This window comes from Poecilia mexicana, unplaced genomic scaffold (genome assembly GCF_051168715.1).
Source record: "Poecilia mexicana isolate PSO_F unplaced genomic scaffold, ASM5116871v1 scaffold_8, whole genome shotgun sequence".
Lineage (NCBI taxonomy): Eukaryota > Metazoa > Chordata > Actinopteri > Cyprinodontiformes > Poeciliidae > Poecilia > Poecilia mexicana.
In genome coordinates this window covers 6,706,706-6,849,667 of record NW_028263377.1, presented here as the reverse complement: position 1 = coordinate 6,849,667, position 142,962 = coordinate 6,706,706, and the positions used below count along the sequence as shown (strand labels likewise).

The window sequence follows — 142,962 nt, the reverse complement described above, 5'->3', positions numbered from 1 at the left end:
TTTCAAAGCATCTTGAGGCATAGAAAAACACATCATGACTACCTTAAAACAAGCTTAAAATATTAATACTTAAGCTGAGGGAGATTGAAGCCCATTGACTGCCTCTTGGTGGTAATTTTATTGTCAATTGCCTACTTTTAGATCCAAAAAACGTAAATACTGCCGATACTTCAAGTCACGTGGAGTCCAGACAATCCTGGCACAGTGGAATAATAGCTGCAGAGATATAAAACAGATTAGGAAACAATAAAAACCCTCTGAGGAACACCAACAAAGTGTCTGAGAGAGCCGCTAAGCAAATACAATGACAGAGCAGGGGGAGAATGGGTCGTTCATTAAGGGATCCACGCCACTTTTTCTGCAAATTAGTCTTTATGTTCACTCTTAGGCGTGTTTGTCTTGTGGGAATTCTGACTGTAAAGCCGTGCTGTTTTTAACTCTCACGTTAACTGCCAGACAGCTCAAAGAGAGGGGGGAAAAAAACGATCCGAGAAGGTTGGCACTTCAGAGAGAGGGAAAAACAAAAAACATATGAAACAACAACAACAAAAAAGAAAAGAAAAAAATCATTGGGCAATATTCTTAACACCTTCAGTTGCAAACCACAGACGCACAAGTGCCACGCCGTCTGTATTCTGGCAGTGAGAATTGTGGCTGAAAGTCAGTGTCTGACTGAAGCAGAAATCTGGGTCAGACCCCACAGATCTGTTTGTGCCCCCACACTTTTCTGCAAGCCGGCTCGGTTGTTTTTCCTCTCAGTTTCACCAAGCAGCCTGACATTTGAGTGGTTCTCATGAGGACACGGCACAACCGAGGCCCGGTGCGTCACCTCGCCAGTGCCAGTTATTAGTAAGCTCTGGGTTTCTAATCGTATTACACTTACGCTGCCAGGTTTCCCATAGTCGGCAGCAATAACATAAGTTGAAAAAAAAAAAAAAAAAGAAGTTGTTTAGGAAACCTGTGTGGAGTGTGATGGCAGGAATCCAATCAGGGTACGGTGTTGCGTTATGCAACATTTTCTCTTTATTCGACCTTGCCGCCTGCTTCTTCTCTTCCTGCTGATGTCTGTTTTCCCAGTGGACCGGGAAATTAATAGTCTCCTCAGATTTGACAGAGAATTAATCAAGCACAGCTTACTTAACAGTGTAATCACACTTAGCAAGCCGAGAACCCCCGTGGTGTCACGCGAGCCTCGGCTGACTGCGACATAAAACAGAAGAAGTGATAGTGAAGAGCCTTTGGCCGCGTTTGCAGAGAAACGAGACTTGTTTGCAGTCGCCCAGCTTATCTTATCAGGAATCAGGAGCTCTGTGAAGAATCTGCAGGTATGGTGGCTTAAAGAGGCTCAATCTCTGAAACTTTCAATGAAATGTGATCCCAGAGTGATAACCTGTTGCCATATTCACAACCCTAAAATAGATGTTAACATGTTGATTGTGTTGCCTTCAATTTTATTCTTTGTTTCTGATTTCTTGCCCTACAAAAATCACTTTTTTGTCTAAAAACAAGTGCAAAAAAATGTGAAATTTTAATTTAATTGTATTTTATTCTTTTATTATTAGTTTTGATATTTCAGGAAAATTCAACCCTGTATCTGTTGGTACTCAAACCAATTTTTACATTGTCATCACCATCATATTTTTTAGGGTGTATTTTCTTTTCCTCTTTTCAATAAATGTGATCAATTGAAAAGCTCTAAGCACACTTGATATGAGTTATTTATTTATCCTGTGTGAAAATACATATATATATATTTTCCCCATGGTCTGACATTAAATCAGTCTAAGCTTTTTATACTTAGGTCAGTTAGGATTACCAAAATTGTTGGTAATCCGGTCTTGGTGCAATGCTCAGGGGGAGCGCAGCAGATGTCATGATCGGTCAGACCGTCAGTTCCCAAAACCACACCAAAAAAGAAAACATAAAAGCTCACACGGGTTCAGTGTGACACCGCTGGACCGCGCACAGAGTAAAAAGCTTATGGGGTTTAAATGACCCTGTCTCTTAAGACCGTGGGAGCAGTTTGGGAAATCCCACATAATCATTTCATGATTTTGTAGGCTTCTGATAGGTTAATAGAAAACATTTTAGCTAAATGGAGTCACATGTGGAAGGATTTTAATGCAACACTGCAAACAATCTGCTTCCTTACGTCAGATAATGGAGAAATTGACGAAAATTAGCAAAGGATGTCAGGCAGATAACTAGTCAAAAATATAGTCAACCATGGTAAAGTCTAACCTTTACATCATTCTGGAAGGAGTAGGGCAGTTGTAAAAACTGTACAGCAACCCCAGAACAAAACTGAAATATCATAGGAAGATGCTGGCTGATGATGGTTAGGAAGTTTCATCCACAGTGAAAGATGCCCTGTATCAAGACAGACTCAAATGCCCCTCAGGGACAAAGAAGCCAAACCTTCAAAAACAAATTAAAAGCCAGATTACAGTTTGCAAATACACTGAGGGACAATTGGAGGAAAAAGGGAGATGCTTGCAGGTCTTTAAGGGACGCACAGCAATGGCACCATCATGTTATGGGGCTGCTTTGCTACACAATAAACTGGTGCAGTTCACAAACTAGATGGCATCAAGAGGAAATATCATTATGCAGAAATATTAAAGCAGCATCGAAAGACATCAGCCAGGAAGTTAAAGCTGGGGCACAAATGGGTCATCTAGTAAATATGAAATTAGTTAGAGTGGTTTAAAGACAACAAAATTTGATGCTTTGGAAATGCAGAAAACTTTGTGGGTAGTTTAAAAGTATTGTGCTGCGTGCAAGGCAGCCTACAAACCAGATTCAGTCCCTTTGTCAGGACGAGTGGGGCAAAATTTCAGCTAGCTATTGTGAGGGGATTGTGCAGTACGAGCAAAACATTTGACACAAGTCAAACAATTTGAAGACAGCTTTAGTAAATGTTATGGAAATGGATGTGAACTTCTGACGCTGAAGAAAGTTGAAAAAAAAATTGGTGGCAATCCTAATTGACAAAGTTTAATCTGGTGTCATTCAAGTCAAAGGATGCAAAGATTATTTGTCAACTGTATGCAATTCTCTTCTTTGAAAACCATATACTGCTCCCTGAAAATAAAAAGCAGCACATTTCATCCGAATCAAGTCTTACACGGCAAGGTGGTTGTGTGTCTCCAGAACACACGTTCGCAAGCAGTGTCACCCAACTTTGAGCGAGAGTGAGGTTAATGAGAAGTGCTGATGAGACTTTCATGTTTGCTTTTTCTTTTTTTTTTGACGCGTGGCACATCTGTGACAGATATATCAGCTGTTTACACGAAATGGCTCAGTGGAGCTTTAAGCAGAAAGTGGTTCTGCTCTCAGCTGCGTTGACCTCAGTAGCTCACCACAGGCCTGATCACAGTTTGCAGGGCATGGTCTGCCAGCGCATCTCTGCTCTTGTATATAGACACAGGAAGGGTAAAAGAAAAAAAACAAAGGGGTATGTGTGCGCCATGCTGGGTGAAGAATCTGGACCACCAGTGGTAGCAGTGATTACAGATTACTAAAACATGTTCTGGGGGTACTATTAGAAAAACCAGGAGAGAAAAAAGCCAAGAAACGACAACGCAGAAGTTAAGTTTCTGCTTTATCTTCATGGTGCTGAAGAGTGTCTTATCAAACTTGGGTCTGCATCTATTCAAACACTCCCTCCCTTCGCTGTCCCTGACCCTGTAACCCTCTCCTCTGAACTCCACGGCGTCACATGAGGTCACAGCTGCAACTCAAATCTTGAGGAATAGAGTGTTTGAGGCGGGAAAACCAACTCCCCTTTTGGGTATTCAGAAAGTCCAGTTGTTCTTGGCCAATGCGTGACTCTTTTCGACTCGGAGAGCAGAATGTTTGCGCCCCGCTGGCCCTGCTTTATTAGAGGGAGGAGGGGACCATGAGGGTTGCATTGAGTTTATATCTGCAGCTGGGAGGTCAGCTTTCCTTTGGGACAATGCGAGGATATGAGTGTTTGATGACAAGCAATGATAAGGGGCTGAATGTGTGTATGCGACTGTGGGAAGTGAAGAGGGAACCAGTAGAAGGGCAGTCGCTCTTTTTCGTCTTCCCCCTGTATGTCTGAGGAGTGCAGCCACATGTCTTGTGTGAAAGTGTGAAGGATATTCCTTCCTTCTGCACATCTATCAGGTGATGGAGTGATGACACAGCTGAGAGCTCTCTACTTTTCTCTTGTGCAAGGCCTAAAGCAAAAGCACCAAAAGTCTTTGGTGTCAGAAGGATTCGTACATCATGAATCTTTTCTTATGTCACTTCAAAACCACAAACTTCTACACATTTTGGTGCAATTTCATCTGAAAGATGAACAGAAAGTGGTGCATAACTATCTTACTCATGACAATACTGTCAAATTGCTATGTGGTTTAGACCAAAATAGACCTCAGGCATATCTGAGTTGGGCAGTCAGACGTAGATGCAGGGAGTCACTTGTGGTCCGCTGCAGGCCCTGTTAACTTTAACGTGTTCTAATTCAGTGTTTCCCAACCCTGTCCCTTAAGGCACACTGCCCTGCATGTTTTAGGTATTCCCTTGCTTCAGTCCAGCTGATTTCAATCGATGACTGATTAACAGGCATTTGCTGAACTGCAATCAGTTGAATCAGGCACAATAAAGCAGGGAAACCTCCAAAGCATGTAGGACGGTGTGCCTTGAGGACCAGGGTTGGGAAACAATGTTCTAATTGTTGTGTATAATGTTTAATCTGACTTTCTGTTGAACCGGATGCCAGAACAGATCCGGTGTGTCTTGGCCTTTAATTCTTCAAAATGAGTTTGGCAGTTTAGGTGGGTTGCCGTGTGTCAGACTCTTCTTTTTCATAAAGGTGATTAAACAGAGCTCTGTGAAATGTTCAAATTAGGTTATTTTATAACCTAATTCTGCTTTATGTTTCTTCATAACTTTCTCACTGAGCTGTCTGCTGTGTTTAAACGAGGACATGTTTTTAATCAGGCGGAGAAGGCAATGACCAAAATTGATTTTTAAAAAAAAGGAAGTAAAAAAACGTACTACAACAAAATATGCACAAAATAAAGGTTTTTCTGCTTACTATCCTTTAAGAAACATTTGGAAGAAACATGAAGGTCTTTTGAGCTCCAATCTGGCAACAGCTTCACAGTTTCGCCCAGAGACATGTTCATTTGTCTTCATGATCCCGTTTATTCACTTATGTTCTCTACCAAACCTCCGAGACCTCCACAAAGCATCTGGATTTAGAGTTAGAGTTATAAAATGTACTAATTATGTGAGAAAAGGGAAATTAATCCAAATCTAGACCTCTGATTTTATTTTTTATGTTTTACAAAAAAAGTACCCCTTTCCATCCACTTCATGATTATAATCTGCTTTTAGTTCGTGTCTCACAAAAACCCCAATAACCTACACTGGAGGTCACGATAGTAACATCACAAAAAGATGTCTGAATACTTTCTCAAAGTGTTGCTGAGTTTTGTATTGTTACCATTTCTTTCATTTTAAAATCGGTTTAAGTCTTGATAAGCTTGACGATGATCAAGCCCGTCTAATGGTTTCCCTCCACACCATAGCTGAGTTTTCCAGTTGTGCAGTCTAAAAATAAAGCATAACACGATAGTTTCTCTGACCTGGATCCAAACTGTTTACGTCACGCGGGTCCTTCGTGTGTGCTCAGGCCTCGTGAGACGAGGCGCTGGCTGGATGTGATGAGTTTTGGACGTGTGTTACGGTATGTACCTGGCCCGGTTTCCTGCGGGGACGGGAGGAAACGTGGACTCCTCATCAGCGCTCAGAGAGTCCATGTGTTTCCTGAACCGCTTTCAATAATGAGCGAACGCACATCCTCCTGGAGGCGTTTTGTCTGCTCCCGAAGCCCGCATCAAGACCTTGGACTATCCCCTGAACAATAGCCTGGGGAATCCTCCTCCTCCTTCTGGACGACAAATCAGCCAGTCATTTAGATAGCTGTATCTCGCCGTCTAGACACGCCAGGCACCTCGGAGGTATCGCCTGAAACAATGCAGCGTTATTTGCCGTTGAAGTGATAAACCTTCAACTCTGGTGTGGAATTTTTACACCGCTGTAAGAGGATTTGGCTGGATGTGTTCTGCCTGAGGTCTACCTGCGGTCGTCTAAGAAAAGCCTTTAAGCCAAAGATGCATCGATCTGATATTAATGTCTGTACCGGTGCTGATATGGAAAGGATTATAGATCGGGTATCGTTGACAATACGCCGAAGCTATTAGGGCAGATCTAGTCAGTCTAATTGTATGCTTGGTAATCTGACGGCAATCATACTTTATTATTTATTTAACATTATATTAAGAATTCCTAATTGCATTTTCTGAACCATTTGAAAGAAGATTTGTTGCAGTTAATTTTTTTGACCAAGGTAGTCTGTTTTGTCAGTTACTGTTTTATTCTTTCTTTCACATTGCCTGTAATATTGCCACCTTCTACGATGCAAAACCAAAATTATTCCAATTCAGGCCATGGGTGGCAACAGGTGGTTTGCTTCTTCAACGCACTTCCGACTTGATTGTTTGAAAAATAATATTTGTAGTTTAATGCTAGCAAAAACACACGCAGAACAATAACTAAAAAAATATCTATTACAACTCAGATAAAACGAAAGTTAACTTGATCTGACCTTACAAGTTCAAAATGATTGTGGGTGGCAACAGGTGGTTTGCCTTAATTGGAATCATTTTGATTTTGGATCTTAGGATGCTGTGACATTTAAGACAAAAAATTATTGGAAAAAAAACAACAACAACAACAACAAAAAAACTCTGGTCGTCATGCTGGACATTTCACAAACAAAAGACATCTGCACCATGCCCTCTTGGTGTGTTCTTAATCTCTTAAATTAATCAGAGGGTCTAAAAGTTGCCAAAGTAATCTTAACAATTCAAAATGAAAAAATTAATTTCAGATTTGGATAAAAACTAACTTAAGCATGTTCTAAGTGCCTAAAGAAAAAACTAAAACTAAATTGAGTGTCTTTCTGGTATTGCCAGATGTCAAACCTCAGATATCGGCATCAGTATCGGAAGTGAAAAAAGTGGATCAGTGCATCCTTACTTTAAATGAGAATAATCCACTAGGTGGCGGGTGAGGGGGGGCAGGCTACTAAGAGGGGACTTTTAGGATTTAATATATCAACAGTAAAATCTAGCAGGTCATGCAACACCCACGTCATCCCAGCCGCTTATGGGCAGCAACAACCTAGTAAATTACCACTTCCTGTAGAAACGCACCACAAAATGTGTCACTTCCTTCCAGTTACCCCTCCAATCTTTTATCAGGGTTTGATAAGCCCTCCGAGGTTGACGTTCAAAGACCCGAATATGGTTGTTTGGAGACTGGCTCCCAATGGGCGGGAGCAGATTAGTGTTTTACTGTAATCTTCTAGCAGCAGCGCAATCGCTGATTTGACTGGATCAGGTACTTAAACACCAGCAGCTGCAAGTGTCTGGGTTTATGTATGCAAATAATTTCACATACAAGCAAACCAAAGTAAGTTAAAGAGGCTTTCTGGTTACATGAAGAAGAGGTGGGGAGGAGGGGGGTGGGGATCAAAACTATAGCAACAGAGGAAACTGCACCAAACAAGCCACATGTAGTCACACAATGTGCCTGTCTCTGTTAAACACCCATTATTCTAGACGCCAACTTGCATTGGGATCAGGCAACACGTAGAGTAGGAGAATGGCTAAGATTTCCTTTTGTGATGTAACAGGTTTGAAACAGAACAATGCTAAAAACAACCAGTGATGTAATGGGAAAGCGGGAAAAAAAAGAAAGAAAAAAGAAACACCCAGTGCCGAGCCGACTCTATCAGCATCTTCAGCTCTTTGGGAGGAAGGCGAGCCGAGCCAGGAAAAGCTCCAGCAGCGCCTCCACAAGTCTTCCTGTCAATGAAAAGACACTTCGGGGATTGAGAAGGCTTTCAAGGTGCAAAGTGGTGCTTCATTTACATTCCAGCATTTAAAGAAAGGAGCTTCCATGTGCTTATTTTCAGTTAAACAGGAGGCCTAAGGCACACATTTTTCAGGGAACAGCTGAAAGAAAAGAAAGAAAATATAAGCGAGGAATGTTGTGGTGGAGTTGGCCAAAGACGGCCTGAACTGTGTGACAGCTTTAAATAGTTTTGTTGTGACAGACTGAAAAAAAAAACATAGAATCACTCAGTTTATTCAGACCTTCCCTGGTTTTAATAACTGAGCTGATTTGGGATTTACTCTGTCAACAATCTGTTGTTTGCATTTGAAATAACCTTCCCTGCCAAAAAAAAAAAAAAAACAACAACAGAAAAACGCTCCTGTTGCTGGTTAGCTCATCATTGACCGTCAATGAGAAATTGAGAAATCCCGGGATTTTGGGTTTTCCGTCATTGGGGTTATGGAGACTGCAGGAGTGGGAGGCTGGGGGTTTCCTATGCTCTGGTCCAATCAAAATCTGAACATGATGCAGCATGAAGACATAATTAGGATATGGAAGCACCTACTTTGGACTAGTTGAGCCTTCATGCCCATGTGCTACCGGGTTGCTACACTTATGAGCAAGATTTTCATGTGGACACCAAACATGGAGAAGCAGCATTCAGCTTCTGTGCACCACAAATCGACGAAATGTAATGTTTGTTTCTTCCTTCTCAATTGGTGACAGGGTGTTGTTTTTATAACTTTCTATTTTTGTGTTTTTCTGATGTAAAGCACTTTGAACTGCCTTCTTGCTGAAATGTGCTACAAGGATAAACTTGACTGATTGATTGATTGATAACGAGCTAACCAAATTTTGTCCTAGGTTTTAGCAAAATAATTCAACCAAAAGAGGAAAAAAACAAACAAACCACAAAGACACCTAAAAGTCAGAAATTTGATGATAAATAAACCTTATACAATAAGTATCTGTACTGGTCTCATAGCAACACTGGCCCTGTATTTTTTTAGTCTCAGATCGATACCAAAGTAAGAAACAACAAAAGGAAACTGTATTTCCCCCAATCTTTGGGCTGCAAAACAGCGAAAGAAAGCAAGGCTTTCAGTTTCCACAGCAGGTATTAAAATTCTGAAATTATCTATAAAAAATAATCAGCTGGGATGAGATGACAAAGCAATTAAAATAAAATTAAATGAAAATTACAGAACTAGTAAGTGAGAAATGTAACATTGAGAAAAGGAAGACAGTTTGATCTCCGTACTACTGCTGCATCGCATCGGCAGTATTTGTTTGTGATACGCGAGAGGATTTCATGGATAACGGAAAACAGCAGAACTTGCACTGTCCTCGTTGGGGAAGTGCATTTTTAGGATTAGGAGTCCAAACATGACGGGCATAAAGGAAACACATCAAAAGGAGGAAAACAACAGGAAACAGATAACTCTCTATGTGTGCTGACCCTGGGACATGTAGATTCACAGGTCAGCCAAGATTGGCCTCCCTGGATTCTGCTAATACTGATAATCACTAATCAATCACAAGATAGAATGGGATTCTAAAGGTTAGGAGGAAATTCCTCATTCCATCGTGATTTGAAATCAGAGACGTCAGATTGTCATTTGTGAAAGTGGAGTAGATCAATTGGTTTTAGGAAACAATACAATTTCATAATCCATTAAGAAGGGATTATTTTATATTATATTACTCAGAATTGTTTAGAATAAACACTAAAAGTGAGAATTTAAAGATTGTGAAATAAATCAAGGACAACTACTTTGTAAAACCTAGACTTTTTTTAATAGGTGCTATTTTTAATAGCACCTATTAAAAATAGGTGCTATTAATCCCTTGTGTTTCAGGGGATTAAAAATCCCTGAAACACAAGAATCCCTTGTGTTTCAGGGATTCTTGAGAATAGGGACAAAACAGGTCTTATGGATAAAGCACCAAATTTGAATAAAATATACACAAAATATATTTTTTTCCAAATATCTGACTAAACTAACCTGGGTCATGTGAGCACAACAATGTATATTTTCCAGGTATTTGCTGAATAATTTTTTATTTTAAACATTGTAGTCGGTGGATGATGCCTGTAAAAGCCCTTGTGCAGGAGCAGAAATCAATACTTCTGAGGACCCCATGATCTTTTCCTTTCTCTTCCTTTGCTAAGAGGGCTAGTTAGCTCTGGTTAGCTTAAGTTATTCTTTAGTTTTTTCTTCTTTTTATTCCTAAGTTGTTTGTCACAACCATGATGTGCCAACTCCATAACTGACAATTTACAAAACTTTGATGAAATTTTGTGAAATAAAAGCTTAATTTTGGTAAACTGTAAAGATTTCATGGACCTGATGAGCTACAATATGGCCTCCGTCAGAGTAACATCATATAGATTGAGGTAGTTTGGCTTTTTGTCAACTCCATCAGTTTTTCTGACTCTTTCAGTGAAATTGTTGTCAAAGCTCACTTAAATGTGCAATTAATTCATTTTAAGGTATTTTACATAAATTGCATTACTTCACATGCATCAAGTTTTTCATTTTACTCACTAGTTTGTCACCACCTCCAGTTCTGTGTCGACTCCGTCAGATGGACTTTTTGTTGTTTTTTGTTTTAAATAATATTTATTTTGTTTCTTGAGAAGCATTTGTCTGTAAAATGAGTAAAAATATCACTAATCGGGTATTTTAAAAATCATTTTATATTTATTTTTGTCAGATGGTGATGACAAAGTTCTGGGTCAGGTCGATTAAAAATGTAATTACTGTACTCTAAAGCGGTGCTCTGCGATGTAAACATTGCAAACACTGATATTGTTATGACCACGTATTATGTAGTCCTACCCAGTTCTGAATTATATCTACTTTCATCGCATGAGGTAGGAGAAGTGGGAGGGGCCTGTTAGCTCCGAACAACCAGAAACGGTTGTTGCCACTACAGAAAGAACTGAGCATTCAAATCATCTTAAAGTCCCAAACGTTGCAAACAAAAACATTTATCGCAAACGGTTCTCAACATGGTGATCAGTCCTTCCTTTGACATGATCAGGCAAAACTTTCACACAAGCGTATTTTCTTTTAACCATAATTTTTCAGGAGCCATTTTTCCAGGACCTGTCATTTGTTTTGTGAGCACTTTCACTACGGAGTGGCAGTTCCTTTGAACTGCAGCTGTGTCATGGTTCCACTTGGTTTTCAAAATAAAACTATAAACCAGGATTGACTCTGTAATGGCGACTACACTGTAGGTTTAAACGCACATCAAGTATCAGAACTCGTTGGTGGGACGAGGATTTAAAGGCTTTGATCAACCAATCAGAGATGGACATAATACATCAAAATTTTGTCTTGATATTTTTTTCTATGAACTTAAAGTAATGAAAAATCTCAACACTTTATCACACCAGCTAGAACTATCTCATGGCTGAGCTTGTTTTCACTTCATATGCGATCATATATATTGCATAAAACAGCCAATACGTAAAGCTACAACTGTTAAGGACTTTCTTGAAGCTTTTTCTATATCCAGATTAGGACCATTAAAATCATTCATATGAGCAAAACTTTGACATATGTTGCTAGGCGTAATTTCAAACCATCCTTCTGAGAATAGAAAATGAGAAAATGGTGCTTCCTATACTTTTATTGTGCCTCAGGACTTTGCTGATACGTTTGATCTAAAGTCTGGTGAAGACAATGTGAAGTTCCCTGAAAAAACAGCGTTCTTAAGGGTGAAAGGTCAAATGTTTGCAAGCACTACATTTCTCAAAGTTTAATCGTGGACTTTGGTTGCTTGTTTACTTATTTCGTGTGCTGTTGTTTTTGCAGAGCACATTGACATAGTGTCAACGTTTGTTCTTTAAAAATATGAGGAAACTGGACAAGTAAAAAAAAAAACAGAAGAAGCTTTAAGATGAAAACAGACAGACCGTCGATTTTGGCCAGTCGGAATGTCTAATTTTTCTAAACATATCATGATTAACATTAGTATAATAAAGCAGTACATTAGTATTTGGGCAACTAGAACTGGAAACTATAACCCAGCATCCCCTTTTAGAGCATTTAATCGCTTGAGGCAAAATGTTTTCACACACTTTTTTTTTTTCTTAGCAAAGCACAAGTGAGAACATGAGTCAGGCTCCAAGTGTGATGTTATATATTTCGTAAAACCAAACACCTGCTCCACCCAGAAACCCTTGGGAGGATTCTGTCAAGCTGCATCACCGCTGTCGAGTCGACCCCGCGGGCTTCCACTGCACAAACCTGCAAAAAATACGGATTGCAGAATCACTTCTTGATGTGTTCGATGACTTTGACTCATCAGCCCAGAAGTCGTCCGGCCTGTTGCTCAGCCCTAAGTTCTCTACCCGTTTGTTTTCTGTGTGCCTGCTGGTCCAAGCGTGTGAAAGTGAAACATTAGATTTATCTAACAGCACAAGAGCTGCAACAGCTCAGTGCTCTACATCTTAAAAAGATGAGGCGATAATAGACGGTTGGGGTACAGCAGAAGTTACATTTGTCTGGTCTTTATGTTGCAGCCGCAGCTGCTTTAAATGGAAACATTTCACAAGAGTGTTTTCTCTTTTGAACCAGAGCGGAGATTAGATTAAAGTCCTGCCTTTGTTTTCTGTCGGTGGCCTGGTTCAGATTGTTCTCTTCGTGACTAACCCGTTAACAATGACAACACACTCTGCCCAGTATTTATCATTTTCTTCAGCGAGGCGCAAGGAGGCTGGATACAAACCTGAATCTGGAAATGGTTTGAGACTGAGAAATTCACCGTTTAGCACAGAGCTACAAAGAAAAGGCTTAGATCAAAGCAGAGACAAGGGTTGGCATGGCCCAGTCAAAGTTCAGGCCTAAATAAAGTCTTGAACGTTGATATTCACACATGCAAATAAGTATGGGTCATCAGACCTAAAAAAAAAAAAAAAAAAAAAAATTTTTAAATGGCAGAGACAGCCAAAAGGACTTGCAGCTGCAGTTGAGGTCAGTGTGGTTCTACAAAGTATTGACTTGCAAACCCATGCAAACCTATTCTGACTTTTATTGGTTAAAATACAAGAAGAGAAGACTGTTTCATTTTTCTCTCACTTTAAGATTCTGGATTACTTTGTGTCAGTCCGTCACATAAAAATCCAAATAAAACAGGTTGAATTTTGTGACTGATAAAAATAATCAAGCTGTAATTTTTTTGAAAGCACCATAAAGTCTAAGATGATCCACTCGATGGTTTAAGATATGAAAAGGTGATAAAAAACCCCCATAAAAACAAGTTCCAAAAAATGTCATTCTTCTAGCTTAAAAGCCATCTCAGAAACCTGCAGCGAGGGTTTGATTGTACATTTAAATTAGATTTACAGCACTACACACTCTGCCAAACCACAAATAAGAGCAACTTGCCTCCCCCAGATGCTCTTTGTGCCAGTTTCCTGAGGAAATACCCTAAAAAAAAAACTAAAAAAAAAAACCTCCCAACATGTTAGCATGTCTGGTATCAGACGGCTAATTTACTGTCTCCACGCAACATTTGGTCCTTGGCAAGAGTTTGAAAGTTGAAGAGGAGGAAGAGTGGGAGTCAGGAGAGCTGCGGGGGAGTTCTTCAGCGGAGGCATTTATTGGAAATATGACATGATGTTGGTCTACGTGGATTTTCAAAAATCCTGATAGCTCAGCAAATTAGGTTGTCTGTTTTCTGTGATGTTAGATGGAAAATAATTTGATGCGGCTTTATTCATTTACTGACTAAATCCTTCAGTAATAGGCTACATTGGACTTCCAGTATGCTACAAGCTAATGTTTGAAGCAATTTTCCTACATTTCTACTATGAGCAAAATTACTGAACTTTTCTGAATTTGAAGGTCGTTCATATAAACTTATAGAGGACAGAACAGGTTCTATACAAACAACTCATGAAAATGGAGGAATCTAATCAGGTTCAGCTGGTGTCAGTGACCTCTCTGTGATAATAGACAACAGGAAGTAGTCTGTCAGATAACCTGAGGAGAAACAACATCACTGGCAGTTTGATTTATGTTTTATTTTTTTCTGTTGACAACACAATATTTGTTGGGCTGACAAGTTGTTTTCTTTAGGTAAAGTCAGCTAATTAGCTTCTTTTAGCTAGCTAACTCACTAGCAAGCCGTGAGTTAGCTTGCTAACTTCTCGCTATTCTGGTGCTCCACACATATTATTTATGTAATCTTAAGTAATTTAAAACACACTGTTTAAAAAGAAAAACAGTCATGTCTGGGGTTTTTTTTTCACCATTTATGTAAATATCTAGTTCCCACTTTGGTTTGGTACATGTTGAAAAAGAAAAAAGCAGTTGTACAAAAATAACTCCCGGATTTACGGTGTATGATCTGATTAGATTGTGGTTGGTCTCTCTGCAACAATAGACTCCAGGAAGTAGTCAGTCTGATAACCTAATGTGAAATCGCAACCAAAAGATTTATTCTTCTGATTTACGCTTAATTTCTTTTTTGATTGGAGAAGCATTGAGGTTTCAAGGGATTTGCAACTGGCAATTTGTGACAATTTCCTACTTTATTTCCACTTTGTTTAAAGCATTTTTGTTAAGTTTAGAATTTTTATAACATCTATACATCCAAGTTTATTCAGCTGCCGAAAATGTGTAACTAAGCAATTTACAACGCTACCAAATCAGAAGAAGCTTTAGCATTTTGTAATCAAACATTCATAATGTCTGAGTAACCTGATGAAAAAATGTAGGATATGGAAAAGCCAACTAGAAAAAAAAATCTCACGGATATAGGATGGAAGTTGTGACCCGGTTTATCTGGTATCAATGCTCTCTGAAACTCCAGGAAGTAGTCTGTCTCATAACCTAAAGTGAAACAACACTTAGTGAGTTTTTGGTCTGATTAATACCAAACGTTTAACTGCCAGAGCCAGGAAGTAATTGCAGGAGTAGTTTGTCGTTAAAACGAGCAAGTTTCTCGTTTTACCACCGTATAAAAATTTTCATAGTTCTGACAGATTGCGACTTGTTAAAAAGACATAAAGGGGATCAGCCTGACTCTCCGTCTTCTCACTGCTTCTTCTAGACAACACTCAAACATCCAGCAAGGTGTTGCCGTTTTACTGCTATGATTGATCTCATTAAACAAGAACATATTTTTGGTTTTACTGAGACATAAAATTTGTTTTATTTATATCTCATTATAACAAAAAAGGTTTAACGAGGTCCTTCTCCTGTGTTTACTTCCTAGCTCTGGCATCTAAACGATTCCGTAGATTTACGTCTGTTTTCTAAGTGTTTGTTTTAGGTAAGCAGCATCCCGTAAGCATTTCATTACTTCTTTTAAAACAGAACAGATTTTTCCATTTGTTGCCCTTCTTTTTAAGTGTTCTTAACATTCAGAAGTCAGGAAAAACTCTGGCAGAAGTCTCCCACTCCATACATGAAGTTGGGACAGAACTGGAGAGCTCATTCGGTGACAGACTGCTGCATCAGAGGTGCACAAAGAAGCATTATCGCAGATCCTTCCTCCCAGCAACTGTTAGACTTTATAACCTCAAACTGTTTCACTGTACCAGCTGTTAATTGCAGTTTTTTTCTATTCTTGTAAATATTCTGTATTTTTATGTACAAATATACAGGTCCATACATTGTTTTAAATTACCATACTCAGTTACACCTCTTTTAATCTAATTATGCTATTTACTAACTGTAATGTATAATTGTTATGCTGTATTATTCTTGTTAAGCTAGTTAGTTGTCAAGCTGACTAACTTAACAAGAATAAAGTAGTTATTGTTAACCAAGTTAACAAGAATTAGCTTATGAACTAGGTAGTCAGTAAGCTAGTTAAGCTAACTAGACTAACAACAAATTTTCTTAACTTGCTAGCTAGTTGTTTAACAAGCTATTAGTAAGCTTGTTAAACAACTGGCTTAACAAGCTAGCGTTAACGTTTAAGTTTAACAACAATATCTAGTTTTTCTTGCTAAGCTAGCTAGCTTGTTGTTGCTATACATGTTAAGGTAGCCTGTTTAGTTCTCATGTGTTTCTGCTTTTAGCAGAATCAGGTATTCGGTTTGAAGATGAATTATTTCTCTTTAAATCAGAAGCAAAGCAGGATGTATAGCATTACAAAAGTCTATTAACCAAAAACTATTTGACACATTTTTTCTGAACAAGCCCAGGTATTATCAACTATTATATTGAAACTGGGCTTATCCAAAGGGTCGGTGGTAAAACAGTTAAAAATGTCCGAAGTACAGTGTCCTCTGTCTTCCTATCACACTGATTTATGGATTAAATGACTTCTTTGGCAGACCACAGAGTGCTACATTAATTACAAAACCGCTCATTTCCTACCACACATACCAAGAATGAGCAAAGGATATAGAGTCTGTGGAGCGAGTAAAGTGAGTGGATAAAAAGTTTAGTAGCTGGCTGGGGCACAAAGTGTGTGTGGGATAGAGTCCTGGGAGAATCCTGACAAATGACCTGCATATTCCGATTTCCTGTTAGGCCGGCTGGTCCTCTCTAGTAAAAAAAAAAAAAAAAAAAAAAAAAAAAGACATCTGCAGTCCAGACGTCGCTAATTTTTTCTCTCTCTCTCGTCCAGAAAAGGAAAAAAATAAAAACTTTCAACACATACTGACTGAGCAGCCTGAAGGCTTAAAACCGCTGAGATCCAAACAGTTTCCAGTCCTTCCTGCTACGCTCGCTCATTTCCCACGTGGTTTGTCCGGTAGGATCTTGCAAATCATCCCATATGAGAGTCATTCAGCATGGACTCGGTGAGGATCTGTTTATGGGGATCTGCCCGATAAACATCTGTGCATGGATGGGAACGGGAGTGAGAGGTGATCGTCCTGAATTGAGACAAAACAAAGGCGCTGGAGCCGATCCCAGGGATCTGTTTCAAGCCTGCTGAATGTCAAAGGCCTAGCATGATAACTGTAACAGAAACCACATGCTCAAATAAAAACCTTTGCCAGCACTGACACAGTTCTCCGTTCATGTATGACAGTTCATCATTATAAAGAGCACAGGGAGACTAATCAGTTCTCCACAGGATATGAAGGGAAATATGCATCACCAGATAGTTAGGGCTATGGCTCCTCAAGGACAAAAGGTTTACATGAAGTCATTTTTGGCTATTTTCACATCTCTGGGAAACAAAGGTTACTGGAAAAACGAGAGTTCTAATCTCTAAGGGTGTTTTAGCACCTCATAGTCCGGGACACTCGGTTCGATCGGGAATCAAAATTGCGACATTTATTAAATTTTCAGCCGCTGCGGTTCGCTTTCATACTGCACTGAGTCAAACGATCCAAACTAATTGAGAAAACTGTTCCCCTCCTCACATGTGGTGGCGTTGCACCAAGAACTACTGAAGGAAACGATATGAAAACCTGACAAGACATAAGTGCAACTTTCTTCTATACAAAATGTAAACAAAAAAGGAGTAGTGTCAGATTTCAGCCGTTATAGGATTTTTCTTTTGTTGTCGGTGAAAGACCATGAGCCGTTTCTCCCGCGAGACTCATGCGTTTGTTTTTGGTTGTATTTACCTAAAATGCCCTGCACTGTTGTCCATTTCCTGCTTTTTGAGGATTCGAACTGCACTAGAACTCAGCTCAACTGAGATCTAGAGTTTTTAGGCAGGCCAGTCAGATTGGGTTTTTATGCGATTGTGCATTCACATCTCCCCAAACGAACCGGACTTTCTTGGCAAATGAACTAGAGTTTAATTAAAGCAGACTAAAGAGAGCTGGTGTGAAGGAATGCGCTCTAAAATACTTTGTAGTTAACTGTTGTATATTACAAAACATGAACAAGTTAAAGGATGATTTGTATTTTTTTAAGTGAGTGACATTCCTTTGCCCTAAGTATCCCACATTAGGCTTGAGGACCTCCTTTTGTCCTGGTCTGTAATGCAGTTCATATCTTTCTTGTCACAATAACCTGATGGGTCCTGTGGGTCTCCTGGTTGCCATGTGGAGAGCCCTGTCAGCGTTACACTGCCCAGACTCACAGAGCACACATCACCAAGAGCCACAGGATACTAACAAGTGTTTCAGTCATTGGCTTAACACAGAGTGACAGGCCAGAAGTCTGACAAGCAGCACTGTTTGATATGATACCTTACTTTAAGTGAAAATGGATGTGACATCTTACTCCTAGCAAAAGTCCAGGAAAGCATTGCTCCTTTTGTATATGTTCAGCTACTAACATCAATCTCCTACAGTGGAGCCACTTAAAATCATACAAAAACCACTTGTACAGTTATTTATACAGCTGCGTGGCGAATCAAAGGGAAAATCTGGACACTTAAGCCCTGCAGTGATGGAATTATGTCACTTTGTTTTTAGAGGGCATTACATGTGTATGGCCACGCTACACTGTGCACTGCTGATGAGTTTGGCTTTTGGTTCTTCAGGTTTCCTGAAGAGCTAAAATAAAGTTTCTCCCTCAGAAAATAGGAGTTGAGTCCCACAGAGCATTTTAAATAAACATTTATTCCAGCTAACTTAACCTGTGATTCATGAAAAGTACCGTAAGGATGTTTATTTGAAAATTACCTCGAAATTACATGGGTCTACTTGGCCTTTAATAAAACCAAATGGGAGTAAACAAATATTTTTATTTCTCATCATTAAGATTATTTTAGAAGCGGTTAATAGGAATAATTGTTGAAAAAAAAAAAAACAAGTGAAAAGATTAGTTACCATAGCGATGCAGATGAGATGATACTTCACTCTACATTAGGATATCACCAAGTGACTCCGAACCCATCCAAGCACTGAACAAATCAGTGGGTGGAGGAGCCAAAACTTTCTCCAGCTGAGCAAAAGCAAAACTTACGTTATTATCTTTGGACCTAAAGAGGAACAATATAGAGTCAGCACACAGCTTCAGTTATTACAAATAAAAATTAGTGATCAGGCAAAAAAAATAAATAAAGGGGTAGTGATGGACTCTGACCTGAACCTTCAGAGCCACATGAAGACAGTTACAAAGTCGGCTTTCTATCACCTGAATTTGAGGATTTGAGGACTGATGTCTCAGCAAGATCTACAGAAACTCATCCATGCATTTTTCTTTAAGCCACATTGATTAATGCAACAGTGTCTTCACATGTCTGCTTAAAAAAAAATCAATCCTCCAGCTGCAGCTGACCCAGAACGCTGCTGCTGGTGTTCTGACTAAAACCAGGAAGATAGAGCACATCACCCCAGTTCTGGCTGAAACACAAATATACATCTTTGGTGCAAACTCAAGATTATCGTATCATGACAATCTCACACCAGAACCCTCTAAAATGGAGAAAATACACCTTGTTTTAGAAACTCTGAATTACGCTACAATTGTCTTTATGGTTTACTTTGTTGGGTGTGAAAATGATGTGAATCATCTGATACGATCTGTACGGATGCCTGACCTTAAACGACGTGAATGCAAAAAGGAGACTCTGGATTAACATGTTAGGATGGTTAAACCACCAATAGAAGCACAGCGGTGTCTAAGGCCAAAACCGATAAATTTCTATCGCTTGTTTACAATAAATCATCTGCACAAACCACGAGAACCCGTGTGCCTTTTGGCAAAGTTCAGAAGTCTAGCGTGAGAAGCCAGGTCGTCTATTTTAGAGCGCAGGGCTGAAGGTGTGTAAGATGTGTGATTTAAGTCGAAGGATTAAAGTGAAGTTGAAGTTTCTGAAATGTGAATTCTGCAAAGAAGCATTTCTGCAACTCAGCCTCTCACCCTGTAAAACGTGGGGTGTTTTGTTACGTGTGTAACCGTGTACACACACACACACACACACGCACACAAACACACACCGTGTGGGCGGGTGTGTGGGAGCCTGGCCGAGCTGGTTTAATAGCTTCCAGAGGTTGGGCATGTGTCAGCCAATAAAAACAAGACAGCCAGCAAAATGTTGAGCAATTCTGTTGCTGCTTTAATGAGGAGGATATCAACGATCCGAATGGCAGACCTGTTAGGCTGGTTGTCTGTGCTCTCAAACTTCCTATGAAACATAAAGGATGATTGATCTAAATCATATTAATCAATCTTTTTTTTAAATCTCAACATCTTTTGATACATACAAACCTTAAAATTTATTCTAAATCCACTCAGAGGGCCTCCTGGTGTTTTTTTTATCTCTTTATTTTTTAATTTTTTTTAAGATCTTTAAAGCGAAGAGGGAATAACAATACTTTTGGTTTTTGGTTTAAGTGTGGGATCACTGAAACGTCCCTGGTTTGGCCTCTGCGATGGTTCCCCCTTACATGGGCCCTGACCGCATTTACAGAGCTCGCGCGTAATGAAGGGTTTCTGCTCGGCTTTTTTTGGAGCCGCCGTGTAGCGATTATACTTACAAAGAAAACGTGAAAGAAAAGTACGAGCAAGGGAGAAACGGACAGGGAGAGGAAGTTCAGCCTTACGGTCTGTGTGTGACTCCGATATGCTTAGCAGGTCAGATATTAACTGTACAGCGGCGAAAATAGCTCACTGCCAGGTACCGACACCTTGACAGCAATAATTATATCAATCATTCTGTAACAAAAAGGTGTTCAGTTAGCTTCCAACTCAATAACAACTAAAATGCTAACAGGTGTCATATAGGAGAAATACAATAGTTCGGATGAGTCCCAAACTGACCAGTATGCAGTTCGGAAAACATTTGAATATCATCAAAATGTTTAATAATAACAATAATAATAATAATAGTAATTTGATTCAAAAAGTGAGTTCTCTACTTATAAAGTCAGGTATTTTAAGCGTCCATTTCTGTTAATCTTGGTCATTATGGCGTTCAGCTAACAAAAAAAACAAAACAAATTCAGTACTTCAATATTTCATAAGATTAATGATCAAAAGGGATTTTAAATCCAGACATCTTGCTGTGCTGTCAAGACCAGGTCCCACAATGTCATTGCTAAAAAAACAAGAAAATAAAATCAAAAAAAAAAAAAAGAAGAAAGTTGAATGGCAGGAAAACCTGTGATAGAAAACGTTTGCCTGCCTCACAGCTTTTTTTTTTCTTAGAAGACTCCATAATGCAGTAATTCATGCAAAAGGAGCCCAGACCAAGTACTGCACAGTGCATGAAAACACTGTTCAGTATACACACACATTTCTCACACACATTTCTCACACACATTTCTCACACACATTTCTCAAATAATAATCTTGTTTGCACTGATCATGAGTACTATTTAAATTTTCAAGAGAGACCTAAACTAAGCTTTTCATTTATTTCAAAGATAAAAATGAACAGAGAAAAAATCCTAAACGCTTTTTAATTTGAATGACTGACGATAAAAGTGACATGTTTCTGTATTAAGATGCTCCTGTACCTCTACAGGAACGAAAGGTTTAATTCAAACTCACCAAGTTTGAATCAGGTGTGTTCACACGTGAAAAGTGGGCTGTCAACATACATTCAGCTTAAATAAAAAAAAAAAATCACATTTTTCCACGTCTGGTTTTTAAGCGTGAAAAGTTGGAGAGCCGTGAATCAGGGAGTACAGCTGATCTGTCCTTCTCACATTATCAGGTCTATTGTCTCTTTGTTTGAGTTGTCACAGAAAATGCTTCCTCAGAGGAAGTCAGAAGCTTTATTTTCACTGGAGGTGAAACACTGGGTGAACTGGAATGACTGGCAGAAGGCAACTGTAAGCTGAAAGTCAGAGGCCATTGAACACGAACAATAGATTGAAGTAAAGGAGTATTTTTAAGCACCTTTAGATCATCAGGGTGACTATAGCATTACTGTGACTGTGAGTGAATTGGTCCTGCTGTAGTTCAGATTGTCATTATATATATATATATATATATATATATATATATATATATATATATACACACACAAAGGTTCAAATCTCAAACAAGTTCATTTAAATGATACATTTTTGTAAAGATTGCGGATCTGATTCCTCTTTGGCTCGGTCAGCTCTTACAATCAGGCCGGTTATGATGTCTCATCAAATCCAAATAATTATGTGTGACCTGTTGTTGGTAGATATGAATAATTAGAGACCCCAGGGAGTTGTGGGTTAGCCCCCAGGATCTTCTGCTAGTTAACAGAAAACCTCGAGATGAAGGCGCTCAGGAGACATCATCAGAATCCTGAAAAAAAAAAAAAAAAAACTCCAACCGAGTCCTTCAGATGGAGATGAACTCCCCCTGAATATCTGAGCTAATGAACTTGAGGTGGAGCAATCCACCTCTTTCTGGTTGAGACTCGTGGCATTTTAGACTTAGAGGAGCCAACTCTCATCTTGGCAGCCTCACCCATCAGCTGTGAAGCGCTCCAGTGCGTGCCGAAGTTTAGATATGGAAGCCACCAAAAGAACCACGTCCTCTTCAACAAGCTAAGATAAGACCCTGAGGTTCGTAAGGCAGATGTCTTCTGCCCTGGTAAGTATGGAGTGGTTTCAGCTACAAAATAAAGGCTATTGTGCACCCAATGGTTGCTACTTCCTTGATGCAGGAGGCAGTAAGTGAGTGGCAGCTGCTAGCAAATGAAAAGGAGGATACTCATTTGGGTAAGATAGGCTAAGGTATGCTAGTCACCAGCCTTTCCTAAGCTTACGTAGCTTAGAAACAGCTAAAATAACTTGCCTTTCCTAAGTTAGTTTAGAAAAGGCTGAAATAGCCCTTTCCTATGTTAACTTAGCTTAGGAAAGATTGGTGACTAGCACGCCAAGGCTAGTCATAAACTTAACTTAGCAGCTATCACATGTAACTGAGCACCCAGCGCTAGGAAATGAGAAGGAGGCTACTCACAGGAAGTCAGTGTTTCGGCTGTTTTATAATTTTCTGGAAGTTTGTTCCAGATTTGTGGTGCATAGAAGCTGAACTCTGCTTCTCCATGTTTGGTTCTCCATCTGTTCTGGATGCAGAGCAGAACTAGAACCAGAAGACCTGAGAGGCTCTGGAAGGTTGATACAACAGCATCAGATCTTTAATGTATTTGGTACTAAGACACTCAGTGATTGTAAACTATCAGATGTATTTGAAAGTTTATTCTCTAAGCTACAGGGAGCCAGTGTAGGGACTTTAGAACTGGGGTAAAATGCTCAATCTAACTGGTTTCAGTCAGTTCTGGATCAGCTGCAACTGGCGAGAATGAATAAATGAAAGTCCAGACCTAAATCCTATTAAAAATCTGTGGCTTCTCCTCACTGATGCTCTCCATCCTATCCGTCTGAGCTTGCCTGATTGTGTCCTACAGTGTGGGCTTTCATCCATAAAACTGGTAACTGTAACCGATGTGTTCTGTTAGAATAAAGATAAATTTGTTTTTGATGTTCTAATGAGCAATAAAAGGCAGCAAGGAGAGGTTTCATGTGGAATCAATCTTTCCGCTCCGTCTTATATTGTTCATGAGAAAACCACGCAAACCAGACAAAGACTAAGTTTATATCCCCAAGAGGAATGTTAAAATTTCCCTCAAAATCATCAGGATATAAAACGGTCTCTTCATGATTTGCCCGCGCCTCGCCCACTTCCACAGAACGCTATTTTCTTTTCCCAGAATCTGACCCCTGGCTGCAAGCGCAGGTCATTTGCTGCCATGATGGTAAATGACCAATTTTGAATCAACTAAGTTGGGTGACTCACCCCTCCTCGGTTCTTTACACAGCCGGTCATAGATCCGCCCACTCTTTTCTGCCCTTTTCCCCCCCGATGTGGGAACGCTCTTTCTTCCAAAGTATCCTTCAGGATGAACTCATCCCAAACCGCTGCTGTAAGAACAAAACCAGCTTTCATGAAACGGCCCGTCACATCATCGTGCCCCGAACTGCTAATGTGGAAAATTACACGCTTCAAAGCATGATGTCAGTTCTTCAAGAACTACTGTGAGAGAGTTAGAGAATTTTTTAAAAAATGAGACATTTAAAGAAGGATTTTGTCAGTCTTTACAAATTAAACTTTTTGGAAATGAGGAAAAGTTTGACCTTTCTTTGATTCAAGCTTCTAACCTCAAAGGTTCGGCATTAGGAGCTATTGCTATGGCAGGAAAAAAAACAGCATTAGAAAAGAATGCTTCTTTATCAGAAGGTGACCCGGTTTGACTTTTTGGAGTTTTATCTGGGAATGCAGGAATCTAAATGGGTAAAAAGGTGAGAGGTTAAATGTTAAAAGGAAGGAATGCTGAGAGAGAAAGAAAGATATGTCTTGAAAAATATGGAACATGAAGCAAAAACAAGGCTGCTTTGGTTTGCGGAAGACCAGAAACATTTCTTTATACAAATAGTTTTCTGCAAGAAACTCAAGTTACAGGAGTGATGCCCAAAAAAATATTCTTACTCCTTTGCTTATTTAAATTTCAATGTCACTTTATTTAATTAAATGTTTCTGTCTGACAGGAAATTAAAGCGTCCCTTAAAAAGTATCAATATGGTAAAAAGAGTTTGAAATTTAGCAAAAGTTTTGTCGATATGGCTTTAGAGAGGAGCTACAGGTGGTTGAGGTTGGAGGGTCTCCCTGACATCACTCTAATCTGTAGCTCCTCCCACAGATCAGATTGATCGTAGCGTTGTCTACTTTGACAACGCTATGATCAGATTGCATTTGATCAAATGCAATCTGATCAGAAAATCAGATTGCATTTTCGACTCCAGATGAGCCACATTTTAGAACATTAAGATGTCAGAAAGAATATGTGGATATACTAGGTATATCAATAATTTTGGTATTTAATGGTAACATGCTGTAAAAACAGATGATATAGCCGTTAATAACATTATGGTAGCACAGAATTAGCTTAGCAGGAGATATAGGATAGCTTTTCCATATCGCAAATGTTACAAAAATCCATAAAACGGCTCCATATTTAATCTAAGATAAAGTTAAAAAAAAGATTCAATATGTGATTGTAGACATTCATGAACCAGTATTTCTAATAAAGTAGCTTGACAGACTTGTGTTTGGAACTTATTCAAGCATTCGGCATACTGATGTGAGTGAATCTTCGTCAAAGTAGACAACGCTACGATCAAGTCACTGCTGCAACATTCGTGAAACAATATCCAAAGTACATAGGAGTAGAACCTCTAACACTGCAGACCTTAATGCACAATTTCTATATTTTGTAAACATCCAATAATTATTTTTCTCTTTTTTGCATGATTTTCACACTTGTGCCACAAAGTTTTTCAATTTTCAAATAAATGCATAGCTTAGTAGGAGATCAAATTACGTTCATACAGGTGATGCTGGAATACCAATAATCTTCATACACCATTTGGAATGAAAGGCAGGTGGACAATCATTAGACAGGGATAAAAACACTATATCATCAACATAAGTTTTACATTGTTTTCTCTTCTTTCGCTCCCTAAAATCAGCTGATCCATGTAAAACGGTCCGTCCATTGTTAAAAATATGGAGGGTCAAAGTAAATGTACAATGCACATGGGACATTGTGTAAAGTTTCATTGCACAATGTCAACTTGAAGCATTCAAATATTTGTATCTTTCAATATATTATAATATATGGGCCATTAAGGAGAACAGGAAGTGGGCCTAGTGAATCCTAAATGTCCAAAACAACGGTATAAACAAGAATATAAGTCTTTTCAGTGCATCTTACTTTAATAATTACTAACAGAAAAAAAACAAAGCTGAGGAAACATGGAAGGGACAGTGATCAACTCCACAAAGCTCTTGGGATTCAGTGTTATTGACGCAGTTTGATAAACACAGCTGCAAGCAAGCAACAAAGAACTCCAGAATAAACGCGAAATGGTTAAACAACGTGACAGCGGGGCGTCCGTTTGTTCTGGAGCTTATGGAGTACCAGTACCAGCTCTAGGCTGAAGACATGGTAAAGGAAATAATGATGTTTGTGTTTCCATACAGACACAACTTACATTTAAATACGGTTCAGTTGCGTCTAATCAAAATGCTCCCCGTTGGCCGTCTCTTCCTGTGTTTATTTGTGCCGTAAATTCCCAGCAGAGCGGTCTACAGTCATTTTGACCAACTAATCTTGTTTCACCTCTTGACTTCTAACACAAAACATTCCCTTCTTGGGAATAAATTACTGTGCAGAAAGTCTTTCGAGTGGTGTGCTTGGCGGTAACACAAAAGAAAAACTTTTAAAAGAGTTCCCCACAGGAAAACATAATTAGATGGTCTGCTCTGGTGAAAGAATTTACACATTTCGCTGAACGCTCTGTATGTAAATTACTCTTTTTTTTTTTTTTTTAATTGAATGCACATGGATTTCACGAAGAAAATGGGGTAAATAGCCAAGATAATTGTTTTATGAAAAGTGCAAGAGTTGAAGTCTTTAGTCTCCATCCTGCTGGTGTTAAGCGCAGAATGCCAACGTGCAGACGGGGCAGATGGAGACTTCAGACTGGGAGGTATTTTGTGCATGAAACATGGAAGCAGTGGAAAAACAACATGCCCAGCATTTCCATGTGCTTTTCCCATTTCCCCTTATTAGGAGCTCAAAGCGAGGTCGCTGCCCGGCACAGCTGCACGTTAAACAGCGTGACAGCGATAGACGGACTTTGACAAAAGCTGGCTATTTCTAGGATTCCCATAAATCTGTTGCAGCGATATGAAAGCGGGACACTCTAATCCTGAACTTTTGTACTTTTTTTTTTGCAAATCACTGTGGGTTCCCTCCCACTGATCCCACACGGTTGCAGGTTATTTCACCCTTTGCCATTTTGTTCTTTTGCTGTACCTGACTTTTTTTTTTGCATAATGCTTGGAAGGCCGCGGTTTGCGATCTCTCTGGGATGTTGTAAAGTTTTTTTTGTGATTGTTTTGGCCTGAAAGGACTGCTTTTTTCCGAAACGTTGTGGTTAAGGTTAACTTTATTTTTAAGTTTTGTTGTTGCCATAACATGGGCTTACAAAAAAGGTGAAATTGCTGCACATAACCATCCCCAGAAGACAGAATTTAAATAATGAATATATATAGTGCAAATACCATTTTCAAGTACCTTCTTGAGATAACTGTAATACAAATAAAATCATGTCTTTAGGAGTTTTCAAAGTGCAAAAGAAGAATTACATATAAAAAAGGCAAACGTTAGCATTTAGCATCACACCTGCTTTCATGCAAATTTTGAAAAACTCAAGTATTTTGATGAAAAGTTTTTGTGCTGGCACGAAGTGGTTTTTCAGCCGTATCAAAATAAGATGTATTTGGCAAAACTGCAATGGAAACCCTCGATCACCAGATGGATGTTTCTACTGGCGGAAACGACAAAGAAGATGACAGGAAGCGGTAGGTTGTGGTTGTAACAGGAGAAAACATGGAAAAGTTTAAGGAAAATAAATACTTTTTCAAGGTAGGAATGATTTGTATGGGTAAGAACTGGGTTAATTTGATTATATATTTCTAGAACTGATTTTGTTTTCCTAGTTAAGTGTTTTTAGAGGACGTGGTTTTGGAACTGCAGATTTTGCCCTGCAGCGACTTAAGTTTCACATTTACAACACAGACCAAAGAACAAATTTTCCCACCATCTCATCTCTCAGCCACACTCGCTTCAAGAATTAATCAGCAATCATTTCGTAGTAAGCAGTGCAAATTCTCTCCACGTGGTCTAAAATACGACCGTAAACACAATAGGTGTGATTTCTGCACCATGATGAGAAAGGCTTTATTGTGCGATAACACCTCTACAATGTGCTGTAGGGGTTATTTTTGAAGTGGAACAGAAAAGGCCTGCGGGCCTTGCAAGAAAAAGCTGTTAAGCTTTATTAAGAAGCAGAAGCCTGACGAGAAAAACAGGCAAAAGTCAAAACAGCAGCAAATCCCGACTCTGCTATCAGGACAAAAGCAGCACTGACCGACTTCCTCTCTGCAAGTCCAGCTAACGTCACAGGAAGAGAAAAAAAAAATCATCCAGCCAGAGCCCGGCACATCGGACAAAGCATACTGAAAACAGAGTGTGATGGCTGGGTGGGTCCAAACTGGTCAGTCTGTGCTGAAAACACGGGGCCTGAGGGAAGGAGGAGGGACAGAGCTGAGAGTCCTGCTGTCATGTCTTTGTGTGTTAACTAACTAGACAGGCAGCACACTGGGCCTCTGTGGGGGGTTAGCTTAGCTGCCTCTTAGCAGAGAGACCCTGGGAGGAGAAAAGTGGTCCAATGCAATGATCGGATGGTTGGGCCTTTGGGAACAAGAGGTGGGGTGGGACTCCGTTCTTATTGAAAGGGTTCCTCCAGTCTGGAACTTTGCTTCAGACTGCGTACTTTGTTTTCTGCCTAGACGTTGTGTCCCTTTTTCCATTTGTCCTTCCTTGTTTTCTTGTTTATATTCTCCTGCGTTTATCCTTTTCTATTTTTCTTTTTTTTACTCTTTCTGGTATCTTTCTTTCCTTCCTCATGTAGCTCCTTGTGTCCTTCACTCTTTCCTCACACACTTCCTTTCCTAGTAAGCTTCCTTGTGTCTTCCCTCCTTCATTGAATACTTCCTTCTTTCTTTTTTTGCATACTTACTTGTGTCCTTTCCTTCCTTGTAGTTCCACTTACGTCTTTCCTCTTGTATACTTCCTAGTGGCTTTATTTCCGTCTTTGTATACTCACTTGTGCCTTTCCTTTCTTTCTCACTTCCTTGCACACTTCCTTGTGTCCTCCTTTGATACATCCTTCCTTCACCAAAATATTTAAAGACCTTTTTGGTGTTTATTTTATTAAAGTGGATGCAAGTGAAAGTTGAGTCTGGAAAGATCTGAAATTGTTACATGAAAAATATTGAGGAGCTATTTATAGAGGTAATAAGGACTGACCCTGGAAGAGCTGGAGATACAAAAATCTCCTAGAGGAATAAAAAATAAATATTCAAGAGAAAATTTTTCTTCGCAGAAATTAAAATCTGGAATATTAACCACAAATGTGTTAACCATAAAGCCACAAACATGTTTCATACAGTCGCTGATAAACAACAGGGTGGCGAGGTGACTAAGTTACCAAATATTCACACTGATTGTTTATCGCGCGTCACTCTGTAGTCAGAATCCGGCTGTGCCGTGTGTGTGTGTGTGTGTCAGACCCCAACAGTGACTTCATCTGTGTTTTTTGTCAAGGATATCCCTCTCCTTTCCAGGCACAATGAGCCTGCTTCCTGTTTAAATGGAAGCTCTCTCCAGTCCATCACTCACCCGCACCCGACCGCCGCAGTTTCCCCGGCACCTTCAGCTGCACAGGCACTCGGCGATCTGTGGAGAGGAAATGCTCAGTGTTTACAGAGAGAGTCTGGAAACTGTTCTACTGTGGAAAACATACTGTAAAAAAACACATGAATAAGCACAACAGGCTTGTGTCTTTCCTGAATATTGTAAATGTTCCTCTGAAAGTTAGTAGTGAGGGGGCGAGTGACAGAAAGTGAAGGGCTTTCACTTTCAGATGTGATGAGACAGAAAACTAACAATCATGCAATGTCATAAAAGTATTTGTTCTTAATCAAAAGCAATATTTTGCACTTTTTTTGTAAATAAGGATACATTTTAGTAACATACCTTCAAATAAAAATGAAGTTACTTTGAAATTTGGGTCAAATTTATGAAAAAAAAAAAAACCTCCATTATGTGGCCTCGTAAGTTCAATTAAAATCAGAGGGAAGATGTGAATATATTTGCCAGTGTTAAGATCACGTTGTACAAACACAAAATCCTACGTACCCCAGATGTCATGATTAGGAAGTGGAAAAATGTTTGATTTTCAAACGTTTTATACATAATCGTAAATGTTTGGTGGAAGGTTTCACTAATACGGGGAATTGTGTGTCTAAGGTTGATGTGTTTAGCTTAATCTTCTGCCGTGCGTCATTTCAGACTTTTCTGTTAAGTTTCTTGGTCTTCATGATCCTCCTGAAATATTTTGGATTCTTGCTTTCATGGAAATTTATAATTTGTACATAATGTACCAAGCGCACATTAAGGCACAGAATATGCTTTGAATTATGCGTGGGGGGATCTTCAAAAAACAAACCCCATAAATACTATGTTTCTCCCCCAAAAAAACTAAGTTTTGATGTGTGAGCGAAGGATAATTACAGATTAAGTCAATCTGAGGAGTTATTTTTTGAAATGTGGGCTTTCTGAGCAGCTAAACAGACCCAGCTGCACCACTCTCACAAATATGTTTTTTTTTCCCTCACTGTCAAATGATCTGCAAATAAAACAAGCTGTAAGAAGTCAACCAATAAAAGTGCCACAACTATTTGCATATTTTGGTAGATAATGTTTCTGAGTAGCATGTTGTACTTTCAATAATTCATATTCTGATTATTGAGATTAGTTTTCTCATTTGGTTTGTTCTATAATGTTAAAAGGAAACAAAAACTAAAATCTCACAAAAAAAAGTTCACAAGGTTTTAAATATATTTCAGCCCATACAAGGACTGTCTTCAGCGAGGTTAGCTTGTCAGGGCTAACAAGCTAACCTCGCTAGCAAATTTCACTTTAGCCTTTAGACGCTAAACTGTAGTTAAAAGCTGGGCACAAACTTAAATTCGTGTTCAAACACAATACCGTTTTCAACCACAAATCTTATGGCAAAAGCTAACATGCACGTAAATTTATATATTTATAACATAATGTACGTAAACAATCTGCTGGGGGCTAGCTACTATGTGGGATAAAAGCTAACGGCTAACTGAAGCGACATTTTCATTTAAAGATACTATTGAGTGGTTAATTATTTTAAATATACACTTACAACAAACATATATATAGCCGTGTAATGATGTATGGACTTCCATTCTAGGACTTCACAACATACAAACTTTTTATTAAGCGCACTGAGGAAAAAGAAAGCTAATTCTGCTTTTCACCTGTACGGATTGATAACGTGATACGAGCCACAAACTGTGTGAATGCTAGTTTCAGAAACATTATGTCTGCCCTTTTCCCCTACAGTGAGACTTCACTGCATTGTTGTTGCAAAGTTTTCCTGTCTACAGCTTTCTCACTACGAGACTTTGCTGGTGAGGTACAAAACACACGTAAATATCTTTGATGTAGTCATTTGAAAAAGACACAAATATAATACAAATGAATGCAATCAAAATAACTTTGACATGTTGCCTTATGCCTTTACTGTGATGTCACCAAAGGCATACAAAGCTCTTTTTGAGAAGATAGATATGACCTTGATTAAATAAAGTTGCGCAACGAAGTGAAGGGGGGAAAAAAACAAATAGAAAAACTGACTGTGTCACGTTGCTCTAAAAATGGCAAAACATTAAAAGAGAGTTTGTCTGTTATTTTAATCTAAATGTTTAAATAAGAATGTTATCAAAATAAATACTTCTGTGAAATTTTGAATTGTAATGGTTTAAAGTTAATGCCCTTGGAAATTCCTCTTCGCAGTGCAGCTTTAGCTCTGAGATAATCCTGTTGCCAGTTTCCCTTTCAAAAGAAAGGAGATACATCTATGTCATCCAGCAAACCTGAAGAGCAACATGAATTCATAACTGCTCCTTAGAAGCGAGATCAATGTAATAGTCAGAATACACTTGAATTTTTTTCTACAATAACCTGCGAGCCCGAAGATGTTAAACTGATAAAACGCTCTGCTCCGACTTTCTTTCTCATCCGTCGTCGAGCTTCAATTTGTCCTCAGGGGAGAAAAAAAAAAAAGGAAGAAAGGAAAAGTGCGGGGGTCAAGAAGAAGGAGGGAGGAAAAACTCGTTGAAAGGCGCAAACACTGAGCCAACCCTCGCATGTTCAGTCCTGCCCTCCTCCGTTCCCACATCGCATTAACTCGCATGGTGCGCTCTGATCGACAGATAGGAGCGCTGCGTCCTCCGCTTTTGCAGACCTCTTGCTGTCAGAGGAGATTTGGGGTGAAACCTTTTCTACGGTGAGTGTAAAAATCGACTTTTTAAGTGTTTTTAGTTCCTTTAAACTTTTTACGCGTTTAGGGTGCTGTCTAGAACCATTGTCGTTTAAATGCCTTTGAATAACATAAAGACATTCATTTTTTGAAGTGGTACTTTAGACTCTAAGGGAATGCAACTAACAAAGCGTAATAAATTGGAGCTGAAAATGTTTTCATAATACAAAAAAACCCCTGAAAATATTTTTCAATTCTAAGGGGAAAAAAACAACTTGTTTGGGTAGGTGCGTTATTACGCACAGGCGCACGAATAAGTCTTTATTTATTTATTTAGAATTATGCTGCTTTATTTAGATTAGTATTGTAATAATCTGTTTATATAGATTATAGCAATGCAAAGCTGGAAAATTATTCCACCAAATCCCAAACATATGTTCAGGAGAAAGTTCAATGAATTAACTTTCCCCTTTTGCTTCCTTTCGTAAGTTGTTTAAAATAATTCTAACAGGAAAGTTATAATTTTTTCACTTCATTAGTAATCAGAGCCTGTCCAAGATTAGATGGCACCCTGGATGGAATTAGGAATTAAATCACACTATTTACATGATACATTTTAAATAAATTGTCATTTTTATTACCTTTGTGTTTGTTTAGTGAGTCCAGAGTTTCAATGCAGATTTCTCTGCAAAGAAAATATAATTGACCTGTTTAGACTGCGGTAGTCTTGTTCAAGAAATTTGACTCCAACAGAGTTGATTTCTGGAGCAACTTGAAATTTTAACTTTCTAAAATAGTCACAGTTTTATAGTTAAGGATCAGTCTATAAGTGTAATGCCAAATGTTCCTTTATGTCAAATCTGAAAAGACATAAGATTTAGGTTTTTTAAGAACTGAGAATTTTGGGACAATTTTTCTTTTATACATAATTTAAAAAGTTACATTTTTACATTCATTATTCTGCAAGATATATCCAGTGCTCCTGATGGCCCCCTGTTGGCCTGGGGCGGCACCAGTCTGCTTATTCATTCCACCAGCTCAAGCAGCTGTGTGTAAAATTTAAGAAGTCTTATTTCCGTTTATTTTCGTCATTGTCAATATCATCTAAATGATCTTTTTCTATTTTTGTCATGCAGGCTTCCTGTTATTGCCTCCCAGCGTCCCAGATATCAACCAAAAAGATTTTGGAAGGAAACTTTTGAAACCACAAGAAAGTTTGTCATCAAAGCAACACTTTTTTTCCACCGCCGTACCTACCAAGAGACGGAAGAATGCCTGACCGCAGGACTCTTTGACACTTTGTGGATGTAACTTCATAATCCGGAAAAAAGGCAGAAAAACAAGAGTCTTCCACTCCTGGGGAACCCCAACAATGAGCGCTGTTTCTACCCAAGCTGCCCCACTTTCCACTGCAGGGATGTTTAGCGTGTACCTAAACAACCAAGTACTCATCGACCACTACAAATACACAGGCAAGTTTAATGGGACCAACGGGAACAAGTACACGGAGGGACTCAAACCGGAATCCATTGCTTTCCTGCTGGTCTGCCTGCTTATTGTTGCAGAGAACGCTGTGGTGCTCATTGCCATCTGGAAGAACAAGAAGTTCCACATCCCCATGTACTATTTACTGGGGAACTTGACTCTCTCAGATCTGCTTGCAGGTTTGACCTACATGATAAACATCATGACATCCGGTTCCCACACCTTGAAAATGACTCCCTTGCTGTATTTCCTGAGGGAGGGCTGTGTGTTTGTCATGCTAGCTGCTTCCATCATCAGCCTGCTGGCCATCGCCATAGAGCGCCACGTCACCATGGTGAGGATGAAGCCGTACCAGGGTCACAAGCAGGGTCGGATGTTTGCTCTGATTGGCGCCAGCTGGGTGCTGTCGGTGTTCCTCGGCGTCCTTCCGGTCTTGGGCTGGAACTGCATCAACCAGCTGGAGAAGTGCTCCACCGTCCTGCCGCTCTACGCCAAAAGCTACATCCTCTTCTCCATCACCGTCTTCAGCGCCATCCTCATGTCCATCGTGGTGCTGTACGTGCGGATCTTCCGCATAGTGAAGTCCAACACTCAGCGCCTCGCCACGGTTCCCCAGCGCAAGGGTCTCTACCGCAAGTCGCAGAAGTACATAGCCCTCCTGAAAACCGTCACCATAGTCCTGGGGGTGTTCATTGCGTGCTGGTCGCCCCTGTTCATCCTGTTCTTGCTGGACTTCAGCTGTGAGGTCAAAAGCTGCAAGGTGCTCTTCAAGGCGGACTACTTCCTGGGCATCGCTGTGTTCAACTCCCTTCTCAACCCCATCATCTACACACTGACCAGCAAGGACATGCGGAAGGCCATCCTGAAACTGCTCTGCCACCGTTGCCTCCTGAACGCAGACGGGAAGATGAAGAAGTTCGGCTTGGCCTTCCTGGACTTTAGCACCACTAAGACGGACGCGGCGTCTCACAGACTGGAGGGTCTGGAGACGACGGTGTCTTCTGGGAACCTTCCCTCAACTATTAAAGCTATTTATCCAAGGATATCCAAGATATAACACTCTGACTCAGAACTGAGAGCTGGCACATGAACTGAAATGTGCTTCTATCTGTGCTAAAGACTCATATTTAAGCAAACATTGGAAGGAGAAAAACTGTGTTGCACTTTGAAATGGTTCTACTTTTAAATGATCCATGTCTGTAAAGCTGGGAGAAAGAACCGTTTTGTTGGACTTATATTTATACCACTTCTCTATAGATACCCATGCCTTCGTCGTAGCTCAAAGCTTGTTTTTTAGAACCCAGCATTACCATTGTCAAGACTTTTAAATAAGGCCAGTGGTGATCAGAGAGAGTTCGTTCTGAAAGATAACCCAAATGGTCTGATAAGTTCTTGCAAAAAAACAACAAAAAAAAAAAAACACAAAGAAGAAAGCCAAGCCTGTGTGTTGACGCTTCACAGCATCTGTAATGTGCATCTGATGAGGGGGAAAAACCCAAGCTCAAGATTTAGGGTTAGGGTTATCTCCCACTGCCTTTGTAGCGTATAATGACACGTTGTCGTGATCACGGAGCATCCACACCCAAAAAGTGGCGGCTGCCAAAACCGTTTAATCTCTGCCATGTGAGTTTTGGTCAGTGCCGAGGCCGGGGACATCAGAGGCCCCGGAGACGCTCTGAAGACGTCAGACTGAGGGGCTGGGCCGGGTGGCTTTTCTGCTTTGGAGGTCCCACCAACACATGTAGCAACACACGACCAGTGCCTTAAAGCAATAAAAGCTGACAGCCGAGGCTTGGCGACGCCTTTTTGGCTCTTGCAGACTGGAACGTGGCAGCAGAACGTTTTGTCTTTACAGACAAGTCGTTTCTTTCCGGAGGAGGCTCGTCTTTATTCTGTGAAATGATGCGTAAGGATGACTGTTTTCTTTCTCTTAGTGAAACTTGATCTCAGACGTCCGTACCCCGACGTGATGGGATTAATTGTGAAAGAAATGCAAAGATGTAATTCTAATTACCTGTAGTTAGTTTATTTTGTAAATGTGTGTAACCTCTGAGTTGTGTGTTCTTTTATAAAAGCCCTACTTAAATTATGCCAGTTTTATATGTGCACTGAATAAACATATGTGAATAATTTTTACATGCAGGTCTCCGTTGATTTTTTTTTTGTTTGTTTGTTTTATCTTACACAAGTTTTTCCTCTTCAGGATAAACACACAATGCAACATCTTTGAATATTTTCTAAAAGAAGGATGATAAATTGCAATTCTATTTATTCATAGCAGGTTTAACAATATCAAACTTAATGCAAAAATGCCAATTCAGTGTAATTACTGTTTCATTACATTTCTATTTATTCTAACAGAACATTATTATTTATTAGTATGTTGAGTATTATTGAATATTATGGCCAACCTTGAACATCCTCTACATGAGACCGTTGTGCAACAACAGTGTCTTTGGGCAGAGGCTTTTTCCTGTTCGCTATAACACTGACTGCTACAGGAGACCCTTCCTGCCCACAGGCGTCAAACTCCACAAGTGTTTAAAGAACATTGTGTAATATGAGTTAGTATTTTTGAATTTTAAATGTAATTATTATTTATCTCATTGCCAGAAGTAGTAGTAATATTCATTTGATCATTTTTTTAAAATGTATTATGTAATAATCAGCTTCTACATACAATTTACAAAACACACAATTCAAAAATATATGGACAAATAGTCAATTTAGACTAGTCGATAAGAATAATAACTATTAAAACTATTGTGGACTGAGGACATAAGGGGTGCCCTGCTTTTCTCCCAGTGACCACTGTTGGCAATTTGAGCTTTTTAAAGAACACACTTAAGATAAAAACGGAAATAAACAGCAGCTTTATTGCAATATTTCAAGCTTCTGCGTTTATTAAAATCGAAACCTACTCCACCATGAGCAGAATGATCAAAGAAAAGCTGAAGCCATTTCAAGCGGGGGGCCAAGCTGAAGTGACAAACCACGTGTTAAAGCCACTAACAGGCACAGCTACCAGTGAAGTAGCAGAATTGGGCCCAATGCTCAGTTTACGGTAAGAAAACCACACACTGGTAGGTGTGACGGTGTGCCTACCCGATTCGGGCTCCACATCCTGCTCTCTCTGAAACTATCGTCATGGTGTCGAATACAGAAAAAGAAAAGAAAAAAAAAGCCACGACTCGTTTTCATGTAAGGGGAAAGATTCGGTTCTCGTCGAGTGGGTCTGAGTGTGAACAACGCAAGCCGCAGTACCATGTGTGGGAGGCAGCAGGGAGAATAGTCTGAGTGTGAGCGACCTGCTTCAATTTACAAACCTGCAACTGCTGAATCATTGCTATCATATCTTAATATCTACACAGTTAGGCTACAATAGGAAACATCTGGTTTCCTTTCTAATGGTTACATTCAGGGTTCATGACATACATTTCAAACATTCCATAGAAATGAACATTTAAGCGCCTGGAAGCAAATAACGGCTATGGTGAGCAAACGTAAAGCGAAAAGAAAAAAGGAATAGATTTGTGTAGAAAAACTAAGCGTGGTTCACGGTTCAACGACTTAAAAAACACGCTTTCAGAGGCAAGAAATCTCTCCAGAGATCGACAGCATTTCAGTCACTCTTTCCTGATCATTCTGCTTAGTTTACGTGCTGCTGCCCAGTCGCGACCACGCTTCAACCCCTTAGAACTATTTTTGATTGTGCAGACTTCCTCGTTACTAAGTGAGCCCACATCACTCCACCACCACCGTGCTCAACGACTGCAAAGTGCTCACACAATGTCTCTGTCTTACTGCACCCTCTGCGCTGTAAATGACTGTCCAAGCGTTCCTCTGGTGTGTCAGAATGCCGTGGTTTATTAAGATCTTTACAAGTCAAATATCTTATCCTGTTTTAAAGAGAAAAGGCCTTTATCCTGGAAGCCCTTTCAAATACACCAGTCTTCTTCAAATGGTGCAGTATGCTACTTTTATAAAGAACATGTTTTTTTTCATACATATTTGTTAAAAATGTCACTATGTGGCAACAGTATAATATGAGACAGATAATGTGTGAAAAAAAAAGAGTTCCTCTGCCTTCTCTCAATGCTAACCAGAAACAACCAATCAGAGCCAGGAGGAGGGTCTTAGCGCTGTCAATCACTCTCCTGAACGCGCTAAATCTACGCTGCTGAGCTACTGATGACAGTGGATAAACGGGTTTCCTGTAACTGTAAGTTGTTTCTCCGCCATTAGCATATTTAGCACCACTTACACAAGGTTGACTGACAGCACAAAGACACTCCTCCTGGCTCTAATTGGTTGTTTCTCATCAGGAATGATGCATTTTCTGCAGATGGCAACAGGAGAAAGTCGAGGAGATCATTTCTTTTCACAGATTATCTGTCTAATATTACACTGTTATAACATGGTGACAGTTTTAACAAATATGTCAAAAACATTTTTTTATAGAAGTTACATACTCAGCTGTAGCCATGCTAGCTGAGGTGTCTTTTAACCCTTCCCAGATTTATTGACAAAAACTTAACTAAACATGTTAACAAATTAGATTTAAAGATAGAGAGATGGTTTTATAGTTGCTCACAAATGCTCAGTTAGACTGAATATAAATGTTTTTTGATCCGTTAGAAGGAGATTGGAAGCAGATTTCAGCAAGAAAATTTAAAAAAAGCATAGACCAGAAATATTGTTTGATTTTAATTTCTGTCGTGTAGTTTGATCAGACCACTGCTCAAGTTTCTTAATATTTTTGTGGATTTAAAAACGAAAAAAAAAGTAGTAATTGAATGTTTCTTTTAAATCTGCTCTAAATAATACCTTCTGGCTTTGTTTAAACATTAAGCAGCTCTATAGCGACATCTAGTGACCAACTCCCACACAGCAGGCACAGCTTTAGCTCCTGATGCTGTAACAAATCACAAACAACAAAATAAAAGTTGGAAGATATTTATTTTACACAACAGTTTGAGATAAAGAAAAACAACAAGAAGACCAACAGACAGATATAATAAAAAAATAATACTAATATACACAACAAATGTTCTTCATCTACCACTCTGTGCTGACAAAGTCCCACAGCTGATCGCTGATATCGCTTCGAGAGCGGACAGACGTGTCAACGTTGATGGGCGTGGCCAGATCTGGACCATAGTGCACTGCAAGAGGAAAAGACTAAATTAAACTCATTTTAAAGTTTATTTGTTCCGTCTACATGTTAAGCTCGTTATAACACAGTCATACATTTCTGATTATTAGGTCAATTATTTCATAACTCCAGCAATTATAGTGAGAAGCTTGTGGAAGGAATCCTAAAAATGTTTAACTCAAGTTAAAGGAAATGCAACCAAAATAAGAAAATTTGAAGACATTAGTAAATAAATATCTGACAGATTCTCTCACCATAGTGGTATTTAGCAAATGGAAGTTTCCAACTATAAACACTATTTATCTGTCAGTGAAAATTACACTCTGTGAAAAGTGTTTGTCTCATCTGTGGGGGAGTTCAGGCCCACGCTAAAATTATTCCCAGGGCCCCAAATGGCCCATGGGCCACACTTTGGACACCACTGACACGATCACTCTGAGTTCACACTTCATGATTAGGGTTGCTTACTTTCTTTAATTTTGTTTTTTTGACCAAAATATATGAAATAAAAATTAGCAACCACATCTGACTGAAGTAGGAATGCAAGTCAGTAAATAATCACGTTCCTTACCTCCTTTCAAAATGTTGGGCTGCGTGTCGTATTCCCACTTGATCTTGGTTATTAGGTAGTACACCTGAGCCACATACCTGGAAATGAAAAACTTAGGGTAAAAATAAAAAAACTAAACTAAACAACAACAAAAAAGAAGAAAAAAAAGAAAGAATGCAAGACAACAAATTTTTCTGGACGAAGAATCGTCCCAGAAATTATTGCGATAAACGATAATATTGTCGTTTTGAGACCATTTTCAACTGATATAGCAAAAATGGCATAATAATGCAAGTTTGCCTTCTTAAAGACTAATAAACTTTAAATTTGTACAGAACAATACACATTGTAACTTGAAGACATTTTAAACAACAAATAAAATGCATTGCGACGTCTGAACAAAATTACTCTTAAAAAAATGAATCATCACAACGGAATTTAAACGGCTCATTTTAATGTGTCATGTGATTCATTGAAGAATTGACATAAAAACATTAAATTTTAAAAGACAGGTGATAAAACACCAGTAGAACCTGAAGTTGACTGAAACATGGCCGATATTGTCTTCATAAATTCATATTAGAGCGCAACACAGAAATGTGTAAGTCAAGAAAAAGGTGAGAACTTGTGATTCAGTTAATTTTCTTTATGTCAATTCCCAGAAACTCACACTGCAGACGGGATGACCTCGGTGGTGTCTTCGTCCACCTCATTCTGTAGAGTCTCCAGCTCCCTCTCAGTGTTCCTCACACTCTCCAGCTCCGTCTGCAGGAACCTGGAGAGAGAGACGGTCAGGGATGCAAACGGGGGAACGGTTCAAACCAGCGGCGCAGAGAACGGCGTGGGCACGGAAAGCGTACTGGATTTCTGAGTCGGTGATCTGGCTTTTGGCCGTGCACCGTTGCAGTTGCTCCTCCAAGTCCTCCAGCTCCTTCTGCCTGTGCTGCTTCTGCTCCTCCATGTCCAGCAGCCTCTGACCCGCGCGCTCCTCGATCTGTGCCATGTCTGCTTGTGAAGGACAGCGGCAGACGCTCGAAATGACAACACTCACCACCTGAAGCTAAATTAAATCTAGAAGTAGAGAAAAGAAAAACAAACAAACATCTGATTTCTTGCCTTTAAGAATCTGTTTCACAGTCTTCTTTGTTTCTAGGTGCTTGTCAATGAGGGCCTGGCGCTCGACTTTCACTTCTCTCAGCTTCTCGGGCTGACTGCTGTTGATGAAGGCCACCAGCATCTCCCCGTTCTCCTCCACGTCTTGAAACTTGTGGCTCAGAGACATCGTGTGCAGCTGGAAAACAGAAAAAAGGAGAAGAACGGAATGAGTACTTCCTCGTTCGCAGTAAATGACAAACACACCTTCATGCACTGCATTTGCAGTGAACTGCAAATGGAATAATAAATACCTTGTGTTTATATTTACTAAGAAGTCTAAAAAGACTAAAGTGGCAAAGAAGTACAATATTTTACATAAGTTTATTTAGTTTTACTCAAATCTATGACACAAAAACATGACACAGTTAAGTTAATTATTCTGTTTTAAATAACCACAAATAGCTCATACTAGACATATTTAGGTTTTCAAATGGTGGGCCACTAAACACACATTCTTGTGGGTCGCCTGAACTAGATATTATTTATGGAGAAGCGGTGTTAGAAATGTTTATAACATGTCGCCTGCCTGCATGAGAAACTGTTAATAAAACAAACTAAACTTCAGAAATATGTTAAACATATAAAACAAGCAACGAAAATCTTTGTGTCTTTATTTTAGGCGAATCTGGAATGTTTTAAACTGATAAAAACAAACAGTAGCAGCAAAGGTATCAGCAGTATTTCTCTCTTTCCTATAAGCAAAAGGAAAGGATTAAGTCTGTCCGCAACATCACAAACAACTGAGTCTGAATACAGATTTAGTCTCAGGAGCGGAACAAATGGACAACACGCCACAAAAATATGAACTTCTTCGACGACCGACATTAAAAACGTTAGTCACTGACAGAAACGTAGTTGGAAAATCCCCGACACTATAGCAGCTAGCTAAAGTTGTGTCAAATTACGACGTTTTCAGTTAGTTTTATAACTTTTGAGCAAATGTTCTGCTACCTAAACACCTAAATGTTTAGGTAGCGGATGCGGACAACAAACAGCTTTCCTGCTTTGTTTACGTCGTTTATACACGTTGCGTTGAACGCAACTTTAGCGACACAAAAATGACCATTTCGAATATAAACCATTTAAACTCTACTGTAAATAAAGCGGTTTGTAATTTGGTCACATTAAACAGAAAACAACCTACCTTCTCTGTTTTCCACAGTTCAAATTCAGACTTCAGCCCGCGCCTGTTATTTTCTTCTTCTTTGGGCGTTTGGGAGACGTGACGCGGTCTACCGCCCCCTGCCGCCCAGTGGTGGGTCCAACCGCAGAGCTGAGCGCTTGGAACACCTTGATTTTTTGGAAAATTTCGGTCCTGCCTGTGGTTTAGGACAATGATTTTGAGCATGTTCCAAATTTTAAGCAGGTATAGCTAAAATTTCTAAATAAGGTTTATTTTTATAAGTCATAACTTTACAGTAATAAGAATTTGAAGAACTGTGATTTATGATAAAACAAGAACATTTACTAGATTTTTCTGTAGAAGCTTAAATATTTTTTAATCAACTTTCTTAGAAAACAATTGAAATCTCAATTGGTTATCATGAACTTCAACACTGATATTGATCAGTGACCTCACAGAAATGTAAATTTTGTCTATGCTGTATGTCAGGTTTCCATATTTTCAAGAAGTCATGTATATTCTGTATATCCTTTTTTGCTCTTCATTAAAACAAACCCCCCAAAATATTTCAATTCTATATTTGTTATGCCTACAGCCAGAACTGAAACCACAAAGTAAAAAAAAATCAAGAAAAAAAAAAGAAAACTAGAAACCCCACAAATTCATTTAAATTTTTTTGTACATGACCAAGAGCTTTTCTAATTAAATAAGCAGGGGAAAATTAAATCACAAATTTAGCACAAGTCATAAGATACCAGGAGCTTCAGAAGATACTTTGAGTCAAATTTAATCAAAGCGACACAACAAAAGTTTTTGGTCTTTTATATTTTCTGACCTGAGTCCAGCTGAAAGAACAATTACACTTTTTAATTTAACAAATCTCAAACCACTGCACAGTTTAACATCCAAAATATTTATATAAAATTTTGAAAAACTCTGTTCCTTTAGGATCATGTAATAGTTCTGATGACATCTCATTTCTAGTCTGGAGTATAAAACCAGATTGTACAGTGAAGTCCAGTGGGAAGTTTCTATCCTTCTTGGTTCTTCTTCTTCTTCAGCTTCTTCTCCTGCTCTTTCCGTTTGTGTCGGCCCAGCTGTCTGAAGTACAGTCTGCGTGGGTTCAGCCCGTACGCCTTCAGCCTGTGTCTGCTGAACTCTCGGCCGCCTATCTTCACCCCCTTGATTCCTGACTTGGGTCGTCCTCCTGACCGCCGGGGCTTCTTAACCCACGCTGGCCTTTCAGTCCTGTTCTCCCCTCCATTTTGTTCATCTGCCACCTGCTCAGCCGTTTCTTGCGTCTGTTCTTCTAGTTTCCTCTTCTGCTTTTTGGGTAGCAGGATCTCGTCCCCTTCCTCTGTACTGTCCACAGCCTCGTTGAGAGCCTGAACTGCCTCGTCTGCTCCTTCGCCCTGCTTCTCTGCTTTCCTCAGACGATCTCGCCGTTTCTTCCCCAGCTTGCTCTTCGCCTCCAGAGTTTCTTTATCCTCCCTGCAGATCAGGATCAGACAGAAACTAATCACCTTCTAGCAGGGGTGCAAGCTATCAATTGATTGATCTTATCAATCGACTAATAATTAGTTGAAAAGTGGCCATTTTCTTAAAAACTTGAGTTTCGTCTTGTATCAAGAGGGCTGACCATCTTTCTATAACAAAGAACTAAGTTTCTTTAACATTTTGTGTCAACTGTATTCTGATTTAACAAACATAAGTTTGTGGTTTTTAATCACATTATTAAACTTAAGACATATTTATAAAATAAAATGGTAACCGTTTAAGTTGATAAATTGAAAAGTAAAAGATGAAAACAATCAAAAATGTTAACTCAACTCAACAAATCACCGTCTCTAGTTTCGCCTCAAGGAACATTAAAACTTCGCTCCATAAAGTGCATTAACTCAAAACAGCCATAAAAACCCCATCAAACTGGCGTATTGGAGTCATGTTTTCTTCGCATCAGGCTATAATTTTTCTGTTACACCCTTCGCTTTTCTGTCGTATTATTATCCTCGCCGTCGTGGCACATCAGTAGTTTGTGACTGAGAAGTTGACGCTGCTCCGTTACGCAGTTCGTCATGAGCGGTATAAAAGTGATAACTTTAATAAACGGAAAACCATATAACTTTAATAAGTTCGTCAAGTGTTAACATTTCTAAACAGAACTGCAAAAGGTGCATTCTGAATCCCACACCGGACTCTGTTTAGACCGTGTTTCTCTACCCATTTCTAGAATATCTCCGCCATCTTTGATTCTGTCTGAGATAGCTCCGCTTAAGGATGACCAGCAGCGCCCTCTACTGGATGGCGGCCAAACTACAACACTAAAAGAGAGTCTAGGTGGAAGTTATTAATAGATTGGAACTAATTTGAATCTAATAAATCCTTAATCCACCATTAGCCACAAGTTGGTTCGAACCACAGCATTTCTACTCACTCAGAATACACAGAGCTCAGGACTTCCTTCTTCTTTCTCACGTTCTGGCCCTTCACTTTATAGTTCTTCAGGTCACTCATTTCCTCTCTTTCAGACCTTAAAAGGAAAGGACAGCTGTTACTGAAACTCAGCGACCTCAGAGGAGCAGGAGGGGAACATCTCGGATGTGTTCTCGGTACCTGAACATGCACGTCCTCCTCAGCGAGCACCAGCGGTTCAGCTCTTGGTCGTTGGCAGTCAAGATCTGAGAGAAAATTGTTGTAAGAATTTAGACACAACCAGAGCAGGTAGAGGAGGTCAGTCATATTTGTGGCAGTTTCATCTGCTCAGAGAGAAGATTGGTGTGAGATCATTCCCTGGTCAGAGCGATTCCCCAGAAGGAGGCAATACCAGATCAGTCTGCACAGATCTCATCACTGCAGAGCCAGAACCGGAACAAGCTAGTGTTGTTCTGTCCACTTGTTACTTTTCTGATTGAGGTGTTTTTGTTTCTAAAGGAGGAAGTTCAAACCAACACTTTTCTTTATTTATACACAAGTCTGTTTGTTTTTTATTCTACTTTTATAGCTTTTATTAATTTTGTATTAGTCTTGGACTGGGATCAGAGTAATTTCACTCCACATCATGTTTTTAGCATGAGATGAAATGACAAACTGCTTTAACCTTAAACAGGAGCAGCAAAAGCAAAGGAGGTGGATTAGCAGTGATTGCTAACAACTGATTGTTTCATCAAGGACACATTAGTAGCCTTGATGAAACAAAATTTGTATTACAAAAGCAAATTTTTATTACAAATGTGCACAAAACTTGGTCAATATTCCACTAATGTAAAAATAAAATTTGCAATTGCAGCATTTCTTTTAAATGAGAAACACAATAAAATAAGTCTGTTTGTGCGATAGCTCATTAAAAAATATGCTGTCAAGACAGTTCAACTATGGTCTAGACACAGCATGGTTGTCAAGGCCTATGCTTTGCAACATGGTTTGTAACCATGTTGTCAAGCATAGGCCACTGGCGCAAACCAGTGGCAACATCCAGTTGTTGAACATGTGATTCGTGTGAAGCGAAAAAATTGTTTCCCTTGAAGTTTTGCAAAATAAACATTCTAGCGCCAAAACGTTATGGAAAAACAAAAGCTTTTTTCAAAATTGCCATGTTTCCATGGAGCAGATTTATTTTTTTAAATGCAGTTTCAAAAATAAATTTGTTTATGCGGTCAATAGAAACACAGTTAGTTTGGAATATTGTTTCTGCTGCCCTGATACTGACTTTCACACCGTCTTCAGTCAGAGGTCTCTTTAGATTTGATGCAAGACTGACTGCTACAGGAGATAATCTTTTTAGCCAAATAGTTGGTTCTCTTGCGTTTTTTGTTGATTGCAGAGATCCAGATGTGTAGCGTTCAGGAAGAACCTCACCTCGTCCGTGGTCAGGCCGAAGTCATTGGGCACCACCTGCCTGTAACGAAAGCGGCACGGAAGGTCGTCGATGATATCCTCGTAGTCCAGTTTGTAGTACTCGTCCAGGTACTGCTCGAAGGTTTTCTCCTCTGAAATGAGAGGGACGGCATCAGGCGAGGCAGCCACCAGGGCAACGGCCGGGTTCGGGACGCTTCCAGGCACTTACGGGGGTCAAACACCGGCTTGGTTCTGGTGATGACCTCAGCGAAGTGAGACTTCTTCTTCTTCTTGCCCATCTGTGGCAGATCGTCCTTCTTCAGCTTCTTCTTCTCCTTCTTCTTCTTCTTCTTGGAGGCGGTGTGCTGGCTTGGGTCGTAGTCTGCATCCATCTGTATGAACAGAGTGACCGCTTCGCTAAGCAAAGCTAAAACAAAACAGTTTCAGGAAAAATAAGGTCGACTCACGATGAAGTCTTCGTCGTCGCAGTGCGGTCCAGAGGCGCTGTACTCCTCTTCGTCAAATCCTTCTTCACGTTCCTCTCCAGTCCAGGTGTCCCAATTCCAGTGTTCTGAAAACACAGAAGAAACTTCAAATGAAGCAGAAGAACCACAGCATCTGAAATAAATAAATGAATAAAAAATAAAGGCAGCAGCTCACCATCCATCTCGTTTTCTTCGTCGTCAAACTGAGGCTTCTCCTCTTCATCTTGTCCATAGTACTCGTCTCCAAAGAATTTCTGCAAACACGCAATGTTGCAGATCAATTTAAAAGCTTATTTTGACCAGAAAAACTAAATGAAAATAGCATTTAAGAGGGTGAATGTCTTGATTGTCAAGTTAAACATTATTTTAAGTGAACGCTAGCAGAGCACCGGTTGCAGTTTTCTGGCCGAGCCGAGTCCAATTTTTGCTGATATTGACTTTTTATAACCGATACAGTGACTTAGCTGCCAAGCTGGCAACTGTTAACCACACACATGATTAAAACCTAACCTTGACTGAAGAATTTGAAACAAAAAAAGTGAGAATTATGGGTGTTAGTTATGGCAGAATATTTTTAAAGGATAGCAAGAAGGAAAAACATGATGACTGCAGAGACTGATGCAGTTTGGTGAGGGCTGGGCGATAAAATAATTTGATCACTTAATACAATTGTTTTGAAGAATTACTTTTTGGAAAAAAAAATAAGGATTTGTTTTTTGTTCCCCCCCTTTCCAGATCTTAAAGGCAGCCATCTTGTTTTACAGTTTCTATCTATTTGGACACTAAATTCTTGAATTAAGGTCGATAACAAGATGCAACTGTTTACCTAACATTTGTTTCCCTTTTTTCACAAAAAATATTACAAAAATAGTCAAAACGACACAAATATGTCAAAATACTAGAATAAATTTGTGATATTAGGAGAATGAAGTAATAATATGAGAACTTCCACACATAAAATAAAATTATGCAAGATTTTGTCTTATTGAAAACAACTTCTCGTAATTTTGAGACATTCTTCATGTAAAATAATGACAACATTCTCGCAATTAAACAAAATTCTTGTTTGTCTGTCAGTAGTCCATCTTACAAATCACAGAAGGGATGATTGGAATAAAAGCAACTTTTTACAAATGTGTCATTTGTAATTTCTTTTAGAAAAAAAAAATCTTTAGGTAGATTTTATCTGAAGCCCCAATCCTGACATACGAATGATGCTGAAAAAAGTTAGCAATGCAATGCAGTGTTGCATCTGTGAATATGAATGCATTTCATCAGATATGACTGTAGGAAATGTTAACTATGATCGAATCTTAAAAACCGACTTAGTTATCGGATGCTGCTGCTAATGTAAGATAGGTGGGTGTAACTAAAATGAGTTTAACTTCTACCCACTCCTCTGAACGTGCAAATATACTTTTCTGTTTTGCCTTTCCTTGTATGTAACTTTGTTTATCTTTTCGTTCACTGAAGTCAATGCGGGTTCCTGTCCTGACCTGCATCAGCTGGTCGTGCTGGTTGGGGTCGAAGTCTCCGTCCAGGTCGGCCTGACTGAAGGCCAGCTGCTCGTTCCCGGTCAGCTCCTGCAGCTGCTGCAGCTTGTCCATGATCTCCTTCCTCTTCAGGTTCTTCAGCTGCTTCAGCTGCTCCTGCTTCTGCTCCTTCTCCTGGAATCACGCACACAGCCGCTTCGTGAGCCTGTGTTAGCATTAGCGTTTAGTTGTATTTTTTTTTTTAGTACCGTACGTACCTTCAGCTTCCTCTCCTTCACCTCCTCCCTCTTCTGCTTCCTGCGGTCGTCCTTGGTGCGGACGGACGTGGCGATGTTTCGGGGGTAGGTCTTGATCTGCAGGGCGCCGGGCTCTTCAAAGCGGAAGTTGTAGCTCCGCTCAAAGTCCTCCTGGCGCTCCAGGAAGCTCTCGCCCTCCTCCTCGGAGTCGTCCACGTCCTCCTGGACCAGCTCATCGTACGTCGGGATCCTGAACAGATTCGGAGGATTTGAAAGTAATTATTGTGAACATTTGAGGGAGGACTCCAAGCGTATTGGCTGCGCACCGTTCGTCGTCGTCCTCCTCCTCGTCCAGGTAGCCCTTGTTGAGCACGTAATCCCGGAGGAATCGCTCTTTGTCGTCCAGCTGCGGGTCGTTCCAGTAGTCGCGCAGGTATTTCTGTCACAACGGGGGGAAAAAAATAAAAAAATCATATTTCCAATAGATAATCCAATATTCATACCTGTAGCGGCCTCAGTATTGAAAAAGAATCGGTCACAATGTGCCTGATCCATAAGGGCAGATCTATTTAGTCTGAGCAACATCACACTTTATTATTCATCTCGCATTTAAAAATTCCAAATTGAACTTTATGAATAATTTAAAATAAGTTTTGTTGCAGTTTATTGTTATTTTTCTTTAAATTTTTTGTTTAAGATAGTCAACCTATTGTTTTCGTCAGTTTCACTTTATTTATTTTACTCCTAATTGCGCCGACTCAACAAATTATAGTTGTTTTTGCATGTTTGACCAGGCGTGTGAAGGAATTGCTGTATTACAGTGAGCTGAGCTGATGCAGAGTTATCAAATGTATTTCTAAGTACATTTGTTCCTGTGTTTGAAAAAAGAAACATTTTTTGTCATTTCAGCTGATTTTTCTGTAAAACGTCAGTATCGTTATAAGAGACAAAAGCTGCATCCAGGAAAGCCACAATAAGCAATAAATCAGGCGATCGCCTGATGCATCATAAACTCAGTATTTTCAATTTGCATGATTTATTGTTTCTCTTTCTACCAAAAACTGCATCTTCATGGTGTGCTGTGGTGGCGCAGAGGTTAAGCACAGTCCACATATGGAGGCCTTAGTCCTCAATGCGGCTGTCACAGGTTCGATTCCCGGCCTGGTGACCTTTGCTGCATGTCTTCCCCTTCTCTCATTACCCACTTTCCTGTCAATTTGCTCTATCATATAAAGCCCACTAAAGCCAATAAAACCTTTAAAAAAAAAAACCTGCATCATCATCTGGTGTTTCGGTCTCCAGCAGCCCTGAAGGAAAATGCCGTTTACAGAGCCTTCATACCTCATTTTATTTGTCGTTTATGTTGTTTTGTTTATTTATTTTGGATATTTAAAATGTCTTCCAGTTCCAGAGTTAAATGTTCATTGAATTTTGAAGTTTGTTGATCTTTGACAGTGTGTTCTTGTGTTATTATCCCATCATCAATACATTACTTAAAAATGGTCTGAAAACAACTAACTTATCGTTTATTGCGATAACTCCTAGAATCCCCGTATTGTGATTTAACGCTGGGATCTCACCATGTCCTTCACCTCCTCCGGACCGTCCAGCTCAGCCTGACCTTTGAGCCAGTCCACATAATCCGCCTCCTCTTTATCCTGAAAACACACACGCGGGAAGTGTTGGTTTTGTCAAGTCGCTGCTTAAAAACACGAGCGGAGGCCGTTTCCTGACCTTCTCCTCCTGCGTTTTGATCCTTCTGGTGAGCAGCTTGGAGGCTTCGCCTTCCTCCTCCTCTTCCTCGTCGCTGTCCTCGACAAACTTCCGGAAGCTGTGGGGACGTTTGGGTTTCTGTCAGCGGGCGTCCGGGTGCAATCGCTTAACGAACGTCTGACCTCACCTCTCTTTGAGATCCTTCTGCTCCTGGATGTAGCTCGGTGAGGCTGCCCTCTGTCACAAGAAGACAGCGCCGACTCAGCAAACAGTCATTTTCCCAATAAAAAATATTTAATCAGAATTATTAATCTGAAAACGTTTGCACACCTCTCTTCTTTTGGCTGCCTCCTCCTCGTCGCTGTCATCATCGTCTTCATATTTGCTGCAATTAGACATTTTTAAAAAATTGTTACTGCCGGACATACAGTAGCATTTCCTCTTTTAATCCATGTTTCCCCCCATAATTCTATCATTAATCTGGTAAAGAGGCACAAAAATGACCAATTTTAAGTTTTGTGAAAATTCAATATTCAAGTCAATATTGTTAGTTTTACCTTTATCTCCACTGTTTGTTCAATGAAAGCATCAATACATATCAATACATTTGAAAATATGATTAAATACAGTTACTGTTTGCAGTTCAGTGATATAAATAACTCTTCTTCAACTGGCGTCATAAAGAAGCATTTTACAAATGTTTTTTTCAAGAGCAGTATTTGTTTTTTGTGGGGCGACAATCGCTGCTACACGCAGTCAGGATTACACTAAAAAAACGAAATGAATAGTTCTTATCGTCACTTTTATCGTGATCACAATTTTAATCACAAAATATCGTTTACAATACAACTTTATCGTCCAACCCTACTGTGGCACCATTCAGTTTGTTAAAAGTGACAAATCTTGGGACTTTTTTTTTGTTTGTTTGTTTTGATGCTTTTCAGAAATCTTCCCAGGGGCGCCAAACATCTGCACTCACCCTTCTTTTTCCAGGATGACTTTCCGCTCGTAGTCCTTCAGATACATGGGTTTCACTTTGGCTTGTTTGGATGTTGACGGACCGTCCTCCTTCTGGGATGCGTCTGAAAGCAAAACACGGTCAACCCAGCAGACTGTGCAAGATGACCGAGCCTGAGTGAAGCTTTACTGGTCACTTTTTAAATCACCTTCTGAGTAGAACTTGGCATCTTTCTCGTAGATTTTCGGGTCTTTCTTCTTCAGCAGGGACAGAGTTCTGTAAAAATCCCTGTCTAAAGCAGGATCCAGCTCCTGGGAGGAACAGGTACAAGTCAGGTACCAAGTATCTGTGTTTTAGACGTTTCCCTGCTTCAGCACACCTGATTTCTATTAATGGGTGATTAGAACAAGCAAGGAAACGACTAAAAAATGCAGGGGGACGTTTGGGAAACATTAAACGGGGACATTTTAGCCACAGATGCTAACCACTTCACTGTCGTCAGAGCTGGACTCAGAGGAGTCGCTGTCATCGGCTTGGTCTCCGAATCGGTCCTTCACTGCATAGATGTACAGAAAACACACACACACACGTCACATCTTCCATGAACTCCTGTCCACAGGACATGACAACTTTATCGCCAACGGTACTTTCTGATCCACGTTGGGTAGTTAGCATCACAGTTAGCAATCAGTAGCACACTTACGCTTCTGCAACTCCTCTTTCTGTCGGTACTTCTCATATTTCTGCGCGAACTGCGAGTTAATTTTCAGTTCCGACCTGCCCGGCATGTTTTCAATGACGGTGGGTTGCAGACATTAATGAAAACGAGCCACTGCAGCTGCGACAACAAGCACGTTTACGAGTCCAACCACGCCGTTTCCGGTGAGCTGCAACTGATGTAGCCAGCAGAGGGTGCAGTAACGTCAGCTTATGAGTACTTCTGGGGAGATTTTCGGCCATATTGTGAGTGGCAAATTCACACGAGAAAGTCTCATTCAACTGATTTTCTGAGTTGTGTTTAAAGTAAACGATACTCTTATTTATTTCTAATAAAGGATAGCACTAAAGAAAATAACAAATATAAATAAACAATCAAATCATAACAAAAATGAAAATCTTAAATGTTAAATATATATATTCTAAACCACTGAATTTAATATTAACTAGCTAAACAAAACTTTAGCTTAGCTATTTTTTTCAAATATTCCTATTATTATTATTATTATTATTATTATTATTAGTAGTAGTAGTAGTAGTAGTAGTAGTAGTAGTAGTAGTCGGGTGATTCTCTGAATTCGGTACATTTTGGGGTCTAAGGTTACTTAAAAATATAGGCTACCACAAAAAATTATGTTTTTGAACACGGCATCTATTGAAGGACTCTGAACCTCCAAGAAAATATGTTTCCCCACTTTATGCATGAAATGACAAACAGTATTACAAATTTCTTTGTTACTTAGGTTGCTTTAAATTCAATCCCATAACGGGACAATTTGATTCCTCTATCAGTATAACTTAATAACATTAACTAATTTTTCCAGTTCCTTTGAGATCGCCTGTCCCTTGATTAAAATAACTAACTGTAAATATATTTTATTTTATTGTGAATTATCATAATTAGACTGATAAGTACAACATGGCAACTTAATGTAAAAGCGCTTTTCATAAATCAAGAAAATACACTTTAAAATAAATATTAAATCAGACTTTTTTATGTTTTTGAATCATTCTTTAAACTTTGCATACAGTCCAACAAATATTAGTCTAATATTTGCTGCTATTATATAAAAAAATCATAACAATGTATCATGTAACAGGGTTGAATCCATTGTAAAAGTTGACCAGTCCAACATTCAACCCCATAACAAAACCCTGTTTTTGTAACAGTTAAAGTACAAAAACAGCACTTTAACTGTTTTTGAACAGTTACGGAGTACAACTGTTTTGTACCCTGTAACAAAACCACCATTTTTGTAACGGGGTTGAACGTTACGGGGTTAAAGATTTTCACTAAAAGTTGCTATAAGTCTACATCAGGACCGACTCTTTTGGGGGCAAAGTGACTGTGCACAGCTGAACATAGACAACAACATCTGTAGCCTACAGGCTACTTGTTAAGCTTAAGGTGATGTATTGATATTAGCTAGTCATCTTTTAGCTAACATTACCTGCATTCAACAGCTTTACTCAACTCAGTCTGATAGTTTGGGGGAAAAACTGTGAAAAGTTCTTTGTGTTTTGCTGCCATGATTCTAACACACATGAGTAGCTCTGCACAGCAGCAGCAGGTCTCCGTCGCTGCCGCACAGGTGTAAACCCAGCGCGAGCGTCGTAGCCATAGACATAATATAAGGATAATAATAATAATAATAATATAATATGCTTATATTATGTCTATGGTCGTAGCGCTCATGTTGCGTTTAAAGGCGGCTCGGAAAAACATGTTACCACATGTTAACAACGGATTAAACAGTTTTAACTGCTGATAAAAGTGACAAGAGGACAAAAATATGGGAAGTGTGGAAGCCCCTACTGTATCAAATTGACAGAGGAATAACAGAGAGTTGGCCATTTTAAGGTAAAACCCAGCGCATACAGTGTTCATGTTTTTTTTTTTCATCCAGACGGCTTCCCGCGTCCCCCCTGCAATGGCACGACGCATCCCCTAGGGGGCGCGCCCCACAGTTTTGGAACCCCTGAGCTAGGGTATTGAGCAACATATGATATAATGAAAACAAGAAATTAATATATTTTTCAAAGACAATTCTTTACTTTTTCCCAAACAACAATACATATCATTTATGTGTGTAACAGGGTAGAAAGGTTTGAGCTTGACAATAACGATATTTGGATAAAAAATAACTAAATATAGGTAAGAAATTTTCCTAACACTTAAATCAGTGTGAGCAGGAAGAGACTTCAGTGATGTCACTTCCAGGGTGCTGAGGAAATTGGACTGAACCATTATTTATAAAAAGGAGGAATTAGTATGTTGCTACGGGGTTGAACAAAACTTGAGGGACAGGATTAAAAAGTGCTATTTTATAAATAATTCATGTATTTTTCTCATATTTATTTTATTTAGGTTAAAGTATATCAAAAAATTTAAAATGATACAAATTTCTTGCAGTTACTGGCTATTTTTATTTGTTTTATATTCATTGAAAAATAAACATTGGTCAGTGGGGACATGCCTCTACACTTCAACGACCCATAAAAGTTTTCAAAACATAATTTTTAGAATATATTTGCATGTTACATTACCAAGACACATGGATATTTCCATTAATTGATTTTCTCAAAAAAATGCAATTTGCATTATATGAAAATCTTTGAGATAAGCCTGTGGGACACAAAATGCACCAAATTCAGAGAATTACCCGGTCATAGTAATAGTCTTTCCACTGAAATGTTACAAATTTCCACCAAAAATAAAGAGGTCATTTTAAATGCTTGTATGATGTCAACAAAAAAATAAAAAAGGGTGGGCGCAGTGGGTTCCCATCACCAATGCTAGTGGGCCATTTGGTCAGCAGAGTTTGACTGTGGGTGGTCTTTCTCTAACAAAGCAGTGTGCGAGCAAAGGTCAGTGAATCTCCAGGAACGGGTCAACACAGCTGAGGGTTGTTTTTTACCACGAGCATCAGGTGAGGAGTGATGTCACATCCTCTGTGGTGGAGAGACGACACGTGTTGAAATAATGCCCAGAACCCAAAACGTAAAAAGTTTTCAGTCTTTGAACTTATTTTTTTGTCACATTAAAACCAAAACCTTTACTGTTCTGTGGGATTTTATTGGAAGTAGATAATTAAACGGAATTTTTTTTAAATAATAAAAACAATTCACTCAAATCACACAGCATTCTGATACAAAACATTCTGTAATCTTAGAACAATCTTCTACCAGAATTAAATCATCACTGTGTATACTTTTCCTTTGACATAGACCTTAACAAGTGCCTTTTTTATTTTATTTTTCTGTGTCGACTGCTTCTTTTAACTCATCGTTCAACACTTCCTCTCTCCCTCAGCCTTGAACTTTACTCTTGACATTTTGTGCACTTTATCTGACAACATGTGGGCAGACTCACAGATATGCCAGTTTTGGTCATTTACTAACAAACCAACCCCCCAAAAATACTTTTTGTTTTTTGATTATTCAAAGCTAAAGACACTTTAACTGCTTATGGTGCTCTGAGTAGAGATCCTTTAATTTTAACAAGAAAAACTGAATATCAGCAGAAAGCAATATACTCTGCTGTTCCCTTAATTGAAATAACTTTTGAATTACCAAGTACTCTACTAGCACACACTGTAGCCAGAATTGAGGTGGGAATTTTCACCAGAATGTTTTTGTTTTCTCACATCATAAATCACGAGGATATAGCCGTGATCTGGGGCTCTTCTAGGAAAGCGTTTGCTTTCTATGGAATAGCTACAGCAGCTCCAAGTTAAAAAAAAAACAAAACAAAAAAAACAAAACAAAAAACAAACCCAGCCTCACAGTTTGAGCTCTGACTGCATACAGAAACCATATGGGCCGGATAACCGCACAGAGACGGGAGAGATGAATGGATTTGCTCCATGTAAAAGCATTTTCCCTGAAACTGACACCAGAATTTCTTACAGCGTGGCTTCCCGCATAAAATAATTCACAAATAAATCTCAAAAGTGTGGCCTGCATTTGTTTTAATGACCTCCACCAAAGTTGGTGAGAGTGGATGGGGAGACAAATGAATTTCAACGCATAATATTCGTAACGAAAACTTGTTAGAGGCTTCAGATGACTTGAAACAGAGGATCAAACTTAAGCTGGAAAACAAGCTAAACTTGAACTCAGAGCTGTAATGAAATGGTTTAGATCAAGTCAGATTAATGTGTTAGAAAGGTCTAGTCAAAGTCCAAACATAAAGCTGTGGCAAGGTTTGAAAATTCATTCAGTCTGACTGAGCTGGATCGATTTCGTATGGTTGAAATGTATACCGTTAATGCATGACCAAATTCCACTGGTTTAGTTTTATAGCTACTTTATGTTTTACATTAATAAACTGCTTGGAAATTAGGTTCCAAATGAGAAGAGTACAGCATTAAAGTTAACTAGAACAAAATAAACAGCTAAGGTTTGATACTGAAAGTTTCCATAATCTTTATCTACCAGTGGAAGAGACAGTATTATGTAATTTCAACTTTTTTGAGCTTTACATCATGTTATGTGAATCCCCCACTCAGCTCCTTCAGACTGCAGTAGATGCACAGTCCTGGTGGAACTGTGCATCTACTGAGCTCATTATATGAGCTGCTTCTCAGTGCAGTGCTGGTAAAAACGTTGATAAAGGGTTAACAGAGGAGCCATGTTGTGATGACTTCCTGTAGGCGCAGTTTCAGAAAGAGCAGGAGCTTCTTAAAGAGACAGAGGTCTAATTTCAAAGCAGTAAAATACTAAGGTAAATTTCTGTTAAGTCACATTTGATACAGCATTTTTATACAAACTGAAGGTAACACAGTTACTTACTTGATTGTGCTATAAAATGACACTATCTGGCTGGAACACACTTAATAATAACAATAATAATAATAGTCCATAATACTGTCCCTTTAATCGAGCAAAGAAACTAAAGAAATCCAGAAGTCGTGTTAGAGGAGCTCTGAGAGCTGAACTGGTTTACTTCAAGCTGAAGTAACAATAGAACGTTTTTGAAAAACAGATTCTGAACAAAGTTGATTCTGTAATAAATAGAACTGTCTTTATTTACAGAACATCTTGAAAAGCTAAAACATCGGCAACACAAGTGAACAAGTATGTAGAAGACAAATTATGTACATCTATGAACATATTTACAAACTGTGGTTAATCATTGAATAGAAAAAAAGACTTCAGGTATGTTTCTCCTTCCCTGTCTGACACCATAATAGCTGTTTCCATTCATCATAAAATTGCACAAATTTAAATTACAAAATTAAGTTTAATTAACAAACATGCCAATCTCTCTAAAAAAAAAGAAAAAAAAGAAAGAAAAAAGAAAAAAAATCGCGTTAGAATTAAGTGGTTTTTCAGCCATATCAAAATACATGTATTTCACAAAACTGCAATGGAAACGCGTTTGTTCGCGTCACGTGATCAACGGCCGGATGTTCCTATACTGGCGGGAACGACAAAAAAAAAGGGGAAAAAAGGACAACAGGAGGTAGTAGAAAGATGATAGTTTGTTTTTTTGTTTGTTTTTCGGACAATGTGCGGCTGGCTTATCAGTTTATAAAAACGAGTTGAATCCACAGCTCTTCTGTAAAGTCACCGTCTACAATTTCCCCATTTCCAAGGGTCATCAACGCCGACCATAGATGATGAGCGCGAGCGCAGCTGCTGAATTATAAACATACGCCATGAAACAGTTACATCCGTTCCTGCCGTGACTTTTAATGTCTTACCGCGTGAACAAGCTTAATCACCCGTGATTTAAACATTAATTGCGAAATTGCGAGCGTTTTTTCGACTTTAGCGGAATATAGTCAAAAGATTTGCGCACACTCGTAACGGAAACGCAACTAACGACGTCACGTGAACTCAGCAGAACCATTTTATTAACACGGGATGAAGAACAGATTTATAACATAAAATCTTGAGTTCAATAGCACCAACATGAACACAGAGACACTTCTCAATAAAAGGCACATACATTCGCTGTAAAACAAAGCTATAACTTATATCTAGGTGCTGTTGTTTTTTTTTACCACATAAGTGCACATGCCATTCCTTCACCAGGAATGCTGGTGTAAAAGGGGAGGACATAAATATATACTTGACTGGATGCAGAGCATTAAACTCGGCTCGGCTGGTCCCACGTGGCTGCATCAAAGTTTCCCCAGCTCCGAGGAATGCTGAACATATGAACCTTCTGGTCGTTCCATACCGGAGACATCTGGAGAAGATCTAGAGAGCTACACCAAACTTCAAGCAGCGTTTGGTTCTGACGTTTTGTTTTGTTTTTTTTCTAAGCAGGTGAAGTGTAACCACTAGAACCTGAAGAACTTACATTAGTGTCTTTCGGTGGAAGATTTTTGCACAACTAAAAAAAACGCAGCCGTCTTCTCAGTGGTTGACCTGTTGCATTCATGACTTAGTGGAACTATGTTACTGCATGGAGAGCCAGACAAATTGATTGTTAGCTGCAGTTAGAGGTAAAAATAAAAAAAAAATAAAAAAAAACAAACCCTGCCAGTAGAGTACTGTTCAATCTGTCTTAGGTATCTGAAGTGATAAATAACACACACACACAAAAATAAATCTCCATTAAAAGCTTCTTGACTTCTCCTAAACACTTGCTTGATTAGGAAGTTGCAATGAACATTAAGAGAATCAAGAGAAAGCTAAAAAAATATATATATAATAATCTCATCTTAAAAACCGCTTTGCTCCAATTTAACCATCAGGATCACAGTTTAAATATACTGGAGGAAACATGACAGTCAGGCGGTTTGTTTTAAGATATAAACCTGAGATGCTGTATAACATGTGATGTGCACTCTGACGTCAACTTTTTCACCCTGTTATTTTCAAAGTAAAGCATTCGTTTGTTAGTGAGGATGTAGTGGTCTAAGGCTGTCGGACGCAGGCTTCGCATGTTCTCTGCGTGAGGTAAAAAAAATAATAATGAGAATACTAAAGGCCTCGAATAGTGTGTTCACTGAGGCACAATGTTTTTCCCACTTTGTCCTTCTTCTTTCAGTTTTCAATGAAGGAAGGATTGTCCGCCTCTTCGTCCAAGCTCACAATTTGTCTCTGATGAAATGAGAGAAAAGAATGTTAGACATGCGACAGATTGTACCAGGGAGGTTTCTGCTAACGTGGCATTGCAATAGCAATCGTGTAAACATGTCACAATCATAAACTCCAGTGTAAGTTGCACAATTTTATAGCAATGTACAATATATTGGCACCAACATCTGTTATCTGCTGATATTACCCATTTGTAACTTATCGATATCAGTCCGAAAACTGGGCCAATATTAACAACCGAGATTTATTTTTATTTTGTCCTTTTCCAAAGGTGTCGAAATGGTAGTGAAATGGACATAATACTGGTAGATATTGGTTATCACCCACAACAGCAAGATTAATATCGGATATCGATATTGGCCCAAATCTTTTGCATCAGTGCATCCCTACAATTTTATGTAATAAACCAACACAAAGTATGGAGTCATTGTGAAGAGATAAACACTTTCAACCTACAAATAAATATTTCAAAAAATGTTTAGTGGAATTATATTCAGCTCTCTTTGCTTTGATAACTAAATAAATTTCAAGTGCAACCAATTGTCTTTAAGAGAATCCTAAGTGTTAGAGTGGCCCATTCAAAGACCAGCTTTAAATTCAACTGAGAATTTGTGGCAAGACTTGAAAACTCATTAACAGATGCTTTCCATCCAATCTGACTGAGTTTAGGCTATTTTGCAAAGAAGAATGCTTAGAAATCTCAAGCTCTATGTGTAAAGTCAGTAGAGGCATGCTGAAAAACTCTTGTTGGATAATTTCCTAGTTTATGTTGGTATATTATCACACATACTCTTATATAATACGCTGAACTTTGTGGTTGTTATGTGAAAAAGTTCAAATGGTATGAATACTTTATTACAAGCAGCCTTAAAGACTTACTTTAGGGTAGGCGTAACCTTCCAGGCTCTGGCTCCTCCAGATGTGAACCTGGTCCTCAGTGGTTTTCTGATAGACGGGGTTGTGAAAGTGCATTGTGTTGGTGTTCTGGAGCCTGTAGTATCGCCATAGCAACACGCCCCCAACAGCCACCAGACAAAGTATCGCTGTTTTGGGAGGGAGAAATCAAAAGTGAGAGATGTGAGAAAGATGTTTCTGATTGTTGAGAGAAATCAAAATGAGGCCAAACATACCTAGAGGAAGGACCAAGTAAAGCGTTTTTGAGGTGTTGGAGGTAGTTTCAGGAACAGCTGCGACACCTTTAGGTGGAACACCTGAGGATAAGATTATCATGTAATGTTATCATAATGATCAGAGAGAAGGAATCTATAAAAGCAAAAATATTTACAACTGCTACTTTCAAAACTTGCCTGGAGTTGTGACAGGAGCAGCTGTGGTAGTCTGCCAGATTTTAGGCTTTTCTGGCTGAGGCAAGGGCTTCTTTGGTAAAGGTGTGGTGGTCCGAACCGTAGGCTTAGTGGTACGCCGCACTGGCTTGGTGGCTGTAGTGGTGATAATGGGAGGCACTGCGGTAGTAATTGGAACCCGGGGCTTCTGCGTCGTCTTTGGTGCCATCGTCTTTGGTGCCGTCGTCTTTGGTGGCGTTGTAGGGACAACAGGAGGGTGGATAGTCGAGGCCTGAGACTCTGAAGAAGCTGAAGGAATTGGAACAGCTGGCAGAATAGAAACCAAGAGAAGAATGTAGCTATTAATATTTTATCTGAGAAATATTAAAACAACAACTTTCTGCAACAATTTACCCACCAGGCACACATGTCCTCATATCCCCTGCTAGCATCATGTTATCTGGACAGACACAGGTGTATTTTGGGGGGTGGGTGCCTATTTGGGGGGCAGCTAGGCACATGAATTCACAGGTGCTGTTGGATACCTGGCACCAGTTCCTTCCTGCAGCAGGAAATGGAATACAGTTTTGCTTAAGTTGTTGTGCAGATGGAAGGTGTTATTAACATTCTCTTTGTTGGGGTCTTTGTACACTTTTTACTAACAGAGAATACTTTTGTGAGCCACTGAATTACTATCAACTTTAAGTATGTTTGAGTGCATAGCTACGTCTTATTGGGGATGCAATTGTCTTACCAGCAGGTTGTTTGAGGTTGTGGTAAAGAACGATGTCCTCGGGGGACGAAAGATGTTCCGCCACCGGTGCGATGTCACCACCAGTCAGCCTGTTGGCGCTGAGGATGGCGTTATTGCTGACATCTGTCCAGAACACTCTTTCCTAAAAACGACCAGAGCACTACTTGGAAAATTGCGGAAAGAAAAATATCTTGGTGATCATAATTTGTGGGGGATTTTAGCTGGAAAAAATTTCTACCTCGAATACAGTGAGTCCCAGCGGGTGAGCCAGCCTGTCCTCGTCGATGATCAGGGTGCGCCGACCGCTGCCTTGCACATCGATGCTGGAGAGTGTGTGCAGCTTAGAGTCCACCCAGTAGAGGCGCTGGTTCAGCAGGTCTGAGTCACCAGTGGGGGTTGCATGAGAAGAAGACCATTAGCGTTAATGAATAAATAAACAAGCTGAAACCAGATGGGGCATGAGTTCACCTATTGTGATGCCATTGGGCCACACGATGTTGTCTGTGACCAGAGCAGTGCGGTCTACTCCATTAAGGCCTCCCTTCTCGATCTTTGCAGGACTCCCCCAGTCGGTCCAGTACATGAAGCTGTAGGGTAAAAACATTTAAAGATGCTGACGGCTGCAGATCACGCAAACATAAAAATTAGACAAAAAAAAAAAAAAACGACAAAGAAACGCACTTGGTAAGTGGGTCCACCACAATGGCACGGGGCTTTGATAGGTCTTGGTGAAAGAGAGTTTTGCGGCGGCTACCGTCAGCAGTTACCACGGAGACAGTCTTCCGGATGCTGTCAGTCCAGTACAGGTTGCCGTGGACCCAATCGAAGGCTATTCCTTCAGGACCATCGATGTCGCTGCCTATCACCACATGGTGACGGGAGAAGTCCTCTGCTGAGTCCAATGGCGTTCTGGGTGAAAGGTCAAAGCAGCAGTCAAACAAAACCAAACGGCAACATAAAACAATAACACAGCAACTTAAATGTGAATTTAATCCTACCAACCTGTAGATTTTCTTCAGTGAAAGATCGGACCAGTACATCTCTTGGGTGGCGACGTTCATGTCCAGGGCCACCACGTTCTTTAATCGGGGGATCACTCTTGTGTACTCACTTCTGTCCAGGGTCATCTTTCTGACCTCGTGACGGTTGGTGAAGAAAAGGTATGGTGTTGTACCTGCAAAATATATGTCAAGAATTTAAACTATATTATAAAATGATTAATTTTTTTAAAATAAAGGTCATGGGTTTTAAACCGTGGAGCAGCTGTGGAAGAGTCATTGTGGCCAGACAGGCAAAATAAAGTAAATTAGAATTTTTCATGATATTTAAATTTATTTTAAACTCTAACTATAGGCAAGGGTGCATTCACACCAACCCTGTTTAGTCCGCTGTTTTGTTGTTTGTTTGGGTAAGAGTGAAGTTGTGATTGAATTCTGATGCGAACCAAAAAAGTGAACTCTGGTTCACCTAAAAACCTATGTCCCTGTTCGACTGAATGAACTTGAGGATGGTTCAGATGCTTATGAAGATGCAAGTGGAGCAGAGATCAATCCAAAAGCAGGAAGCGGAATATAGTGCAGGCAGGGCATTCTGGGTAAGTACAACCAAAACAAATGTGAGAGTCTAACTCTAGCGGGAGAAATGACTCGTGGTCTTTCACCAAAGACAAGAGAAATCCTACAACCACTAAAATCTGACGCTACTCCGTGTTTGTTTACATTTTATGAAGAAGGAAATTGTTCTCAGTGTCTTGTACAGAGGTTGTTGTGCCATTTCCTTCAGTAGTTTCTGGTGCAGCGCCACCACAGGCAAAGAGAACAGGTTTTTCAAATTGTTTGGCTTGTTTGACACAGCGTAGTGTGAAAGAGAACCGCACCAGCTGAAAATCTAACAAAATTTGCAACTTTGGTTTCCAAATCAAAACAAGCCTACCGGGTGTGAAAACACCCTAAACTACAAGTTATTCCTCGAAGAAAACTTGCTACTGTAGTGTATCTTCACTTTCCAGCAGGTCAGCAAGCGCCATAGTAGAATGCTTTAGATCACATAAAGCATACTTCAATTGACCCAGTCACTTTAAGAATCTCTGGCAAGATTTGGAAATTGATTTTTACAGATGTTCTCCATCCAATCCGACTGAGCTTGAGCTGTTTCGATAATCTCAGTGTCAAGATTAACAAAGTTGTTAGAAAGACACCTACAGCAGTAACAAAAGGTAGTTGGGGGCAAGTACAGAAGTATGCAATGTCACTGTACATCAAATAATAACTTTAGGAATGTGTTTTAAAAATCTGTTTGGTGGTCATGCTTACCAACAGCTTTGCAAGCTTGCGTCGCCGGGTCAATGTGATAACCTTCCTGACAGTCGCATTTGTAGCCCCCCATCTGGTTGATGCATATTTGGCTGCAGGTCTCTGGGTTTGCGCACTCATCAATGTCTAACCCGGAGAAGAAAAAAAAAGTTGAAAAACCAACTAGAACATTGCTAAACCAATGAAAATGATGAGTTCCTTCTTATCTGAAAGCACAGCCTGTCACATAGAAAGACAGCAAACAGATTTCTGGCATCACTTCTTAGCAAGTTTACGGTCTGACCTAACCTGACTGAGAGGGAACGGACATTCAGTCATTTTGTCCTGTCGCTCCGTTGCTTACCTTCACACCGTCTCTTAGCAACGAGGCTGTATCCAGTTGGACACAGGCACTCGTAGCCGATCTTCAAGTCGTTGCAGATGTGAGAGCAGCCGCCGTTGTTGTAGAGGCACTCGTTGGAGCCTGCAGAGATGAGAAGGTGATTTATTTTCCAAAGGATATAATTGCAACTTTCAGAGGACACAATTAGACGTAATTAAGCGGGAAAGCTTTGAATACGGAGTGTCGCTGCTCACCACACTCCCTAAGCGGCTCGTCTGACCAGTCCCTGCAGTCACGCTTGTTGTCGCATACCCGCTCCATGCTTACGCACTCCCCGCTGCGACACTTGAACCAGTTCGGACCATCGCAGTGGCTCGCTGGGGGACGGGAGGGCATGAGAAACGCATCAGGCAACACGCAAAATACGCCGCTGGTCTTCGGGAAGACAGAGCGGGAGACAGGGTTGACATGTACCGTTGACACAGCCGACTTCGTCGCTCCTGTCTGTGCAGTCGTAGCGGTGGTTGCATTGGTTGCTGCCGTGGATGCACGTACCATCGCCGCATTCAAATTCATCAGGACGACACGTGGAATGAGCTACAGAAAGAGAGAGAGAACAGTGGAGGGAATTTTTTTTAACATCTGTTCTATGTTTTCTACATTTTTTTCCAGATAATGTCTCTGATTGTGATTTGCTGGTGTGCTAAAGTCTTAGAAATAGCAGAACCAATTACTTTGTTTCTCATCTTTCATTGACTTTCTTAAAGTTGAGAGTGAGGAGTTCCTTTTTGATACTTTTACCCTGCTTCATGCTGTCAGACAGGTCCTACTTACACTATGAGCTATGTCTGGGATAATCAGGCTCAGCTTTTGTAGTTAAAGCATAACTTAATAATTTGGTTACATTTTATTTATTTATTTTTTAAATAAAACGTTTTGTTAATAATGTATCTGTTTGAATGACAACAAGAAGCTACTTTATCTGCATTACCAGTTCAGAAACTTATAAGTTAATCTTTGAATCAAAAAATTAAATGAAATTATTTACCACATCCATCTTCATCGGATCGATCAAGGCAGTCAGTATCGCCATCGCACCTCCAGCTGACATGGATGCACTCCCCGTTGCCGCACTGGTATTCCTGGGAGGAGCACTGGTGAATGGGAGAGCGCGTGGGGGTCCTGGTGGCGCAGTTCTGCGGCCACTCGTCGGAGCCGTCGGAGCAGTCTGCGTCGCCGTCGCAGGCCCACAGCCGGGGAACACAAACGGTGTTGTTGCATTGGAAGGACAAGCCGCTGCATGTGATTGGCGGGCAGGAGACCTCGTCGCTGCCGTCATCGCAGTCGGCATCTTTGTCGCACACGAAGGAGGAGGAGACGCACTGGCCGTTCGTGCAGCGAAACTCGGAGTCTGAGCACCGCTTGGCAGCTGGGATAGATGGGAATATATATATATTTTAGGATTTCTGCCTTTATTTTACAACAGACTGACAGGAAAGAGGATTGTCGAGGACTGAAGCCTCTATACATGGGTCGCGCGCGTTACCGCCGCTCGCAACATGGAAAAATTTAAGCTAACCACGAAGCAGACAGAAAACAGGCCAGCAAAAACATAAATAAATAAAATAAAAGACCGGTTCTGAAATAAGCCAAACAGGGTAAAGGTAAAGGTGATTTTATTTAAATAGCACATTTTCAGCAACAAGGCAATACAAAGTGCTTTACAGGAATTAAAAGGAACACCTGCTTACCACAGTTCTGTTCATCGGCTCCACTCACGCAGTCCGCTTCTCCGTCACAGTGCCAGGTGCCCGGTATGCACTGGGTCAGATGACCCGAGCACCTGAACTCCGTTGGTTTGCACGTTTTAGCCACTGGAATTGATAGTACAGAAAATATTGGATATTTAACCAAATTTATATTTGCTACCCTATTGAGATATTTGGGTTTGTGTAAACTGAAGGTAAGCCAATACGGGGTTGAAACGATTAATTGTGATTAATGAAATAATGGTCACCAAATTAGATTAACCTGAGCAAAAAATACATTCATTCAATATATTCATTTTGGATTTAACATATGTAAATATGTTAAAACTCAAGTTGTATAGATTTAGCTTTACCTGGTTCAAATTCTGTAAAAATAAATAAAAAAATATATTTCCGAATAAGTACATTTTGCTACCCAAATTTTAAACGATCAACAGATCAGCCCTGCATCATTTACTCTGCAAATGATCAAGAGTTCACTAAAGGAATGCTCTTGTACTCTTGCATTTTAGTAAAAATAATAATAATAATAATAATAATAATAATAATAATATATCTTATTTTAAAAAATTGAAAAAAAAAACCCAATTATTTGTTTACATCTTTTAATATATTTCTAATACTGCATAAAAAAAAACTTAAATGAAAAATCTGCAGAATTTTACCCAATTAATCATCCGAATTATCAATAGAATGATCGATTACTTAAATAATCGTTAGCTGCAGCATATGAACACAGTCCGGCATTGGAGGACGCTCACCGCAGGTTCCGGGAAGCTCATCTGTGCCGTCTCCACAGTCGTCTGTGCCATCACACATCCACATGGATGTGATGATCTTCCCATTCCCACAGAGGAACTGGCCGGGGCCCTGGGTTAAAGCCTCTGTGACAGAAATATGAACATGTGGCTTTAGAAATAATCCAAAACCTAAATCAAAATGGTTTTGTATCAACAATTTAACAGAAGACCAAAGAAGACTGTGATGCAAGTTTCTTCATTATTTTACGTAAGTTGCTCTTAAAATTTCCAAGGTGGGGCCTCCGTAGGTTGGATTTGCGTGTTCACCACATCCCACATTCATTTCACTGGACTGAGTTCCAGAGAATAATTTAGAAGCCGAGTCAGCACCTCCACATTTGATGTCAGTTTCCCAAAGATCAGAAGCCGTAACACTCACCAGTGTAAAACTACCCCCAAGTCCAATTTGTTCATGCACTTTTTTTAAAAATAAGAAAGGCTGGAGTGTGCGTTTAGTCCTCCACACCAGCAGGGGTCCCCACAGAGTACTTGACGTTTCACATTAATCAGATTTGCAAATGTACGAGTAACGCATTAGCATCACTTGAATAGCTTTAATAAGCAGGTAAAATGTAACCAGATTTAGTTAAGTAAGCAGTTAAAATGTTAAGTAAGAATGTTTGAAATTTAACGTGAAAGACAATCCTTAAAATCCACAAAACAAATCATATGTAAAATACTCAACTAATTTCTTTGGTTTCATTTTAACAGCTTGTTTCATCAGTTTATGTTGCTGAAAATGGGAAACTGTTTTCACCCCCACCATCAACACAATGTTTGAAAAAAAAAAAACCGCCACTGCTTCAGAAACAACGATCGCCATGCATCTAAAATCCAAGACGTGACAATGACGTTATTTAACTTTGATTTCAAAATTGTTCTTGTTTTTTTTTTCCTGAAACTGGTGCCACGTTACCAAAGCAATTTCCATGCTGGATGTTTACTTAATGGGCTTAAAGTTCAGAGCTCCAAAGACAAACTGGACCAAATGGCAGCGTTATTGACCGACTGCAAAACACTTCTGGGAAAATAACAAACGTGTTTTTGGTTGCTACACATCTTTGAAATGTTAACATTTTTTTCTAATGTAACCTACCCTCAACAGATTAACTAAAAGAGGAACAAAGAATAAAAAACATTGGAAACTTAAAGAATCACCAAAAATTAATTGATTTCTGCATGAGGTGGAACAAATCAGGATTCTCTCTCTAAATCTACATAGATAAAAGTTTGTTTTTTTTCCATATATTTCAAATGTCGCAAGGACATTTAAAATAAATGTCCTTGTGACTGGCTGCAGTGGTGACAACCAGTTCCGACATGTTTCGACCACACACCATACGCCCAAAACCAGCAAGCCGAGAACTGGTCTGACAGTAACTTCAGGAGCGCCTGAGTTTAAAACCATAACGACAGGAATGTAGTTTCATCACAGTGTTTTTCTTCTTCTTTTTTTTTTTTTTTTTTTTAAAAAAACATCTGTCCCCTCTGCGGTGGATACATCAGCTCTTCTGGGAAACGCTGAAACACTTACAAGTGAAACATAAATTTATCCAATCATAAACAAGCCCATTTATTTGGACGTGGCACGAATATTCCCCTTACATGCCGCCCCACTTTGTGTGATGTGACAATTTATTTTAGCCAGATTTTATGTGATAGTTGCACAATTATGAAGTTGTACAAAAAGAAGGAAAATGAAAACTTGAAAGCTAAGGTGCCAGGCTGTATTTTTCAGCTGGAAACTGCTGAATAAGTTGAAGTCAACAGAGTAAAACTTGCTGAAACATGAAAATTGAGCATAAACAGAAATAAGGGTCGAAGTCGAGAGCTTAGGAGTAAAACATTTAGACAAATATTAGGAAAAGAGGCAGAACTGGCAGCTGACCTGCAGAAGAAACGCAACTGTATGCAGAAAAGTGATGAAGAAGCTAAATTGTTTATGCATCGTATTTTATGTGCAATAAACGAAAAACACATCAGTCACCACAGCATGACGCTGCCGCCACCGTGTTTCAGTTTGTCTTTATGGGTTTGTAATTTCTATTTTTATCCTTTTTTTTCTTTGCATCATAATAGAATATAGGTGGACACATTAACCCAAAAGTAATACTGAGTTGATTCTGAAAGTGCACTTTATTTCATTTAGGGGGATCTGAGTACAAGTGGGGTCAACTACAATTGCACATCAACCCATGTGTACATTTTCATTTGCAAAACAAAATTACATTTATATATAATTTTTCTTCCAATTTTACAATTTTGCAGAATTGTTCTCTCACATATTTTTAAAAAATTTTTATGTTCAAGGGGTATGAATACTTTTGAGCTTTTCAACAGCCAAAAAGCAGCACAAACCTTATTGGATGTAAAAATCCCAAGACAATAAGAACTGGTAAAATAAAATAAAATAAATTTAAATAAAATCAATTTAAAAATCTACTAGAAAACACTTTTTTTTGTAACTTAAAACCATTTTGCTGAGATGTATAAAATTACACATAACAGGAAACGTTTCCTCCTTCCAAACAGAATTTGGAGCGAGCCGGAGAAGATATGTCTGACCTACATACATAAAGAAACGAGCCCTCCCCTCCTCATCTGGTACAGTTAGAGGAGTGGGCACTTTAAACCCTTGAGGAAAAAGTTTGAATTATTTTCTTAAAAAAAAAAAGCCACATGACTGAACCACACAATACAGCAAAAGTAGGAGAAAGTGCATGAATTTGAAACATTTAAACTCGCAAAAAAAATAATAAAAAAATTGTGGAAATGTGAACTTACTGGTGTGACCAAAGAGGCAGATGACAAGAATCAGAGGGAGTCTCATGTTTCTGGCAGATGAATGACCCCTGAAGCCCACCGGTTCTTAAAGAGAGGGAGTCGGACCCCCAACCCTCCCTCCAAGAAAAATTAATAATAAAATTAAAAAAATAGTGGCAGCAGTGTTATTATAGTAACTTGGGCTCCAGCACCGTAGATGCTCGCAGCGTCACAGTCTGACACACAGTGCAGTGATGACAACATCAGAGCCATTTCAATGTGGTCCACGGGTGGGTGGGTGGGACCGGCGGGGGGCCCCGGCGAAGGGGTGGGTGGGGTCTGGGCATGGTGTGATTTCGGAGGTGCACGCCCTCCACATATAGGAGGCGGGGTTTCTGAGCCAATAGCGTTTTTACTACGAAATTTAACCCCTTCGGGAGCGTCTGGAGACATTGGGTTTAATTCATTGGAGGCGAAGCTTCGGGCATGTGATCCGAGGGCAGCGAGGCAGCTGGGAGGCTGGATGGAAATGTTATTGGGGTCAAGGAGAAAAATGTTTAAGAAGGGAAAGTTTCTTTCTTCTTCTCCTTTTTCCAAATTGATACTTAGGAAACCTGTTAGGTCAGACTAACACAGTGGTTCTGAGTCTCTTTAAAACTACTTTAGAACAAGCAGGAAATCAATATTTACTATAACATTCTGATTATTTTTGACTTTTTTTCACATTTTCACATCACACCCACAAACAGACTTATTAAGGTTTAATGTAGTAGACCAACACAAAGTAGAGTGTAATTATTAAATTAGAAAGAAAATGGTTTGAAATTTTTTACTTTTGGTTCAAGCAGGACAATCTTTTTTTCTGGAACTATAATTGACAATCTTATGTGGCAATTCATATTCTCACAAATTCTCAATGGGCTATAAGTCTGGACGTTGACCATTCCAATACATGAATAGAATGAAATTTCTAGACTGGATTTTATTTAAGAGGTCCACAAATGTACAATGTTACCTTCCTAAAATAATGGTCTACATGTCATTTTTCCCAAATGTGATTTTGGCAAGTCTTGTCTTTCCAAACAATATTTTAGGGGGGGAGGGGGGGTAAGACCTGGGTCACTATTTTGGGATAGTGATGACATTCAACCATTTAGTATTTGTCTCTGTAAGCAATTTTTTAACTTAATTTAAATTTAATGATGCTAATTGTGCTGGTCAATTCAGTGAAATGTCCAAGCTGTATTAAAAGTTTTGCAACATACATTTTGACAGGGCAGAGTGTAATTGTATTCCAACTGATTTAAAAGTTTTCCAAGCTTAAAGTCAGAAAAACAAAGAGAAAGTGTCCCCAGAGTTTGTAATTCATTTGGAGAAAAATCAGTTTCTCACCAACGTTGACCTCAAAATCCAATATGGCTGCCTTACGTATGAAACCCAGGCAGTTTGAATCACATTACATTGTTCAAATAGACAGTACTATATAATCTTCTTCAGTAAATTTGTTGCTACTCTCATTAAAAGTACAAAAATACAGACAAAATGTAAAAACAATAGCTAGCTTGCATTGTTAGTAGCCATTAGCAACAGATTTTCAAATAACTGGAACTCAGTTAAATTAGTTTTGACGTCATTCCCAGATCAAAGTTATGACTTTAGAGGTAAATGAATCACGAGGGTAAGAGAGATTCACCTCACAGACAAACCAACAGACACAATTTACTCTGAGGTAACCAAACTAACAGATGATAAACCTCAGAAGAACGCTGTGTGTATCAAATTAGCCGATCAAATCACCCTAATCTAGATTTATGAGGTAAATGACTTTGTCAGCTTTGCAAAAGTTTGTTTGACCTTCTAAAATTCCAAAAACGGTCAATAATTTTCACATCACTGCATCATACAGCTGTAACTGTATGATGCAGTTACAGATGCATCTGTAACTGCATCATTTCCTGGAACGAAAACCGGATTTTCGTTTCCGGTTTCAAAATGATAAAAATGTTCCAAGACGCAGGGCTTCGATGTGGTGTACACCCTGCTGCTGTAACCTAAACCGTTAACAGGAGGAGTCAGCGGTGTCACAGCCGTTTGAGGATCTCAACCGCTCCATTGTTGGGCCTAACGGGTTTTTTAGTGATTGCCAACTGTGAGTGTCAAATCAGGTTCTGCTGGGCGAAATGTGAGTTTCCTCCGGCGCTCCCAAAACAGGAATTTTGGTTTTTACATCACAGTTAATTGGAAAAATCAAAACTGTGATGTTAACCCCATAGTCAAAGACAATGTGAAGTTATTCATTGACTTATAAGATGCTAGCTGCCAAAAAAAAAAAAAAAAAAAAAAAAAAGAAAAAAAGCAAAAGCAAAACCTCTTTGATTCGGTAGCTGTTTTTGCAGAGATATTTGCATTAGGAGCTAGAAAAAAATGTACATGGTAAGATTTTGATTTTTTGTAATGAATTGGTTTAATTCACTTCTAGAAAATAAGCAAACGTATCAGGTGAGAAGTGACAAAAATAACGAGCAATTACAGAAAGCGAAGGGAGAAAAGTACAAATTCATTACCCAGAAGCGACGGCGGGGTGTGGACTGAAAGGGTCTGAATTTGGGGCGATAAACTGGGGTTCTGCTTGCAGAGTTGAGGTTCCTTTAAACGGCCTCAGACACTCTGCAGACCCGGCTCTGTGTTTGTTCAAGTGCTGTGGCATGTGCTCCGAGACGGTGAAGAAGGAGAGGGGCGTGTGGGTGTGTGAGGGGAGGAAATATTCCCTGCAAAATTCTTTTTTTTTTTTTCCCAGGAAAGTTGAGCCTGTTAGTTGAAGTGTGGTCTCACTCAATGCAGTTATAATTACGGCATTTAAATTAATTTATGGTTTTTAATTATTTAATCCGACCATTTGGAGAGGAATGGCTTTTAGAAGCAAGAATCAAACAAGTTGGAAATTATTAATTTTTCCTCCTTTTCCTCCCCACACATGGTGAAAATTATAAGTTTTAAAAATAAGTACAGTGGTTCTCAAAAGAGGACACACCCCAAACTGTCTGGTTTTTAGGTTTTAAAAATGGGACCATCATAAATCACGTTTAAACATTTTCCTTTTGCAAAGGGACAGACGGTCGTGTTCACCGGAAAATATCAAACTTCAGCTCACACCGACTGCAGAGAATCTGGTTAATGTGAAGTGAAGTTCAGATGATTTATCTCATTACATGAAGGCATTATTCACGTAATAGTAGCTTCGTTTCCATTACAAATGAGCACAAAACTTTGTCAATATTCTGCTAATGTCAGCAAACAAAAAAAAAGAACTGCAAATGTGGTGTTTCCATTAAATAAGAAACAAAAAAAAACAAACGTGAATAAGTAATTAAAAAACATGTAGCGAGATCCTCCACCTACAACTTCCTGTCGTGGTCTTCTTCGTAGTTTGTGCCAGTGACAACATCCAGTTGTTGATCATGGGACTGTTGTGACGCGAAAAGTTCTTCAAATAAGCCAATTTCAATATGGCAACCCTCTCCACCAAAAAAAAAGGAAAAAAAAAACTTTCACCTTAGAGTCAAAACATTTTATCAAAAAACAAGTTATTTTTTTAAACTGTGGTGTGTCCATTAAGTGAATTTATTTTCAAAATGTCAAATTTCGCAATTATAGTCAATGGAAATGCAGAGTAATAAAATATTTTTATAAAAGTGTTAGGAAAATGGGACTTAAACTGGTCGGAGGAGTAGCCAACAGCATTTTCACAGGAGCTCCAGCAGTTTTGTTCTGTGTGACAGAAATCATCTGGAGTCCGCAGGTCTCAGCTGAGAACTGGGGAGTCCTCTTTCAACACAAAGTAACTGAGCCTGCTGTGAAAAGTTAAGAACGACTGAGAAAAAGGCGAAAGAAACGATGAGGACGAGAGGAAGCTCTCATGGGGCCCCCTAGTGGACAGATGGAGTCAATGCAGGGAGAAGTCTGTACCAAAAACCAAACTGAAGCTTTCAGGCCTTTTCAGTCGTTGCTCCAAAACTATTCAGCAAAATGGTAAACTTTTCAAACTCTGAAATTTCCACGTCTTATTTTCTACCTACAATGGCCCTAATAGGTTGTTGTACATAATTGATATATAGTATTTTTTACAACAGTCGAAAGTAACAGTTACTTTATTGTGCTCTAAAATGAGACTATGTGACTGGAAAACAGAAAATACTGCCTTTTAAAAATGCTGTTAGGTTGCAATCTGTGTTTTATTTTTAATAATGATTTTATTTCATTATTGGTCTTGGTTTGTTCTCTGTATCCCCCCCTAACATATACTTCATAAATAAAACAAATGTGGTTCATTCACTAATGCTCTCCAACAATCTGTAAATTACATCCGGTGACTTCTGAAGACGACAGAGAGACGCAACAGATCAGGTGTATTAACGGATGAGTTGAGATGTCTTTATTGTACTTTATGGAATCCAGTGACAGTGACACGAGAAAAAGGTCCTGTCCCCACCCTCCCCTTTACTAAACGTGACCTGAGAAGGAGGAGGCGGCGGCGGGACGGACCGAGTTCCCGTCCTCGTCATTAAATTAAACACAGCGAAGACACATCCAGGCGCATTTCCACAAACATGCATCCAAAAGGGACTTGAAGGAATGCAGTACACTTTGTCTCAACGAAGAAGACGACAAAAAAATGTATGTCAATTTGAATTATAATTAAAAAAAAATAAAAATAATAATAATAAAAAAAGAAAGAATTAACAACAAAAACCACAGCTGCTTTGTTTGCCCGTGATCTGTCCATGATGACTCGGGCTCTGTCAAGGTTCCACTTACAGGAAAAAGAAAAGAAAAAGACACTACCGTTCATTATGGGATATGGTTTAAATATGAAATAGATGGTCCATAGCGTTCATATTTTTTAATTAATGGTATACGTAAATGCTGACTGACACTAAAAATCAGCTCGTCTAGGTAAAACTAGGCCTCTCCTCTGGTCGCCTCCCTGCTGCGTCTAGTGAAATATAAAGTCAAGTGTAGCGACGGGATTCGCTTCAGTCGTCCTCACTGCCACTGGCTGAGCGCTCCTGCAGAGAGAAACAAGATATTTACTGCTTTCCATACAAAACAAACTGAACACACAGATTTATGTTAAACTGTAAACAAATAAGAAATGTTCAACATGAGCCCAGTCACATTCCTACAGATCTTAATCCACTTTAAGATGGAAATATGACGACTTCCTGAACATTTACAGCAGATAATTGAACAGGGAAGGAAGGAAGAAAAAATGAAAGGGTAAAAGAAATTCAGAGTGAAAGGCAGAAAGAAAGAGAGGGAGAAAGGAAGAAAAGAAAAAAGAAAGAAGGAAAAAGAAAAGGAAAGGTCTAAGGGGAGAAAGAAAAAGAACAATGCAAAAAGAAAAAGACCAAGAGACAGAGGACAAAGAGAGGTGAAAGAAAGGAATAAAGAGAGAAAGGCTGATACGGAAAGAACGAAAGGAAGAAAGAAAGAAAAAAGGAAAAAAAAGAGAAAGAAAGTAAGAACGAACAAAAGAAAATGCAGAAAGAGAAAGCAAAAGAAAGACGAGTGGAACGAATGAAGGACAGATGATAAGAAGGATACAAGAAAAAAGTGCAGAAAGGAATGAAAAATGGGAAAAAGGAAGCAAAAATAGGAGGAGGAAAAGAAAAAACATGGAGGAAGGAAAATAAGGACATCAACTCTGGGAATAGTTTCCTGTCCTACATTTTCTTTTCCCTCTCATATCCCGATCAGGTTAACCCGGTCTCCAGCGTCTCCCTCACCTCCTCCTGCTCGTCCTCGCTGTCGTCGTCGCTGACAACGGGTTTGGCCCGGGAGCCGCGGCCCCTCCGCCTCTGACCTTTGCCCCCTCGGTCGCCCTTCTCCTTCCGGCTCAGCTTGATCTTCACCTTCACCGATCGAGCTGAAGGGGACAAAACACAAAGATGTGAAGAAAAAACAACAAAACGATGCTTCTCTCTCTCTCTCTCTCTCTCTCTCTCCTCCTCACATTCAGACTCGGAGCCTTCATCCATCTCCTCTTCCTCCTCCTCCTCGCTCTCCTCTCCCTCGCTCTCGTCGTCTTTCTCGATCTTCTGCCTCACGCTGGTGAAGACGGACTGGAGCACGATGGAGTCCTCGTAGATCTGGAAGAGTCACCGTTGACGCTTTTAAAATCGGGACGGGAAAACGAGCCAGACGGGTTTGCGGCGGATCTCACCAGAGAGCCCTCCAAGTTGAAGGTCTGGGCGTTCTGACACAGCAGCATCACGTCCTTCTCCAGGTCGTTGAGGTTGCGGTACTTGTGGCTGCGGATCCGCTCCTGAAAGCAGCAGGGAGGGGCGGAGAGAGTGAATGGGAAGAGGAGCCAAGAGGAGCCAAGAGGAGCGAAGAGGAGCGAAGCCGTTCCGTGTTTCTTCCTCACCTTGATCTTCTTGAAGTCCACCGGTTTGCGGATCAGCTCGTAGTATTCCGGCAGCTCCTTGCGAGACGGCAGCTGGATGAAGACTTCACTCAGCTGGCGGCCATTACTGTGGGGAGAAAACCAGAGCTTCAGCCTCGAGCGTGGAAAATGACCGGTCTGGGTCGGTTGGGACCAAAACAAGAGAGCCAACATGTCGGCAAGAAAAAAACAAAAATGACAGAATGTCGGGTGGCGAAGGGTGTCGGCCATGTTACTTGTGGACTGTGTTGTAATTTACTTTCTTAATTATTGTTGTTCTAGAGAAATCTGTAGACCAGAAACCCGAATAACTGGAGATTGGAATCGGTCACAAACACCTCGGTTTTGACTAGACCTGTTGCGATAAATTCTGTCCCAGAAGTTATCGCGATAAACGATGATATTGTTGATTTGATACCATTTTCAGGGACTATGTTGATAATTACATAATAATACAAGAATATATTGTCAGAGATCAATAAACTTCAAATTGTAATGAATATTTAACACTAGATTTGGAAGACATTATAAATAGAAATAAAAAAAAAAAACAACTGAAACAACAAATAAAATGAATCATGAAGTCTCTGTAAATAAAACTGCCATTCGAAAAAAAAAAAAGGTCTGGCTGAGACCAAAGCACCAGACTGAAGACTTTTATCGTCCAGTTTTCAGTAGAAAGAGAGAGAAAAGAGAAAAACTATAAATCAAGCAAATGGAAATTATTGAACTTCTTTTAATTTATCATGTAATTTTTTGCAGCAGTTCTAGTTCTGAGCTCCAGATACTTCAACACGTGAACGTTGGTAACGATCACAAGGTTTCCTCTGACTCGGTGGCGTTCCGCCGGTCTTACCCGTCCTTGTATTTGACGACGGCGTCGACGATCTTCTTCATCTTCTTGGTGAGGGTCGGCGGGTTGGGGGAGAGCTTCTCCGCCGGCGGCCGGCCGCGTTTCTTGGCCTTCTTCCCGCTGTCGTCCTTGTCCCGGCCACGGTGGCTGGAGCTGGGCGTGGCCGGGCTGCCGTCGTGGTCGCGCTCTCTCTTGCGTTTCCTGGTCGTCTTTTTGTGCCGCACCTCCTCCTCTATGTCCTCCAGGTTTCCTTCTTCTATGGCCTAAAGAAGGAGCAGGGCGGTGAGTCAGAAGGTCGTCTCCGAACCCGTCGTGAACCCTCGGAGGTTTTCTCTGTCCCACCTTGAGCCACTGCTTCTCGGTCAGCGAGTCGCTGTAGTCCACCTCCTTGCGCTGACGGGAGCCGCGGCCGAACATCTTCTCCTCCTCCTCCTCGCAGGTCAGCCTCTCCACCTCGGCGTCGTCCTTCAGTATCCAGCCTGGCATGTCGTCCTCCTCCATCAGGCGTGGCTTCCTCTTGGGGTTGCGGGCGTCCTCGCGGCGCCTGTCCAGGTCCATTCGCTGCAACCCAAATGGGGCAGATTAGAATCCAACTCCGCAAATATCAGTGACTAATCTGCGAAAAAAAAAGAAAAAGAAACTAAACTTACCATGAAAAGCTCAAACTCTTCTTCACTTCTTGCAATCATCTGATTGACGGTCTCATCGTCTGGCACCTCGTCCTCCTCCTGCAAGGAAAAAGATTTTTCTTTCATTTCCTGCTCAGGGTTTCTGCACATTTCACCAACTCAAACTTAAGGATCTTTAAGATGTTTATCACAACCGTTATGAATGAAACTGAAGACCTGCATCACAACAGAGATTTGTGTTGAAGACCAAGATGTTTTGCCGAAAATGCACATAGAATCATATGGAATGGCAACACAAGGCAGCAGCAAACTGATAATAAATTTACTCTTCACGCAAAAACGTTAGCTAGTTAGTTAGCAAGGATGTATTAGCAGCTAGTTAGCTGTGTTTATTTTCACCCCGATTGATGATGACTTGTTTGTTATTCCATGTGTGTCGAATCCAACACACACGACTGACATAAAAAAAGCTAGCTTGCCACTGACCAGCTAACTGGAAGCTAATTAATGCTAAGCTCAACTGGACAGAAGATGTCTGGACACAACTCAAATGTTTTCCTGACAGAAAAGTCCAGTGAGAAAAATAAAGTGCATGCAATATATGTGAGTAAATAGTCCTGCCAGGACAAAATTTAAGACCTGTGATTAGCAAATTTAAGGCCAACTTATATCTTTTTAAATGGATTTAAGAGATTTTAAGGCCTTGATTTTAACTATGTAAATTTAAGACTTTTTACAGCTTTAACTTTAGATTAAGCCTGTCGTAATAAGCAATTTATCCATTAATTGCTTGCTAAATTAAATGCAAGTTCACATCATAATATATTTTCAATTAAAATATTTCTTACAGAGATGTTATAATCCATTTTATTTCTGGTTTCAATTGCATTTGGTTTTTATTTCCATTTATTGATTTTAGATATTTAAAATATCTTACAATTTCAGAGTGAAGTTTTCTTCACAAAGTTAAAGCATAAAAGTCTGAAAGGACAAACATTCGTTATTATGCCATCGTTATAATACTTGAAAATGGTGTCAAAACGACAATATTATCGCTTATTGCAATAATTGCTGGGACAATTTGTCATCTGGCAAAATTTCTTATTGCATCAGGCCTCCTTTAGATAGATGCTATCAGACTTAAGACTTTTTAAGTATGAACAGACGCCTCGCGGTAAGACCAGCTCCTGACCTCGTCCTGCTCCTCGTGCTCCAGGATGGCCTGCAGGAAGGCCCGCCGCTCGTAGCCGGAGGACTTCTGGTCAAACATGCCGGCCTGGATGACCTTCTGGTCCACGTTCAGCTTGTACTTGGCTGCCGCCAGGATCTTCTCCTCCACACTGTTGACGGTGCAGAGGCGGAGCACGCGCACCTCATTTTGCTGCCCGATGCGGTGCGCTCTGTCTTGAGCCTGAAGATCCTGTGACGAAAGAGCAAAGAACATCGGTTCAGACATGAGAAAAAAACTGAAGTCAGAACAAGATGGATTTAAAACGGAGCCTTGGATTAGCTAACAACCTATTGTGTCATCCTGGACTTGTTGCCATCAAATGTCGTCTCTGCTGCCTGAATATTGAGCTGTTAGCATGTCATGAGATTGTCATGCTGAAGCCTCTCATACCAAAACCATCTTGGTTATTATTATACCAGAGCTGTGTAATTTTATTAATTCCACAATATTTCTTGATTTTTTTCCTCAGAAAGTATCAATTTTTCACCTGTGAGTATCGATACATTAAAGCCTACTTTGAGTTTTATGTAATATTTGCATGAATTAAATGACGGCTATCACACACGACATTTCTTACCCAGTTGCACATGTACATTAAAAAAATCACATGGAACAACCAGTAACAATTAATCAAATAAAGAAATAGATAAATTGCATTATCTAATATAAGTGAATAAGACAAAAAGTTTCCTTTTCTGCATGACCAATTACACAAAGCAATTAACATTTAAACAAAGCAAATGTAGAACAAACACAACATTTATTACGCCAGTATTGCACCATCAGTTCAATCAAAGTCTATGGATCAGTCACAAAATGTCACCAAAATCACTCTGTCCCTCTAAAACCTCAGAAAATCTTAATGTATTGAATCACATAAAATCGTATCGTTTGCTGAATACCGTGATGTATATCGTATCGTGAGCAGAATATTATCGTGAGATCAGTGTATCGCCTTGTATTGCACCATCTTCTCCAGCGGTTATTACTGTTGCCCAGCAGAATGATTGGTTTAGACCACTTCCTGTGATCCTGGGCTTCACCTGGTGAGGGTTCCAGTCGCTGTCGAAGATGATGACGGTGTCGGCAGACTGCAGGTTCAGCCCCAGACCTCCTGCCCTGGTGCTCAGCAGGAACACAAAGTACTCCGAGGCCGGGTCGTTGAAGGTTTTCAGCAACATGCCACGGTCTTCTGCTTTGGTGGTACCTGAGGGGCCAGAAATAAAAACATGCTGGAGAAAAAAAAAACATCCAAATTCCAACAGAGGGTTGATGAAGGAACATTGTTCTGAACATTTTCAGCTATTTCTCATACTTTTTTTTTTATCACTTCTGCTTTACTCTTTTTTTTTTTTATTCTGTTTTATCTAATGATTTTCACACTAATCCGGTAAGGTTTGAAGAGAAAAGTGGTTTCACTCCACATTACATTACATTTATTTTATTTATTACATTTTCTCTGAATAAACCTAAAGATAGTACGGTTAATTTACTAGAGTAATTAACGCTAAAAATAATCCCATATGCACTCATTGAAAAGTGAGAGATTTAGTTCAGATTTTAATTTTATTTTAAAGGATTTGAATTCAGAAATTTTGGCCGACTGAAAATTATTTGCATACAGTATTTGCTCTACAGCCTATCCACCCACACTAGGTCAGGCCTCCGTTTAAATTAATTAAGATAATAATAAAAATAAAATTAATAATAACAACACTTTCTTTTGTTCAAGCATAGCACAGAATGATAAAAAAACATTTATTGCATTAACGTGGTGATGAACTTCTTGGATGTTACAGACTCTCACCTGAGCTTTCAGCCACATTTTTTCCTTCCACTCAACTTTCTATCAATTTACACTGGATGCAGAACGTTTTAACCAGCAATGACCTTCCAGTTACCCATTGATCATGCATTACATAACATAACCTATGTTTAGTTTTAAAATAAAAATGATCTTAATTCAATACATATCTGAGGAACTGAATTTTGATTTTCAACACCTGCAAGTCATGTTCACTCAAATTAATGTTCAAACTGTATTGATCTGCATTTAATAAATCTTTGTATTATGATTTCTTTTTGTATTGAATTCCTAGAAACAAAAACAAACCTTTTGACGTCACAAGGTTTATTTTTGCACATAAAGTAACTTTTTTTTATTTTCATACCATCCAAACGCAGGTATTTGAAGTTGCGGTAAGCGAAGTAGTCCTCCATGATGGTCATGAGCGACGTCATCTGGCAGAAAAGCAGCACTTTGTGTTTGGTGGCTCTCAGCTTGGGCAGGATGCGATCCAGCAGCTCGAACTTTCCCGAGGCACGGTACAGATCAGGGCTAACAAAAAAAAACAGTCAGTCGTCATATCTACATACACATTCCTGCGCAAGGAATGAGAGTTTAGTTGTAAGTACCCAGTCACGATTCCTCCGGAGAAGCCGAGATGCTCGGAAAAGGACTCCTACAAATAAAATGTAAACTTTAGTATTCCAGAAACGTTGGTGCGTTTACAGAACGTCACTGTTGGTGCAGCTTCGTGCCTCGATGTGCTGGAACATGTAGGGGTGGTTGCAAATTTTCCTCAGCTGCATGATGGTGTTCATCAGCGTCTTCGTCCCGCCTTTACCCTGAAAACATAAAAGAACTTTATGCAGAACCAACTAAACAAACTAAAATTGAAGCATTTTTAAAGATTTTCCTGATTTTATTAAGATAAGATTTTATTTTTTTACAAAACGACGGCGTTACCTTCTTGTCTTTTTCCGAGCCGTCGGTCAGCAGAACGCCTTTGGCCTGCATGTGGCGGTACAGAACTCTCTGCAGGGCCGACATGTCGCACTTGATCACGTACTCCACCTGCAGCGACAGATGAGGGGAGATTAAAAAAAAACAAAACACATGCTAGAACATAAAAAAACCCTCAGGTTTTCTATGGTTTTCATGTTTCTATGGTTACCTTCTCTGGCAGCTGGGCCTCCACCTCTTTCTTAAGCCGGCGCAGCAGGAACGGGCGGAGCACCTTGTGCAGACGTCGGATGATCAGGATGGTCTCCTCTTCATTCAGGTCCACCTTTGTGGTCAAACGACATTTATTAGCTTTTTATACGCTCTGCTAATCTGGAGCAAACGTCCAAAACGCCTTTGAATCAAAGCTAAAAACCAAATGTGTGAGTGTTTGATTAATTGGTCCTCATCCTGAGTAGGTTAGCATTTATGCTAAATGAATGCAATAACTATTGAATAGAGACTAAAACACATTAAAAGTTGATATTTCTTCATATATTTTGTAAAATAGTCAGCGGGCTTTCAAAGGGGGCCCCCAGCCTGAGGCTGATGCCGTCTGGGGGCCACGGCCTGTTAAAGTTTGGTAAATCTGACCGACCTTTTCCCCAGTCATGGCGAACGGAGCGTTGAACCACTGCTCGAAGGTGCTGCAGCTCTTGAAGATGGTGGGCAGCAGGAAGTTGAGAAGGGCCCAGAGCTCGGGCAGCTTGTTCTGCAGCGGCGTCCCCGTCAGCAGGAGGCGCCGCGGCGCCAGGTAGTGCGTGTTCAGGACCTGTGTCAGCTTGCAGTGGTGGTTCTTCATGCGGTGGCCCTCGTCCACGATCATGTACTTCCAGCGAATCTGCGGGGAATCGATGTCAGAGCAGAGCAGAGCAGAGCGGAGCGGTTTGTGACCTTTGGATTTCAATATTATGACTCTGTACAAAGTGCTGCAAGTGTGAAGATCCACATTTACTGGTTCTGGACTCAAAATCATTGTTATTATTATTAAAAAAAAAAAAAATCTGTTTCAAGGTTTCGATTTACTTTTTTTGTACGTTTGTCTTTTTTTAAGTAAAATGGACAAAACTGTCAGTTTGCAGACGGGACAAACTAGTAGAGACACAAACTAAAAGACTTTCAGCCAGAGTTGCTTCTACCTGCTATTAGAGACTGGATACAAATACAATCCACATTTTTTAAATGCTTGTTAAAAGAAAAAAAAATCTAGAAAACCAAACAGTGCCTCGCATTATCCTACTGAATAACTGTGTGCAGAAACAGTCTGCCGTTACCTTGGCTAAGACCTGCTTGTCTTTGATGATGTACTCGTACGTGGTGAGCAGCACGTTGAACTTCCCGCTCCGCAGGATGGGAACGAACGAGCGGCGAGCCTGTGGGGAGCCCTGGAAGGGACCGGATCGCGTTCAGGAAACAGAACCAGAACCATTCACCAGGCGGAGGAAGCGGTAACCGAGCAACGCCTTACCTTGTAGGAGACTTTCACCACGGATGGGGCCCATTTGTCGAACTCGTACACCCAGTTCGATAAAGTCCTGAAAGAGAAGAGATTGCTTTGTGTCGGGAAGAGACACCTGGACAGCCGTCGCCGTGAAACGTTAATCTGGTCACGCTGAGACTTACGAGAGCGGTACGATGATGAGGAAGGGCCCGTTGATGCGTTTGAGCTCCATGAGGTACGTGATGAGGGCGATGGTTTGGATGGTCTTCCCCAGGCCCATCTCGTCGGCCAGGATGCCGTTCAGGTTGTTGTTGTAAAGCGACACCAGCCACTCCAGACCTTTAATCTGACGGTCAGAACAGTTAGCTCCGCCCCTCCTGTTTTTTTTTTGTTTTTTTTTTAAACCAGCCGCGTCGCGGTCGGCGGTGGACGCTTTACCTGGTACTGCTTGAGCATCCCGTTGACCATCAGAGAGGACTGCTTGTCCACTTTCTCGGTGACGGCGTGCGCCACGGCGTAGTACGACTGCAGGCCTCGGTTGAAGCTGGCGCTGCCATATTCGTCGTCGACGTCCTGCTTGGCGTGCCTGGGAGTGAAAACAGCAACTCGAGTGAAAAGCGAGTCGTCGACATGTAAAAATGCACCAGAGGAGGCGGAGCTAAGCGTTAGCAGTTACTCGATGATGTGCTGGACGTCCACTTCCGAAACGTCTTCGCTGTCAGGGTCTGGAATCTTCTTCTTCTCCTCGGATGTAGCCGTCGTGGGCTGAGGCTGGTCCTCCGCGTCGTCCTGGCAACAAGTTTTTAGTTGTTTTTTTTTTACAGTGAGCACCAGGAGCGACCGCCTTTTACTGTGTTTTATTTGGAGGTAGAGGATACTACCTCATCTTCCTCGTCTTCGTCTTCTGAGCCGCTGTCCTCGCTGTCTGAACGCGGCGCCACTTCATAGCTGCAGGGAAAACGCAACGTTCCGTTATAAAAGCGAACGCAAAAGCAAACTGATTTGATAAGAACTGATAAATCGATCAATCAGACAATATTTCCTCAGCTGGTCACTGAATACGTCCAAACTGAAAACCCTTCGGCCAGTTTTGGAGCTCAACCCACCAAACATTTGTTATTTAGGCAGTTTACAATAAACAACATCAGATTCAAAAATATTTAGCAGAAATGCACCAAACCAATTCCAATTTCCGATTTTGATTTATCATGCCGTGTCAAACACCTTGGAAAGAAAACTGAAATAAGACGTAATCATATAAAAAGTTTGCCTTTTTTTCCCCCCTAGAAAACAACCACGCCATGATAATTACCCAGGGTTCATTTCCAACCAGGCTTCCAACTGGCCTGCCTTGGGTGCGTCGACGCCTGTCAGGATCTTTCCGCTGTCCACGTGGATGACCTTCACTGGCAGGTCGCTCATCTGACTGGTTTCGTCTAGAGGCTGATAGAAGAGAGAAGAAGAAGAATCAAAACGCTGAGCTGGTAAGGGAGACGGTGGCCCATAGGGAGCAAACAAAGATTTTCCTTTAAGCTCTCACCTCTCCATCAGGTCCCATAGCAGGCGCACCGCCTTCAACGGCATCTGGCTTCTTAAAACAAACACAGAATTATCGTGAGAAACACCATCACAACCTCAAGTTCAGACATTACCAGAGGCGACATTAACCTTCTTTTTCTTCTTCTTCTTCTTCTCCTTGAGAGCTTGTGCCGCCTTGTGGGCGCGCACCAACTCTGTGAGGTTGGCCACGTATTCGTCGGTCTGCTGCAGCAGGTAGGCCAGGCGTTTGTCTTTCTTCTGGTCAATGAGCTTCCGGTAGCCCTCCTCATCCTCAGCCTGGGGGAATGTTCAGAGGGAGCTCAACCCGGACTTATCGGACCATCAGGTGTTTGGATTAAAAAAAAAAAAAGTCTCACCATCAGCCTCCGCATTCTCTCCTTTTCGATGCGCTCGTTCTCCTTCTTCTGTTCACGCTCGGTGTTGGCGTGGTACGTAGCCACAGCCTTGGTGGCCTTCTGGATCTTGGCTGTGATGGAGCGGTGGTATTCTTTAAAGTCCTTGGCATGCTGCAGGATGCTGTTGAGGTATTCCTGTCAGGAGAAAGGCACAAACCAATCCTATGGTTCATAAAAATTCATCATGATCGCAATCAGACTTAAAATCCCAGAGTTCTCATGTTTTTGATAGCTAACTAGCCAGATACATAGCTAGTATGCTAACCAGTTAGATAGCTAGTATGCTAACCAGATACATAGCTAGTATGCTAACCAGTTAGATAGCTAGTATGCTAGCCAGAAAGTTAGCTAGTACGCTAGCCAGTTAAATAGCTAGTATGCTAACCAGATACATAGCTAGTATGCTAACCAGTTAGATAGCTAGTATGCTAGCCAGAAAGTTAGCTAGTACGCTAGCCAGATAGTTAGCATATACACATCCACCAGCTCCAGCATTAACTGATGAAAGCTTCTCTACCTGGTGTTTCTGGCGACGTTTTCGCTCTTGTTCGATCTTCTGCTGTTTCTCCAGTTTCTCTGTGATCCGGGCCTCTCGTAGAGACTGACGCTTGCTGCGCTTGTAGGCTTTGGCGTTCAGGGCGGTTTCCAAAGCTGTGTCCCGACGCATGCAAGCCACCACCTCTTGACGCAGCTGTAGGCAAAAATCCCCCAAATAAATAAAAAATTAAATAACTTGCTAGGAACTAATTGTGATGGTAAAGCCAGTATTGTAACGGTGTACCTGTCTCTGGAATGTAAGCAGCCTCAGAGCCTTGAGCTCGATGGTGGCCTTGGTCCTCAGATCACCGGCAAGTGAGCCAGGCAGATGCTCCAGCTCCTGGATGCGGTGAACAATACGAGCTTGAAGCCTGAAACAAAGAAGCACCAACTAATTTTTTCCATTTTCGGTACAACAACGAAGGCCCAAACTTTCTGTAGCATTGGAAAAGTCTCTAAACTTAAGACTTTTAGAACCGTCCATGATTTGGACAGTAATCTTGGACGAACCTACATTTACTAAACTTTATTGTGCTTCTTGTTCTGCATATTCCCGCTGTGCAGCTCTTATCACCTTCTCTACAGCAACACCTTGTGGTCAGTATGAGTTGCAGGTGTAAACCAACGCACAAAAACACCAAGCTGTTCTTTTTAGCTCCTTACTTTTTGTTCAAAGAAGACTCAAGCACAACTTCATTCACAAAACTTCTGCCTAAATCTGTTGGAACAAAATTACATTTTACAAATAAGCAAAGCTTGAAGAACTGTTAAATGTGACTGATGTTGGTTGTGGAACATCAGTGAAGAGCTTTTTAAGTGTTTCTCTGCGTTGTTTTGTGGTGAGTTCTGTTGATGTGTGTTGTTCTTAGAACGGCTCAAAATAACCTGCATGACAAGCAGTCGTACAACATAACTGACATGCCGACGCAGAAGGTGTTACTGTGTAGTCTGTTTGCTTGGAGACGATCCGGTTCGCTCCTAATAAAAATGTCCAATGACAGCAGAAATGCTTGGAAAAAAGGTACTTTTTTCTCCCCATCAATTTTTCTTTTTTCAAACATCTTTTATACATTTTTACTTTTTAAATATTTTTTTACTTTTTATTTTTTTAAATCATTTTCACTGCAGTTTTTTTTCTCCTTCATGTTTCTTTTTATATGTTTTATATTTATCATTTTCACACCTGTTATTTTCTCTTATTTTTAACATATATAATTTCACTTCCATTCTTTTACTATTTGTTCTACTTCTTATGTTTATTTTTATTTACTTACTACTATCAGCTGACTGCAATTTTTATTTACCTTTATTTTTTCTAGGCATTTTTCTTGTTTTAAACAAATCACTGTGATTTTTAAAAAAACTGTTTACATTTTATAGTTTTTATTCTAACAAATAGTTTTAATTTTTTTTTATAAATGTTATTATTCATTTATTATTTTCACTGCTATTTTTTTTACATTCTATATATTTTCTCCTCTTTATTTTTTTTATTCATTCAATATTTTCGTTACCGTTCATTCTTGTGTCTTTACGCTACAGTTCTTACAGAAAAATGAGCCAAAATTGGAATCGACAAGCTGAAGCTGGGAGCCACAGCCATGAGAACGACGTGGATCCGTTCTGCTCCGTATCGGACCCCCCTCACCTGTACTCTCTCTCCTGGAGGATCTCCACCGGGTCCAGCCCGTGGGGCTTCTGGATAGGCGTGATGCGGTTCTGCTTCTGGTGCAGCATCATGGGAGGGAGCTGCGCAGGTTGCCCCGGCGACTGAGTCTGCGGGGGCATCACCGGGGAGGCAGCTGGAGGCACGGACGGCGGAGCAGGTGAGGGTCTGCCGGTGGGCTGGGGGGGAATCAACTTCTGGGGAGGGTTGGATGGGGCAGCGGCGTTCACCATTGGTCCTGGAAGGGAAGAATTGATTTTTAGTTTAGCACATGAAATGAATCGTGATCTATTTCAGTTATTTTTCACGTTTTTGTGTCCAGTTTCTTTTCTTAAATCGCCGCTGTTAATTGTTTTTTTCTAACTGAATGTAGATCCCTGAGAAGCATTGTCCTGCTTTGTCACAGAAATGCAGAGGAATAAATAAATAATAAAAACATTAAACATTTGAATGGGCTTACCTTCAGGCCATGATTTGGGTGGTCCGTTGGCAGGCTGGCCTTGCATAGCAGGAGGAACTCCTGCGGGTCCGGGTGGCGCCATGTTGGGACCTACGATCCCTAAAATAAGAAAAAAAAATACAATATTTACCTTCATTTTTATAGATAATCAGTAAGGATGCACCGATCTGCTTTTTTCACTTTTGATACTGATACCAATATTGCGCTTTAGCATTGGCCGATACCAACCTGATACAGAAAATCAGCTGAATTCACTTAAACCGGTTTTTTTTTTTTAAATCACAGACATAAATGTACTGAGTTACAAATGTATTTGCTTGGTAGCAAAAACAACTGCAACAAACCTTCTTTCAAATGGTTCAGAAAGTTCAATGGGGAATTTATTCTTGCGACAATAAAGCATGATGTCGGTCAAACCACAAAGCATAGAATTAGACTGAATAGATGTGCCCTTATGGATGTGACACTTTGTCACCAATACCTGATATATAATTTTTTTCAATATCAAGGCCGATACAGATATTGATATCAGATCGGTGCACCTTCAATAATATATCTAAAAGTAACCATTTGGGTTAAAAGTTTCCCTGCTACCAAATAAATACCATGTCTTATGTTGGTCTTCCTTCGCTCACCATGAGGTCTGTTGTAGTTGGTCTGAGCTGGTCCCGGTCCTGGTCCCGGTCCCGGCCCCGGCCCAGCAGGCGGGCCGCCCCCAGGCCCGGCGGAGGGCGGCATGTTGGGCATGGGGGGCGGCGGCTGCTGCTGCTGCATCCCAGGCATGGGCCTCTTGCCCTGCACGGCCAGCTGCAGGTGCTCTGGGATCGGGTGATTGCGCGCCAGCATCTTGTAAGCCATGATCTGGGCCCTGAGTTGGTGCAGCTGGTTCTGGTTGAAAGGGGTGGGTCCGCCTGCGGCGCCTGGTCCGACCCCCGGCCCTGGTGGCCCACCGGGTCCCGGGGGCCCGGCCCGGTTGGGTTGGCCCATGCTCTGAGCGGGATCCCCGCCGCCCTCCATGGGACTGGCGCCGGGGCCAGAGGGGGGGCCGTTGGCTGGGACGGGGCTGGGTGCGTGCTCCGAGCCGCCCAACGGAGAGGGGTATCCTAGCAACAGCGACAAGACGGTGGAGAGACTTGAATGAGATGTCACAGAAAAACAAAAAACAAAGAGGAACTTTCGCTTTTGAATTTATCTGAGTTACAAAAACATTTAGTTTCCCCTTTAGGATAAATAAAACATTTTTGAGTTGAGGGACTCCATTAAACTTTTCATCGAGTTAATTGCAGGGACTCTAATTAATTAATTGCATTTTAATTGAAAACCATACAGACAAAATAAGCAACATTCTCAATTGAAAGACTAGTTTTGCTGCTAAATTATTGGATAAATGGACAAATGAGTTCAACAACAAAGATATTTAATGTTTCTCATGTATTATTTATGTTATTCAGCTGCTTTCAGATGTTTCAGGAAACCCCTGATCATTCATAGACCTTCTTTAGAAATGTAGACTATGGATGTTGACATTAGCATTGATGATGTTTGTGCTGCAGCTACACGTTTAGCATTAAGATGCTACTTTAAGTTAGTTTGACTCCTTTTGACATTTTGACACGACTTGAACACAACAATGGTCTTTTTTCAGTGTCCAATCAAATCCGTTTTCGAAGCAGAAATTAACCACCATTGAGCTAAGAAAAGCAGCTTTGTCATCCGTCGCTGTTAGCGGATGTCGCTTGTGCGTCAGATATACGCGAATACCAGAAACATGGAAATGCAAAGGTTCCGCCTGACAGGAAGCTTCGCATCGACACAACAATAAACATAACATGATTCTAAATGGCCTGGTGCTCAATACTTTAAAATATTAAAAACCATAAAAGAAAACGCATAAAAAAAATACAAAAAATGAAATAGAAATGACGCTAAATGGAATTTTAGTAGCTCATGGCAACAGGAACAAAACCTGTTTTCAGATTTTTCCTACAAGTTCACGATAATTTTCCACAATTATCACAGAAAATCCCAATAAAACACATGAAGGGTTTGTTATTGTACTAAAATAAACTCAAGGGCTGTGAATACTTTAGCAAGGCGCAGTCGATGCATCTGTGCTTGTTGTTTCCTGAAAGCTAAAGCCCATAAAACACTCCTTCTCTCTGCCAAATCCACACCAGCAGAGGAGGAGAAACAGGTCGGATGGGTTCACACACACAAACATGCACGCACACACACACACACACACACACACACACACACACACTCTAAAGCGCCGGTTTCTCCTTGATGCAGGTTGGCAGGATGAAGAGCAGATATTGTCTCGTACTACCTCCAATGTAACAATCAAACCACACAATGATCTGAACTAGAAACTTGCGAGGGGAAAAAAATAACATTTGAAACCGTGATTGTGTTTACTTACACACACACACACACACACACACACACACACACACACACACACACACACACACACATATATACTTAATGAGAAGCTAATAGAGGGAGAGGAGTTACCCTGGGAATGTTGGTCCATTGGGCTGGGGGGCGGCCCCATGCCGCTGTGTCCGCCAGGCCTCATGCCCATACCCTTCATCTGACCATAGCGAGGGTCATCAGGCATCCCCTTATCGTGCATGGGGTCCATTGGCTGTTCCAGATGTTCAGACATAAAGACGAAAATTATCAACTGAGTATTTGAATATTTATCACATGCATATGTTTAACATTATTAATGAGATAAAAGTGTGTTTTAAAAAACACTAGGATAAGAAAAAGCAATTGTTAAAACATAAAAAAAAAGAAATCATTTATACTTTGTGCATCTGGTGCATGTTGTCCTGAGGATATCCTGAGGGTCCCTGTGGGGGATGGGGGTGGCTGGAGCTGGGTGGTCCTGGGCTGGGCCCCATCATGCTGTGGGCCGAGCCCGGTGAGGGTCCCGGGCTGGGGCCCATCATGCCTCCTGGAGACGGTCCCGGGCCCGGGGAGGGACCGGGCCGCGGCGTCCCTCCCATCGGCGGGTCGGGGGTCGACATCTCTCAAAAGGAGCTGGAAACGCGCAGCGGAAATTTGTACCCCTAAAGAAGAAGAGAAGATTAGAGTGACTAAAAACAAAATAGGTTTATCAAGATTATTGATATAGTGGAGCGCAAAAATAATAGTTAGCACTAAGGCATCAATCTTATCTCTTATTATGTATTTTCCGGGCACATGCTGACATTTTACAAGCATAATCAAGTAGCAGTTAGTTTTAAAAATGCTAAATATATCAAATATTTGACTTTGTAATTTGACACTTTAAATTGGGCCTCTGTCTCTTTAAGAAGCTCCTATTCTTTATGAAACTCCATCTTCAGAAAGTCATATCAGCATCAATCCTCTATTAACCCTTTGACAACGTTTTTAATCAGCATTTCACAAAGAAGAAGCTCCTATAATGAGCTCAGCAGATGTGCAGTTCCTCCAGGTGTTTGCCAATTGCAGCAGGCTAGTCTGAAGGAGCTCAGTCCACCCTGGTGTTTTGCACAGGTGAATGTTTGTCACGGGAGATTCAAGATTTCTCAAACATGCATTAAAGAATTAAGGAATAAACAGAAATTTTCTCTCTGAATTTATGGTAGGTACTTCTGCAGGTTCTGAACACAAAGATTGGAAAGATGGAAACAGGTTTATAAACTGGCAGATCTAAAGATGGATTTTTAAAATCATACAAATAGGGAATAAAATCTAAAAATGGCTCCATTTTTCCATACTTCTCCATACCTGGAAAATGCTGTCAAAAAAAAAAAAAAAACATCCATCTTCACAGGAACCCTGTTACCAACAGGCTGATTCTTTCCTACACAAAGTTTCTCCAGATATGAATTTCAGAATACTTTGCTTCAAATAAGTATTTTTTTTCAGCACACTGCTAAAGAATAATCCAGACATCTTTAACACTTAGCTTTGATTTATTGTAAACATAAATGGAGATGGTTTATGTTTTTAATACGGCCGTGTCAGTTTCTAAACGTCTCCATACCTGTAAACTTGACAGTTGTGGATAGTTGCTGGGGCAACGTAGCTGAATCTACGAGTTCAAGGTTAAAGGAAATGTGATAGAAGTTATTTAAATGTCCCTTTGTGCAACATAACAATAGGCGAACAAACTAAGGGGCCGTTTTTTATCCAAATAAGCTACAAACTGACGAGTTTAAGAAATAAAGTCGAGGAAATTTCCCCCTTTCTGCTGCTGCTGTGTTTACATGGACAAGTCGGTGCCTGTTTTCACCCATTTAAACTGTTTCAAACATTGCTAATGTTAGCTAGGCCTAGCCGGCTTTAACAGATAAGGTTACAATGACACTATTTAAACCCTTTGTCTGAACCTCAGCATTGACTAAGTGTTCAACCAGATTATTTATACCAACGGTACACCTAGTTCAGACAAAAATAAGTGTTTAAATATCATAGAAGCTACAAAAACACCACCCGACTCAGAGCAATTTACCAAAAAACTCTGAAGCAACACATCAGAAGCTGCTAACATGCTAGCGAGCTAGTTCGGCTAGCCTTCCCCGGCCATGCTCTGCCAGGCCAAAAAAGTAAGAAAAACGACGGGTTTTTTGGTGATATATTTGATGCGATGCGGCGACAAGTGAAAAGTTGGAGCATCACTCATTGTGGGAGCTGATTGATCCAACGCGCCTCCCGTACTCTTGGCTCACCGCTCCGTACTTCTCCTAAACCAATTTTCATTCATTGCACTGCCGCGCCACTGTAATGTCGGTCAGGCTTTTTCTCTCTAGAAAACCCCCCCACTAAAGCAAAAGCATACCCAAACAAAAGCACTAAAACATAGCTAAAACTGTCTACATAGAGACAGAAAGACTTAAAGTACTTACACGAGAGTTTGAATGTTGATATTTGGGTTCTGACCGGCGGCAGCGTCTTTTGGTTTTCCCCCTAACCAGAAACAAAGAGCGACCTACCCGGTTGGTTTTTTTCCTACAACCCCCCCCTCCCGTCTCCGTCTCTCTGAGCATCGCTGTACGACTCAACAGCGCCCCCTGCCGCGCATGACAGGCCCTGCGTTTACGTGCCCGAAAGAACTAGAAGCTCGTGCCGGGGGGGGCCGGGCGGGAGGGGGAGCCCGATTACACATTAATAGGATTTAACCTCACACATTTCTTTAAAACACTAGTTTATTGTGTAATAAACTAATTCGAGCAGCGCTGGAAATTAAAACAAAGGGCCTTTTAGGTTACTGTAGCGAAAGCAATTCTTACTATAACTCGGCTGATAATTAAAATCATAATAGCTTTCTTTTTCTATTAGCTAAATCAGTCTTCAAATAATTATTCTTTTTAACGTTTGGAGAACGTTATATTTACACCAAAACAGATCAGTGTACAAACACAGCATTAAAGACAAGTGGTAATTTGGATGTTTATAACCTATAAACACTAAAATTTACATATTTATAGAACCAACTTTCATTGTGAACACTATTCCAAGAAACAAAACCCTATTACCTTTTTCTTGACTTAATTCCGTAAAGGCTAGATTTGTGGATACCTGTAGCTCCTCTAGAGTTACCATGTTCCAAATAATTGGGTACACTGGATTTAATTATGTATATCAGAGTATTAAAAAAAGGCTGAAAACAATTTTTGTCCCCTAATAAAATACATTAAAGTTCGTTGCCGTAACAAAGCAGAAATGTGTCAGTAATATTTTTGCAAAGAGCTGCATGTTCTGTTTAACAATCAGAATTGTTGTTGTGGAACTGAAAGTCATTTGCTACAGCTTGGTAAACACACAATCATGCGCACGTGACTGGGAAGTCTAAAGATGTTGAGACCAAGCCAGTGTAGGACTTACACGGCCATGTTGACTACATAAAGGATTCCATAACAGGGAAAAGACCGGCTTATGTCCGACGTGTTGGACTTGGACCAGCAAGAGCTGCAGGCGTTGTGGTAATCTCAGGAGTCGCCTCTCTGCTTACATTTGGAGCTTCTTGCCTTGCTGAATCGAGAATTCGTACCTCAGCCTTAGTTACTATTCTGTCTTGGTTGTGCAAACTGAGCATGAGAGTCAGACAAAATTATTTCAAAAAGGGACAAAAGACAACAAAGTTGCTTTCATGGTGCTGCACAAAGATGGAAGTGAGAGATCAGTGAGTCTCATGTAACCGTTTTGTTGAAGACCACAAAGGAAGAAGTGAAAGGCCTAAAGGCTAAAAATGGTTTTAATCATAGCATGCAGAGTTCGTTTTAGTTGACTACCATATGTTTGAAGAACTTGCGTGAATGCCAATAGGGACAATAATCTATAATCACATTGAATTAGAGAGGAGTTTTGGAACTTTGTATGGTCATTTACCTCAATATTTCCTAAGAATACGTATAGAAAAATAAACTGGTGTGGAATGTCTTCAATGGGTGAATTACCATTAAAAGACACCAATGACAAGCCGCCATGAACACAGCAAGACATCCATTTAGAGAGCATGGTTTATTATTTTGTTTAAATTCAAACAGGGTCATAAATCAAAATTTAGAAATCCGCGTTTCCAGTCCATGTAGAGAGCAGCTTATCTAGCCACACGAGCACAAAACACACACATTGCACCGTAAAGCTTCCCTTTTGTCGGTTCGTGTTACGAGTAACATGTGACACTTTTGTTCCTCTGAGCTCTTCTGCTAAAAGAAATGAATGCAAATGTTCTTTATTTGGAATAAATACAATTTCAAAGACGCACAAAATACAGATAAAAAGACAGCAGAGAGGCGACTAAAACCTGGCTGAACCTGTGTGTTCCCGACTGAGTCCTGCAAGCTCATCGAAGATTGCAAATCCTCACCGGTTTCCGCACAGACGCAAATCAGACAAAAAGCCCATTTCCTCCGTTTCTTGTTCATATCAGAACAAACTCGTCCATGCTGTTGCTGTCCTCGTTATTCGGTTCGCCATTTCTCTGGATGCAAGTGATGCTGCTGACAATTTCCTCCTCCACGTCCCGACGCTTCTCCTCGGAGAATATAAACATGGGGTACGTCTCTGCCGACGTGGAGACGGCCTGCGGAGCAGAACGCGTCGATCAAAGCTGTGAGTTTTAAGATTAAGGCGCAACGAAATATCCGTTTAAACCTCTCTGAACTTACAGGGTCGGTATTATGCGTTTTCCAGCCACATTGTATAATTTTATAGCAAAATCAAGTAATTATGTCATCTTCAGTTATAAAAATGCTTTACATATCAAATATGACTTAGAAGAAATTTGACTTTGTAATTTAACGCCTCGAAATTGGGCCTCTGCCTCTTTAAGAAGCTCCTATTCTTTCTGAAACTCTGTCTACAGGAAATCATCATATGGCTCGTCTGTTAACCCTTTAGCAACGTTTTTACTGAGAAGTAGCTCGTATAATGAGCTCAGCAGATGTGCAGTTTCACCAGATGTTCGCCAATTGCTGCTGGCTAGCAGGGTTAGAATAGTTTTGGGGTTTCTTTATTGTAGCTTCATTTAATTTTGTTGTGACTTGAGTAAGTTTGAGCTAGTTTGTATAGTTAGTTTTCTATTTTTTGTTAGTCAGTAAACATTGGTTAGCTTTAGTTTAGCTTTTATAAGTTTTACAATTTTACAGTAGTTTCATACTTGGTTAATTTTTGGGTCCAGAATGCAAAAAATGTCAAAGCATTCTACTGTCATCACTGATTTAGTTCCTCCCCCCCATTAGTTAACGTTTTTTATTTTCATGTAACAAAGATGTTTTCTGAATTAAATTTTTGCCATTTTGTTGGTTTTAGCTACCTTGATGGCTAGTCTGAAGGAGCTGAGTGGGGGAGTCATGGAGACTGCTGCTCTGTCAGGGAGGAGTTTGTCTTGAAGGCGGAGCTAGGTCCACCCAGGCGTTTTGCACAGCGGAGTGGTTGCCACAGGAGATTAAAGGGTTTCTCAAACATGCATGAAAGAATTAAAGCAACACTCCGGGTATGTTTTTGATGAGGGCGTAACATTATTTTACATAACATTGCCCCTTTAAAAAAGAAATGCTACCTTTGATGCATAGCAAGAAGAAAATCGTACCTCGTTCACAGCTGCGCACATGAGCTCAAACTCATTTTGACCTTTTGCATAAAATCCTATGGTACAGCTGGGATCCATGCGGGAAAAGGGCATTTTCCTGGGATGCTTACAGTGAAATGACTGCAAACAGCGACGAGAGATAAGATCGGAAAAATGGGTCAACGTTCACAAATATATGCAAATATTCACACATCAACTTTTCCACTTTTTGTCATATTACAACCAAGAACAACCATCTATCTTATTGGGATTTTCTTATGATAGACTAATTTTAAAGTAAAAGAAAAATAAGTTTGAAAACTCTGTATACCGTTTGTACTGACGGAATTTGTGTAGTTAAGTAATTTTAACTTTGTCCTGTATACCCTCTGTTTATTTTTAGCTAGATAAATTGCTCATTGTTCAGGGACAACAGATGTCCCAACAATTATGCACCACTGTTTTGGTTTGTCACATAAAATCCCCCCCAAAATTCATAAAGTTTGGCCTTTTAAGATGAGACAATCAGAAAATTAGAAAATCATCAGCAATGAGAGATTTTTTTTTTTAAAGTGTAGCTCTGATTTCTGTCAGTTCCATAATAGTTTAAATGACAAGATGTATTTATATGAACTTGTTTCTTCTACCTACTATGTTTTAACGGTTGATAAACTGAGCAGGTGTCACCAGGCGACACGAGACAGAAAGTGATAAAAAGGGAAGGAAGTGAAATGCTAACTCATACCTCTAGGGGAAAGTTGTCATTTTTTATGTTCACTGCAGGCTGGCAGTAGTGAGGATCTAAGTACAGCAGATGGTCGTCTTCATCGAAGCAAGGGTGGAGGGAAGGCAAAATGAAATATATACTTTTTTTTAAACTTAAAAACCGTGATTAGATGGATCAGATGTCGTAATGTCACCAAGCGTACCCTGGAAGCCAACGAAGAACAAAGAGTGCTTTGGTTTGCCACCAATGATCCCGATGCAGCACTGCAGCATCAGAAGTTTCTAGAAAGAAAATGCATGAACAGAACATGCTTGTTTGTTGCTGGTTTAGCAAATAGAACAGAATAAAAATAAAATTTCTGGACATTTCAGCCTATCTTATTAAACAAAAATGGGCTCATTCCAGACTCTCGCTGACTGGTTAGCACATCTCTGGTCACAGAATGCTAATTCTCTCCTCATTAACAACAGAGCCATGTATGGTTTAAGTACTTTGATGCAGGTGATGTAGGAGGGATTGAGCTCCTGTCCTCCGAGCCGGACAGGAACCAGGACGATGATGGACTTCCAACTTTGAGGGAGCGGCCGTTCACACAGCCCTCTGACATCCTGGAGGTAGACTATAAAAAATAAAGAAATAAAGCTGAAAAGGTAATTCAGTTTAATATTTATTAGAAATGCACCAATTGGAATTAGATTGAAAACTGACCATATTCTGTTGATCCCAAGTTTTTTTCCTTGTCCATTAAAGGCATCAAAACAAAGAAATCTCACCATTTTCAGCTTTGATTCACTTTTTTTGACTTTAATAGAAATATATATTTTTAGCTATATACAGATTAATCCTGCTTGATTCAAAACTTCTGCAACCTATTAAAGAGGCAGTATTACATATTTTCCAGGCATATAGTGCCATTTTAAAGTACAAAAAAGTAATTATGTAATCTTCAGTGGTTATAAAAATGCTTTATAGGTCAAATATGATTTTAAATAAATTTCACATCGTAATTCAATGCCTGCCCTGCGACAGACTGGCAACCTGTCCAGGGTGTACCCTGCTCTCGCCCGGAACATTAGCTGGAGATAGGCACCAGCACCCCTCCCGACCCCACTAAGGGACAAGGGTGTAAAGAAAATGGATGGCTGGATGGATGGATGGATTCAATGCCTTGAAATTGGGTCTCTGTCTCTTTAAGAAGCTCCTGCTCTTCCTGAAACTCCGTTTTCTGGAAGTCATCACGTTGTCAACCCTTTAACAGCATTTTTAAATCAGCATTTCACAGAGACATAACTCCTATTAAGAGCTCATGATGCTAACTGGTGTTTGCTAATTGCTGTTGGCTAGTCTGAAGGAGCTCAAAGGTGTTTGCATGGTTTGAATGGTTGCCACGGGAGATTAAAGGCTTTCTCAAACATGCATAAACAAATCAAGGGAGCAACACTCCAGATGTGTTTTTGATGAGAGAATATCTTTAAAACACAATATAAAGCTCAAAAAAGTTGACTTTACATGATATGGCATCATTATAGTTGTTAGACAAAAAACGGGAATCGGCAGGTTAGACTGTAACAAAAAAAAATAATTGGAAATCGGTCTAGATAAAGAAAACCTGACCGGCGCATCTCTAGTTTAAACATTTTATGTGGAAACCACTTACTGGTGCAGTCTTGTGCAACATAAATGACCAGGTTGGGGAGATCCGCCGAAGCCGCCACAGCTTTTCTGAAAACAGGACCAGATTCACCGTCAGAGTACGAAGAATCTCCCACTCTGATGCTCCAACAGCTGCGAGGGATTCATTCACTTCTCACTTCAGGATGTGAGCCACGATGGACGGGCCATACCAGTCGCCAGCCTTCTTCCCCGAGCTTCGCCCCAGCTCCACCAGAGTGTGTAAGCCGAACGGGGCCGTGGGGTGGTCGGCAAACCAGCCCACCACCCTCCTGTGCGTGGCTTCCATGGGTCTGTCCAGGAGGGAGCCGACGCTCAGCTTCCGGCCCCTCTTGCTCCCGACTTCCCCTGCTGTCCAGTCGGCCGGGTGGAGCAGGTCCAGGTCGTCCTTGACGCCGGAGAACCGCACAGGCCAAGTCCAGTCTAGAAGAAGTTCTGAGATTTTTTTTCTTTTCCCCCAAAATGTTACCTAATTACATCATGCATAGTCGTGGGAGTAAAAAGTTTTTAGCAGTTTTGCAAGCTTTGTAGCTTCAGTTTTTGCTGCGACTGTTTTCACATTTTATTTGTTTTTGAAAGAGTAGACGCCTGCGAGTTCACTGCAGCTACGCCTGCCGCAATAAGCATTTACACAATTCATCAGATCGCATGACAAGTTAGGATGAACTTGCATTATTAGGCCATTACCATCATTTTACTCAAAAATGGTCTCAAAACAATATTATCCTTTTTCGCAGTAATTTCTGTGACAATTTATCTTCCAGCTATTTTTTTATTGTGACAGGGCTAACTGCTGCTACAATCTTCTATAAAGTTGCTCAATGTTGCCATCAGTTATCGGTGTGACAATAGCACAATCATGCTTACTCACTGCTATGTGTGACTTTGTGATGGTGACAGTTTCAGTGAGGTTCCACTAAATTATGCACAGAAAATGTCATTCTCCTCACCAATTAAAAGGATTTTTATTTGAACGTCATAACATTTATGGAAGTAGCGTTTCAGCTGCTTTCTGTGTGCCTCTTTCCTACGTCGACAGCAATTTCAATTCAATTCAAAAATACTTCATTTTAAAGCTGCAACTAACAACTATCTTAGCTATCAATCAATCTTGATTACTCTGATTAATTAGATTTTTTTTTAAATTAGCACATTCTGCAGATTCCTCATTTAAGCTTTTTTTTATGTAATATTAGAAATACATTAAAAAGATGCAAATAATTCAATTCCTTTTTTTTAACAACAAAGAAGGTTTCTTTATCTTAAATGCAAAAATGTATATATTTTGTACATTTTTGGCTTAATTACAGCTGTAAGTGTGTTTTCAGCAAACAACATATTGAGTCCGAGTGAATAATTGATTATTAAATTAGTTGACAATCGATTCACCACGATTAATCGAAACAATTGTTTCAGGCCTAACAACAACTGTGCGATTTGTGGCTACTTGAGCCCAATGAAAGCCAATAAAAGTGTCACAGCAACAGTTTTATCAAAACAGCTAATTAAAAGAGCATGTTTTCATTTTCCTTCACTCTCCCATTAGATTATATTTGCGTGTTTAATTGAATGTGTTGTCACCTGCAGGCATCAGGTGTATGAGCAGGCCCTGAGCCAGTAGCATCTGGCCCGTACGCAGAACACACCCCCAACCGCTGTCTGTGGTCAGAGAGGAGCCCGGCAGCTGAGGGAAGCCCCGTCTGTACGTCAGCCACAGGAAAGACGCGTAGGAGCGGCGGAAACGCTCCTTGTCCCCTGAAAGGGTTCAGAGACGGAATTGAAAACTTTTTTGAAATATTACCAAAAGCTGCGCGGTCGAATGTTTGGTTTGGTTGACCTCACCGCTATCTTTGAGATTGTAGGTTTTCCCCAGCATGATGAGCGGCGAGCCCTTGTTAAATTTGGATTTCTGCTTCAAGGTCCAGCCTGGTGAAGTAAAGAGAGGGGTTCATTTCTTCTTCTTAAAAAATAGAAACACATCTAAATATGTGTTGTAGGGATGCAAAGTATCGATGATTAATCTTATATGGTTAAATGACATGACATGCTGACTGAATGAACTGAAAACTGTGGTCCTCACGTAATTAAACTTAGTCTGTGGTTGCTTTTGAAGAAATGTTAAAATTTGGCTCCACGAACTGCAAAACTCAACCGTACTTATTAGCACAATGTTTTTTTTTGTTTTTCGTCATGTTGCAAGTTTTGTCTTTTATGTACAGCGGCGCATTAGGGTCGCAGTAGTTAGAAGAAGAGGAGTAAATTTCCGCCAAAAACGTGTTTTGTCTAGAAAAAACACGTTTCCGGAGAATTAATCTAAAAATTTTTGAGTTAACTGGCGGAAATTTACTCCCGTTCCCCCCCATCTACAGAGACCCTAATACGCCATCGTAGATCCTGCTTTATTGTCGTCACATCCACCGTTTTGTAGCATATCCACCACAGTCAGCTGAACAGCGAGAGATCGGCTGTGCTTGGACAACGCGTCTGGCCCAGGGTGTCTGTGTTCACAGAGCGACAGTGCGGCTAGCTTGCTGCGGCTAGCTTGCTAACATCGCGGCTGCTAACCGGGACGAGGCCAACGTCCGGCAGTTAACCGACCTAACAGAGGACAAAACCAGTGGAAAACGATACGTTGGATTGACAGCAAGCCGAGAGAGACAGCGCAGTGGCCTCCAACTGCTGAGTAGGAGCCTTAAGGAAGCGACAGGCAAAAAGAAGCGAAATAATGCCTCCAAAAGGATCCAAGACCGACGGGAGACAAGATGAGGACTATGTATCACTCACGCAAGTCAAAGAGTTGCTGAGCCAGCAAAAGCAAATGTATATGGAGTTACTCCAACAACAACAGGACAATTTTAAGGGTTTTGTTAAAATCATTGTGGACACTACTAACACCAGAATGGACGCAATGACACGAGAACTACAGGACATTAAAACCAGCCTGCAATTTACACAGAAAGATATTGACGACATTAAAGTAGAAAGTGCTAAGCACAAGAACCGAAGTGACACGGTGCAGTCAGACATATTTAAAGTATGTGAGGGTATGATGACTATCACTGATAAAATGGAGTACCTTGAGGGGCAATCAAGGAGAAACAATCTGGTTTTTGATGGAATTACTGAATCACCAAATGAGACTTGGGCTGAGACTGAGGAGAAAGTGAAAACTATTTTAAATGAAAAGCTAAACTTTCAACATAAGGTTGATATTGAGAGAGCTCACCGCACCGGTAAACATAGAGGAGACAGACCCAGGCCCATTGTTGTCAAATTTTTACGATACAAGGACAGATCAACTATTCTGCAGAGCACCAAGGCACTTAAGGGATCTAAGATTTTCATTAACGAAGACTTCACGGATGCAGTAAGGAAAAGGAGGGCGGAACTAATGCCGGACTTAAAAGCAGCACGTCAAAGAGGGGACATCGCTTACCTACGTTATGATAAGTTGATCACCCATCCACGTACTAGTACCCCTAAATTATCCAACAATGTATGACAGACAGCCAGACATAGCTGACGTTCACTTCTGAAAGAGAAACATGAAACAGATCACGGCCTATGAGGATATAGAGCTACCAGTATTCCAACACAGAAACTATCATCAGCAAGATATTGAAACTGACATTGATCCTGATAACAACTTCTATAATGTCAGCAATGATAGTTGTCACTATTACAGCGATGATCAGTTCAACAACAGCATTAAAACAGAACAAAAGCTGTCAATAATTCACTTTAATAGCAGAAGCCTTTATGCAAATTTTGACAGCATCAAACAATACCTCCAACAACTTTCACAGACCTTCAATGTTATTGCCTTATCAGAAACTTGGCTCAATAGTGATAAGGGCATAGATTTTGAAATAAATGGTTATGAAATGGTTTGTAAGAACAGAGAAAACAAAAATGGAGGGGGAGTAGCTTTATATGTTGACAAGAAGATTAATTATAAGTTGATCGAAACAATGTCAACTGTGATGGACAACATGTTTGAATGTGTGACTATAGAAATACTCGTGGAAAAAAGGAAAAATGTCTTAGTGAGTTGCATTTATAGAGCCCCTGGATCAAACATTGAAGTACTCAACAACTGGATAGAAGAAAAATTTATAACAATTAATCAAAAAATAACATTTTTCTGTGGGGATTTCAATATTGACCTTCTCAATCCAAATAAACATAGAATGACTGAAGAATTTATTAACACCATGTTCAGTTTAAGCCTGTATCCTAAAATCACCAGGCCCAGTCGCATTACATCGCACTGCGCTACCTTAATTGATAATATTTTTACAAATGTGCTGGAAAATAATTTAACTAGTGGAATATTAATGAATGACATAACTGATCACTTACCAGTGTTCATAGTCTACGACTGTAAGTGCAAAACAGACGATCAAAAAATAGAGACGCATTACAGACGGGTTACGTCTGAAGAGACACTAAAAGCTCTACAAGCTGAGTTGTTGGCCTACGATTGGAGATTAATATATAAAATGAATGATGTGAATTTAGCATATGAAGAATTTTTAAAAACATTTAAAATATTATATAACAAGCACTGCCCAATCAAACAATATAACAGGAAAAGCAATCAAAAAAATGAACAGTGGATCACAAAAGGAATACAAAAGGCATGTAAAAAGAAAAACAAACTTTATAGAGAATTTCTAAAACATAGAACGTCTGAATCAGAAAACAAATATAAGAAATATAAAAATAAGTTAACTAATATTATAAAAACATGTAAAAAGGACTATTATCATAAATTACTGGATAGGAATAAAAACAACATTAAGGAAACATGGAATATTTTAAATAGAGTTATTAGAAAATCTAACAATAACAACTATCCAGACTATTTTATAGATAATGAACAGAATATTACTGATTTGAAAAGTGTCGTCAATAATTTCAATAGATTTTTTGTTAATATAGGACCTCAATTAGCAGAAAAAATACCGACTACAAAAACTGCAACTCAGCAATATCTAATTGAGAATAATCCCAGCTCCTTATATCTCAACCCTGTACTAGAAGAAGAAATCATAAACATTGTGAATAACTGTAAAAATAAGACTTCCACTGACTGTGATGATCTGGACATGAAAACTATTAAAATAGTAATTAAAGGAATCTCTAAACCACTAACTTATATTTGCAATTTATCATTTCAAACAGGATCATTTCCCAACAAAATGAAAATAGCTAAGGTCAAACCAATGTATAAAACTGGCAACAAACACCTCTTCACTAACTACAGGCCTGTCTCTCTTCTCCCACAATTTTCTAAAATCCTGGAAAAACTCTTTAAGAAAAGACTGGAACAATTCATAGAAAAACATTCGCTACTTATTAGCAGTCAATATGGATTCAGAGCAAACCGGTCAACATCGCTGGCTGTAACTGACTTAATAGAAGAAATAACCAACGCAACAGATAGTAAGAAACTGGCAGTAGGGATATTTATAGATCTAAAGAAAGCTTTTGATACAATAAATCATGAAATCTTACTTAAAAAATTAGAACGCTATGGAATTAGGGGAGTAGTTTCTGACTGGATGAGGAGTTATTTAAAGAGCCGGAAACAATTTGTGAAATTGGGAGATGTGGAATCTGATTGGCAGGAGACTGTCTGTGGAGTACCACAAGGATCAGTATTGGGACCAATTTTATTTAATCTTTATATAAATGATATCAGTAAAGTGTCCAATGTATTAAAACTTATCTTATTCGCTGATGACACAAATATTCTAGCCTCTGGCGACAATTTAGAGCATCTTCTCTCAACAGTCACTTCAGAGATTAGTAAGTTAAAGATATGGTTTGACCATAACAAATTATCCCTAAATTTGGACAAGACGAAAATCATGGTCTTTGGGAACTGTTATAAAAATACTGAAATCCAAGTTCAAATAGAGGACGTAACTCTACAAAGGGTTTTTGCTAATAAGTTCCTCGGTCTAATAATAGATGACAAAATCAGTTGGAAACCTCATATTAAACATTTACAGAGTAAACTCAGTAGAAGTATATCCATATTGGCTAGAGCTAGACATGTATTGAATGTTAAATCACTTCATATTCTATATAACTCTCTGATTTTACCATATCTATCATATTGCTGTGAAGTGTGGGGAGTTAATTACAAGAGCTCTTTACATCCGGTAACCGTCCTACAGAAACGAGCCATTAGAATCATCCATAATGTCGGTTATTATGAGCATACAAACCCGCTCTTCATAAAATCCAGAATTCTCAAATTTGACGAGCTTGTAGAATTTAAAATGGCTCAGTTTATGTTCAAAGTATCTAAAAAGTTGTTACCTGAGCACATACAGAGCACGTTTTCTGAAAGAGAAGGGGGGTATAACTTAAGGGGTCACTCAAACTTCAAGATCCGCAATTTTAGAACAACAAGAAAAAGCTTCTGTATTTCAATTAAAGGTGTAAAGTTATGGAACAAGTTACATGAAGATTTAAAACAAAGCAATAGTTTAACACAATTCAAAAGAAAGTACAAAGAGGTAATTTTCAATAGATACACATATGGGTGACAGAAAGCAATAAGGTGTGTATTGCAGATAACTTGGTGTAAGGGTTTAGAAAGACAAACCAGCATAAAATGGGAAAATGTATAGGTAAATATTAGTAACTGTTACTTCTGACTGCCACTTTGATTTTGATTTTTTTAATGACAGTAGGACTCTAAAGTTTCAAGTGTTTAGGGGTAGGAGTTTATAAGTTCTCACTTCTTCCTACCCCATTTTGAGCATGATATGTTAACTGAAACAAAAAAATCTGTATTTTCTCTTCTTTCTTATGCACTCCTTGTTACTGTGCACTATTTTATTTTTATATTTGTATCATGTTCGAATAAAATTTCATTTCATTTCATTTCATATCAGTGATATTTTAACATGAAGTTGACGCTGCTTTGCCATGCAGCTCGGCTGAATGAACGCAATTAAGGTCAAACTTAAGGAGCTTGTCGAGTGTTTATTTCAAAACAGAAGCGTCTTTTGCGTCCCGCACAGTCATTTCTCTTTCCTGTTCTTCTTTACTGCCACCGTCTTTCATCCTGTATCACCAGGATGATCAGCGGCGCCCTCTGCTGGATGGCGGCCAAACTACAAAACTAAAAGAAGGTCTAAGCTGATGTTAGTACTTAATCGACTGACACTCATTTTAATCTAATAAATCATTAATCAATAATTAATCGTAAGTAGATTAATTATTTGCATTCCTAATGTGTAGGGAACAATAAAAAAAAACTGACCATATTTGACGCTGTTCCATGCTGAAACCAGCTTGGATTTAAATTTGCTTTTTTCCTCCACAGCCCGGCCCTCGTAGAACATCTCTTGGCTCAGAGAACCAGCAGACACAGAGGGGAGGAGATCCCAGTCGTCCAACTGGTCGACAGCGGAGGCCCTGCCGTAAACATAGGTGGAGGACGTGGTGGGGTCCATGACTACAGCCGGTCACCATGTCCGAGTGAGTAGTGCTGCTCCCATTTCTCCTGATCACCACAGAGCTCTATGCGCCATAAAACACATAACATAAAACGTTAACCGTTTCCTACTGTCCACATGCGGCACAAGTAGCCGTCCACAATGAATCCCACTGTTCATACTGGCTCAAACGAGCTCCTTTCCCACCGCGTTGGATCAGCCGATATAAACCAAAGCAAATCATTTAGTGAGATAATAAACAGAGACGGCAGACATGTGACCGTACCCTATGACTAATGGAATTTCAGTCACTTTAATGGCTACGGCTGCTGCTGCCGGTTCCCAGCGACACTTGCACAGTCATAATTGTCACCTCACTGTGGGTGATGTAAAAGACTTCACACACTCTATCAGAGAACACTGCGGCCAGGCAGTGGGTCAGTCAGCTGCGGTGCAAAATGGAGGAACCGGAAGAACATAAATAAAAAAAACACAACAAACATAAATTGATTAACTTGTTTGTAATGGTTGGTTATGACAAAACTGTATAGACTGGCATTATTGAACTGCTTGGTTACAGATGCGTTCTGTCTGCTGATTTTCAAGCTAAGGGGCAGGACCCTCACAAGATAAGCCCGTAGGCAGGTAGTGTCCAAATGTTCTGCCCAAATTGAAAGTAGTCTCCCCACCCCAATTAAAAATTCTAAAATTATTATTTTAGAATAATTTTCTCTTTTACCTACACAACATTTAACTACTTGGTTATTAAAAGGCAAATACTTGTAAAAACATTTAAGTTTTCCACTCATTAAAAATAAAAAGTCTTAATCTGCATGACCAACTGTGCTGGTGTAACACATCTCTATAATTCTTCATTATATATATATATATATATATATATATATATATATGTTTAGAGAGAGAGAGAGAGAGAGAGAGAGAGAGAGAGAGAGAGAGAGAGAATATTTTTTTTGGAGTGGGGAGTCGCACTTTGGACACTCCTGAAGCCATTCAGGAGTTTTTTAGTTTGAATTTGTTTCAATATTTCACCTCCAGCTCACCCATAATAACTAATCAAGAAAAAAAACAAAACAAAAACAATATCACTTTCTGGTCAATTATCAGAGCATGCCAAGTTATGCTCTGATAATTTGGCTGAATAAAGTTAGAATTAGCAGGTAAGACCACAATCAAGATCTACCAGGAACATTTTCTTCAAATTTTTTATTTATTTATTTGCCTTGTCATTTAGGAACATTAATTTTTTTCTTAAGTATTATTAACATTTTAATTTTCTGGATGGAAACGTGAAAAAATGGGTGAGGGGTGAGAGGAAACACAATCTATTTCTTCTTATTATAGTTTGTTTAATAATCTAGATAAGCAGACTAAAAGCAAATAAAAAGTGTAAGTGAAGTTCAATTTCAGGCATCTGATGGCTTAAAAATATAAATATTTCATCATTCTAGAGTGAATGGTTAAAAACATAAAAATCGAGCTGAAACATTACTTTGTTAAATCTGATCCTAGTTTCTATTCTTAACAGTCCTGACAATGTACTTTGTGCTCTTCGTGTAGTAGTCTTAAATGCAGGTAATACACATCAGGGCCAAGAATTTCTACGGTATTTTCACGTGATTTGCAATGACAATATATCAGCATAGGACCATTTTAATGACTTACAGTCGTTATTGTACACTTTTAAGCGGGTCCACGTCAGTAAAATAAAGCTTACCTTCTCTGTGGTGTCGTCATTCCTCCTCCGTCAAACTGCGATACTTTCTGACTACATTTATGTAGCACTACCGCGCTGCTTTTTGCTGCGTTGTTCCTTCGACTCCAACCTACGAACAGTCGAGCGCTGAAATAGCAACAGAGGACAGAGCATAATCATTTCCTGTTTATGGTGGTCACGTGCTCGCCCTTCTGTGATTGGTCAAGGCAGGGAGCCCCTCTCTCTCTCTCTTCTGCTGGACAAGCTGTGGGTGAGGAACCACTGTCTGAGAAGTTTTGTCTTAGTGTTTTTTTGTTCTTTTTTAAACCTCCAGCTCGACACTCGGCAAGAGCTAGGTATACGTCATTGTCGGACGACGGGAAAGCGAAGGCGGTGTCCCTTCTTCAGCCCGTCAGTTCCCGAGCCACACACCTCAGGCAAAAAGGTCAAAAAGCTCACGCGAGGTCAACTCGACTACTTCTGAGACTGCGGCAGGGTGAAATATGGCAGACTTTTTTGTACTGGAAAACACCTTTCCCATTTTAAAGAAGTTTAATAATTTTATTGGGATTATTTTCTTTTTATCTACTCGGCAAGTAATTAAGCATATTTTTAATGAAACAAAGAGGAAGAAAAAGAGCTTATTATAGTAGGTCCGTAAAAAAGTCTTATATAAATCTGCCTAGCAAAGAAAACTGTACAAAAACATGTTTAGTTGGCATAGAAACAGTTTTAAGACTACATTAAAAGTCAATGAGATCCTTCTGTGAAAGCACTGGCTCTTTTTAGCCAAACTGTATGTGTGCTCAAGTCTATTTGTAAAGTCACTGGATGATTGTGGCCCAAAGTAAGAGGGAAAAAAACACGACTCATGAAAGAAAGTACTTTGTATCTTTCCATTTAAGAAGATTGGAATTTTTCTGCAAATAATCTCATCCTAAAAGATTAACTCCAATGGCTGGAGGGACAAATTTGTGGTATATTTGAACTATTTTCCAGGACCACGCAGAATTTTTCTCAGGCTGCACTGGAGGTGGCTTTCATTTTCATTTAAAAATGTTCCTCTGGTTGTAACATTACAACTATAAACGTGAGTGTATCTTATTTGGACCAACACAAGTGATCACATAACTGAAATAGAAAACCGTATGCACAGAGATTACTGCAAACATGTAAGTTCTCTGCTCAAGATAAGATATAAACAAAACTTCTTGACCTAGATGTGCTCCACATTCAGGCGAAAAAACTAACACAGGAATGAATACACCATTGAAGAAAGCACACACAAAAAAAAATCTCAGATAATACCAAGGGTTTCTGACACGTTTTATTTCCTTTCTAGTTGGCATTTCATTTGACATTAGATATTCACAAGAGCTGCTGTAAAAAAAAAAAAGGTCAAACACTTGGACAAACATGGAGATGACTGTAATGTTAGCAACTTTGAGACTTACAGAGTGAGAAGTCAGAACAGGGGAGAGCAACCACACATATTTAATGATCTATTTCAATATTACGCTGAATATTTTCCAGGAGTACATCAGAATCTTAAATAGATAAATACAAAATTCAATAAATAGAATAAAAAAAAATGTAAAAAAGCTGGAACTCTTCCCAGGTATACGCTCGAAGCCAGATGTTTATGTTCACTGTATGAAAAAATGGACCAGTTTTTTAAACTGTCCGACATTATCTCAAACTACGCTTCCTCCTTTTTGTCAGTTATGATTACCAAAATTATTTGTGTTTGCTAAATGTCAGAGAGGATTTTTAAAAATTTGCTTTGTAAAATATGAAGGCCACATAAAGTAGTGACATGGGTCTTTTTAAGTGTCTGATAGGATAATTTATGGTGAATTTAAGTTAAGAGGCTTTTAAGGCAAGATACTGCTTCGTTGCGTGAAATCATTAGAAGATCACAAGAAATTAGTAAAATAATCATACAAAGTTTTGTGCACATTTAATGGGACATTTTGAAAAAACTCGTTCTTTTGATTAAAAAAAAGTTTTGCCACTAGGATGAGGTGGTTTTTGTCCATATTTAAAGTAGTTTATGTCGCAAAATTGCAAAGGAAAACACTTTTACATCATCAACAACTGGATGTTACCACTGGTGCAAACCACGAAGAAAACAACAGGAAGTAGTTGGAGGATCATGGCGGCATGTTTTTTTTTTTAATGACTTATTGCGTGAACAAACTTATTCACATGTGATTTTAATTGTGTTTCTTATTTAATGGAAACACCACAATTGCAAAATTATATTTTTTCCACTTCTCAATAGTGAAATACAGGGATGGCATCATCATGTGTGAATGTTTTTGCTGCAAGAGGGACAGGTGCACTTATCAAATTTCAAAACATCATCTGGGACTAAAAGTTTGGGCACAAATCGGTCTTCTAAATGGACAATTGACCTTCTCATTGAGCCTAGTTACAAAAACCAGCTTAAAGACCACAAGATCAACGTTTTGTAGTGGACATCATAAAACACCGTAGTAATTTTAGGCTGCGCTAAAAAGGCGTAAGGTGTTGGTAAGGTGACCTACAAATCCACTCTTGGGGGGAGGAAAAATAAAATCTCAATTAGTTTTTTCCCTGGTTAAATTAAAAACTGAAAATCCTGACTCTGTTGTATCAGTTCTGTCAGGAGTAATAGGCCAAAATTCCAGAAAACTGTTGGAGAGAAAGAGACAAATATAAATATACATTTCTCTTATAATTGCAACATATAATGAATAGAGATAATTTTAGTAATCTTGACAAAAGGAAACTTAGCCTAAACCAAACAAAAAAACAAAACAAAACAAAACAACAACTGTCTTTTCATACAGTGAATGTAAAGTTCTGGCTAGAAATATATTGATGAAACGCAACATAAAGTGCAATTTGGTCACACACAAAACACTGGTGTTTATTGTTAAAACTACAACATCATGAGAGATAAGATGAGGATTGTATCTGAAATCAATGTAAACATGTCTGCCTATGCATAAAAGCTATAAACTGTGCACAAAAAAACTTCCACAGACTCGGACACTAACGTTCCTGTGTTCCCTAAAACCTCTGGCTCTATGTCATGTTGTCCACAAGGTGGCAGTCTAAGACAAGTCTGATACTGAGCGCCCTGACACTACATTTTAACACACAACAACAAAGGAAGACCTCACCACTAAGGTACTCTGAACAAATCCATGCTCCAGGCTTTTCTCACAGACAGTGATGCTCAGTGTCACAGGACTGGGCACTGATGGATTGCATATTGTTTAACATTTAAGTAAGAAAAAAAAACCCAACAACAACAAAGATGACCACATAATCTTTAAGTAAAAACACTGGCACTTCCCGTTTCGCCTAATATGATACCACGAACTGTAGCCTAATGTGAGTGAAAAAGAGTGACTGAAAACCGCTCTCTCCTCTAAGTGCTACTTTCCATGTGCGTCTTTACTTGCTACCACACTCTGAACGAACATATTTTACACATTTTAATCTAAAATATAGAATTGCACATATCACTATAATCAGCAGAGACAACTTATAAAAATGAAACTATATATGTCTGCTTGACTTATTGTAAGCTTTATGCTGTTTTCTGTATCTGTCTGGAGCACAATGTAAACTTCGATACCCGGGAGACACAAAAAGACAGGACAATAGTAGCATTGGCAGCACATTGCATAGTGTCCCTGTGCAAGTTCATCTAATTTATCCCTCTCAATCCCACTGACAGTCAGCCCTTAAACAGATCTGAGGGAAGCTATCTGGTCCATCCTTCAACTCTGTCACTGCAAGCATTTTGGTTTCTTGGTCCAGTTTCTGCTGTGTATAGAGAAATCCTCAGCCCATCATACATGGAAAAACCATTCTGTTTGTGACACCTTCAATTACCTAAACAAAGTACAAAATGACAGTGCCATACAAATGTATTCATACCCCTTGAACCTTCTGTGTTGTTATAAATGCAATGTATTTTATTGAAATTTTACGTGATGGTGTTTTTATGGTTTCGCTGTGGTGATGAATTTTAAGCACAATAGCGGAACTAGTTATTTGTTTCGTGCATTTGCCAACTTTAAAATATTAAGCACATTTAGTTTCACTTGAATTAAAATTTCCGGACAAACTCTAAAGCTAATTTACTTTGCTGTTTGGTAAACTTTCAGTTGAATAAAGCTTGACTTTTGTCTAAAATCATAATATTCCAGTCAGAGATGGGTACACTAATTCGCTAACGCGCTAATAGCGGAGCTCATTTTTTGTTTTTGCTAACTTTGAAAATGTTGACCACACTTAGCTTCCCTTAAATCAAATTTTGCAGATAAATTCTAAAGCAATAATTTACTTGGCTGTTTTGTAAACATTCAGTTGAATCAAGTTTGACATCTGTGTTGAAGTTTTGGTTATTGACTTAAGAATCCTTCAAGTAGTTAGACATTTATATTTACTACATTATTTACTGTAGACATTTACCATATTCACACTGATTAAAATAAAAAAACTACAGTAGAGAGCAGCATAAATGCTATCTCGAGGTGGATTGTAGAACATGCAAATTATAATGTCAAAATTAAATTGGTGCTTGAGGGTTGTAGTCTTTTGAGGACAGACATAATTTAAGGTACAGAAAAATACTAGAAGACAACCTGTCGAATGATTTAGCTCAAAGGACATGACCCAGTCAAAGTACAGACCTAAATCTAATATAGAATTTGTGGCGAAAGCTTTGAAAAAAGTTCAAGGGGCATTTTTTGCAAGGCATTGAATGCATGAAAACTCACTCTATTGGTGACACATTTTAGTACCTGAACTTCAAATAAATACAGCATAGAACTAAATAACATCCCTGGAACCAATAGCTGAAATGTGAGTAATGCCCTTTTCTACCAGAATCCCACTTCTACACAGTCAAAAGTCTGCTTGTCAAGTTGAAAGGTTGTTCACAGTGTTTTCTATCTCAAGGTCTGCAGTATATTATTCATCTTCTGTTTAAATAGTCTGTCATTCTCCTTAATCAGACATGCATGAAGACATATGCATTTCTTTTTTAACAATATACACAACATGTTGAGATGAGCATACAGTACATACACAGGTCTACATCAAAACACCATGTGCACATTTTCACAACAGTAGTTGATCATTGTTGACATCTTTTCTACTTATTTTTGATTTGGTGTATTATTTTTTTTTATATTTTTGTTCAGGCATTGTTACCACTGCCTCATACAAATTCATATGTTATGTCAATCTGATGCTACAGTTAAAGGCATTACATGGGGGTGTCTCAGTGTTTCTGAAGCTCTCACATCACGAGTGATGTTTAGCGCTCCGACTGTTACCTTTATCAGAGTGAGCAGTGGCCGTGGTGAAGCCCTGAGCCCCTCGGCGGACCCCTGTGGACGAGGCCTCTGCTTTCCCCGCTGTGCTTCCCTTCTTCTCCTCACTTGACTTTGAGGCGTCTTTCACCTTGCTGCCCTCCTGAGACCCTCCTTTCATGGGACCCAGCACCGTCTTAGCCACACTTGTGAGTTGGGTGACGAAGCTGGTCTTGTCCCCCGGAGACATGGCCCGTAGCTTGCCTGAGCATGGCGAGGCAGCGTTTGAGGGAGGGGACGCTGGGTTTTCCTCCAGGACTTCCAGTTGAGCCTTCTCCTCTTTGACGCCACGGCTGCTGCTTGCCGACTTCTCTGCTCTGTGCCTGGGTGCAGGGTGTGTTTTAGCCAGGGGAGGAACTGGTGGTCCAGGTACTTTGGTCTTCATCGTATCAGTTGCCCTGTCGCCTCCACTGATACCTCCTTTATCTCCAGTCTCTGAGCCTATATGCTGCTTGCACTGCTCAGTGGTCAATGTTTTCTGGAGGTCTGCTTTCTCTACACCGACAGTGCTTTTTTCTTTCTCTTCTTTCTTCTCCTGAGTTTTGGTAACATGTAACGCATCTGTCTGCACACTCTGCTGCTTTGTGTCTTGTTGTGGGCTCTTGGATATGTCTGGAGTTTTCTCTCTAGCTTTGGTCTGAAAGTCTGTTGCCTCCAAAGTTGACACTTTTGTACCTAAATGCTTGATCCCAGCGCCTGCTCTGATGTCTGTAGATGTCTTTGTTTCAGCTGCCTTCATACTTCCACTACTCCTTGCAACCTCCTTGAGTGGTGCCTTGCTTGTATCAACACTGGTCTTAGACTCTGTTGGAGGAACTGACCTTACATTTGGCAACCCGGAGGGCTCAGACGCTGACGGAACGACATCTTTCTCCTTTACTGTCACAAGTGTATCTCTGCTGAGCAGCGATTCCTGCCTCCCCAGCCTCCTCACATGGTTCAGCGATCCAATCTCTGCTCCCATAGGAGGAGAAGGGGAGGAAGATGAGGACGGAGAGGGTGGAGCAGGTCCATTCTCTCCTTCTATCTCCAGCAAACTCTGCAGACTGTGTTCGCAGTGGAAGGACTCTCTCCTGTAGTCCCCGTGAGACACCTCTAAGCTATGCTTGCGCAGCGACACTCCTCCGGTTAAAGGGGAAGGTGACGACGATGACGAAGAGGAGGAAGGTAGGAGGGGAGCCCCGAGCTTTTCCGCAGACTGTACCCGCTGCAGCAGGGGAGACCTGGGCGGCTCAGCACTTTTGGGACGAGGACGGGCGACTGGAGGCGAGGAGTGCAGCTTGGCAGGGAACATTTGGGTGGTGTTGGAGCTCCCCACCGTGTGGCCCGAAAGAGGCGGAGGGGAGGAGGTGGTGGGGGACGGGGTGTGAGCCAGAGGGGATAGCGGGATGTTACCGGCGGATTTGCAGCGTGCCGAGCGGTATTGGCGATGAAGTTTGGGGGACAGGCCATGCAGGGAGCTGGGCCTCATGTGGTGGGAAGTCGCTGGAGAGTTGGGAGTGCTTGATGCCGGAGAGCTGCTCTGGGATGACGTACCTGAGGACACAGTTATGTCATCACTGTCTCTGATACTAAGACAGTAGTTGTGTCTTAATTAACAATACCGTTAAGCATTGTACAGTAACTCTATGATTTTGCGACTGCTTTTGTGAGTTTTTGGAATCAATTTCACTGACTTTGTGGTGCTTCTTTAGGAATATTTGCAAGAAATTTTGTGATACAAATGTTTTGATCTTGGACTTGACATCAAGTAAGGCTGAGTGTAGTAGAAGTAAGAAGTACTGCCATCTGTAGGTCGGAGTTTGCACCCTCTAGCTCAGGGGTGGCCAAGTCCAGTCCTCGAGAGCCGCCATCCTGCAAGTTTCAGATGCATCTTCAACACACCTGAATCAAATGACTGGCTCGTTATCAGGCCTCTGTAGAGCTGATCCCGGTCTGTTGGAGTAAGGATACTTCTAAAACTTGCAGGATGGTGGCTCTCGAGGACTGGACTTGGCCACCCCTGCTCTAGCTGTATTTCCATTGACCATATAATTGTGCAATTGGACATTTTGAAAATAAATTTGCTTAATTTTGAAAAACCTCATTTTTTAATAAAAAGTTTTGCCAATAGGATCAGGTGGGCTTTCTTGATCGTATCAAAATTTATTTTTTTCACAAAACTGTCATGGAAATACTTTTTTCACATCATACGAGTTATATGTTAAACAACTGGATGATGCTGGTGGCTTTATTTTACAGACAGTTGTCTTACTAACCCAGATAAGGGGATTCCAGAGTGGAGCGGTAGCTCTGCGTGGGGGAGCGGGCAGAAAAGCTGTGGGTAGGGGACCCCGGCAGGCTGTCTCCAGATGACAGTGAGCGATTTAAGGATGAGAGGCTCCGGCTGGTGTGGAGCAGGTTGGACTGCTTTGTGATTTTCCTGAAGAGTGAGCTTCGTTTCTTACTGAAAAATAAACAAAAAAAAAAAGAGCAATAAGGTGAGTGAAGCCTCCTAGTAGAGTTAGAGAAAACAAATCTGTTTTTTGAGGACGTACTCTTGGCCCTCCTTGACTCCGGTCCTTTTGCTGCGGCGTGCCATTTTAGATTTGTAGCTGGACTTGCGGGCAGGCCCCACCTTTATGGAGGTGTTCTCAAAGGGAGTAGTTGCAACTGTAACTTTGTTTCCACTCTGTGGATTGCATATATTTACATATTTTTTAAATCATTTATTACACAAGCAAAGCATTTCCTTCCAAATGTGGTTTTATTTTACCTTCAGGATGAGCTCCACTACTTCTGTATGGACTAGGCCATGGACTGACTCCCCGTTTACGTGAGTTATGAGGTCTCCAGCTTTCAGTCCAGCCTCCTGAGCAGGACCTCCATCTTCAACATGCTGTAAAGAAGTGGATAGTGTAACATAAATGATCTCTAATAAATGTAAATACCTTTTCGATGCTTCAACCTTTTTTGCAATTTGCTACAGTGCAGCCACAAACCCAAAGGATTTTATGTGGGTTTTATGCTACCCACTCTTACCCAGACCATGTGATGCACGCTGTAAACGTCACTGTCTCCTATGTAGACCCGGATCGCCCGGAGGGTGAAGCCGTACTTCTTCCCGGAGCGGTGGATGGTGATGGGAGAGTGCAGGACGTTCACCATGGGACAGAAGTCTCTGCTTGGAGACGAGTCGCGGGAGGACGGGTTGGACGACAGGGAGCGAGGAGACATGGGGCTGGGCAGCGGGGATGCACCATGCTGCTCCACTGTAGTGTAGCAAAAAAGAAATGGGGAGGGAAGTTTGACCAGCATGTATTAACAGCAATAAGACCCGCCTCCTAGCTCTGATTGGTTGTTTCTAGTTAGCGCTGGAAGAAGGCAAAGACGCTAAATTTTTTTTCATAGATTATCTGTCTCATGCCATATTGTCATAATATAGAGTTAGTTTAACAAACATGAATTAATATTTTTTGTAAATGTTACATTCAGCAGCTTTAAGGTTCATTAATGGTATTTTTTTATAAAAGAAAATTTCTTTAAATTCTCCTTTTAATCTCAAAGTGATGTGAAGCTTCACCTGCTGGAATGATGACGGACAGAGCAGTGGCCGACGCAGACTTGATGACTTTAGTTCCTGGTCGCGAGTTTCGCTTGTCTCCTTCGGATGAGAGCTGCTGGTGTCGAACCCTCCGCAACACCAGGTCCGTGGTGGCCCCACGGGGCCCCTGGAGATCAGGAAGACCCAGACTGCTCACGCTGCCTGGCAGCGGCAGCGATGCGTCGGCAGGTCTCAAAAGTTTGTCTAGGACAAAGCGGAACCATGAAACCAAACGGCACATAGATGCTCCAGGAACTTACCCGCTGCAGTGTGGCCCCTACCGTCTTTTAGGAGCGTCCTCAGGTCTCCGTGGGAGGGGATGGCCCCTTCCAGGGAAGCGCCCCTGGTCTTGACGGGAGGCTGCTTCCCTGGACCCAGCGGCTCGGCGTCCAGCTCCTGAGGTGAGGCGAAGCGGCTCATATCCATCAGGGCGGAGAAACGCCTGCGAGCCCCGGACGGCGGGCTGGAGTCACTTTCAGTGAAGAAGGACTCTGAACAGGACAGGCGCTTCCTAGAAAGGCAAGGCGACCACACTTAGAGCATCAGCAGCAGATGGCAAAATATACATAAAAAATTAAAACGTAATTTGGTCGTTTTTTTGTGTACATTTCTGGTGAACTTGTCCTCCAGCTCTTGTCTCGTAGGGTGACGCTTCCCAAGCTTTCTCTCTTGGCTACCCGGTCCTCCCTGGGAACTTTGTGCTCCCGTAGAGTCACAGTGTGCGGTTTGTGCTCCAGCTGGGACAGATGCTCCATACTGCTGTACACCTGCAGGGTGTTGCAGCAACCCAGTTAGAGGATGAGAAATTAACAGAAAATCTGGTCAGAATATTTACATCCTCTCATTATATTAATTTTAGCCTTTTTCAATGTTTTCCTCAAACTTCTACACACAGACTAAAATACATATACTCCTAAAAATAGAGTATCTATATATCTGAGAAATTCACAACCATCTGTATGGTGGGATATATGACATTTTTTCTTAACAAAAGGAGTTCATTTAACTTAGCAATTTTTCTGGCACACATTTGTAATTTAAGTACAGTTTGGAACTTTTTTTTTGAAGATTTTTTTTTGGCTCTAGTGGCCTTTATTTGATAGTTAATTGACATGAAGGTGGGTAATGGGAGAGGGGGAAGACATGCAGTGAGGGTCGCCAAGGCCGGGAATCGAGCCTGTGACAACTGCGTCGAGGACTAAGGCCTCCATATGTGGGTTGTGCTTAGCCCCTGCGCCACCACAGCACCCCCCTCAGTTTGTAACTTTTTAATAGAATTGTGAATTGAGTCATTCCGGAAGCTTCTCAACCTGTTTTGACCTCTTCAAAAGTAGTTTTGATTTACATTTTAGGGATGTGCTCAGATAGACACTAGGAGGTGCTAGAGCACCTGCCCTGTTTCCTCTGGACACAAAAGGTGCCCTTCTGAAATCATTATTTTGTTGTTTTCTTTTCTGGTGAATTTGATAGTCTCTATAACAAGTGCCCCACATATTTCTAGTTTTGCTTGACAAGACACCATCACCCGGAACTGTACTTGTCTATAGAAGAGGAATAGGGACACCGAAAAAGAATTCTGATTTTAAAGCTCACAACGAGTGGACGCAAACGTCTAACCGGCACAGGTTCTGACGGGTTCAGACCTTGCTGAAGCGAGGGGAGCAGGACGAGAAGCGATGGATCTCCACTGGCTCATCGTCGTTGGTGTCATCTTCGTCGTAGGACTGGACGTGATGGTAGCGTTCCGACCGAGCTGGGGACGAGAAGGAATTCATTTCACTCGACTCTTCTACCAGTCTGATGATCCATTTCAGCAGACTTTCAAACTTTCGACTTGAATCCCACTTTTCCAGGAATGCCACGGGATGAACTTACTGTCAAAATAACTGGTGTCTTCTTCTGACTCCAGGTGAGGGATGAACTCAGCTTTCTGTCTCAGCAGGCTGTTCCAGTCCACTTCTGCAAAGAATGAGTGCTGCTTGACTTCAAAAGCACCACCTGCAGGGCATGGGGAGGGAAACGCAGGAGAAGACGGACAGTCAGGTAGGCGAAGGCTGCGGCCCTGAAGCCTGCAGGCCGACTCTGACCCCAACAGAAGCTGACTTGTCTGACTAAACTCAGGTGACATCAGAAATACACGACGACAGCCCGTCTGGGTTTAAGGTACCCAGCAGGTACTTCCTGTGGCAAATGGTGTTCCATTTGCTGAAGCTAGTGTACATACAACACAGTCTGAAAGCACTGTACTACAAAATGCTGCAGTAACAACATTCAAACCCTAAAGTGTATGTTGGACTTTCAATCAGAATATGAGCGAAACAGATGTCATATTTCCGTTCATTTGATTCAAGCGTGTTTAAAGGTGTGTTGACATCAGGAAAGCCCTTTGGTCCGCTTGTTTAGTTTAGTTTGGACCAAAAGCGGACTTTATTATTTTCATTTTGTGCGGTTTGCTTTCACATTGTGCTATTTTGCAAGCAGACCATAAACAAAGCAACAGAAACAACAACTAAAATGTTGTAAATGTTGTAATTGTCTGTAAACAAAACTGTCCTTCAAAAAAAGGATTTCATTACGATCACTACATGCTGTAGCAGCGTTAGCAACACTAAAGGAATCATTTTTACCACAGATCCCAGCAACGGTGGCTCATGAAGTGAATAAGACGTATGTTCCTGTATTTGGCTCAGATAGAGGTAGATTTGTTCACCAGAAGCGAACCGCACCAGAGTTCTTTAGGAAGCGGACCGAGACCACCTGAAAAAGTGCGTCTCGGTCCAGTCGTCTGGTCTATACTAGAATCCACTTCGGCGTATTTGCACCAGCATAAAAGGTCCAGACCAACGGAGGGAAACCGTTTAAAACTGACCAAATGTGCCAGGTGTGAAAAAGCATCGAAAAGCTGCATGACTCAATCTGAGTTTGAGTACTTCATCGAGACCATAGAGTTAAAGCTGAGTGTTTGGAGTGGAAGGTGCCTGACCTGTGCCCAGTCGCACCAGAGGATTGGTCTGGAGCAGAGAGGAGATCAGGTGCTGGGCATCCACAGGAAGAGCCTCGTCTCCATCTGGCCACACTATGTCATCTGCAACGAAGCAACATGAGGACAAGTACAATTTACATTCAGAGAGCATGGATTAGATCCACATGGAAGACATATGATAACGTCAACAGCTGCGTTTCCATTCAGTGTATAATTGTGCAATTTGAACATAAATTTGCTTAATGGAAACACGGCAATTTTGAATAAACCCTTGTTTTCGGATAGTTTTGGTTGTAGGATGAGGTGTTTTTCTTTGGTCATATCAAAACTGGTTTACACTTCTTACAATTGAATGTTGCCACTAGCGCAAACCACAAAGAAGAAGATGACAGGAAGTAATTGGAGGATGATGTTTTTTAATAACTTATCGCGTGAATACTCGTTGTCACAAGTGATTTTGATCCAGTTTCTCAGTGAATGGAAACACCACAATTGCGAGATTGTGTTTTTTCCGACATCAGTAGAATATTGACAAAGTTTTGAGCACATCTGCAATGGAAGCGCAGCTATGGATCCCTCACCTGTGATGACTTGTCCAAACAATTCCTCCGGTGTGTCTCCAAAGAAAGGCACGCAGCCCACCAGGAACTCATACAGGATGATGCCCATTGCCCACCAGTCCACTGGCTTCCCATAACCCTGACGCAGAATCACCTCCGGAGCGATGTACTCCGGGGTTCCACACACCTAAAAGAGGAACAAGACTCCACTGAATCAGTTATTACCTTATTTTGTGACAGTTCCTGTCAGTCTTGCTTTACTGTTATTGGTGTGTGCATTTCCTTCAACCTGTCTCTGACTAATATGTTGTGGTAGAGGTACAGCACCTACAGAAGCGTAACGTCTGGTCAAGTAAAATCCCCTCGCAGATGCCAAGACTAGATCAAAGCCCCCTGGTGTGCGTTTCCACGTGCAGATGGGCGCGCGTTGAGCACTAACAGATTTTATTTGGCTGCAGCATGGGAAATAATGAGACGTTCAAAGCAGGAGCAGAGAATAAAAGAACATAAAGCCGCGCTTAAAAGAGACGGAGTGTGATTGTGACGGCTGGCGGAAATACTGCTCTATTGTTCCGCCCGCCGCTAAAGGTCTCATTTTATCAGGCTTTCAGATATGCCTGCCGCACAATGAGAGGGGAAAAGCTTTTCACAGAAAAAGGAAGACATCAAAGCATCCCCTCATGTTTAAAGTTTGATTGGACCGCATTGAACCCCTGTGCTGTTGGCAAAATAACAGAAATGGCAGTTACATTGTGAATTTGAGTTATATTTTTTAAAGGAGCAGGCAACTCTTTTGAGTTTTATATCATGTTATAATGTTATTCTCTTGTCAGAACCACACCTGGATTACTGCCTGGATTATCTCATGCGTGTTTGAGAAATCCTTTAATTTCCCATGGCAACCATTCAGCTGTGCACAACGCCTGCTTGGATGTAGCTCCGCCTTCAACGTGCAGCTCCTCCTCTTTTTGAGGCACAGCTAATGGTTAACGGGAGGCCTCACAGAGCAGCCCTCCAGTTTGACTCCCCCACTCAGCTCCTTCAGACTAGCCTCCAGCAATTGGCAAACATCTGGTTTACTTCTCAGTGAAATGGTGGTAAAAACGTTGTTGAAGGATTAATACAGGAGCCATGTTGTGATGACTTCCTGAATGTGGAGTTTCAGAAAGCAGTTTTTAAAGAGGCCCAATTTCAAGGCGTTAAATCAGGAAGTAAAATTTCTCTTAAGTCATATATGACATATACAGCATTTTTATAATGACTAAAGGTAACAGAGTTACTTAATTATGCTATGAAATGGCACTATGTGCCAGGAAAACACATAACATAACCCCTTTAAGTGTTGCAGAATTACTCATATTCCTTCTGGATTTTCCTTTTTTTATATGAAACCTTAAAAATTGATAAAATGGTTTTATTGGATTATATTGTGCACCAGTGAAACATTGGTAGGATTTTCTTTTGTCTTTTAATTTTTTTCTTTTACAAATGAACTTCTTTAGCTTTAAGAAAATTACAAAGAAGTGGACTAGTTATGTGACTTCCCAGGCAGCTGGTTGCACTTCACTTTATTTCAGAAAAAGGGAATTCCCCCTTCAAACACAAGGATTTTACACATTTGAGATGGACAAATTAACACATTTGTCAGTGAGATGATATAATTTGTTTTACATACTTGTGCTGCTTCATGTGAGACAGATTCTACCCCTCTCCATTTCTCTACACATACCTGTTTATCCAAAAACTCCCGTGTGTCCTTCTCTATGTGCCCTTCGTACAGGTTGGTGGTCAGACTCATCAGGCCGATCTTAGACAGACCAAAGTCAGTCAGCTTGATGTGACCCATTGACGTTATTAGGAGGCTGTGAACAGAAACCACACAATGAAGCATCTTAAACACTTCGGCAACGTTTCGAGGTGAAGCGACTCCACCTCACTTGTCAGGCTTGAGGTCTCGGTGGACGATGCCGTAGTTGTGTAGGTACTCCAGGGCGAGGACGGTCTCTGCGAAGTACATGCGCGCCATTTCCACAGGCAGAGCCCCGATGTTCTTCAGCAAAGTGGCACAATCCCCTCCTGCAAACAGAGAACCCGGAGTGTCTTCAGTCTGTCTCAGGGCGTTTTCACACCTGGTACTCCCACAGACTTGGTTCGATCGGAGACCAAAGTTACAACACTTGCTACAGTTTCAGTTGCTGTGGTTCACTTTCACTCTGCACTGTGTCAAACGAAGCAAACCCTTTGAAAAATCTGCTCCCCTCCTCACCTGTAGTGGCGCTGCACCAAGAACCACTGAAGTAAACAACAGTAAAACCTCTGAAGAAGACATGAGTGAAACTTCCTTCTTCATGAAATGAAAAAAAAAAAAAAAAAGGAATAGCTTCAGATTTTATTAGTTGTAGGATTTCTCCTTTGCGATCCATTCCTCCTGCTGGCGCTAGACTCACACATTTGTTTTTGTTGTATTTACCCAGAATGCCATGTGCTATTGTCCCCTTCCTGCTTTTGAAGACATCTCCAGTCCGGTTGCATCGACATATTAACTTGCACCACTTCATAGTTTACTTTAATAGAATCAGGACCTAGGTTTGCAGGCCGACCAGAGTTTGTTTTAAGACTTAGCATATGCATTCACACCTCTTAAAATGAACTGGACTCTCTAGGCAAACAGACAAGAGTTTGCCAAGAAAACTCTTGTCTGTGGCATAATCCCCTCCTTTATGCCTCCCACCTAAGAGAAAGTGCAACAGTCCGAATGCAGGACAGAAAAGTGAGCAATTATTAATCTATAAGTGAAGATGGCTGCTCTGTGAGTCAGCCTGCATGGATGACTCAGGGACATCCGGTACATTATCTGGTGTTCAGACGTTAATCACCCAGACAATCACCTGTGAACGCAATGGAAAAACTGCTCACTTTTGTGGGCAGAGGTTGGAATCGCTGTTGGCTCATTTACAGGCAGTAATAAAATAGCAGAACTATAAAAGCCTGACGAGGATTTGTCTGGAGGTCTTAATCTGCCCGGCAACGCTTCATAAAATGCCTCCAAAAAGTGAGTATGCCGTTTCAACTTTTCCACATTTTGTCGCATTATAAACATAAGCCTTTAAGGTATTTATTGTTTTTCCCTCCTTGACTAACAAAAATAGTGCATAACTGTGATTCCTAAGAAGAAACATATAGGAAGTTACAAAATCAAAACTTGTGTTTTTTATATGTATTACAGTATATGAATGGATAGTAAAGACACATCTACATTTCTGAAACAAATTGGTTCCTCCCTAAAAATGATGTTTCCTATGGGTTGAAATTTTAGAGACAAATTCTGAAAAGCTTACAAATAGTTTATAAACTAATTACAAACTAGATTTCTTTCTCAGAGGCGTCCAAACGCTGGTACATCCAGGTCTCCGTCTCCAAGCGCTCACCTTCCACGTACTCCATGACCATGCAGAGATGGCGGCGCGTTTCGAAGGAACAGAACATGGAGACGACGAAGGGGTTCTCTGCAAACGTCAGGATGTCCCTTTCCACAAACGCCTGCTGGATTTGGTTCCTCAGGATCAGGTTCTGCTTGTTGATCTTCTTCATGGCAAACCGCTGGCGTGTCTCCAAATGACGCACCAAGTACACGGCGCTGGTTCACATGTAAACACACACATGCCTGGTTCACTTCTGTCTAAGGCAGACAGACTACAGAGGATGCTACGTTGAGCTGCTTACCCATATGCTCCGTTACTGATCAGCTTGATGGTCTGGAAGTCTGCTTCTCCTGGAGGTTTTACTGCTCTGATCTTTCCCTGTGGATCACAGAGGAGCAGCTGCTGTGATGGATGGGATTCAGGCTGAGCAGATATTATTTGGATAAATGCTAAAAATGTTGATTCAGAATGTAAAACAAACAACTTTTTTTTTTCCCAGTTGGAAGCTTTCCTAATGCTGAAAGGAAAGCCCAGAGTGATCCAGGTTTCTGAATGCCAGCAGGAATTAGCTTAATTGGTTGCTTCCATGCATTAGGAAATGGGGCAACGGGGTACTAAAGTAAATCAAACAGGTCTGAGGGAAATAAAAAGAGAGGAAATTCTAGAACAGATGCCTCTTTTTTATGTATTAGCCTCTTCATGCAAAATGCTTTTTCCCAGCAACCCTTCGCTGTATGGAAATGTGAGAAGTGTCTGAAAGGGAATGTTGTTAGGAAAAGTATGGAAAGACTGGTTAAGATAAGGAAACATGTTTCAATTTACAGAGTTTAATACTAATAACCGAACAGTTATCATCCATCCATCCATCCATCCATCCATCCATCCATCCATCCATCCATCCATCCATCCATCCATCCATCCATCCATCCATCCATCCATCCATCCATCCATCCATCCATCCATCCATCCATCCATCCCTAACTCAACCTCCCTCCTCCTGATCTTCAGCAGGTCCTCCAACACAAGGAGGCGCTGTTCTGTAGAACTGAGGAAACATCTTGGTCTCACCTCTGTGGAGTCGTCTGTTTCAGGGGTCACTGGTCCCTCACTGTCATAACTTTCCAGGTTCACCATGTCTGATAACAGACAAGTCTGTGGTCAGTCATTCTCTTTCCAAACTGGGGATTTTTTAAAATTTACTTTTATTTTTTTTACAATCTTTTGGTCCCCAACCTTCTATCGGGTCCCTCGTCAGTCCCAGCTGGCTGATGATGTAACGGGGAATGTCAGTTTTCATCAGATGACCCTCCTTGGCGTGGTCCTCCGCTGCCTCCAGGAGATGGTAAAACTCTTCTGGATTAAACTCCTGGGGACCAGAGCTGTTCGATAAGCTGCTGTAAACTTGCAGACATTTTTTCATTCTGTCTATAATATCACCAAGGAGCGACAAATTCAAAGCTTTCTCAAATCAATTTAGGGATTGAGCTTCCTGTAAAGTTATATAGTTTATCTTAAATGTATCCAAATCCCCTGTGAATTTAGCCCAGAGCTCAAATTATGATGGATAACTTCATGTAATTGAAGAGATAAATATTGGGGGTTTTTTAAATTTATTTTTTCAGTTCATTATTACGATTTGAAATGCCTCGCCAACACAAACGGCTCCGCACAAATGCGCCAATGCTAATAAGTCACGAGCGTGTGATTTGCGTGATCAATTCGTCTCCGCGTTGTCGCTCTTTTTCGACTGCCAATCCGAAACCAATCCGGCATGGAGCGCCGTCCTGCAGGGCTGCAGCGTTGAAATACAGTCAAACTGCGCTCCATGGATAAACACACGCCTCGAACCACGCAGCAGTCACGGCCCGACCGACTCAGACTGGAAAGCAGCCAATCAGCAGGTCTGCTGGAATTAGCTACACGGCAGCAAGACGAATTTTAATCTAAATGCAAATGTCTTCTCTGGCAGCACAAACAGCCTTCCACCTATGGTGTTCCCCCCCGTTTTTGATTTTCCAAAGCCTCTCCTCTCCTCATGTGTAATAGATTAGGGTACTTAAAAACTTGTAATGGGCTTAGAAATCAACACACGTGCTCGTGTTTATTTCAAGAAAAAATCAATTTCCACCTCGAGTCTCGGCCGACGCCTTGTAAAGAAAAGTCTTTAGATCATCGTGGTTAAATGAAACTCACCAGACACTCCAGGAGCCTCGCAGGTCGGGAAATGATGATTAGAAGCTTCTTCACCAGCTCCGTCACAAAGGCTACTTCAGAGCTTTCAGAGCGCTTGAAGGCCTGGCACACAGAGACGGAGAGAGTGGCACAAACACGCTAATGTAGAGTTAAAAACAGCAGTCTGTGCAAAGGGAAGAAAAGAAAGGGAAGATCAAACACGAGGGATGAAAAGAAATGCAAAATAACAGCAAAAGAGAAAGAGTTACGGTATGTGGACTTTGTGGAACAGTGAGATCTTCAAATTGTGTATCACAGTTTAAAATATGTGCAGCTGAGAGCAGATTAGAATACCTGTAGAGGTTCCTCCACCTTTTCCTCAGTGTTAGTATTTATTTAAATGTTTTCATATAATATATTTAGATTTTCACTTTTTCTTTGGTGGGTTTTCTTTGGTGGTGGTTATTGCGTTGGGTTGTTTACTAATTTGGGTGCACACATTTAGTAAACGCCTTATGTTTTTTTAAGATCATTAATTATTTTGTTTGCTGAGTTTAAGGACTGGCTGACAGAAGGGGGTTGGCTGAAAGGAACACCAGGAAGTGGAACAGTCCATCAGGCTGCTGGATGCAGGGGACTTGATGTGGAAAAAATCTGCCTCTCTCCACTAATGGCATAATTGTTAAAACCTTTTTTTGGTGTTAGGTTATTTGGTTTTTATAGTGGTGTTTAAGTCAAAATGTTTTAGTTTAAATTAGTCATTTATGTTTATACATTATTTGTCTTTGTCTCTTTCCCTACCCCTCCTCGTTTGTGTAGGCTAGCCTGTTTGTATAAATTTCCCTGTGTGTTCATTGTGTGAGGTCAGTCTTTGGTTTGTTATCTTGAGTTATGTTTGCCTTAGTTGATTTCTTTTGGGCCCATTTTGTTATATTTTTTTAGATTTGTTGTTGAAACCTTTTGTTAAGATGTTTTTGGGAAAAATAAATAGAAGATATATTTTTATATATGCCTTTGTCCTTGTCCTTGACTGGTCGGACCATCACAATACCCCAAATAAAACGTGTGGAAAAAAAAAAACAGGAAATCAGGAAGGTGGCAAACACTTTTTCGCGGCACTGTAACTGTATGACCATCCCATATTTTCCTTATTTTTTATTAGCAAGTGAAAAAAAGAATATAAACAGATCATTTATTTTCTATAATGCCATATTAGGGCCATTGTAAATGTATAAAAAAGAAGCAAACTTCTGCCAAAAAAATCTCAGAAATCTTTGAGAAAAAACTCAAACTTCCAAAAGTCAAAAACTTTTTCTCTAGCAAATTTTCAACTTTTCAAACTCACAAATTCCTTTGTAGTTTCTGGAAAATTGCCTAAATGAATCTAAAATGTTCAGAGTTCAGAGTTTTCGGACTTTAGCAGTTTTAAAATTCACTTACGTTTCTGTCGTTATCGTGTTAGTTGAAACTAGCTGCATGCCAGTGGATTATTTTGAACTCACATCATGAAGCAGCTTCTCCAGGTTCTCCTGCAGTTCAAAGAAGTAGACCGAAGTGATGAGACCCTCGCGTGATTTGGCCAGGCAGTCTCTGGCCAGCTCGGCAATCTGGTGATGGATGAAGCTGAGGACTCCGTCGGCCAGAGGAAGAACGCTCTCGGGCGAGAAGGCCTGGGTGAACTCAGCCAGCCTCTCCTCCATCTGCGCCGTGGCCTGGCCACAACGATCAGAGAAAGAGAGAGAAACGTGGAGAATAACAAGTGGAAAGATTAATGACCCAGGATATGGCTTAAAAAAAAAAAAAAAAAATCAACGATTATTTCATATAAACTAGCAAAGCGTCATTGTGATGATTTTACTGTGCCATATTGCGGCTGATTTTATTGCGATGTCTGTTTGTGCTAATCAATTTTTATGTAAAAGAAACCAGAAAAATAAAACATTTCTGTTACTATGTGTCGTTCAGTGTGATTTTTATCACGGGAAAAGCTTTCGGCTCACTTCCTCCTGACGTTAACCTCAAGCAGAAAGCAAGAGACAGGAAAACCAAACAGTTCAGAGCTACACAATGTTCACAGAGGCGGCCAGTAAAAAAATGTATGAGGACACAGCTAAAAAGTTTGAAAGGAATGTATAAAATCAATATTTCTTTCTTCATATTACTGAATTTTTTAACATTTTATTTTTTAATTGTGTAAATATTTATTGGGTTTTACGGTTACAGTATGTCTTGATTAAATAAGATGACTCTATATGACTTCAACATTGTTCTCTGAGGGGGGAAACATTTTTTAAAAGGGGGCCATGGCCCCCACACACCCTGTTTAGGGCGCACCACTGCCAACCCGTGAAAGAGAGCAAACTTAATATTCTCCCTGAACAAGTAGCACTTGTAGCATCACTTAATATGATTTTATAGAGTTTTATCAGAGGCTCAGCTCCCATCACTGGATGCCAGGAAGGATATGTGTTTTATAGGATTCGTCATACTGAAATTCTGCCTTATTGCTTTAAGATAAAGCAATTACTTTGGAGCACAACCAAGTACAATTGGTTTTATTCTTAGTGAAAAAGAAATGTGGTGTGAAATACGCGAGAGTTACCTTTGGGAACCGTTCTTTGTACACATGGTTCATCATGACGATCTCATTGTCATAGCAGGAGGAGGAGCGTCCCGGGCTGGAAGAGGGAAAAAACACCTCAAAATATTACCACATTTTAAACAGAAATGCACTGAAAAACAAATATATATATATTTATTTATTTATTTATTTATTTATTTTTAAAGAATATGTTCTTGTCTCAAACCAAACATCTCAGTTTTCCAGGTTTTCCTGTTCAGGAAGGTTAAAAAAAAGTCATTTTGTATCAAACATAATCTAGAAATGTTAACCAGAAACTGGTTGAGCTCCAGTGGAAGGATAATTCACAGTTCTAGAGAGCAGGCTACATGCTAGCTTGGTTTTATCCAAATGTCCATCACTGTGTTTTTAAAGTGAAATTTGCCGCTGAGCTCACCAGTCTGACTCTCCTTGCTCATCTTTTCAGTCGAGTTTACGACTCTGCACTGTTGACCGCAGTACAAGGCCCTTCAGCGCGATGCTTTGAACTAAGTAAAACTTAGAGGCTTTAGGTCAGAATAAGTCATCTGCATTTTAGCAAGTTAAACGTTTTAGATTAATCACATGCTTTAACGCTTTGACACTGACAGCCCTAGTATATGTAAATATGTCTGAATTTATGAAGAAGAATATACAAAAATATTAGTGTCCAGATGTGGAAAGCTGATAAAGTGGTATCCCAAAAGGTTTCCAGACTTGGCAAAATGTTGTTTTACAAAGTACTGACTTTTAGGGACATACAGATTTTCATTTGTAAAGAAAATACACACATAAAAAAAACCATCCATCATTTTCCTGTCACTATACAAGGATGCAACAGTCTGTTGGTCTGGCACATAAAAAATCCCAATAAAATCCACAGAAGCCCGTGATTCACTGTCAGCATCAGAGTCCAGGGAAGTTTAGGGTGATGATTATCAGTCGCAGCAGAGTTTCGCCTCGTTAGCATTCTGATGTCAGTTGCTACTGGCAGCTAGCCTTGACAGAAGTAAACAAGCACCGCTCTCCGTTTCTTAACAGCAAGGCAACTTAGCATTCTGTTCACTCCGGAATGTTATTGAGGAAAGAGAAACAATCCGGACGGGACCGTTTTTGGCAGCGGACCGCTGTCTCTATCTGCTGACCTGAGGCTGCGGGAGCGCGGGCGCATGTGCGGGGAGAAGCGGCCCCCATCGTCGTCCGTGATGCTCTCGGTGCTGCCAAAGTGCTTGGATAAGAAGTGGAGCTCGTCCATGGTGGGCTGGGAGGGCAGCTGGTGCAGCCGCTCCTGAGAGGAGCTGGACGACTGGATGGACAGAGAAGAAGAAGAAGAAAATGGAGGAAAAAGAGGGTAAGAGTTGGCAGAACACGACGTAGCCCGAACTGGAGAGATTAGAGAAATGAGAAATTATTTGCCAAGAGCAAATAATTTCGCTCTTGGCAAAAGGAGCACATGTAGGAATCGAAGATGATAAATGTCACGTTCTTTGTGGAAACAGAATTGAAAAAACTGATCAAATAAGAACTGAATGTTCTTCGTCTCAAAAACAGGCTGTTTTAGCTAAAGATCACCAGAGAGCCATTTTGGATTTTCATATGGGATTCTAAGCTGGAATTTCAACTTGAGCAACTGGAATGTGATGGATTAAGAAGGAGAAAAAGTTATTACCGTGGAGCTGGGAGTGTTGGTGCCATATCCAGAGGAGGGTAAAGACGCCAAAGACCACCTCCTCCCATCCGCTCTGCAGGGAACACAAATATCTGTCAAAACTACAGCCAATTACAACCTTAGTTAAACGTTGGGATGCACACCAAGTACAGGATAACTGCACTGAAATGTTTTGGAAATAAAAAGGTTTGTTTTCAGATTTTGGATTCACCCACTTTGTTGCACTTGTAGCTGTGAGCGTTAGACATAGAGACGGAAAGTTTGACTAATTCGTCTTTTGAAAATAAATCAGATTGGATGTAGATTATTCATTTTCAGGTCATTGTGTGTCTATTTGCTGATCAGATTAAATCTAAAGGCAATTTGTTCCATTGAATTAACAGGCTAAAAGTATCATGGGATTTTTTTTAAAACAAACGTATCAATTTTACGGAGTCCCTAAAGGGGAAATTGAAGGAAAAAAAACAAACAAAAAACTTTCTTGTACGCAAAGATAGTATATGTTGCAAACCAGAAAGTATCTAGTGAGCTAAACAAAGTTCTTTTTTTTCTTGTGTTGTCCTTTTAGGGGCGCCGCACATTTTTATCTGCTCTCTTTTGCGTCGCTTTATCACAGAAAAAATAAATACATTATTCTAGCAATATGTTTATATTTTGCTCTAAAGTCTCTGTTATCTGAAATGATATGATTTTAGCCTAAATTAACACCTCAAGTCTAAAAAAAAAAAAAAACCTCAAATTTGTAACAACCTCAGATTGTGCACTGCAATAACGCGACACAAAATTACGCAGCAAACAAACGAGTTATTCCAAATGTGGCTTTTCCGCGGAACCTCTCTGTAGTAAAACAAGGACAGGCCGCTCATTTAGTGAGCTTTCAGTCGAACAGTGACAGGCAGGCGGGAAGATTTGATAAATGAGGATGAAGAGTTGCAGTAGTAGCAGCCGAGCTGCTAGCGTCTCCGCTGGCAGCTCCACGTCTGACCGAGAGCAAACGACGACGGTCGGTGTAAAGTAGACTTCCTTATACACGTCTCTGACTTCAGAAAGCGTCTCGGCGTGCTCTCATTAAAAAGTTTCTTTGCTCATTCATTATAAGTCTGCCTCCTTCTTATTGCAAAGTGTATTGCTGTGTGTGTGTGTGTGTGTGTGTGTGTGTGTGTGTGGGGGGGGGGGTTACTGTCAATGTCTTATTTATATGTTTATATGTTTAGTTTAACTACACATTGGAGTCTGGTGAAACGCAATTTCAAACTTCTGTGTTAACCCAGCTACATAGATCTTTGACAATAAAGTACACCTGACTTGACTTGAAGTCACTCAACTTCCAGTACAAAACTGCGTGAGCAACAGCTGCCATGTATAGATTTCTACAACGAATATCTATTTTCAAACTGAAAAATGTGTCAAAGAAATTTCACTACACATCTGGTACAATGTGGGATAAAAGGCTCGATTTCGTTATCTGAGCAAAAAAAATAAAAAAATCAATTCCAGAAGATTGTTTACTTGCTGACACGTGTTTGTGAACAAACTGAGCTCAAACACAAAGAAAACATCAAACCGGCAGCATCAGATTGTAACTGTGGCAACGCAACAATCAAATTATGAAGATCACTTTACAAAGTAAACTTGCTAAATTCATGTAAGTGTTGAATTAGAAAAGAAAATATTTTAATGAATCTATGCTGAAACCACCAAATAAAACTGATTTGTATTCCCGTGATCAATAAACAAATATGCGGTTTCTGTGTTAAAATTAAAGTGTTTGCAAGAGGCCAGAAGTGGATTAGTTCACTTTTGCCTCTGTTTAGAAACACAGAGGTTCTTCAGCTGGTAGTTCACAGTCAGTGTGCAGTTCAGCTGCTGCTGCTCTGGTTAATATTTATCTACAGTAAGGGCCCTGCGGCCACCTGACACACCAAAACACCAATTTCCTGCCTTCAGTGTCGGGAATTTGAAGGTTGGAGCGACAAAGTCAGAGCATAAATTATAATGGTCCAGGCTGAAAACTGATTAACTGGTGTTGTCAAAAGAGCAGATATTATGTTTCTCCAGTCACAGTAATGTAACCTATTAATAATTATAGCTATGTAATAGTTTTATTTTGATATATAGACACATATTATGTGCACTTTGATTGAAATAACCCAAATCTGATATACAGATGGTATATAAACATCTGTTTGAACAGATTGTTTTAAAAAATGTTGTGATATTTTCAGTCTGATCTACTTGGTGGTGGAAGACTGTAAGGAAATCCGGAATAAAAACCTGCTGAATTTGGTAGAAGTTTTTCAGTAAACGTGCTTCTTCCTCAGGATACGATCACTTTTCGCCATTCTGCTCTTTATAGAACAACGCCTCATTATAGCTAACATGCTATCTGAACTTTAAAAAACTGCTTCCATAATTATGAACTACTTTGTGTTGGTTTATCACATAAAAGCTTCAGTTTCTGAAACCATGAAATCCACACCCCGAAGGCTAAGACTTTAGGGTTAGCATCAAAAAACGCAATCTATTAGCTCTAAATTTCCATAATAATGGTTTTTATCAATTACTGTTTGAGCTCAGTGGTTGTGTAGATCGGTTTGATCTACCAGAAAACAGAAAACTTGTTAGCAGGTATAGTTCTCCTTAGCAGATGCAGTTCTTACTACCATAGCAGGTATCGTTCTGGTTAGCACCGCAGCTACAGCTCTCTTTAGCAGGTACAGTTTCATCACCTCCAAAACCACAAAAACAACCTCTAACCAAGTGTATGAAACTGAACACATCACTATAATACAAGCACAATGACCATCATATTAATTTAATTTTTACTAATTTAACATGAGCCGTGGTTTAAATAAACCGTGATATGAACATCCTGACAGTAGTGTACACATAAATCCTGCTTGTCTCAACAGACTGAGTAAACACAGAGGTGCTGTGATTGTAATTGGGCGGTCCGGTCACACATGACTCAGCTTGTTGTGCTGTGATCACCTGCGACACTCCACCGCTAACAACAGACCAACACCTCTGGTCCAACGAGACTCATCTGATCCCCGGCTATTTTCTCTCTAAGCTAAACTGACTTCTGTCTCCCCTTTGTTGTTGTTTTTTTGCTCTTTTTTTTTTTTTTTTTTTTTACATATATCTGCTTCTCAATGAATGAGAATAAAATTTAAAATGTAGTATTTTGTGACCTCTATGTAGCAAATAATGATATTCTTGTGATATTTGGATCACAAAAACATCATGCTTGATTCTTTTCATTGTTTCATTTCATTGTGTATCATTGCATTCAGGAAAATAATAATAAAACAACACCGCCACCAAAGCAAAACAAGATATTTCTGCTACAGTGAAATCTAATTTTTGATGACATTCCAGTCTGATGAAGGGAACAGAAATGTCAGACCTTCTGGAGGAGGCAAATGAGAAGTGTGCGGGGTTGCTCGGGGAGAAGTTTCTGGGGCTGTCCAGGGGGCTGCTTCCTGAGGGGACAGCGAGAAAAAAGCAAACAAGAGTCAGAGAAGGTCACAGAGGACAGAGCAACGGGGGACGTTTTATCCTGTAACGCACGCTAAACCTGTGGATCAAAACGCCGATATGTCACGGTTGGTAAGGAAAGCTGCATGGCACAAAGGATTGGGAAACTGATGGAGTTTAAGACGCATATTGTTGATTTTTACAGCTCAAATTCCTGGACAAGATAGTCATAACTGTTGTTTTAATAAACCAGCGCATGTTCAAAAGCCATAAGAGACTGTGGTGTGATCGGAATATTAACAATATGATCCAAAGAAAGTGTCCCTTTTTTTTTTTTTTTTTGCAAACTAACTGGATTTGCTGAAATATGTATTATTGATCCGCTGAAGGACGGCATCACTGATCGATTTCACTGAGCCAGAGGGGATCAAGCTCATTTTCATTTCGGACCAAATCAAGTTCATGAATGTCCTCAAAGGGCCTGTTGTGGTAGAACATATTGATGAAACTAACAAACTCTCTCTGCTGTCACGAAAGTATAACATGACACAGATCATCTGTGAAACAAACTGAGCTTCTCTGCCTTCTCCAAGTGCAAAACTGGAAACAACCAATCAGTGCCAGGAGGAGGGGCTTAGCGCTGTCAATGAAGTTTGTGCACACGCTGGTCACAACCTTCTTTCCTGCCCTCCCCCTTGCTCTCTGCTACGCTACAGATTCTTCCCGATAACAGAGTCTACAAGGAAAGCTAATGCTAGTTAGCATAGCCACTGATGACGGCGGATAAACAGGTTTTCCTGCAAATACACATTTAGCCCCCCTGCTGAAGGAGAACATGTACATTTAGCTGCAAATACCCATGCTTGATTGACAGCACTAAGACCCGCTTCCTGACTCTGATTGGTCGGGTCTTGATCGAAAGCTATGCATAGCAGCAGGAGGAGAAGCTGAATATTTTCACACATAATCTGTCTTATACTGTCACAACATAGTGACGGTTTTAACAAATATGTAAAAAAAAAAAAAAAAAAAAAAAAATATATATATATATATATATATATATATATATATATATATATATATATATATATTTTTTTTTTTTTTTTTTTTTTTTAAATAAAAGTTACATCCTGCGGCTTTAAGGTCGTGAGCGTACCGAGGTGACCCGGGAGAGGGGAATGCGGGCGAGGCAGCGTTGGCGACGTGGTGGTCAGGATCAGACTCTTCCTGTTGCTCGTGCGACAACTGCAAAGAAAAAACAACAGGGAAAGGAAAACATGTGAAGTTCCACCAGAAGAGTTTAGTTGGGATATTTTTCTGAGCGAGCGGCTCGCTCCGAGACGGCAGTGATGAAGAGGATTTAATTTCCTCGCTCATTCCGGCCCGTCTCCTCGGAGCTGACATTACACACAGAAGAAACGGGAGGAGGAGAAAAGTGCAGGACGGAGCCTCTCTTCTACGACTTCAGCTACATTTATTCAACCAATCATCACATCAGATCTGCAATAATCCAACTCTCACACGCAGAAATAAATGAATGGCTCGATAAGGTAATTCATCTACCAAATATTGCATCTGACAAATGAGAAAATAAGAACTTTCCCAACTTATTTCATTATAAAGTGTATCATAAGTTAATATTTGCTTATTATTTTATGAAGTATTAATTTAGCATCATAGCTATTTAATTTTAGTTCCAATCTTTTTATTATATTCAATATTTTTCTATTACTTTCACATTGTGTTTATTTTGACATTTTAAAAAAAAACAACTGTCACATTTTCTTTTATATTTATTTATTTATTTAACTTTTTTTTAAGCAGGAGGGGAAGAGGAAATATTACAGGAGCAAATAAATCAATGTATGATTAAAAAAAATCGGAATGAATAGAGAAATATTAGATAAATTATGAATATAGAGAAAATTTGTAAAAAAAAAAAATGACAGTAAGTAAAAAAAAAAACGTATTCAATAAATATACAATATAAAAAAATTAAACTATTAATAAAAGAAAGAGAATCAATAATAGTTGACCCAAACTCTGTTCATGAACTGAGAATATATTTGTTTAATGGAGCTAAAAAAAATAAATAAAAAAAAAAACATTAAGAAAAAAGCAAACATGCAAAATTCTTTTTCAAGTTTTGGATCTAAAATGAAATTTTCTTGCAAAAAAAAAAAAAAAAAAGCTTACTTTTTTTTTAGATTTTTTATTTTTTATTTTCCCAGTAGTACTTTTGACTTATGTTTCAAAAGGTTTGGACGCCTCTGGAAAAAACAGGTAGTATGGATTCTAAGTATCTTCATCTTAGCTTCTTTAAGCTTTATAAACCTCTCCACGGAATAAAAAAAAACAAAAACCAGAATAATGCAGAACGTTAGCAGTGGAGCTACTCTTATTTAATGGATTGCCAACAGAAACCTGCTGAAAACCCACAGTGTCGTCCTTGAGTCAAATAATAAAATGATCTCAGAACAGCAGCAAACATTCAGACAGAGCGCTGCTGATGCAAGCTCCAAATTTTAAGCAAGATGCCCAAGGCCTGCTTTCCACCGGATAGTCAGTTAAGATAAAATATAAATAGATAAAAATGGCAAGAAAAGCACTCTGACGTACTTAGGAATGATTTGTAGCCCAGAGATCTGGACTGATTTAAGCAATAAAAAGATGGAGAAAGAGAGAAAGGCTTGTCTGGAACAAACAGGAGATTAAAGTTAAATAAACCAAAATGGTGGAGAGTCAGTAGAAAAAAAAAAAAGTTGTGTCGGAAAAGGTTAAAAGTGTTGCTTGTTCGACCAAAAACAAGTAAACATGGCCCAGATTTCCTTCTCCAGACCCAAACGGACCCATAAAGCGCCAGCTGTAGGAACAAACGAGCCTTAAAGAAGGAGAAGCTTAAAAAAAGAAAATCTGGTTTGGTTTGAAAATCAAAAAATTTGCTCATTTAGTTCAGTAGAAAAAGAGAGAGAGGGGGGATGTGGTGGAGAAAAGGAGGAGCGTTCACGTGACGGCTTGTTGCTACGCAGAGAGCGTCGGGGGAGACCGCCGAGAATGCCAACCAGGGAGCGCAGGAGGAGGAGGAGGAAGAGGAGGACAGGGAGGAAGAGGGCGAACACAAGAAATGATCTAATGGTGACACAATGTGAAACGGCAATGAAGTCGTCGGCATCAGGAAGAGGAAGCTGGCAGCAAAAAGGGTTTTGATTTTCCCCTCAGGAAATGAAAGAGTTTGAAAGAATAAACTCGTTTGTTCTGACTGCGAAAAGATTGGCAGCGACAGAAATAAGCAAAACAAAACAAGAAAAGAAAGAAACAAAGATGAGAACTTGGATCAGCTGATTGGGAACAATGCTGCCAAATCTTTACTGAACGTCCTCGTAACATGAGGACGTTCAAACAACAAAGAGTTACGGGAGGAAAATGACTCTTATCACCATATAAGAGTTTTATATCGGTCGATATCAATAATTACTGATTAGTTTTTTATTTTAAATATCTGAAATACTACTAAACTGGGGTGCTGTTATTTTGTATTTTTAAGCAGTTAAGAGAAACGGTGGGAAAACATGAAACTGATGCTGCGCAAGATACTCAACAGGTCGTTGCTAAGTAACCAAAAAAAACAAGTGAGTTAGTTGATGGGCAGGGCTGCACGGTGGCGCAGTTGGTAGAGCTGTTGCCTTGCAGCAAGAAGGTTCTGGGTTCGATTCCCGGCCCCGGTCTTTCTGCATGGAGTTTGCATGTTCTCCCTGTGCATGCGTGGGTTTTCTCCGGGTTCTCCGGTTTCCTCCCACAGTCCAAAAACATGACTGTCAGGTTAATTGGCCTTTCCAAATTTGCCCCTAGGTGTGAGTGTGTGTGTGCATGGTTGTTTGTCCTGTGTGTCTCTGTGTTGCCCTGCGACAGACTGGCGACCTGTCCAGGGTGTACCCCGCCTCTCGCCCGGAACGTGAGCTGGAGATAGGCACCAGCACCCCTCCCGACCCCACTGAGGGACAAGGGTGAAGGAAAATGGATGGATGGATAGTTGATGGGCCCGATCTTGCTTATAGGTGGCGGTGAGAGGTTGAGTAGGTAAAGCTTTTCTTCTGCCTACATCTCCCAGAATGCTGTGGGGCTCTGGATCGGAATATTCCGGAATATATTTTTAAGGTTATCTAACTGTATAATCACAGCTTGTGAAGTGTCGTTTGGAAATGTTCGGTGAAATAAAGTCCAGAATACAGTTCTTCTAATTAAAAATAAATAAATAATAAGGTATATTTAAGCTGCAATAAATTCATGGATTGTTTGAGCTGCTGCTGAATAGAAGTGGAGGATCTAAAGAGAGTAAGTATTGGTTTCAGTGTTGGGCTGTCACACTAAATAAATATTTAAGTTGAATAACTCTGAAATCAGATATAGCTTGAACAAAAAAAAAATAAAATTAGCTGTAACATATTATCATATTATAGGTTGCTCAAAGAAACTTTTTTTTTCGGTGTAGAAAAGAAAACAAACTCAGATGCAAACAGAATCTTGCTGGAGAGAAGAAGGCCTTTACTGGAAACATTAAGTAATGGAAGATCCTGTGCGATCCGCCATTAAACGCCGGGCTTCTCCTGGGGGAAAGCAGCAGCACTTAGTGGGGACACACACTTTAACCTGATGGAGACGCACCGGCCTCGCTTCGACCTCATTTGGTTTACAGCTAACTGCTCGGCTTGTTTAGTTAAAGTGCAGGAGTGTTTATGAGTAGAGAATGTGAACATTTAGCTTTTAGGTGTGTGAAAGATCTGTGGCAGACACACACACACACACACACACACAAAAGAAAAAAAACTGCATGAAAGTGATGTCTTTGTGTTTGTGCCGTTTCCACAGATGCACAGCACACCTGAGCCTCAGCACCCAAGGGACAAACACACACACACATGCATGTTTTTATTTTCTATTATAAATTTCTTTTTTGTTTTATACAAAATTTGAATTCTTTATTACCATTTCCAAACCAAAGTAATATCACCAAGCTACTTTGTAAAAATATTTACTTGGTGCAGGTTTCCAGATGTGTGAAACAAAAAAAAAAAACTTTATTTTTCCTCTAGTGTCCACTCATGTATTTGGCAATCTTCATATTATTGAAGAAGTTCAATAATTTTAATAACATTAAAAAGTTGAGAATTTTGTCAAGATGTACTGCAGAGGTGCAGAAGCTAAATTGTATATGTATTGACTAATTGAAACTAAACAGAAGCATAAGGTAACAATTGTGTGATAATGAATGATGACATTTCTTATTTTTTAAAATACTTTGATGGAACTGTATTGTGTTTTTATGTATTGTTGGGTCTTAGTGGATTTTATACTATAAACTTTTATATTTATACGTTACACTGTGTACATTTATGCTTCATGTTATTGCTGCACATAGATAAAGCTCAATTAAGGACAAACATTGCAAATGGAACAAAAGTAATTGGGCCATATAAAAATAAACTCATAAATGAAAATGGAAAGGGACTCCCACAGGTCACAGTGACTTTTGTTCCAAATCACGTTGGATTTGAACATCATTTCGGGCAGTAAAGCAGCTCAGACGTCCATGTTTCTGATCATGCGTCAGGCCACAGGTGGGCTTTAGCGATCTCTCACAAACCGGGAACAATGAAGTCACTCAGAAGCTCAGCAGGACATGCACTGGTGACGGAGCCAAAGAGGAAACCCCTGGAGCTTGAATGTCAGCTTTAGTTTCACATAGTTGAAACTTAAGTGATTAAAAATACAAGTTACACGTTGGTTAACGTAATGAATGTTTTTCATATTGCAATTTAAATTATGGTCACTACTTTTTTTTACCGTGTACCATCGCATAAGCGTCTCTGCGTAAAAGTCAGCCTTCAGAAAAATCCATCTTTTACTTGTTCCGTCTGACTCATGTAATCATTAGCTGACTGTTAATCGGTCAACCTGAAGCAGGGCCAGAAATATCTCTAAATGAGTCACCAAAGCCACATTTCAAGAAAATACTCTGCTACATCAATCAGAGTCAAACCAGACAAAACGTCAGAACTGGAGCCAAACGTTCATGATTACATATCATTTTAGCCTATATAAAAAAGACTCTGTTATGTGTTTCTATGTCTCACCCAAATCCCTGTGTACATTTGCAGATCCCTTCAGTACTGACAGCCTGTCACCAACCTACAGAAACTCTAGTTTTACTAGTTCCAGCTAAGCTAGCTTAGATGTAAACAAAGTCAACATGCTAACACATGCTAACACATTCACCAGTGTCTTCAAATTCACTCCAGCACCAGTCCGAACAAAACCTCCAGGTTTATTAGAAAATGTTGTTGACACAGACTGCACTTTATAAAGTGTTACCATTTAAGTTAAGTTATCCTCCTTGAGTTAACGTTTGTCAAAATGGATTCCTTGCTAAGCCTGCTAAGAAGAAAATGGTGGAGGTGGGAAGGGAGTACTGGAAAACAGAAACCTCGAAACAATAAAAAAATGTAAGTATTTTCATCCTTATCCAAATTAATTTGTTAAAATGTAATTTCTCAGTTTTGTAAATATTATTAGTAAAGTATTCAGCCCACTGTTGCATAAAAACGTCGCTCAACAAACAACTCTCACAGGTAAGCGTTGGAAAACCTTAAGAAGCCTCCATCAAGTGATGGAGTTAAACTATTTAACATTGTTAACTAGTTTAGAAGCTATTTCTGTAAACAGTAGAAAAAAGAAAAAGTAGCAGAGATATAATACCAGAGATAATACTAGCTAATAACCATTAGCTAGATATGCTAAAGTTAGCGACTGCTTTGGAGCTTCCTGTAAACTAAAGCCTATTTCACAGGTTATGAGTCTATATTTGTTCACATCTAGTTCAAAATCTAAGACTTTGACTGGTCAAACCAGAACTAGATAATTCCACCATGAACCAGGATATTTTTTGAATATAGGCTAGGTGAGTTGTAAAAAATGAAAAGCCTATAAAAAAAATGAAAACAGAAACATTTTTAATGCTGCTTTCCTCTTCCACTAACAACTTTACAGTCAGGCAAGCATAACAATCAGTTTTTATTTATTCACACAGTTTGATTTTCTCCTCAGCAGGTGTGTTTTTATGGCCATTCATTTAAATTAGGGAGCCATGAAGGACATCAAGGGCCACTGTGGTCCTGGAGGTTTGCCCCTCCTAGTTTATCTAATGTCATTGAATTTCCTTAAACAATAAACACGTTAGCTTAATGTTGACCAATGAAAACTCTGGTGACAATATGTACCCATTCCTAATTCCTTGGCAGTCAGTGAAAACAATAATGCTAAAAAAGTGATGTCATGAGTGGGAGTCTTTGCAAACCACTTCCTCTAGTTCATCATTAAACTGGCTTGGATGGATACCAGAAAAACAGCACTTCAGAAAAAAAGGGAGAAATCCACTCAACTTTAGAAAATGTAAAATAAACCATGTTTCCCACATCAACACTTTCAGACCTTCAGTAAGATAGTAGCAACTCAAAATCACATTGTTATAAGCTCACACACATCAGATACTCTCATCCTTTAGACTTCACAAGAAACGTACTGCTGCTTGACTTTCCATCTACCCAAACCACAAAAACAAAACAAAGATCCTCCCTATTAGATATCCCAGCCCTTTACGGTACCTTTTAGTGCGTCGGAACATGCTGCTGGTTGGATTTCTGCTGCGAATGTATCAAGGCACAAAACACAGGCGAAATTTCAGCCCGCTCTGACACATACGGTGGGTCCCACATCCTTTGGCGACTGCGTGTCTGAGCAAGTGAGTCCAAGAAGCAAAAGGTGAGGGAGGGAAGAGAGAACAAGAGAGAGAGAAAGAGGGAGTGCTGAAGGGAGGAAGGGTGGGTCGCTCTTATAGAAAGGAATAACAAAAGACAGCAGGGGATTATGGGTCATTTTATCCAGGCTCTGATGTACTTTTGCAATTTTTGCTTTCAGCTCAGTTAAAAGCTCTCACTGCAAAGCACCATGAATGAAGGAAGCAGAGTAAAGAGATGCTAGCTTCTCACAATGACTGAAGGGTGACTGTAGTGTGGATTGTTACGCAACAACGAGAAAGGGTTTGAAGTGATGGAAGATTAAGAGAGCATAGCTAATTGGGAGGTAGGCTACATATGCAGACAAGCTGTGAACGGCTGGGTTTACCCTCAAATGGATGCAGCCGGCAGACCGAGCGGGAGCCAACTCCACTCAGCTCATCCATAATAGAGGGCGAACTAATGGCCTCCGACTGAGGGAGACGGCATGTGATGAGCGGGAGAAAGCAGCATGCCCAATCCCAAATTAAAAGATGACTTGGTTCAAATTTTGTTGATGTTGTTTTTGTCCCATTTTCTTGCATTTTATTTTAAAGCACTTTAAAAAGAGAAGAAAAAAAAACAACACATTTGTTCTGGCAGATTCCTTTATAGACAATAACTTTGCAATTTCCATCCATGAGTTTTCAGCTGTTTGATGATCTTTGGAGGTATTTTGTAGGCTTGTAAAAACGAGGCCTTGTCCTACACCGTTTGCTTCGTCCACAGGGTCTGAGAAATGATTGCTTCCTGGAGGCGTGGTCTCTTTTGAGGTTTTAAATTGTACCCAGTTGCTAACATCTGCCCGTGATGCAGGAAATGCATTACTAACTCGATGCTAAGAAGCTAACTGGAAATTGTCTGAGCTCTAAGCGACCATCCTCCAGTGCTAAGAGAGAAGTGCAGATCGAATGAGGTGGCTGTTAATGTTGATGCAATATTTGGAAACATTGCCAATTCGGACTGAATGACTTCATTCACTTCCTACAGTTGCCATTGCTAAAACTACAAGCAGACTACAATTCCAAAACAATGTGCGAATAAACAGCTTTCATGGAACAGTAAGTTGTTTCTCAGCCATTAGCACATTTAGCAACGTGTTCAGAAGGTTGATTGACAGCGCTAAGACCCTCCTCCTCCTGGCTCTGACTGGTTGTTTTTGGTTGGAAGGTGGTACATATTTTTCAGATGGCGGTAGTACCTCATGGAGGAGGTGGATGAGATCGATCTTTTTGCAGATTATCTGTCTCATTTTATAGTGTCACCACATAGTGATAGTTTAAACAAATATGTAAGAAAATTATATTTTATAAAAATGACATGCTGAAGCTTTAAATGTTGAAAGGTGGCAGAACAGTCTACAAGGGTAGAGAGAAAGATAACACCCTTTACAGGCCTTCATACTCTGTGAAAAACAAACCTGTGTTATTCAAAAACAGAACAATAAAAGAGCTAACTTGTAGAATATTATCTACTCAAAACCTCCCAATAAACCCCACTTTAGAACAAGAAAATCACTATAAGTTAAGCTAATTAATCCTATTTATGCCTCATTTTTTGACTCATTGACAGACACAGCTACACATTACACTATCAAAATTAATTTGTTCATGTGTCCTACTCAAAAACTTATCGTTAAAACAAACTAGAATATTTAAACAATTCATACCTTGTCTCAAAAATTCACGGTGAGCTGCAATTCTCATTTTTTTCTGGAGCTTTTTCAATGTTTTCCACAAAGTCATTTTAACAAAGAAAGCATCTAAACTGTGGGATGCCTGTTTTAACCAATCCAAACCAGTTCAGATACATGACACTGCCATCACCGTGCTTGATGGCTGACGGCGTTTTTAAGTCTAAAAACTTCATCCATTCTATTATTGTTAATATTTAGAATGAAAACACCCAGAAAGGAGAAACAGAACAATAAAATGTGGGGAAAAGTAGGTGGGGGAAAAAAATGAAAGTGATGATGGATTAATAACCAATAAGCAGTGGATATGAATTATTTTCAGCACCATGGACAGAATCCACAGGTTTTAGCCGGACTTAATCAGAGTCTCACGCACTCCAGCTGCTCTTCCTCCTCATCTTCCTCGTCTTTCACACATGGACTACACACACAACCACCACAAACCTCAATGAAGCTCCCCAACAACGAAACAGACTCACACCGACACGCCAGATTCATGTGCTGCTTTACTGTTCGTGTCACGAAAGGAGAGGAGAGAAAAGATGACGCGGCGAGCGGGACAGGAAGTAAACAAAGGGAAAACACTCACCTGCTGTTTTTGCGCGGCAGCGGCAAGTCCTGCTGGCAGCAACAAAGAGAAGGAGGAGAAGAAAAAGAGATCAGGTGCGAAAAAACAACAACCCCAAAGTTAATTCATGTGAACATTTAAAGAAGGATGCAGCATTTCCTGGATGACATCATCGGTTGTTGGCAAGCTCTGCTAATCCACCTCATTTGCATTTGCCGCTCCTGTAAATAGGAATATATTACTTAACTTTGATACTGTCTATATCATTAGATGGAATTTGCTTCTCATTATTATTATTATTTTATTTTTGTAAAGTACATTGCAACACTAGCTGCGTTTCTTCCATTAGCCATAAATATGCTCAAATGGAAATTATGAAAATAAATGTTCTTAATGGAAACACAATAATAATAAAAATAATAATAATAATAATAATAATAATAAAAACACGTGTTTTGAGTATTGCACTAGGAATCGGCAGAATCGAAATAGATCTATTTGGCAAAACTGCAATGGAAACACTCTTTTCCGCGTCACATAAGTCATGTGATAAACAGCCGGATGTTATCACTGGAGAAAGAGTCGAAGAAGAAGACGACAGGAAGTAGTTGGGGGATGGTGTTTTGTTGTTTTTTCCAGACAACGTACAACAGATGTTCTGTCTGTGCTGCCCAACATCCCATCCTACCTTGTGACACTGCGCAGGCGCACAGCGATTTTACGTCGCAGGTTGCTTACTCAGCATGTTTCTACATCCTACCTGTGGAAGTTTTGTTTTGTCCGTTTTATTCAGTGTCAGGGGCAGCATGTCGCTCCAGCGCCTGAATCAAAGACGCCGACGTCTCGCGCCGGATAGATTATTAGCGCGAGCGTCATGACTGAGTTATGAATATGTATAACTGTTTACGTCTGTCATGATTTTTAATGACTTATCGCGTGTGACTGTCATTCTATTACTAAAAATTTATTTATATATATATATATATATATATATATACACACACACACACACACACACACACACACACAGAGATGTAAAAATGTGCAGATTTAATTTTTTTTTAAATGTTTTGATTGTTTATTAGCGCTCTTCTGTGCTTTGGAACAACCTCCTTTAATTATGGTTTAACACATACATTAAATAGAGTAAAATAAAAATAAATAACACATGCACATTGAGCCCTTCCAGTGTGTAACTCTGTTTTCGGTCCCCTAAGCTTCCTCCGCGGCAGCGCTTCAGAAATCAAAGACCTGCTGTGCCGTCGATGTCAAATGGTGATTGGACTGTTCGCGGACCGATGGAAATTGCTTCACAGTGACCCTAATCACCGAGAGCTACTCTGACAGCTCGTCCTGATTACTTCAACACTCATGTGTGACAGTGACACATTTTGTGTGGGAACGCAGATTTGTGTGTTTTGGTTCCTGACAGCGCTGAGTGGCTCACCACACCCACCGCCCCCTACATCTGTGGAGCTACAAACACACACCAGGAGGAGGACGGCGGGGAGTGAAGGAAGCTTATGATGGTGAAGTGGAAGGTAAAGGATACACCATTCCCAACATAAAAAAAATGTAAATCTGAAAAGTGTGGCTTATATTTTCATCAGCCACATGGATGAGTTTGTAGTTGAAACGTCAGTCAGATTTAATGGAGAGCAGATGTGAAAATCTGCTCTCCATCTGTGTGGGTTT

At 40.1% G+C, this 142,962-nt stretch overlaps 7 protein-coding genes and 1 non-coding gene across 9 annotated transcripts; 1 reads left to right on the top strand and 7 right to left on the bottom strand.

Annotated features, from left to right (window-relative positions):
• Window positions 1-31,483: 31,483 nt before the first annotated feature.
• On the top strand, window positions 31,484-35,362 carry s1pr5a (sphingosine-1-phosphate receptor 5a). The gene is made up of 2 exons (XM_015003368.2): window positions 31,484-31,768; window positions 32,878-35,362. The coding sequence occupies exon 2, from the start codon at window positions 33,114-33,116 to the stop codon at window positions 34,281-34,283; it is 1,170 nt and encodes a 389-aa protein (XP_014858854.1). The 5' UTR covers window positions 31,484-31,768; window positions 32,878-33,113; the 3' UTR covers window positions 34,284-35,362.
• Window positions 35,363-38,166: 2,804 nt separating this feature from the next.
• Window positions 38,167-41,338, bottom strand: spc24 (SPC24 component of NDC80 kinetochore complex). The gene is made up of 6 exons (XM_015003364.2): window positions 41,231-41,338; window positions 40,048-40,222; window positions 39,792-39,936; window positions 39,602-39,706; window positions 38,953-39,029; window positions 38,167-38,391 (listed from the first exon to the last, which is right to left on the bottom strand). Exons 2-6 carry the CDS (start codon window positions 40,211-40,213, stop codon window positions 38,285-38,287), a joined length of 600 nt encoding a protein of 199 aa, XP_014858850.1. The 5' UTR covers window positions 40,214-40,222; window positions 41,231-41,338; the 3' UTR covers window positions 38,167-38,284.
• Window positions 41,339-41,980: 642 nt separating this feature from the next.
• Window positions 41,981-50,837, bottom strand: kri1 (KRI1 homolog). The gene is made up of 18 exons (XM_015003363.2): window positions 50,632-50,837; window positions 50,414-50,484; window positions 50,137-50,239; window positions 49,950-50,052; window positions 49,301-49,355; window positions 49,158-49,207; window positions 48,992-49,088; window positions 48,838-48,915; window positions 47,584-47,696; window positions 47,279-47,507; window positions 47,025-47,195; window positions 45,704-45,782; window positions 45,511-45,614; window positions 45,273-45,435; window positions 45,065-45,195; window positions 43,823-43,887; window positions 43,644-43,739; window positions 41,981-42,700 (listed from the first exon to the last, which is right to left on the bottom strand). The coding sequence occupies exons 1-18, from the start codon at window positions 50,714-50,716 to the stop codon at window positions 42,241-42,243; spliced, it is 2,253 nt and encodes a 750-aa protein (XP_014858849.1). The 5' UTR covers window positions 50,717-50,837; the 3' UTR covers window positions 41,981-42,240.
• On the bottom strand, window positions 43,966-44,065 carry LOC148157944 (Z30 small nucleolar RNA). The gene has a single exon (XR_015764130.1). It is a non-coding gene; the product is annotated as a Z30 small nucleolar RNA (small nucleolar RNA).
• A 4,812-nt stretch (window positions 50,838-55,649) lies between the features above and the next one.
• ldlra (low density lipoprotein receptor a) lies at window positions 55,650-67,965 on the bottom strand. The gene is made up of 18 exons (XM_015003370.2): window positions 67,726-67,965; window positions 64,903-65,025; window positions 64,124-64,246; window positions 63,421-63,801; window positions 62,847-62,969; window positions 62,627-62,749; window positions 62,394-62,513; window positions 62,051-62,176; window positions 60,741-60,912; window positions 60,420-60,647; window positions 60,207-60,325; window positions 59,977-60,116; window positions 59,739-59,880; window positions 59,403-59,546; window positions 59,009-59,311; window positions 58,832-58,912; window positions 58,581-58,744; window positions 55,650-57,704 (listed from the first exon to the last, which is right to left on the bottom strand). The coding sequence occupies exons 1-18, from the start codon at window positions 67,769-67,771 to the stop codon at window positions 57,648-57,650; spliced, it is 2,715 nt and encodes a 904-aa protein (XP_014858856.2). The 5' UTR covers window positions 67,772-67,965; the 3' UTR covers window positions 55,650-57,647.
• Window positions 67,966-72,113: 4,148 nt separating this feature from the next.
• Window positions 72,114-90,711, bottom strand: smarca4a (SWI/SNF related BAF chromatin remodeling complex subunit ATPase 4a). 2 transcript variants are annotated; one of them, XM_015003355.2, is made up of 34 exons: window positions 90,593-90,711; window positions 88,523-88,786; window positions 88,224-88,356; window positions 86,342-86,809; window positions 85,707-85,805; window positions 85,229-85,484; window positions 83,825-83,951; window positions 83,561-83,734; window positions 83,005-83,178; window positions 82,757-82,924; window positions 82,629-82,679; window positions 82,401-82,531; window positions 81,970-82,036; window positions 81,765-81,877; window positions 81,527-81,674; window positions 81,271-81,434; window positions 81,116-81,182; window positions 80,922-81,032; window positions 80,246-80,488; window positions 79,820-79,933; window positions 79,612-79,719; window positions 79,404-79,490; window positions 79,278-79,324; window positions 79,034-79,200; window positions 77,906-78,069; window positions 76,824-77,051; window positions 75,653-75,730; window positions 75,345-75,563; window positions 75,006-75,265; window positions 74,132-74,237; window positions 73,928-74,029; window positions 73,718-73,853; window positions 73,491-73,630; window positions 72,114-72,770 (listed from the first exon to the last, which is right to left on the bottom strand). In XM_015003355.2, the coding sequence occupies exons 2-34, from the start codon at window positions 88,742-88,744 to the stop codon at window positions 72,738-72,740; spliced, it is 4,905 nt and encodes a 1,634-aa protein (XP_014858841.2). In that variant the 5' UTR covers window positions 88,745-88,786; window positions 90,593-90,711; the 3' UTR covers window positions 72,114-72,737. The 2 variants fall into 2 exon arrangements, with proteins under 2 accessions (XP_014858841.2, XP_014858842.2); XM_015003356.2 differs by having other exon boundaries at window positions 82,629-82,676.
• Window positions 90,712-92,192: 1,481 nt separating this feature from the next.
• On the bottom strand, window positions 92,193-105,500 carry LOC106927651 (cysteine protease atg4da-like). The gene is made up of 11 exons (XM_015003354.2): window positions 105,353-105,500; window positions 103,443-103,702; window positions 98,000-98,083; window positions 97,739-97,912; window positions 96,298-96,580; window positions 96,144-96,208; window positions 94,978-95,105; window positions 94,689-94,767; window positions 94,505-94,581; window positions 93,781-93,900; window positions 92,193-92,772 (listed from the first exon to the last, which is right to left on the bottom strand). The coding sequence occupies exons 2-11, from the start codon at window positions 103,633-103,635 to the stop codon at window positions 92,611-92,613; spliced, it is 1,365 nt and encodes a 454-aa protein (XP_014858840.2). The 5' UTR covers window positions 103,636-103,702; window positions 105,353-105,500; the 3' UTR covers window positions 92,193-92,610.
• A 1,130-nt stretch (window positions 105,501-106,630) lies between these two features.
• Window positions 106,631-141,386, bottom strand: LOC106927644 (microtubule-associated serine/threonine-protein kinase 1-like; the record flags this gene model as incomplete). The annotated part of the gene is made up of 26 exons (XM_088008129.1): window positions 106,631-112,245; window positions 112,968-113,155; window positions 113,247-113,380; window positions 113,465-113,587; window positions 113,731-113,960; window positions 114,272-114,496; window positions 114,574-114,803; window positions 114,899-115,059; window positions 115,936-116,045; window positions 116,168-116,290; window positions 117,276-117,377; window positions 117,857-118,022; window positions 119,565-119,697; window positions 119,773-119,911; window positions 121,264-121,472; window positions 121,559-121,635; window positions 122,326-122,393; window positions 122,491-122,623; window positions 123,451-123,552; window positions 124,932-125,141; window positions 126,032-126,107; window positions 127,174-127,334; window positions 127,698-127,770; window positions 131,107-131,182; window positions 132,334-132,422; window positions 141,289-141,386. Coding segments are annotated over 26 exons (5,040 nt in total), but the record flags the coding sequence as incomplete, so codon positions are not given.
• Window positions 141,387-142,962: the final 1,576 nt, after the last annotated feature.

Coding starts and splice junctions, on each gene's coding strand:
- kri1 (XM_015003363.2), bottom strand. CDS start 50,716: ATGCCGGGCAGGTCGGAACTGAAAATTAACTCGCAGTTCGCGCAGAAA. Junction 48,916..48,991: donor TCAAAACGCAGGAGGAGAAG/GTCAGGAAACGG, acceptor GTGTGTTTTCAG/GATAAAGAGGAGGCGGATTA. Junction 43,740..43,822: donor AGGAGGACGTGCATGTTCAG/GTACCGAGAACA, acceptor TTTCCTTTTAAG/GTCTGAAAGAGAGGAAATGA.
- s1pr5a (XM_015003368.2), top strand. CDS start 33,114: ATGAGCGCTGTTTCTACCCAAGCTGCCCCACTTTCCACTGCAGGGATG.
- LOC106927651 (XM_015003354.2), bottom strand. CDS start 103,635: ATGGACCCCACCACGTCCTCCACCTATGTTTACGGCAGGGCCTCCGCT. Junction 95,106..96,143: donor TGTTGCACAAGACTGCACCA/GTAAGTGGTTTC, acceptor TATTTTTTATAG/TCTACCTCCAGGATGTCAGA. Junction 92,773..93,780: donor TGTGCGCAGCTGTGAACGAG/GTACGATTTTCT, acceptor TCTGCTCCGCAG/GCCGTCTCCACGTCGGCAGA.
- smarca4a (XM_015003355.2), bottom strand. CDS start 88,744: ATGTCGACCCCCGACCCGCCGATGGGAGGGACGCCGCGGCCCGGTCCC. Junction 86,810..88,223: donor AATGGACCAACATTCCCAGG/GTAACTCCTCTC, acceptor CGCTGTTGCTAG/GATACCCCTCTCCGTTGGGC. Junction 83,952..85,228: donor CTCCAGGAGAGAGAGTACAG/GTGAGGGGGGTC, acceptor TCTTTGTTTCAG/GCTTCAAGCTCGTATTGTTC.
- spc24 (XM_015003364.2), bottom strand. CDS start 40,213: ATGTCTCTGAGCCACAAGTTTCAAGACGTGGAGGAGAACGGGGAGATG. Junction 39,937..40,047: donor TGTGAAACAGATTCTTAAAG/GCAAGAAATCAG, acceptor CTTCACAAGCAG/ACATGGCACAGATCGAGGAG. Junction 38,392..38,952: donor GCCCAACATTTTGAAAGGAG/GTAAGGAACGTG, acceptor TTCCTCTTGCAG/TGCACTATGGTCCAGATCTG.
- ldlra (XM_015003370.2), bottom strand. CDS start 67,771: ATGAGACTCCCTCTGATTCTTGTCATCTGCCTCTTTGGTCACACCA. Junction 60,326..60,419: donor GTGGTGGACCCACTTACCAA/GTGCGTTTCTTT, acceptor TTTACCCTACAG/CTTCATGTACTGGACCGACT. Junction 59,312..59,402: donor TATGAGGACATGTGTGCCTG/GTGGGTAAATTG, acceptor CTATTCTGCCAG/CTGTTCCAATTCCTTCAGCT.